The sequence below is a fragment of the Phoxinus phoxinus genome, assembly GCF_949152265.1.
Source record: "Phoxinus phoxinus genome assembly, chromosome: 23".
In the NCBI taxonomy this organism is placed as follows: Eukaryota; Metazoa; Chordata; class Actinopteri; order Cypriniformes; family Leuciscidae; genus Phoxinus; species Phoxinus phoxinus.
In genome coordinates this window covers 19,883,952-19,986,622 of record NC_136898.1, presented here as the reverse complement: position 1 = coordinate 19,986,622, position 102,671 = coordinate 19,883,952, and the positions used below count along the sequence as shown (strand labels likewise).

Here is a 102,671-nt window from a genome sequence, read left to right as displayed (position 1 = left end):
TAAAGCTGCATTTTTTCAGCCGCATTGCCAAACTCCGTCCCTATGTCACCCCAAAAGACGCTGAATCGCTGGTATATGCGTTTATCACATCTCGCCTCGACTACTGTAATGTTCTTTTTTCCGGACTACCAGCACACTCTATCTCACGTTTGCAATATATTCAAAACTCTGCCGCAAGACTGCTAACTTCCACTAAACGATCCGCTCATATCACTCCAATTCTGTTTGACCTACACTGGCTACCCGTGTCTTCTCGTATTACTTACAAAATTCTTCTGCTTACCTTTAAGTCACTCAATTGTCTTGCTCCTTCATATCTCTCTGATTTACTTTCTCCTTATATTCCCCCTCGACCTCTCCGATCTTCTGGCTGTGAACTCCTTTTTTTTTGGGTCAAACCAAGTGAACCGAACTACAAGTGTGAACACATCCTTAGTTGTTCTAAATCGTCAGCCATCGGCACATATCTTCTGAAAAGACCACAAGAACCAGACAGGTACTCTGCAGATCTATGACCAGCTTAGTCTCCATACTGGCGTGATGAATCTGATCTTCAAGCAAAAGGAACTAGATGAAATATTTGAATGCTATTGATCCAATATCTGATCTGTCTTGTGATGCTGTGAATCACAATCACACCGTGTTCATTTGTTGTAGTTTGCCGACTGAGCCTGGATTCTCCCAAGGTTTTTTTTCTCCATTTCAGTCACCCGATGTAGTTTGGGTTCCTTGTCACTGTCGTCTCTGGCTTGCTTAGTTGTGGACACTTAATATTCAGCAATATTATTTATTTGACTTCACTGACACTCAACTTACTTGGATGATGACATCACTGTTTTCTGCAGAGCTGCTTTATAGATGAAATTAACTAATTTCATAATTGGATGATCTTTAAAAGGGAAGTATATCAACACTGAACTGACTTTAGCTGAACAATGACACGGTTTTCTTTTAGAGCTGCTGTACAGCCTGAATGAACAGTTTGCATTTTCTGTTGCATTTTCCTGTTATCACTATAAAGCTGCTTTGTAACAATCTGTATTGTATAAAACACTAGGCTACATAAATAAAGGTGACTTGATTTTGACTAAATTCACTGTTAACCATGGCTTCACACTTATTGACACTTATTCACACATGGCTTATTGCTTTAATAAAGTATGTATATTCCCATGAAACATAAAAAGAGATGTTTTGAAGAATGTTCATGCTGCTCTTCTATAATGAGTGACCAGGTACCCTCAAGGTAAACAAAAAACATATAGTAGTATTTTGACATTTATTGACTGAAAATCTTTTCCTTTGAAATCTCATTCACATGTTGTGCCAGTTTGGACGATTATGCCAATCCCTAATATCTTCATTTGTGTTTCATACAAGAAGGTCGTATGGATATGATGAGAAAATATATTGTCTATTTTATAAAAAAAAATGTATGTATTAAATTGTAATGTTATTAGATTCAAATGAATAGATATTATTGTGAACTTGGTGTTTGTTTATTATTTATATTCAGAGCTGCAGGTGCTTGGAAGAGTCCTTTGAGGGGAAGCTAAAAAATGTTGCAAACAGGATGTGCTGCAACATGGCTGTGTCCTTTACATTTCATGGCCGTTGAGAATCTCCTCCATCTCCTTCATGAGACAAATTTGTTTACCACTTACTTTGAAGAGCGCATAGTTCGAGTGTAACATTCCAACAGTGCCTCATTGTGCAGCCATGTGGACTGTGTGTGTGTGTGTGTGTGTGTGTGTGTGTGTGTGTGTGTGTGTGTGTGTGTGTGTGTGTGTGTGTGTCTGTCTTCAAACTCAAGGGATAGGGAGTGGATAAGGGTGCAACTCTTCAAACTCACATACATGCACACAAATTGGGAACAGTAAGTACAGCTGGCCAGGAAAAACAACAGGGGAGAGGGAGGGACTTTCAGGAAGAGAGGGAAACTGAAGGAGAACAACCTCAACCAGACAGGAACTCATTCCCACAGCTCTCTCTCTCTCTCACTCTCTCTCTCTCTCTCTCTCTCTCTCTCTCTCTCTCTCTCTCTCTCTCTCTCTCTCTCTCTCTCTCTCTCTCTCTCTCTCTCTCTCTCTCTCTCTCTCTCTCTCTCTCTCTCTCTCATCCAAAGTGATAAAAGTAAGAAAACATTACAGCGTCCCTGCATCACAGCATGTAAAAAAAGTGTCACGTCACAGTGAACAGTCACAGAAGACACTATCGCTGTTCTCGAGATGTTTGTTTACAGTAGTGTCATCTGTGTAAATGATCACAGCTAACTTTACCCTCCAAAATAGTGGTACAATTACTCCCTTGTGTATTGTGGTTGCCTGTGGCCAAAAAGCATAAACAAACTTTCTCTCATAAACGATTATTTAAACTGTTCAATTATTTGTACCCCCCCCTCCCCGCACCCCCATTATCATTACCATTACCATAATATTTACTTTAATGCAAATAAGTTACTATTACTGTTTTAAATATGTAAATATTGAATAAATGATAATTTGCCAAAAAAATTGAATTTAATAAATCATATTATAAGTAAACCATTCATTGATTCTCAATAAAAGTGTAACACTGTGCCTGTGGCATTATACAAATATTATTCTGTTTAGGCGTCCTGAACCAGCATGACATGACAACACTTGCTCAACCAATAGCGTGAGTTTGGGGCGGGACAATCTGTTTGTTGACCTATGGCAAACAGAGGCATAACAAAAGTATATATACTTTTACGTTACTTTTACAGTAAAAATACTTTACTACATCAATGAGAGTCACCATTGAGAAAAACTTTTATAAAGCGCCTTTAAAAGCAGCTTCTCGAAGTGCTTGAGCTTCACATATTTTTATGAAATTGACCCATTTGAAAAAAGATAAAACTTGCATAATTTGATTACATGTTAATCAAGATTTCTACATTGAGCTCTTAGACTTTGAAATCTCGTCCTCTCATCAAGACAAACAGTCTGGTCGCCTTATGTGGGCCTCAGCGGGCCAATCACAGAAGCTGTGAGAGCGTCGACCGTAGAGCGCTCCTGCCAGCCAAGTCACCAGAAAAACAAACAAATCTCCTGAGATGGCCTCAACCTTACACTGAAGAAAAACAGCAGATGACCTCACATGGCAGAGGATGGCTTTTCCCTTTTCGCTTACTCAGCCGCACTTGATGTCCGCTGTAACATAAAGCAATGCTAATGGCTTTGTTATGGCAATGTACTTCATTAATAGAAGGTTGTGCTGACAAAGGTATGTTAGCTTATTCTGGTGTCCTCTGTGTGCGTTAAAGGCTCTGAATGTTTTTGAAAAGGCTTGTTAAAAGCAGCCCGACTTGAGAGGTGGAAATGGGGCCAAAGTGGTAAACACAGCTGTGACAGACCTCTATTGTCTCAGCTACTCATACAGGGCTTCACAAGAAGCACGGAAAAAAGAAAACACAAACACTAACTGGAGTGTCATCGTAATGCAATAATACTAGTTACGGTTAAAAAGATTTGATTGCAAAGTTTCTAGAAAAAAAGGATGTTGAACTTGTTAGGAAGTGCAGTTTCCAGGTGGTGGTTATCACAATATGCCCGTACGTTTGTCAAACACTCCCTTTCCTGTCTTCCCTTTCTGTTTTCTGCTTCACTAAAGTCTGCCTGGTTCTCGATCTAGGAAGACCCCGGGCATCAATCAGTGTATGACCTGATTTTGGATGACAAAAGACACACACACACACACACACACACACACACACACACACACACACACACACACACACACACACACACACACACACACACACACACACACACACACACACACACACACACACACACACACACACTTGATGAGATAAAGAGCTTGGATCATCTCAATGTTCCAGACAGACTGTTTTGCTGTGTGTCTCTGTCCAAGACCAAAATCAGCACAGCAGAGATTATGCTCACTAAATATCCGGCTAAACTGCTTATAATATCAGCAAATCATTTACAATTGTTAGTATTCTATAATATATGGTGTTTTGGCATTAACATATTGCGCTGTCTACACAGTTTGCTGCAAAAAATTTGCCCTATTTAAGGTTCAAGAGTTGAGTTATATGGTTCTGTTAAAGTCCCCATGAAATCAAAATTTAAAGGGGACCTGTTATGCAAAATTGACTTTTACATGGTGTTTGAACATAAATGTGTGTTGGCAGTGTGCATGTGTACACAACCACCATATAATAATAGAAATCCATCCACTCCTTTTTTTAATCCTCATAAATCATAAGCAGTTTCTCAGAACAAGCAGTTTACAGATTCTGGGCAAAGCGACGGCACTTTGTACAGGCCCCGCCCACGACTGTTAAAGGGGTGGTTTACTGCTTTTTTTCTTTGTATGAATGTGTTTATGGGGTGCAATGTATTGTATTGTATAAACATGTATTCGTTTTTTTTTTTTTTTTTTTAAGCCTTATTTTTCATAAATTTGACCTTTATTGTAAGCCGCTTTCTCCTCTGTCATTTGAACGACCGGTTGACTTCCTGATTCTATGAAACCACTCCCTCAGAAACAGGCATGGGCTCAGATTGGTTAGTTGGGCCGGTGTGTTGTGGCTAAACTGCGCAGTGCACGTTGTCCGGAAACTTCACGCCCATCACCTTTACGGGCGAAAGTCACATGTGCTCCGGTCAAATGTAAATAATGGTTTCAATACTGCCATCAGTTTGAGCCAGAGTCAGACCCAGAAAGCGGCAATGAAGTGAGTCAAGCAGAACCTCCCCAAACACGGCTCTTACAAAACGTTTCTGAATGGTACATTTTTTTATTATTATTATTATTATTCTATTCTATTCTACTAATGCGTATTCTACTAATTCTATTAATGCGTAATTTCGATACGCTGATACTTGAAAATGCCACTGCTGCTTGTTAGCTTTTGAGAGGTACGGTTTTCTCCTGATTAAACATTTAATATAACTGAATAAATGACTGAGTAATACCGCAGCTGAAGTTTGCTGTTGCGATTACATATAATTTTTTTGACTTTATACACGTTTGTCTTATACGTTTGTCTTATCTACACAAAATAGCATCGAACTAACTGGCTACTATAAACAAACAGCGTTGGCATTAGTTTACGTTCTTGATCAAATCGTAAAATTGCTTCATAAAGTATGCATGGAAAATACATTTACAAAATTAGTACATAACTACAAATTCAGGTCCAAAATGTTTGTACGCGTTTGTCATAGACACACGAAATAGCGGCTACTAACGCCAGCGCTGGCATTTGTTTACGTCCTTGATAAAACTAAAACAATTACGTCGGAAATTATACATGTAAGTCTTACTTACAGGTTGTGGCCCAACAACTGCTGCCACTGGTTTTAAAGTTGGAACTGCTTCATGTTTTAGTAACAGTTTCTTGTTTAATCCGGCATTGAATTCGTGGAGATTCTGGAAGCTGTCTTCCATAAAATGCGCAGCACAGAGAGCTAAAGATTGTAATTTTCAGGAACATAATCAAACATAAATTTTAGCCATTGTTGACGAACTACAGCGTCCGTAGGAAGCCGAACACAGAAGACATGACAGCTGCGTGAAAATAACACACTTTAGACGGCATGGCTACAACTCTCCACTATAATTCTTCCTCTTCCACAAAGCCGCAGAAATATGGCTATGCCCCTTTTTTTGCATATATTCCGGAGGGAGGGTTGATGTCAATTTATGGGTTAGTTATGTATAAAACCCGGGAAGTATCTCGTTATAGTCCCATTCGAGTCGTTTCTGTAGGCATTAAACTTCCTGATTTTTAAAAGACGATATCTCTGCTTACGTTGAACTTTCAGCGCAGCAACTTTGCAGATACTGTTTACAGCAACTTTACACACTATTTAAAATGAAAAAAGTGAAATCGCAATCAACCACCCCTTTAACGGACTCTGCCGTATTAGCATAGACACACTCACTATAGGGGAACAGGACCTGATCATCTTAGCATAGACCTGCCCTGAGCGAGCTGTACACTGTCCGTGAGCTGTAGTGTCAGGGTTCTGTTACTTCTGTCTATTTCTTGGTTTTGTGACAGAGCCCTGACACTTCTGTTTTGTCTTGTCTGTGTGCCTTGTTTTATGTGCTTTCATGTCTTGTGCGGTGTAGCACACAGCTTGTGTTTTACACTGGCTGTGTGCTTTCATGGTGTCTTGTTTTGTGTGAACACGTGGCTTGAGTGTTCTCATTGGCTGCGTGTTCATGTCTAGTTTTGTGTGAGCACATGGCTGGTGATTTATTTTTCTGGCCATGTGCTTGTGTTTTTTGTCATGTTTGGTGTGAGCACATGGCTTGTCAGGTGTTTCCTTGTGCCATGTGCTCTCCTGTTTATTGTCTAGCCCCTCCCATCTTGTTACCTGATTATTGATTCATTTGCCCCACCTGTCCTCTATGACGCTTTGCGCGAATTATGGGCGTAACTGCCGTTAAGCTGTAACAATCAGTGAAAAGGCTTGCTCTATGAACGCAATATGTTAAGAAAGTGTCACAAAGTGTCACAACCATCGAACATTAAAAGGTAATTTAAAAGTGTAAAAGCATCAACAAAGTAGGCCACTTTCAACAGATCAAATAACCCCAAAAGCACGAGTCTTTGGTTAAATATCACTGTAATATATCTGTATTATGTAACTTATGTTGCCTTAATCAAAAATGTTCATTAACTTCAGCATTACGTGATACTATTTCAAAATGATTTCCGTCATTTTGACAGATCATAAATTGCATTTAGCCTACCTGTGAAAACCAACCTGGAAAGAGACGTGATGATTTGATGAGAATAACGAGAGATTATTCATGCATTCCAGTGAATTATTAATGGAATATATCGTAAATTAAATTCGGAAGAACAGACCACAAATGTGCAGTATATGTTGTCCTTTTTTTATTCTACAGCGGATTCCAAAGGGAAAAAAAGAAAACGCTCATGAGGAAAAGAAAGCAGCGACTGAAAAGAGCTCTTGCCATAGATATTCTTGTTATAAACCATGAAGGGAAATTGACAGCTCAAACTAACGGTTAAGCTTTATTTGTTGGGCAAACTTATGATTTGAAATGATTAGTTTCAGCCTTTTTGAATGGAAGTTCCCCAAACCGGAAGTGCCTCCCATAATTCAAAACGCAGTGAGATCGTCAGGAATAAGGTGGATACACTTTCACCGCTAGATGGGAGAAAATCCTACAGAATGTATCTTTAAAGAGATTCGTTCAAAATGGCTGATTCACCCAGTAACGAAGCCAATGAAGTAGTTATGAGTGAGTCGTTAAATAATTAATTCAAATCGATTTAAAAAAAAAAATTCATTCAGATTAATTAAACATTTTAAATAGACTGCAGCATTTTTTTGCATGTTATTTTGTTTAGTTGTCTGTTCAGAATCGCGATCCCTGTTTGAAACAGCAATTCTCAATTTATCCAGAATCTTTATCTTCTTTAGGTAAGTCTACATTATATTTTTGTAATATGAAAGTTGTAAATCAGATATCTTAGAAAAGTATAGCCCCCTTCTTTACATGCCGGGGCAAATTATGAGCTGAAGTTTAATACTTGTAGTAATAATAATAGTAATACTGCCTCTGCACCATGAATATGCCTCAGGATCTAAAACCTGTTATTGCCTCCATCTTGTGCGTTTCTTTCAGTCTAAACAGTGTAATTGCCTCTGCCCCTGGGATTAAAACTCGTAATCCTCCACTAGCTTCTGTTGGGGGAGACTCACCTTGTGGGCGGGTATGGGGGCTTTCATTAATCTTCTTTACATCAGATCCCTTTAGTATCGGCACAGAGATCAGCTTTTCCCTTCTCAGTCACAGACATATCCATTCTACTCAGACGACAAAAGAAAAAGCACAAAAACAGCCCTATTCATGGGGGATTTGTTTGATATTCCACACCACTAAATATCCAATCTCTCAGATAATGTTGTAGAAGTTGATGTATGTAAGTTGTGCTTATAACATATATATCAACTTCTGAGAATTATGATCGTTCACAAGACTCTCTCTCTCTCTTCAGTATGTGTATAAGTGTGTCTTCCAACCACTGTGTGATGGATGCACAATGCAGTTCTTCATCCTCGGCAGTGTTTGAGGGCCACCAGCTGTCCCTCCCCTCCATCAAGCATCTAGATTCAGAAGATCAGATGTCAGAGGAATTCCCCTGAGCTCTGGGGCCTCGGTCTAATAGTGTAGAGTGTCTTGCAGGCATGCAGATCCACATTGATTGAGTTTGAATGCAATCTAGAATATCAGTCAGATTGTGTACTTGTTTGTGTTTATACACATACCATTGCTAGATGCTTTAGGGCAGTGGTTCTCATTAATGGATTGCAGGTCTGTTCTGATTGGGTTGCAGACAGCAAGTCTGCAATATAAATACATTTCAGGGGCATTTATGAAGCCATTTTCTAACCATAAACCCAGAACGCTGAACATTATAACTTCAAATGAATATTCTTGGGGTCAGTACGATTTGTTAAATGTTTTCGTCTCTTATGCTCACCGAGGCAGCATTTATTAGATCACAAATAGAGTAAAAACAGAGCATATTAGTAAAATATATATCAATTTTAAATAACTGTTCTAATATATTTTAAAATGCAATTTATTCCTGATGCAAAACTGAATTTTCAGCATCAGTCTTCAGTGTCACATGATACTTCAGAAATCATTCCGATATGATGATTTGATACTTAAGAAACAATTATGATTATTATTAATGTTGGAAAACGGTTGTGCTGCTTTTTTGTAGAAACCGTGGTATATTTTTTTCAGCATTTATTTGAAATAGATTTCTTTTGCAACAATTAACACTTTTTGATTAATGCATACACTCTAAAAAATGCTGGGTTGTTTCAACACAATTTTGGGTCAAATATGGACAAACTTTAATTTAAATTTAAATTTAATTTAAAAATTTAATTTAAAAATGTAACCCAACGGCTGGGTTTGTCCATATTTGACCCAAAATTGGGTTGAAACAACCCAGCATTTTTAGTCCTTGCGGATTAAAAGTAATTATTTATTTTTAAGAAAATGTAATATTGCTTCCCTTACAACAAGGATAGTTTGTGCCAACCATAAAGCATTTTATTCTGTAAATTATTATAATAAAATGCAACCATAAAGCATTTTATTATGTAAATTATTAGATGCCAAGAGCACGAAAGCATTGAAATTCAAGAAATACTCAAATCAACAAGCCTGTGTGTTTTGTTTTCCCCAAAAATATTAAGTGGGATCTGAGCATAAGAGAAAATCATAAAAAACAGTAAATCACACTTCCGCTGTTGTATATTTTGCAAGGTGTTTAATATTATGGAATTTTAAGGACACCACAGCTTTAGGGAACCATATATTAAGTGACAACTCTTCATAAATGTTTACATTTCCTCTTTAAATGTGCATCAGAAAACTTATCAGTATTAGCAAGAGCATTTTCTGTCTGGTTTCAATTGTTTTGCCATTGCACAGTTCCCAGACTTTTTCCAGAGTCCTGCTGTCTACGTACACTCCGGATACGGCCTGTCTCATGGCAGTCAGAGCTAGAAAAAAGTGGATTGTTATGCAATCTGGTGTCAGCCTACACCATGATCCACGAATGAAGTATGCATGTAGCCCAGTTACTCGGTCCAACGCTGGCTTTTTCCATCCGCTACATATTGGAATAATTAGGAGTGTTTGGAGGGCCGACACTGATCTGTCAAATCAAAACTTGTGGGTTTTGGAGCAGTCTCAGGGACACTGCATTTTTGATAATCGCTGAAAAAGCTTCTTGGGAAGAAAAATGTGCATTGAACTACTTAATATAATGTAGGCCTACTCTTCCTTCTCGTTATGCAACCATTTCAGGCTCAATAATTGTGTTTGAAACAACCACATTTGCTCTTAAGTCCTATAGTGTAATTATTTAGATCTCATTACATTAAAGGTGCTATGTGGAGTTTTTCTACTAAAATTAATCGATTTTTTATTGCCTGTGTGTGAAGGGGTTGTAATCTCACAATAAAATTATCCACTTGGTAGGATTTGCTATTACCTCTGAAAGCAAGTATTCCTATTTCTATGTGAAGTCTCCAGGTCGGATTTGCCACGAAATCCAGTGACGTGACTGAGACCTGCATGCGCGCTCCCGAGCATCTCGCCTCTCGCCTCGTCTACTGACTTTGCACTCAACAGCGACGACACTGCAATTTTATGACATGGAGTCTGCTAATACTAGGAAACGACCAGCACAACACAGACTCCAACACATACTCCACATAATAATAAAAAACAAAAAAAAAGCATGCGCACGAGCACTCGCTTGTAAACGTATAGGTTGCAATCTGAAACATCACCGCTAGATACCGCTGAAAACTACACATAGCCCCTTTAAAGGTGTAATTTTTTAATAATTTTAAAATGTTTCGTGAGGTTCACTTATAATGCTAACAAAGTTTTTTGCTATAAAAATAATAATAAATATAAATATAGCCCATTTATATATGCAGAAAAAAATATATTATTTTCAACCTTCATTCTGAACTTCAGTCTGAAATTATGTTTTTAAGGGACAGGGTAGGTAATCCTGTTCAGAAACATTTTTTTTTATACTGGGTGAAATGGTCCTTCCATTCTGATAGTAGTCAATATTGTACATTATGTGTTCAGAAAACGGAATGAAAAAAATCTGACCTCTGTAGCAGCTGTAGGACAGTAAAAACTCTGACCAATCACTGCCATTCGGTGCGAATGTAAAGAACCAATCAGATGCCTTCATGTCTCGTGCCCGAGCACCACTGCGTGCACAGCCCTGCGTGCACTAATCACATGTCACCGTTTCCGGAAACATTTAGCTCACTACACCAACTAAGCCGGAGTTTGCGGCACAATGGCAGAAAAAAATGCAGCCAAAACTACCAATACCAGCTTTGCTTGTAACTACTCGCCCTGACAAAAAGGCTAAAAAAGAAAGTCTTGCTTTCGTCGTGGAAGTTCTAACGACCAAAATAACGAAGATTTATAAAAACATAAAATTCAAGTTTTCAAGTGATAGTAACAAAACAAAACGTTAAATTTATACATTTAATTTAGCAGACGCTTTTATCCAAAGACACGTAGCTACATTTCCGAGTTCATACAACACCAAACGTGTAATGTTAGCCTGAAAGCTGCGAGTAACATTACTAACAATAGCCATGTTTTTTGATTTTTTTATTGCATTCATTGTAATAATAATATAGTTTACTTACAGGTGAATGAGACATGACGTAGTTTGGTTGATGCCCATAATGTGCTGAAGTACTCGGCTTTCCTGTGACCTGCAGCTGACTCCAAATGTGGATGCGCGTTCATGTTTGTGGGGGGGGGGGGTAGCTTTGGACGGAGCACTGACAGGAGGGGGCGGAGCTTAGAAGAGGTGCCACTTTCAAATCTGGCTAGCTCTCCAACATTACCTACCCTAGCTTTAAGGCTATATGTTATGATTGACTAACGTCATTGCACAGGAAACACTATCAACGCACTCTCGCTATAAGTGTTTTAAAATCATTATTCATATATAACCGTAATTTCCAGACAAAGCATAATGAAATCATTTACTTATGGTGACGTGTGATGAAGCTGCTGTCAGATTCAGTAGTTGCTGCTTCATCTTTCAATAAAGCTTCTTTGCGATCTCTCCATTAAACTGGCTACGTTTACTAAAGAAAATGCTCTGAACAAACATATAATCCTTCGACACGATCCGGGACGCCATCAAAATAAACAATACACTTGTTTCCGACTCTGGGATCCTTCCCGAGTCTGTACAGAGACACAAACAAGCTGTTTAAACTGGACGAGTCAAAGCGATTGTTCTTTCTCTCTTCCATTTGTCCTGTTGTCGGCAGACTCAAGTGTGTGAAGTCCATCAGAAACTGAACTCGCATCTGTATACTGTATGCAGTGTAGACAGCGTCAGTTATTATAATGGCTCTATTTGCTTTTGATGTATGCTGTAATTCAGCATAGCTGTGCATTCAGTATCTGAACTATTCGTCGATGTCTTGCTCTGGAGGCAGTCATGCAAATACATTTGCCCGTGTGACGTCACAGATCCCGCAATATCAAAACGAGCCATTTTTGAGCTTGATTAAATAAATGCTTTGTTTATAATAAGGATGTTTTAGCAATGAAACTTGCAGGATGTTTAAATGGTACAAAGACCCTCTTAAATGTCAAAAGATCAAGGAAAATTTGATTTCACATGTCATGACCCCTTTAACTAATCATATAGTTTGTTAATTGTAAAACTTGTTTAGTTGAGAATGTTTCACTGAACACACACAGGTTTTTTTCCCTGACGTAGCAGCTGTTCTCCTCCCACCACAGCCATATTAATGGCAGTAAACACATGGCCAGAACACACTGCTCTATATCACAGGATACAGACCTGGCTTGTGTTCGTTCCGAACAATTACGGACATTCAACATTAAGTGAATCAGTCAACAGTTTCTCCAAACTGCTTCAGTGCTGACCCATCGTTCTCTTCCCCTTCATTTGGATCCGGGCCACGTCACTGGCACACAAAAACAACAGGTTTCTAAAGCTTTGGCAATAACAAACATGTTTCCCTGTACGCTATTTATAAGAGTGTTAAGATGATTCAGTAGTGCAATAGAAACAACAGAACTTTTATGTTTTTTTTTTCATGTTAAAGAACAAGGCAGAACCCAGTCATGTTAAAAGACAGTGGGGAACAGAGAGGCAGTATTGGTTATTAGAAGTGCAAGGCAACAGTTGGATGTGAGTCAGAAATCAACCAAAGGAGAAAATATTCCCCAGATAGTTAAAATGTGGGAGAAAAAATGCTCCTTTAATAAATTCATCCTTTTTAAATGTGTTATCTAACATTTGCTTTTCTTGGCGTATCTGTGTGGCTGTGTTTATTATGGGTTTATTGCCTGACTACAGTTACACAATCTGTATTCACTGTGTTGCCTTACAGAAATGAAACTGTGATGGTATCAGATGGTAATATCATGGTACTTTCATATATCAAGCTACCGTGATACGATATTCATATACTGTGGAACTATTCTGAAGTACAAGAAATTGCAGCACAGCTACATTTCAAAAACGCGTTTACAACTTTTTACTTTACTACGTTTTATAGCCCTTTCATGCATGATTTTTTTTCTTATGTGCTTTTACTGCAGCAGTAGCTGTTAGGGCATGAAAAACAAGATCTGATTTTTTTTTTACACACTTTTTTTTGTCCACTTGAGATCACAGTATGTTTTTTTGTTTTAACTGAAGAGATACTGTATTAAAGATAATACAGTAATAACACAGTAAGATTGTGTGTAAGATCTGGTGGAGGTGCAACTCTGACTATATAGGAAAAAACGCTCATACGTTTACCGACAATTCTGATTAAGTTCAAAATGGACACATTTATACCGTAGCTCTCCTCACTGAGAAAACCTCAGACTGAAATCTACACTGATCTATAGAGGTTTTCAGACTTTGGAAAAACTGGCGATCAAATGTTCAATCTCATCTGAAATTAGCAGTGTTGGGAGTAATGCATTACAAATAACATGCATTCCATTTTCATATTACTTTTTGATGTCACGAGTAAAGTAATGCATTACAAATAACATGCATTACATAATCATATTACTTTTTGATGTTACGAGTAAAGTAATGCATTACAAATAACATGCATTACATAATCATATTACTTTTTGATGTCACGAGTAAAGTAATGCATTACAAATAACATGCATTACATAATCATATTACTTTTTGATGTTACGAGTAAAGTAATGCATTACAAATAACATGCATTACATAATCATATTACTTTTTGATGTCACAAGTAAAGTAATGCATTACAAATAACATGCATTACATAATCATATTACTTTTTGATGTCACGAGTAAAGTAATGCATTACAAATAACATGCATTACATAATCATATTACTTTTTGATGTTACGAGTAATGCATTACAAATAACATGCATTACATAATCATATTACTTTTTGATGTTACGAGTAAAGTAATGCATTACAAATAACTTGCATTACATAATCATATTACTTTTTGATGTTACGAATAAAGTAAAGCATTACAAATAACATGCATACGTTGCATGCATGCAATTCAGTTGAAATGAATAGTCAATTAACTGATTCAGTTGAAGTATAAATTAAAAGGACACACTGTGTGTATGTTTTTGTATGGTTAAAAATAAAATAAAAATGTATTGGTAAAAGTCAATCCCAGGGGCAAATACTACACAAATACAAATTAAAACATTGGTTTCCCACACTGATCTGAACATAAAACAGGCCTAAAGAAAAATACCATAATCCTGTGACAGAGATATTTGTCACCAATGTGTTCATGGACATTTTTAGTTAGTTGTCATTTGTCACGTTCCTTTGTTCAGTTTCCCGCCACTTGTGTGTCTCCCTGGTTACCATCATTACTTCATCTGTATCACCTGAGTCCTATTAATTACCATCATCTTGCTATAGTTCCTCCTGTTCACTCTGATCTCTGTTATGTATGGTTGTGCTTATCCTGCCTGTCTGCCCGCTTGGATAACTTTCATTAAAATAGATGTATATTGATCTTAATCTGCTTGTCTTCGTCTTCCTATAAACTAACCGTGAAAATATTATAATCTAATCTTAGATGTGATATGTAAAGGGTAAACAGCAACAGGGGATAATCATTGATTTCAAATGGATTAAGAAAACAGTAAAATAATGAATGATTTGTTCATTATTAACTCCACAATGACACATTCTGTGGAAGCGGTGTTATTATAGTCTTTACTAATAAAACAGTGTAAATGGGATTGTCGAGTTCACGCGCGTTTAGTTACCTATGATCACGCGTGTGAACTCGACAATCGACTACTTTGGACTTCGACCGAAAACAGGAAGTAAATACAGGTATTTGCGCTGGCTGAAATAACATCAGTTTTATTAATATCTTTCACATCAACTGCAGTCAGATTCACTCTGAAGGAATCATCTAACAGGGCTGGGCACTTGTAATGACACATCAAAGATGTTAAGAGGCTAAAAGCAGGTTTATAACGTGCCCCATTGAAGTCAACAGGGTGCAAATTTTAAAAAGAGGATAATACGGTGTAGGCAACACCGATTTTTGTCGTTGTTCTCTGTATTGACAGCACTCCAAATTTACAAAAAAATGAGCTCAATGTTAAAAATGACCGGAGTTATCCTTTAAAGGCCCTGGTTATGTTGTGTGATTGCTCCCTCTAGTGGTCATTGTCAAAACAATTGAGTTATTAGACTATTTTGACTTCTGCATAGTGCTATGGCCAAACTAAAATCAAACACGCCAGTTTACGCATTGAATCGATCTCTATTGTGTGTACTAAACTTATAAATGACATGTATAGCCTATAGGCTAATAAGATTCACATTTATTCATGTAGGCATTTATAAAGGTATAAGTATACATGCTGATGTTTATAAATGTATGCATTGATTAGAAAACATTCAAATAAACAAGTATAACATAATAAAAACAGAATGACAAAATGTGACTCGAAAAATGACTTTAACATGATTATGATTGTTCACCGTCACTCGAGCTATCCAAATTAACAGATCAATAGCCTATGGGGATAGCAGCATAGATGCTAAAAAACTAAACTAAACAGATTTGGCCGTTTTAAGCTTTCACTTCGTTGCATTACTGAATGATTAGTTTGAGTAACGTTAGTCAGTGCAGCTCTGAGTTTCCCCTGTCAGGCACGAGTAGGCTATGCATAAAGGGAGGAGTAACCCGTCACACGCCCGTGACGTTTTTTAGTGGACAGACTTGCAGGTACAGTGATTTAAAGTTAACCATGATTTAAGGTCGCACAATGGACGTACTTTGGGCAATATTAAATCAATAAGACATCATATTTGAACCGAAGTGCTATGAAACATGTGGATTCACATTGCCTTTGAGCAGAAGTTTTTGTGGCGCGTTTTTGTGCTGCTCTCTTTGACTGGTGGACAAGCTTTCGGAGGTGAGTGTCAGCAAACCCAAATGTATATATTATATTATTATATTGTATAACTATAATATAATATGGGCCATTCATATTTAAAACAACAATTTTGTCGATTATTATTTGGTTGTGTTTTTCAGCAGTTCATACATTTGTAGTTTTATCTCAGTAGAACTTAATTTAATTTATTTAAGTTGTCTTAATTCTGTTCAGATGGAACGGTTTTTATTCATGCAAACTACAGAAAATGTAAATAATCAGTTATAAACGGCACATTTGGGGGTAGTGACACATAGGCTAAGCAGTAATTAATACCTCACTGTACAAAGTGACTTCTACACATGTCTGAAATGGGATTAGATATAATCCGATCTGTCCAAGTTCATTTTGTTTGCCTACAGCATGAATGGAAGCGACCTCTCCCAGTCCAAAGCCAAATAGAGATAGTAGATAGAGATCTGCGATGAAATGCATTTTTTAAACATCTTAACAACATTGATAGGTGTTCTATCACTGATGATGTGTCTGAGTGTATTTCAAGACTATAAATTATGCATAATTACATGCACCTAAAATAATTACATGTAGTTCATTGTTATTACTCAGTCATCAAATATATAATCACACTGTAACACTGACACCTTAAAATAAAGTGTAACTGAACATTTTCTGTGATGTTACTTTGACCCAGTGTTTTTACGATTTTTTTTTCTAAATCGGTGTTTATTGTTTGCTGCTGATGTGTGTTTTTTGACTAGTTTATACAGTAACTTGGATATACTTTTGCAATCTGGCCCTCACGTGTGGAAAAATCAAATAATTACGTTTAATTCCCCGCCCCTATACTAACTTATTATGGTTAGTATTTTGAAAAGCATATTCATCTCCAATCACTGTGCTTATTGACTCCTATTGACCCCTTTGACACAGTGCTCTAGAAATTAAGCTCTTAAAAGGCATTCAGCACATTAAATGCATTAATTGAATTCTGATAACGCATTAGAGGGCAGCAGACACAACAGCACTTAGTCTAAACTGCTTTAGGCACAGCTGTCACAGAGCTGTTCAGGCCGATAAAACTCTTCATTTACTCAGGACAAAAGCAGCGTCTAACTCAGATACATACAGTATGTAGGAATAATTCACACACACGAGGACCGACAAAAGTGGATGGAGTTAGGGTGAAGCAATTGTGTGATAATAATTAATGTGTTATATCTCTCAAAAAGCAAGATATGTTTCACAATGAAAGATATGTGCTATTTGGATCTTTGTTTTCAGAACATCTTAACCTCTGGCACTTTGTTTGAAGGAATGTGACCTGTGCCCTTACTGTTGTAAAGTGCAGAATGTGAAAAACGTGTAATGTTTATGTATATGCTGCTGTATTAAGCACACACAAATAACTTTTTTATATAATCCGTATTGATGCAAGTTCAAATTACTTTGCAGCTTCTTTCTACGGAGATGGTTTTGTGCATTTAAAAACAGTTGAGTTGTCCAGTCAGACGTCTTTCCATGTACGGTTCCGAACCTCTGGACCCAGTGGCCTGCTCTTTTTGGCAGCTGGAGAGTCGGACTTCCTCTGGGTTGGACTGCATTCTGGCAGAGTACAGGTGATTAATTAAATGCATCAAATATATGTCACTGAAAAGAGGTCTTCATATACAACACTGTATATCCACTTTATTGCATCCTGTAAGTGTTTTGTAACTCTTAATGGCATATTAATACCTTTATGTCACTCATGCATTTGCTAGAATAGAGTTTAACTCATGTAGATTAATGTGCAAAAAAATAATAATCTTAAGAATGCAGTATAATCATTGTAGATTAGTGCTGTTTTGAATTGCTGTAAGAGACTGAGTTTAGCTACATAGTGAAATATTGCGATCAGTTTAAATGAATCAGCTTAACTATGGTGGAATCTTACAAATTAGTATCCTTCTAAATGAGCTTAAACTTATACCCATCCTTGACAGTTACATTTATCCGAGTTGTAAAGTATTGCTTAAAACCGATATTTTTTTGCCCACAGGCAAAAACAAAAGGCAAGTGATTTCTTGTTGCTTCCAGACAGAAAAAGTATTCACCTCCACTTGCATCACTGTGCTGACAAGTCTTTTCATGCTGAGGAATACTGACATGGTGACTCTGTTGCCTGTAGTTAATGTAATATGAGTTTCTTAGCAATATTATTTGATACACAAGTGTATATAAACCTTAAAGTTATGTAAGAAGATCTCTCGGGACAGGAGAGAAAAGGACTGTTATTGTTCCAGTTTAATCCAGTTTGTCAAACCTTGAGAGGAGGTGCATCATTTCAGTCAGTGAAACTTAACACATCAATGGAAGGGAGACAAATTACCCAACACTGTGAAAATAACCCAACAGGCAGAACCCAGCAGTCTGGGTAATAAATTAACCCAGCCAATTTTAGAGTGAAATAATTCACTTTTTAAAGATGAATTCCTACATCACTGTTAAGATCTTCTGTCCATCTCTGTCAGGTGCGGATTGATCTTGGATCTGGGGAACGGACGGTTCGTTCTGAGAAGGGTATCCCCTTGAATGATCTGACCTGGCATACAGTAGAACTTCAACATGACCATGCCAACATCACGCTGACTGTGGACAAAAACTCTGTGACAACTGTTAAGATGCCAGGACCTGATCTTGAACTGGAAGTCCAAGATGGGCTTTTTGTTGGTGGTGTTGGGGATCTGGAAAAACCCTACCTCTCAGCAGATAAAACATCTTCTGGCTTTCGGGGGTGTGTCGATGAGGTTTTGTTCAACGAGCATAACCTCCTATCCTCCCTTAGGCCTTACTCTGGATACAAAATGATTCATGAAGTGTCACTTGGTTGCAGCCCAGAGTTTTCAGCCACTGTCAACAATTCAATAAGTTTTTTCAGCTCCAAAGCATATATGTCGCTGCCAGCATGGGACGTACCCCAAGAGGGTGTATTTGAATGTGAATTGCATACAGTAAATTCAGAGGGGATCCTTTTATACAGCTCTGCAGGCCAAAGGGACTATATTGCCCTGGAGATCCAAAAGGGTCATCTTGTTGCTATCTTTAAAATAGGTTCAACCAAGACAGTATTAAGTTCCTTGATGGTCATCAATGATGGGACATGGCACATTTTGCGGCTCTATTTGTCTCCTCTGAATCTTCAGTTCACTCTGGGTTTGGAGATGCACAATTCTAGCTTTGGGATAAATGCCAGTGCACTACAGTTTACTGGGCCTCTGTACTTAGGTGGGGTTGATTTCAGCACTTACACAGAAATCCACAAGAATGGTTTGCTCTCTATGGTAGGCAAGCGAATTGGAGGAGGGTCATTTAAAGGCTGTCTTCGAAATATCAGAGTTAATTACCAAAGGATGGGCCTTCCAAAAGCATTGGTCACCAAGGATATTTCTGTTGGTTGTGTACCAGACAAACGGCTTGGACCCAGTACCACAAGTCCATCAATTATTACTATGGATTATGAAAATTTGACAGATGTCCTACCTGAGCTGGACAAGAAAAATGTCCTTTTACTCAAGGATTTGGAGGTTCTTGAAGGCGGACGAGCACCACTTGAGTCTAAACACATACAGATTAACCTAGAGTTCCGTAAGCTTGGGATCCGACATTCACAGGTTATGTTTCGCATTGAAGAGCAGCCGGTACATGGGCAACTCCGACTGGATGTTGACCCTAATCTGGGTGAGAACACCTTCAACATGCTGGACCTCTTGCATCGAAGGGTAATGTATGTCCATGGAGGATCTGAGAACCTACATGATTTTTTCATGTTTTCCATCTTCACCAGCAGCAAAAAGGAAGTGCCTAGCTATCTCAGAGGGAACCGTCTGCACAGATTTAACATCAGTATCACACCAGTCAATGATGCTCCTGAACTTAGCCTTCCTGAGGGCAGTATCTTCATTCTGCTGGAGCACTCAAGACGTCGTCTAAGCACAGATGTTCTCAGGGCCATCGACCCTGACACTAACTCCACAGACCTGATGTTCACAGTGCTTGGAAACCTGAATGCTGACTCAGGTTTTCTAGAAATAGAAGAACAACCAGGTCGGGCAGTGACCTCATTTTCCCTAAGCGATCTAGAGCAAGGTAAAGTGAATTATGTCCACAAAGGTGTCAAGAACTCCAGAATGGCTATTAGGGTGAGTGATGGGGACAAGGTAAGCAACACTGTGGTATTCAGGATCATCGCTGTTCCCTTAGAACACAAGATTGCCAATAACACCGGAGTAGAGGTAACCCAAGGTGAAGCAACCTTTATTAGTAACAAACATCTTGCTGTACAAGTGAATGTCCCTAAACAAGCAGTGGATATTCGCTATGACGTCACAGTGCCACCAATCTATGGTGAGCTGCAAAGGCTGCATTCAAGTGGGCAGTGGAAGCAAACAGGCACATTCACGCAGAAACTTCTGGAAAAGGAGCGTCTTCGATATCTCAGCACTTTCCATGGTACGCAGCAAAGTAATGTCACCGACAGTTTAAAATGCAAAGTCACAGTCGGTTCAGTCATTACAGATGAGTTGTTGTTTTTGATTAGAGTACGCTGGATACGTTACAGAATAACCAGAAATAAGGTAGCGATAGAGGGTGAACACAAAGTCACATTGACACCTCAAGAATTCCATGTTGTCACCAAAGGTGCGAGACTTTCGGAAAACGACCTTCACATTCGTTTGTTGACATTACCAAGGAGAGGACATCTTCTTCTCGTTAATAAGATTTTAAAAAAGAACTCTACTTTTAGCCAAGATGACATTACTAAGCGCAAGTTGCAATATGAGCTCTTAGAAAAGCCAAAGGATGATACAAGGGACATGTTTCACTTTCAAGTATTCTCGAAATTTGCCATGTCAGGGATTCATGAGTTCAGAATCAGCATCAAAGCAGGTATTCACTACATAATTTTAAGAAATCATGGACTTTCTCTCTTGGAAGGGGAGAGCAAGGTCATTACTAAGACAATGCTTTTCTCAGAGACACCCAGCTCCAGAGCAGTACACTACACTGTCACCAGCAGGCCTAAACATGGGATTTTGAAGAAAATAAACCTCTCTAATTCCTCTTCCAGCAATGACAGCATAATAGAGTTCACCAATCAGGACATTTTGGAGGAACGCATCTTGTATGTCCATGATGATAGTGAAACCGCGCATGATGCATTTACATTCCTGGCCTCTTTTGGCTCTCTGAAAAGTAAAACCCCAGGCACGGAGGGCACATTTAATATTTCCATCCAGTTGGTTAATGACGAGAAACCCATCCGTGTTGTGGATAAAGTTTTCCATGTGGTGCGTGACAGCCAGCGGTTACTTACACTGGAAGACTTGTGCTACCATGATGCTGACACAGACTTTGATGACGAAGATTTGCTTTATACCAGGCGAAAGATCCCCATGGGCGAGTTAGTCCTGGTAAATGACACCACACACAAGCTTTATCAATTCCATCAGAAGGACTTAGAAGAGAAGAGAGTGCTGTTCGTTCACAAAGGGGTGAGTTTAGGCCGCTGTGTCCTCTTCATATCAGATGGCAAGCACTATACATCAACACTACTTGAAGTGTCGGCCCAGGATCCATATGTTAAGGTGGCCAACAACACCGGTATTTTGGTCCAGAAAGGCCAGGTGGCCATTTTAAAAGTTGCCAATTTCAGTATTTCCACTAATATGGATGTCAGGCATGATGAGGAAGTGGTCTTTGAGGTTTTTCTACCACCAAGCCATGGGACTCTTCAATGCAATGGTATTAAGGCAGATACTTTCACACAACATGACTTGAAGATGGGTCATGTAATGTATCATCATGATGACAGCGAAACACAGGAGGACTTTTTTAACTTCACCAGTAAGGTGAAAAGCCTGCATCTGGATGTTAGTGTGGCAGTTAGGGTGTATCTTGAGAGTCATCAGCAGCCCCCAAAGGTCATTCACAATAACCCAATCTTGGTGGAGGAAGTAAAACCTGTCAAAATCAACAAAGACGTTCTCCAGGTTAGTTTAGCTTTATTAAAGTCATTTTCAGACAACTTGGTTATGAATACAGACTATATATTTGATATTCTTATTTGGTCTGTTTCAGGTTATTCATGAGGATAACAAACCTTATGAGATTGTGTATACTGTGAAGTTGGCACCCGCTCATGGTTTTCTGTGGATATCTATGGTAGAAGAAGATCATTACCATGGCAGTAAGGAGAATCCTATCCAAAGATTTTCACAGGATGATATCAATAAAGGGCATATTCAGTATGTTCAAACAGACCATGGATATATTAATGACTCGTTCTCACTTGACGTAACCAATGGCGTTCTAACAATCCATGATCTTGTAGTCGTTGTGGATATTATCCCCTTGCACATCCCTCTAGAGGTGTCCAATATGACCCTGATAGAGGGTTCTTCTAAAGCTCTCAGTCAGGACATCATCAAAGTTGTTAACCAACACTTTCGTGGACTCCAAATCTTCTATCTTGTAACCGAGGGGCCTCATCATGGCCGGATTGAACACTCAAGGATCCCTGGTGTTCCCATTCCTTCTTTCACGAGGGCTCAAGTGAGTTCTTTTCACCCTCTCCACTTGTTTACTTTGGCAATCGTTTAAAAATATGTTGTAAACAGCACTGTTTAAGAAAATATATCTTTCAAATGTAAAGATTGTGTACATGTACTAATCTTTATTATAAATATTTGTTAAAGAACTGCATTGTATACTTTTTTTTTCTTTGCCACAGGCTGAACAGGGGTTCATATTCTATGTCCATGACGGAAGTGAGACCATGGCTGATAATTTTACAGTCGTGGCCAATGATACAGATATCCGGAAGCAAAGCTTGCCCTTTGTGATTTATGTCAATGTAACTCCCATAAATGATGAACCTCCAGTTGTAACTGTCAACAGGATCCTCAAGGTGAGTTTCCCCCCTGAAACTAATTTGTACTAATTCTACACTACAAAGATAACTGTATTGCACTTACTAACCATTTCTCATGTATTTATACAGTATTTGTGAACTTCAATTGTTTACTTCAATTGTTAATGGTTTAATTAAATTATATTAAACAAAAATAAAACACACACACACACACATATTTACAAACTTTTATACCAGATGCGTTTAATCGCAATTAATCGATTTGACACCACAAATGTATATATATTTTATATATATATATATATATATATATATATATATATATATATATATATATATACTGTGTGTGTGTGTGTGTATATTACATATATTACATATTTACAAACTTTTGTTCGATGCGATGAATTGATTTGATACCACTAATATATATATATTCAAATAACGTTTGTTTTTAATTATGTATATACACACACACACACACACACACACACACACACACACACACACACACACACACACACACACACACACACACACACACACACACACACACACACACACACACACATAAACCATGACTTTAACCTGGGTGATCTCCTTCCCACAGACCCAACAAATATGTTCATTATCACAAAACATTTACTTATATCTATTATCTGACAAAATATGGCATCTTTTTCTATTTCCATCATGGAAAGATTATTTAAAGAACATTGGTTAAAATAGCATAAACTGTGAGGAGGACTAATCTTCAGGCGCCCACTTTCACCAGCAGGAGGCTCAGTAAACACATTCTAAAATGGCTTCTGCTGTAAAATAAATAAATAAATACTGTTTCTAGTGAAAATGTTAAACCTTACTTGACAAAATATGACCAAAACTGACAGCATCATGTTTATGTTATTAGGTGTGGGAAGGTTCTGTGACAGAGATAACCACCGAGGACCTCAGTGCTGAGGATCCAGATTCTCCTCCTGAGAGCCTAGAATTCATCATCACTCCACCTAGGAATGGGCATCTAGCCCTAAAGAGCGCCCCCTCCAGGCCTGTCCTGAACTTCACCCAAGAGCACATCAATCGTGGCCAGCTGGTCTTTGTACATAGTGGTTAGTTTACATTTTAAAGTGCCTTTCAGAACTGCCCATAAGATTTGATAAGCCATTTTGCTTGATCTCTCAGTAGGTTTGTGGTATTTGTGTTTCAACAGGTGCCTTGTCAGGAGGATTTCACTTTCAAGTCAATGATGGAGTGAACTTTGCTCCAAGGAAAATATTCAGTGTCACAGCCCAATCTCTGGTCATCAGCTTAGAGAAAAATCAAGAACTCAAAGTTTTCCCAGGTTTTTTATAATGCTTTAAAGAAACCAATATCCGCATTTCTTCAACTTTCTTGTCGCTTTCTTCAACTTAAACTCTAGTGCCATTTTAAACCAGTGAAAATTGTGGTTACACTTTTTACATGTTTTCTGTATGATATAAAGGATTTATTCTCTGTATTCTTTCCACAGGTTCTTCAAAGTTAATTTCTGAAGATGAGCTGCTGATAATCACAAATGACTATGATGATATTTATGGGAATCGCACCATCACCTACACCGTGACCTCACCTACAAAATTTGGACGCCTAATGTGGAAACGAGCAGAAAATTCCACACAAGAAATCTCCTCCTTCACCCAAAACATGGTATTTATTAAATCTGCCTCTGAGTTTTGTTCAAATGTGTACGTCTTTTCAAAAATATGATAGGCACATCGCTGAGATTTGAGCAAGTGTATTCTGCTAAGGTTTGACATTTCACGGATTAGCCAATGCTCTACTACAGATGTCATCCTGCATATATATTTTGAAGATATGTATGGTTTTGAGCATGCTTTTGTCAAAATAAAATTTCATGTAACACTATTTGAGCATAATATAAAATTCTGACAAAAATTGTATTGTGGTATTGCAACATGGGCAAACATTTTTTGTCATCGCAATGTTTGCATGGGCTGGAAGAAATTTAGAAGTTAATTTCACTCTTGTGCATGTTAGCCGAGCCAACCATTGGTGAAATTCAAAACATTTATTTAAAATATGGCTCTTCAACATAATTTGCATATTTAAATTTAAAATGTAAATATTAACATACTTAAGAAGAAAATAAAGCAAATATGTGATAACAAATATGTGAAATGTGATATTAAATAGCATTTATGTGATAATTCAGTCACACTTTAGATTAGGGTCCAATTATCACTATTAAATCTAACTATAAACTACGACTATGCCTCAATAAACCCCTAATTACTGCTAATTAATAGTTAGTAAGGCAGTTGTTAAGTTTTTGCCCAAAGTTATTGGGCAAGGTTAAGGGATGTAGAACATCGTCATGCAGAATAAGGCATTAATATGTGCATTATAAGTAGTAATAAACAGCCAATATCCTAGTAATATGCAGGATAATTAGCAACTCGTTAATATTGAGAATTGGACCCTAAACTAAAGTGTTATCGATCATTCGAACTTATAAATAATCTTAATTACCTCTATTATTTTAGGTGAAAGAACGTGCTGTGCTGTATGCACAGACTAAACCTGTTGCCTGGACCGCTACAGATTCCTTTACCTTCACTGCATCATGCCCCCCAGCATCCCTCCATGCTCACACCTTTAATATCCACATCTCTTATGAAAATATTGGCCCGGAGCATAGGAGTGCACTCTTTACAAATACTGGTAATGCTTTCTGACTTCTCGTGATGTTTATTTGATTAACAAATTGAACACAATTAATATAGTATCTCTACACTAACAACTTCATATTCATTATTCAGGGGCTGTTGTCGCTGAGGGTAGTAGTGTTCTCGTAGATAAATCAAAATTGGATGCCTCCAACCTTTTGGGAAAGTTAGAAGAAGAGGAACGTAATTTCTATGAGGTCTGGTACGAAATCACCTCTCCACCCCTCCACGGTACAATTGTTGTAGGTGAAAAGAACCTGACACGTGAAAGACCAAAGTTCTCCCAATTAAACCTCCACAAGCATGGGGTTATTTATGTTCATGATGACTCTGAGACCACTCACGATAACTTCACTTTTGACGTGTGGCTAAACCCCAAAGGAAAGCTTGCTAAACGACCCCAGAATGCAGACTACATAGTATCAGGAATATTTAATATTACTGTGACCCCTGTTAATGACCGGCCTCCTGTGCTGAAGACGGGATCCCCTAGACTCAAAGTGGTCAAAGGGGACACTGTGACCTTGGACACTGAGAACCTTTATGTGGAGGACCAAGACACTCCACCTGAGGAACTTTATTATACGGTAATCAGCAAGCCCAAAAATGGCTTCCTTGCATTGGAGGGACAACTTAATACGTCTGCTATCACTTTTACCCAGGCTGATGTAAATCAAGGAAGGGTGCGCTTTGTACAAAATGGGGAACCCTCATCAGGGGTCATCTACTTCAGTATAACTGATGGATTCCACAGACCACTCTACAAGCTCTTTAGTGTAGAGGTAGAGAATATCACCATCAGTGTGGTCAACAACACCGGACTGACTCTGTTGCAAGGTCAGACCGCAGTGACTCTGACATTCGAACATCTGGCTGCAGTGACCAATGAGAAAGATGCATCCATTAAGTATTTAGTTACAGGCCCACCAAGTCATGGGTGTGTCATGGTTATGGAAGAGTCGGTCACACACTTTGACCAAGAGGACCTTCACACTGGCAGATTATTTTATAACATGACTGACCTGTCGTCCTCTCAAGACAGCTTTGAGTTCACAGTCTTCACATCTGAGAGTAACCTGACCAACCAGGTGGTAAACATCACAGTCAGGCCACTGATCCACCTTGGAGAGCATGTTAGGATCCCTGATGGTATCCCAGTGAAGCTAAGAAAAGACGTCCTTGATGCAACAGAATTGGCCTCCCTTAGTGCTAGCGATCCCATCTTTGAAATCCTTGAGCCGCCGAAACATGGCAAGCTAGTCAAAGTGACATTTGACCTTGGAGGAGCCTCTCCCTCGCTGGAGTCCTTCACATTCAGGGATGTGGAACAGGGCAGAGTTGCCATAGAGGAAAACATCAATTTCCAAACCATTTATGGCAACACAACAGCGGCCAGGTACAATGTCTCAGCAGTCCATCCACTTAATGACTCATTTGTTTTCCTTTTAAAGGCAGCCAATGTTCAGCCTGCCATGGGCGAATTTGTGTATTTAGTAATACCTTATGACCCCATTACAGGGAAGCATATACTTTTAGAGCCGACCAAGTTGCCGACTTTCAACAGAACAACAAATGCTATGTCACCCATGTATCCTCCATCTCACTTAGATCCAACAACAAGACCACACAGGACTGCTTCAAAGCTGAAACCCCGAAACCGCTGGGGAAACCACACACGAAGCAGATCACCGGTTCCTCATGTGCCCCGTACCACGATGGGCAAGTTGGACCCCTCCCCAAAAAATACATTAGTGAGGATGGAGTCTTTACCAAGACCTGCATCTGATCCTCTGCTCATCATCCTGCCACTTCTGGCCTGCCTCCTCCTGATTATAATTCTTGTGGTTCTTATTCTTGTCTTCCGGCACCGGAGGGAAAAGCGGGCCCACCCCGCAATGATACAAGCTTTGACTGGGAACCCTGATGAAGATATTTTAGCCAGAGGCCCATATCTGGGTCAGCCTGAGAGAAGTCTCACTGTTCCTTCGGTTATAGTAACCCCACTCTCTCCAAGCTGCCCTGACAGCCCCGTTTTAGAGGAAGTACATGATGCAGCCTTGGTGCCCGCGATTGAAAGAGCTGTGTCTCCATTTCTCCTTTGCACATGGAGTCCGCTTGACCCTGATTCTGCCCAGCAGTGTACACCAGCAACATCACCCCTTAAACAAAACCAGTACTGGGTTTGATTCAACTCCTTTTATCACATCCAGATGTTGCTTGAACCAATTTTGTGAACTATGATAGTGCATGACCATCATGAGAGCCAACTCTTAGCGTTGCTGGCAGAAGAAAGTATGCTTTTAAGTTTCATACCATACACTGAGAAACTGAGAAAATGTCTACTTATACTATTGTTGGCATTTCGGATTTTAATAGACTGAAGGTCTCTTGGCTTAGTGTCAAGGGAAAGATCGCCAAATTGTAATTTTAACACGTTCATTTTTGAAGTTAGTCCAATTTCTATCCTGCCACAGCATAGATCTTTTTGTAGTTTTTATACTTACAAAACACAGATAGTCACCAAATCTTTGTTATTACAAGGTCAGAATGTTTTGCAGTTATATTTACTATTATGCTAAGTCAGAATAAAATGTGCAAACAATTGTCCCTTTAGCTTGGCACTGGGGCAGTACCCTCAAAGGTACACTTTTGTACCTTCTCTAACAGTATTAGCACATTGAGGTACTATATGCATCCTTTAGGGGTACATAAGATACAATCGTGCACCTTTGAGGATGCTACCCCAGTGACGAGCTATGGGTTTTTGCACATTTTTGTGCTACAGGTAGAATGAATGAACATGGTTAATTCAGTTCACAGACTGCAGTATGAATTTAATGTTATACATTTAGATCCTTTGCCACATTTTAGAGGACAAATAACACACGTTTTTGCATCCAGTGTTCTTGGTTTTATTAAATACAGACATTTAACTATTCTACTTAGGCCTTCATGTAGTAACAATAAGGGCTTTCACACCAGGTAGTTATAGGAACTCAGTTATAGGAACTAGCCATCATGGCTGACCCTAAGAACTAAATGTTCCCCTAGGGCCATTTTTCTGGTTGCATTCGCACTGTTAGTAGGAACTGTGAAGTGATGTGAAATGGAGATGGAATGTAAATGTATAAGTTATGCGATTAAATGAGAAAAAAGGAGGGCTAAAAGACTAAATCTACGACAACTTGTAGTGCTAGATATCGAGGCTGAGATTGAACACAATGCCGCAGAAAAAGGCGACTGGTAAATGCCGTTGACATTAACTTTCTGTATGTTTATTTTCCATTATGTATGCTAGATCGTGGAGTTAGTATTTGTTAACTGTGTTTACACAGCTTTGAAAAATGGCAGGTGCCGGTGTTTCGTATGGCATTGCGTTCGGCAATCAACTTACGTACACTTGCGTCACTGTCTAGTTCCTATTGTGCTGGGTTGTAAAATTGTTCCCAGTTTCTGCGGTTCAAACACGCCAAACAAGCAGGTACTTCCGCCATTAGTTATAGGAACTATGAAAACGTTCCTCTAGTGCGAAAGCCCCTAATAGTTTATTTCTTATGCCATTGTAGGATCACCTAATAATACAGTATTGTTATTATTTAGGCCTACCGGTAAGTAGAAGAGGGAAAAAAAATAAATTCTGAAACATTTTATAATTAGTATACAGGAATAAAGTGCTAATAAATAATTAGCAAACTATTATAGTTAATTTATTGTTTATATATTATAGTCTCTACATTGTTAATAGCCTACGGTATATACAAATAGTGAGTTCTTTTTAGCCTATATACAAATAGTGAGTTTTTTTTTTTAAATGAACAAAATTTAAGTGATTTTAAATAAATCTTTTTCGCGGGAAATTACATACATGTGTCACTCGCGTGTGTGTCTCTTGTCATATCCGTAAATAAAGAAAAGTTGCTCCGGCTACTTTGATGCATGTATAGTGTGGGAGTGAGATAGGTTTTCAGAGATGGCGAGACCTGAGGGATTTGAAAGCGATGCGGAGATGGCGTTTTTATTACTCTACAGGAGAGTTGTTATTCCTCAACAGATAAATTGCCATATGTAGGCACCATGTAACGCATTATCTATTGTGAAGGGTCATTTCATTATGGTTGTTATAGTGCTGTGCTGGAATTTATTTTCAAGGAAGTGTCCATTGAAAGTGGTTATATCTCTTAAGCCTAGTAGTGAATGTTTTTGAGCAGCAGGATAAACATTCATACGCACAGTCATGCAGATCCAAAGCACAACTCTTTACATATTAGCTAATTAAACAATAATAATGTGTTAATTACAGTGACAATGCATGAAGAACTCACTACTTGTATATAGGATATACATATATTAACAATGCAGAGACTAGAAATATCTAAACTAAGAATTAACTATAAAGGAATACTTTATTCCTGCATACTCTACAATAATTTTTTTTTTTTTTTCTTTTCTAAATGGTTTTTAAAAAACACTATAGAACCATAGCATTATGCTGTACCTTAATGCCTTATGTTTATTCATATTTGCTGTAGACAAAGTCTGTCAGATTGGCATGAAGTGAGAGAACTGAAACTACTCAAAGGTACATTTTAGAGAAGTGTCTAAATATGAAATAACATGCTGACCACAAAAACAGATCCACCCTAAAAAATATCGCACTACAAATTTCACACTCTTAATAAGCAAGATGGCATTAGCAGTATATTCAACTGTTATGATATTGAAAGAAGGGGAATAGTTACCTTAAAGGAGAACTCCGGCGCAAAATGAACCTTTGGTCTAATTACACATTGTTACCTAGTCAACCGTTATCTGAGATTTGTTTTCATGATTATCGAATGTAAATAGTTTTATCTCTAAAAACAGTTTAGCCTATAACGCTAGTATAACGCTACTATATAGGGCATTGAGTAATGACATCGATCCCCGAACGCCGATCCAAATGCGCTGGACCATATGAGATTCTACACAGTTCAGCGCATTTGGATCGGCGGTTCGTAGATCGACTGATCGAGACTGTTTTTCAAAGATGGCTTCTGCCTGTATACGTGAAGTTGACTGTATGTATAAAATATCTTCTTATTAAACTGTCTGGACACTTACACAGTTCTCAATGCTTCGGTTTGCATGTAGGGACCCTCATTATGCTACCGTGTTAGTGTGGGGCTATTTTGAGCCTTGTTAGTGGTATTAACAAGCAATTTTTATTTGTCATTACTCAATGCCCAATATACTAGCGTTATACTAGCGTTATAGGCTAAACTGTTTTTAGAGATAAAACTATTTACATTCGATAATCATGAAAACAAATCTCAGATAACGGTTGACTAGGTAACAATGTGTAATTAGACCAAAGGTTCATTTTGCACCGGAGTTCTCCTTTAACGCTCCATAATGCCTAGTGTGCTTCAATGATTAATATTTGATTTTTTTTTATTCAAATTTTTATTCTATTTTTTATTTTTAAGTGAAAGATGACCATTTGTGTTTATCTTGTAATGCCTAGAACTTACTGGCTTCAGGTTTATGAATGTTCATGTATGCGTGTATGTATGTCTGTGTGACTGAGAGAAAGTGTGACTGAGTTAGATACACTAATGTAAAAATGATTGTTCTTATTGTATAAATGTATATTCTAATAAAATCATTGCTTTTTCTCAAATACTTTGGACGTTTTGAACTTTTATGATTAATAAATAACACATTAGTATACGTAACATATTAGTATATTAATATACGTAACACATACAAATTTCTATAATTTCAACATAAACCACTATAATTTCTTTATAGCTCCAATTATTTAGAAAACAAATGCTTCATAAAAACACAAATGAGTGTAGTCCTTCCTTTTCTCCTTAGTGTTGTTTTAAGGGATGTATTTGTGGGCTTGTTAGTGATCGGGGTGTGGAAATAAATTCTTCATGATTAAGGACCTGAGTATGTGAAAACAGACGCAGGCAGTGAGTGGAAAGAGAAGCCTAACTTTAGCTCTTATAAATAATTCAAAATGCAGCGAGAGATCGACTGCTCCGGGACAGCTCGGTTTTTTACCACAGTAAAGCACAGAAACTACCGTAATAGTGGTACGATCTCTTTCAATAGGTCATTTGATTGGTGCTCAGAGGCCTTCCTGTAGTCAATCCTTTTATCCCTTAAAACTCACCTTTTATCAGCAAAATTACATGTTTAAAAGTTTTTTTCTTGATAAAAAAACTGTAATGCCTTAAAATAGCTTGAATGTAACTCTACACCCTTGTCTCATTTAGCATTTGCGGTTCTATGAATATGCAAATGAGCCCCGCCTCCACTCACTCACACCAGCTCAGAGATCCACTCGTTGACGATCACATGTTGACCTGATTGGTTACTAGGTAGTTTGTGACGTCAGAAACACCAGCGAAACACTGCAGTTTTAAGGAGAAAATACTCAGCAATGGTGTTGACTTTTGAATTTACACATGGTTTGTCTTAAAGCACATTAAAAACACCACATAGACATATAAACAATATTAAAACCTTGATTTTTACCACAGGGTGACTTTAAACCTTTTTAGGGGATGGACCACTTAAAAAGTAAAACAAAAATTGTGGAACACCTAATAACCCAAATCTCATGTGACTCTTCATCTGTTTAACCAATCATGTCTTGAGCCAGTTTGCTTTTTGCTCTTATAAATAAACTTTTCACAGACCACCAGTGATCCAGAGTTTGAAGTTTCACTTCAATTTTTCTTGCTCATCCAGCTGGTTAAACGGTCTTGATAACAATTGGAGCTCCTAAAATACATCCACTAAGCTCTCATTTACTGTAATTAAACTAGCTAAAAATACTCGGGTTGAAACGTGGGAGAAAAGGTCTAAACTGAATAATGGAAGTGCTGGTAAACTAGTACCGTGAGTGATCCTCTCAGCCTCGTCTGGAATGTCTTCTAGATAAAGAGGGTTTCAGCCCATGTTTTCTAGGTCATTGTTCCTTTGCACTTCTCCTCCAGGGCTGAGAAACTGTGTCTCGTCTTTCTCTCGCAAGCTCTTAATGTAAAACAGACGCGGGCCTCTCCCTCGGAGCAGATTAGATAAAGGTTAATAACGAAGTGAGAGTACAACTTGCACAGACTGAGAAGGATCAGAAGCAGCCGTAACTGACAGATCAACACAATAAGTCATTCAAATGTATAATGTATCTTTATATCTGTAATAGAATTCAGAAGAATCAGAAGACTGTTCAAAAGACACAAATGCCTTCAAGTCTACTCTTATGTAGCGTCACCACAGTTCATAGTCCAAGGAATGAGTCCAAACCAGTACAGAGAGCATTTCATACAGCCACACAATTACAAGTACGTGATCTATGTTGTTTGCATCGACTGTAGCTACTAAGCCAATTAAAATGTCAACTTAAAATTGTGGTTCAAGGGTTTCAGGACACTTGAAACCGATTAGGACCTTTATGTATAATCAGATAATGATTCTAAGGACCATTGTCAGTTTCTGGCAAGTTTTCATCATTATTTTTTGTTTGAAACTCAAAGCCACCCCAAACACTCCAACAAGACAGAAACTGTATTTTCATGAATCTGGCCATTTCTGGCCTTCATCAGTTCTGGCCATTTGACTTCCTAAGCCTGATCATACATGTCCAGGGCTTCCTCCAACTTGCCTGTGATTTTCTGAAAGAAGCTGATCTGCTGCTGTAAGAAATATTGCATCTGTGCCTTGAAATCACGCACACGTATGCGATGAAAGTGTTGGATCTCAGCTAGCGTCGCGCAGGAGATGATGTTGCAGCGGTCATTGATGCCTCCACCTGCAGTGCCATCTTTCTCCTCGCCGTGTTTCTGGCTCTCCTTGGCCTTAGTGAGGGCTCCTGGAGAAAGACGGAGGATGGAAGTGAACAGAAAAGGGAAAAGAAAAATGGTTCGGTTAAAAGTCTATAACACACAAACACATCTGCAAAAACACACACATGCACTTTTTGAGAGTTTTCCATTTTGAACACATTGCAATGCAAGCTCAGACCAGTCATGGCTCCTGGAGTCCTGATTTATGGCTAACAGCTCTCTTTGGAATTTCTCAAGGAGAAATCAATATTCCCTGTGCACTATAAGTCAATTCTGAAACGAACTCTTACTTTGCTTTCTAAATTCACTTTCCTGGTCTTGTTGCACATGATTCATCAGTGCATTAGTATTCCAAATAAAAAAATTGAATCTTGTATCAAAATGTAGTAACTTGCTCTTTCTCCAAAAACAATTTTCATTTACTTTTTAACCCCGTCCTCTCTAACTTGGCTCCATTTTGGAATGTAACGCCTACTTTTCACAATCCAATCAATTCCAGATGGATAAAATCCTGACCTACATTTTTCTTTCCCCCACGTTGAATATCCTGTTTCACTCAGAATAAGTTGCGAATGTCGTTTCACATTGACTTTACGTATACAATCACAGATATTACATCAAAAAGTTTAGTTATGGGATGTGTTTCTTATGGAAGCTTGTTTCCACCACAGAATAAAAAAAAGTTAATTGCGACTTTTTATCTCACAATTCTGACTTTATAACTCTAAAGTCTTTTGTTTAATAACTCGCAATTGTGAGTTATAATCAGAATTGTGAGATATAAAACGTCAGTCTTTTTCCCCCTCAGAATTGGACTTTATAACTCGCAATTGCAAGTTTATATCACGCAATTTTGAGATAAAAAGTTGAAAAAAAAGAAGTTTTTTTTAATTCTGTGGCGGAAACAAGCTTCCATAGTTTCTACATCCAAGGATTCAGAAAAACTATCTGTGAGTTAGCCTAAACTGTGGTGTAAGCATTCAATGCTTCCCTGTGCTGGAGCCCTAAGCTTAGGATTAGAGCCTTCAACACAAAAGCTTTCCCAGTATCAGTTGTTTGAAAGAGACAAGCAATTTCTCATACAAAACCGCATTAACCATTTGCGTCATAAAAACCCAGAGATATGATTCAAAAGAATGACACACGTCAATTTAATTTCACAGTAAAGGAAAAATAGATTAGTCAGAGGTATACACTTCCCCCACTAAAGGGAAGTGAGGATTACAACAGGTTTGGCTTCATTTCACCATACCGACACACATCTCAAGCTGCAAGAACTAGCAGACCCCATATGCTCTCTCTCTCTCTCTCTTGCACCAGGGAAAAATCAGGACATGCCATTTGACTTACTGTCGAGAGCCTGTTGCCATGTGCCATTTTCTATTAGCTATAAAAAGTTAATGAATCTATTTTACATCAGCAGCTTTCCTTCACTAAAACAGCATACATCCATTTTCAGTATGAATAAAATGCTTTTTTAGTTTCATTAAATAGTAATTTACCATGCTGATTTAGGTTTCCACTCAAATATTAACCTGACACTGGATAGTGTGTAATTTCTTTAAGCTGATGGCAAGCACATCAACTACTGACCTACTGACCTATATCTACATTTTATTGCATGCCATTCTGACAAGTGGTATTTGAGCAAACACATGAGAAAAATCCCAAACCTTTCTGAACATGGATAATGTCTGGAAAGTTTGCAAGGTGTCCCTGGTAAATCGCTAAAAGATCGGAAATCGGATCCAAATCCTGACGGGGCTGCTCTGCAAAGTAATCCCCAATGGTCTCATAGACTTCTCCAGTGTGTACCATGGCCTTGTTTAAGGGAACTGAGTATACTTGCTGGTCGAATTCAAAGGCCTGACTTAAAAGTCTGAAAGCTTGTCCAACTCTCTTATATTCCTTTTTAAAACCAGTGATCTGCTTTCTGGCAAATTCGTTAATTGTGACATTGACCTGTATGAGGTTGTCGTCCATTTTTTTGGTGAACGTTTTGAAACCATCTATGTTGCTTTCCACCTCTTGTAAGTCAAGCGGTAAAGCTGGAGGACAGATAGTGAGGAAGAAGTTAGCGCCGACTAAGTGGTCCTTCTCGGCTTTTCGCTTGCCTTGCTTCCAGGCTTTTTCATCATTACTGCTGCAGGTGAGGAAATGCTGGAAAACATCACACTTGGATAAAATAGGATGACTCGTCATGTGATTCATCCACCATATTAAACCTTTCCTCCTCTTAGAAACGAAATCCTCTTCAAATCGACCCGTGGCTTGTTTTTCTGGCAAGTGAGGGACCGAAATGACAGGGAACTTTTCTACAAGTCGCGCATAAAGCCAGTCAAAGTGCTTGTATCTTCTATTCACCTGGCTTTGAGTATGACTAGGTGTGAGTCCATAGGACATATAGCTCTTCATGCCTTTGAATTTGGTCTGTTTAGTGGGGTCATCGATAGTGCAAGTGAATGGATATGGGTTATCTTGCCATTCCGGACCGTATTGACCCATATCCACGAATACTTTGTCTCCATCTCTGACCAAACCTGAAGCCTCACCCAAAACAAAAGCCTCGCCGCCTGACTTTACGAAGGTTGAAAACCTATTGAGATTTTTTCCAACTGTTCCTGTGCTTTTGGACGCACTACTACCACGTCGAGTCACTGAGGTGTTTGTGCTGGTCGCTTGAGAATTCCCGCGTTTTTCAGGTGTTCCTCCGCGTTCCTCCGACGTCACGCTGTCATCCCAGTCATCATCCCAATCCTCATCGCTTCCTTGGCTCGTCTGAATACTGAGTCGCTGTTGTTTAAGATGTCCCTGGTAAACAGCGGAATGCGTGGGTGTCGACTCGTTTGAGGTGTCCCTCGTCCGAGGACTAGTTTGGTAGTAATAGTCCTGACTAGCGGATGTGCCGTTATCGTGTAGTGATGTGTCAGTCGTAATAATCTCCACGTATGATGCAGGGAACAGTCCCGTCTCGCCTCTGGTGTTCGTGCCCTCCAACCAACCATCGACAACCTCTTCACTACTCAAAGTTAGGAGTTCATTCTCTGTCACAGAGATCTCGCCGGGATTTTCAGAGATAAAGTCGTATAAAGCTCTCGCTCTGATCGCCATAGTTGTGTGGGAACGCTTTGTAAACTCCGTTTCCAAAGTTACAATACACTCTCCGCGCCGTTCCGTTAAATTAACCTCTTCAGGAATTCACGGTCTCTGCTTTCTACCAAAACACGTCGAAAACTTTTGAAGACATTATCCTGTTGAAAAGAGTTTAAAATTCCTCTCAGAAGGGTATTGAAAAAGTGGGGTTTGTGTCCGCCTGCTGCCTCTCTTCGCTGAATGCGGTCCAGGGCAGAATAATCGAGGGTGGAGCCAATCAGAATAATCAGCCTGGGGCAGAGAATAAACCCAAATGCCCCTGCGTGCAGCACTGCGACTGACTGTCACCGTCATTGTCATTTTCAAAACATGTGGTCTTCCAATTACCTCATCGTTTCAAAAAGATCTTATAATATCTTTGTTATTAGTCATTATTGTTATTTTTTGGTTCAGCACGGATCGAGGCTATCATCAGTATCAGTAATTACATTTTCAGTAAGAATCACACACACACACACACACACACACACACACACACACACACACACACACACACACACACACACACACACACACACACACACACACACACACACACACACACACACAGACATATATATATATATATATATGATTTAAAAAACTAGAACATTCCAATAGTTACAAATTCCAGTCGAACATTCCAATAGGCCTAGTTAGACATTCCATTAGTCAGAACATTCCAGTAGTCACAAATGTATATATTGTTCATTCAAACAGATGTACAAATGTAATGTGAATATATATTTTTCTTTTGTTGTTTGTAAAAAATGAAGTTCATTTGGGCAGGTTTTTGTGTTAAGAAGATAATGTGTTTATTAGAAAGATTCTCAACTGACTTTATTTCCTGAACATTTATAAATTGTCATAAATTATAATAGAATACAAGTCATTGTGTCCAATTATCAGCCAGATGTAACATAATCTTAAACAGGTGAAAAGTGAAACATGAAAAATACTTCTCAAACTTACCTAAATGCATGTCACATATGTATGCAGTTTATACAGATATGTGTATACTATTCACTTTTACAGAACTGTGTACTGAGTAGGCTAGGTGTTTATAACAGGAAGCAAATTAACCTGTGACCTTCATTGTGCCACACAGTTAGTCATTATTGTTTCATGGCCTGTTTATCCAAATGAGTTATTATTGTTTCAATTTCTTCAAAACTTTTTATACATAAACATGATGCAATAGGTCTATGTTATAATATTATAAGCAGAAAAACACAAAAAGTTAGGCATTTTGAAAGAAACTAGTATTCCCGAGCACGACACGTTTCAATGTATGAATATGATCAGATTACACAACACGGCTATATGTCGCTCACCTTGAAGAACAGTGTGTTACTTTAACCAGTAGAGGTCACTGTCAAACCAAAAATCTGGCATCGTTATTTCCTTATCACGTGATGTAAAAGAACCTGTAGCCTACGATCTCCTATCACGTGATCGCTTAGACGTTCGCATAACTTGCATTCTTAAGATTAAACAAACTCCTTCGTTACGTTAAAGAGCGTCGTAAGGGCAGTCGATACTATAATATCACGCATATCGGTTTAAACACTCAAAAGAAGTAAGAAACAGAAATAATTTCAATCCCTGTTGGATGAATGAACGTAATGCTCAGCGTGACAGTGACGTCACGTCGAAGTCGTGATGCTCTTGCCTCTGTGGCTCGCGAACACACAACAAACAGCGCCTTTCTCCGCCCACAACATTAAGCTGTATTGCACTCGCTGTACCACGTCTGAGTCGGAATTATTTCGACTTAAAAATACATATAGTAATGTTTTTGAATGTATTAAAAGCCTGAATCCTTTTTTTTTTCATCAGGACTTGTTTTATTCACATAACCGTGCGTGGGACTTACAGAGGAAGAAGAGGAGTGCACAGCTAACGCTGCTAGCCGCTTTATTAATATATTATTTTTCATATCTGAGAGGCGGGGATTCCAAAGCCGTCAAAAAATCGACTTTTGGATGCATTCAATTAACACCAGCGTTTCATTTCATAGTCGCCCTAACTCAGGACTTCTATTTTCCGTAGACAACAGCAAGAAGCTATCGGGGAAATACATGGATTACCTGGTAGAGTATTCTTTTGATTTCTTTTTGAAGATGGCCAGAGCCTGTGGGATCAGGTGTTTTGTTTTCATCGCTGCTCCCACAAATTCAAATACCTTTCTGAACAGTTGCTATGTTCTGTTTGTAACTAGGCTATAACAAATAGTCTTTCTCAGTAACATTATATTGGTAAATTCACTTACAGTTTCTTGTTTGTTTAGCTTACAAACAAATCTTAGCCAATAGGAGAGGGTATCCAGAAAGGATAGCAGTTCTGAGCACTGTTAAATGAAGAGCTTTCCTGTAATATTAACAGTTTTTGTTAATCTCTGATATGCTTTTTATATCTCTTTTTGTCCTGCTTTTTGAAAAAAGTATGTATGTGGTTAGATAAGTAGCCTATACAGTTTTCACTTTACAGTAGATGTGAAGTAGTTTGCTGCAATGTATGATCATTTATTTAGTCTACAAATCTAATTTAATTTGCTGCACTGAAGGTAACAAAACCTATGTGTGTATTAAAGAAAACTCACATGAGGGTGAGTAAATGTTGACATAAACACAATTTTTGGTTGAACTATGCCGCCTTCTAATTATTTAAAATTGTTAATGGAATATTTCAGTATTTATTATAACTTTTCCTCACGCATATATATATATATATATATATATATATATATATATATATATATAAAATATTTTTTAAATTCATGTGCCCTTGTAATTTTTAATCAAAATAACCCCTCCTTGCAGTGACATCTCCTCTCTGATGACCTGTTTACTGTCAGGAGGGCGGGGCAACCTGTCACTCACACGAGATCCACCAATAGCAAACCACAACCATCCAATCAATTCTTCATGGACAAAATCAAGTCCCGCCCTACATTTTATCTTAACCGAGAAGCCGTTTCACTCTGATATACATTACAATAAAGAAGAAAAGGCTATAGAGTGCGACAGTTTGGTTCCGGACGTACTTTTTCCATTAATTTTCTCTATAGGGAAATAGATTTTTAACGATAACATAAAAACCTTTAAAGACAGCCCTACTGTGAGTTGTTAATCAATGCTAATTGCTTTTGTTGAAGCTGTCAGCCTGCATTATATTATTTTAGAGCTTACTTTTAAAATAATCATGTTTAACAGCACAATTCGGGGTAATAAAACTACATTACCCATGATGCTGTGCAGAAAATTACACCAGAGTCGAAAAGAGCAAAACGTGCAAAATAGATCTTTAGCTCCGCCCACTCCCACGAAGCACTGTGAATGATTGTTTTTTTCAACAGTTTTAAATGAGTAGTATATATTTCTCCATCGTTTTTAAATTGATTATGCTGTTCGCAATGCTTCATGGGATTGTACTCCGATTTTCTTAATTATTATTATTTTTTTATTCACCTCGTAGCTGGTTGGCTTGGTTCATGGCTTATAACGCTTTAACAAAGACTTTTTAAAAATCTTTTAAGGAAAAAACGACACCGCTGAAAGAGTGGGCTATTCATAGTGACACCAACAGTCTCGTGATTATCACAACGCTATTAATAAATTTACATAGGATGATATGTGGTTACGTCTCACATCTAATCTTTTTTTATAACATTATGTTTATTATCAGCTTATTTGGCCTCGGCGTGACCTCTTTCAAAGTCCTTTTTTTGCACCATTCGTGTCATATAGTTTGCCTACAATAATCAATGTCTGATAATAACAGTTTAATGCGTGTACTGTCACGTTGGTGCTGCTCCACAGCATCCGGTGCCAGCAAACTTCTCGCACATTCGCTGCTTTGATACTTGACTTGGACATATGCGGCGAGGTCACGGGGCGCTTCCTTTGGGACGTTCAGGTCAGGATTCTCAGAATAGAACCGTTTCCTCAAGAAACAAAACTGGCTTTCCAAAAGCTGGCGGTGTGTGGATTAGGAACATGCTTGATTATGTATTTTTGTCCTGACACTCTCGACTTTGGGTCAGTAAGGACGAGAGGATGTTGTCAGATGTTGTCATGTTTGATAGAGCATAAAATAGGGCCCCTGAACTTGTACTTGAGGGTAATACCTATTTATATTTCACTAGAATGTGGAACAAATCACATGTGCACAAGCATATCTTCATAGTTAACAGATTGTGCTCAACTGTAAACAGATTTTATGCTCTTTTCATCAACAGTGGGCATAGAAAAAGGTTTTCGCGAGCTCAGTGAAAGCTTTATCAATGTCAGCTCAGGACTCATGGCATGCATAGTTGGCTTCCCTCTCCCCGAAATGGGTGGAGCTTAAACCTTTTGCCTTTGTGGTTGGCATGGAAACCACATCATTGTATCTACGACGTTTCTGGTATGTTTTTTTCCAGTGCAGCGTGTTTCCTTCACGCTTTTTATGTGCTGGCCGTCCGGGGCCAATGGTTTTAGTGTTTGTTCTAACTGTTCAGGTTTCAGTTCATTCTTTTTGGTGTCCCCATGGTTTTCCATTATTAAAGGACACAGTGCATTCAGTGCAGAATCTTAGCTCGGCTTAATTATGGATCTGGCCTCATTTGGTCCGTGGTCTTGCTATTGTGTTGTGTTGTATTTTATTTTGTTTCCTCACTCTGTATGGTTAATTTGTGCGTGGAATCTCAATGCCATTTAGCGTTTGCCCGACAGCCGTTTTGGTGGCTCTATGATTAAATAAAGACGGATCCGATCGCACACATTAATTTGATCCCTTCGAGTGGTATTCACTATTAATTTTACGGGCAACCAAGCTAATTTACAGCCAAATCGGAAGCTTTATGTAATGGTTAACTGAGGAACTAAGGTAAGGCATGAGCAAGAAGTTTGTCAGGTTACTAATTTCTTGGCAGTTAAACACACATTTAATTTATTTTATTTTTTTATTTTATTTTATTTGAATTTACATGTTTTTCATTTGTAAAATAATGTAACACAGTCCTGAAAATATGCCTTATTAGAGGTTTATTTTTTGTCAATTATTTCATGCTCATTTGCCCTATGTTTTATTTACATTTAGATTAACTTATTACCATCATCTGATGCTTTATATTTTTTATATACATTCAAAAGTAAGATAAAAAAATAATAATATATATATTTTTTAGCAAGGATGCATTCAATTGATCAGTATTGACAGTAGTAAAGACTTTCACATTGTTGCAAAACATTAAAAATTAAATTCTGACGTAATAAATATAAAGTTTCTATTTATCAAAGACTTCTGAAAAATGTATCAAGGTTTCCACAAAAATAAAGCAGCACAGGGTTCCCACGGGTCCTTGAAATCCTTGAAAGTTTGTGAATCGGAAAAAAAGATTTCAAGGCCCTGGAACGTTTTTGAAAACGATCATAATAGATACAAGTCCTTGAAAAGTGCTTGAATTTATTTTGTGCACAAAGTTTTCTGGAAAAAAATCCATATTATTCCCTCCGGTCCGCTAATGTGTTACTTCGGCAACACTTTGTGGCCTATACGTACTAGCTTGCTTGATTTACGTTGGTTAAGGCTGATTTATACTTCTGCGTCGGGTGTAGGCTACGCACGTAGGCGACGCCGTCGTGAGCATTTATACTTCTGCGTTTATGTCTGCGTTGCTCTGCAGTTACATCGCCGAAACGCTAGTTGGCGGGGGCGGGTTTAAATGTTCCACTGTGTATAGATTCCTCGTGGCTGTGTTGATTTGGCTACTACAAGCAATGGCGACTGAAAGAGAGCGGATCATGTTGAAGCTGGAGCTGGCGCTTATCGAGTTGGAAAAACAGTAAATTTTTGTGAAATTTCTGAATTTACAGAACTTCTGAATTAAAAAATGGCGGGCGGTGCAGAAGAACACGCCGGAAACGCGTAGGAGGAAACGCAATGCTACCAAGCCGACCAATCACAGATCTTGCGGTCCGCGTCGTCGCGACGTGTAGTTACATTTTTGACGGCGGTGATCCACTTGTCCGTGCGACACTTCTGTCGCGCTGCACTCCACTATATTCCTATGGGTGACGTCAAGCGACTTTGACGCGCTCGCAAAGCATTCCGGGAAGGCGGCGCTTCATTTGAAAAACTGAACTTCTCTTTTAACGAAGCGCGTAAATGCGCGTAAAGGCCAATTTATACTTCTGCGTCGGGTGCGCGCAGTAGGTATGGCGTAGCATACGCATACGGCGGTGATCCACTTGTCCGTGCGACACTTCTGTCGCCCTGCACTCCACTATATTCCTATGGGTGACGTCAAGCGGCCGATGCCCATCTTTATGCAAATGAATTCCGTTGAACGCGACGCGGCTATCCAATAGAAGCACGCACATGGAGACGGGGGGGGGGGGGGGGGGTGGGGGGGGGGGGAGTCTCTCGCGGGTCCTTTGTTCTAGATTGGCCGCTGGCTCAAAACCACGCCCATAGCGGTAAACTAGAGGAACACCCATCAACGTACAAATGTGGGGTTCTGCCAATCTAGAACAAAGGACCCAGCGAGAGACTTCTGCGCGCACCCGACGCAGAAGTATAAATTGGCCTTTACGCGCATTTACGCGCTTCGTTAAAAGAGAAGTTCACTTGAAAATTAAAGTTAGCCCATGATTTACTTCTCAAGCCATCCTAGCCTTTATATAGGGAGCTATATAGTTGGTTACAGGACATTACAATTTTTTATTTTTTTTACGCCTCCAAATGGCACTTTTCTCACTTCAAACATTTTTTTAAAGGCTTCCACTTTTAATGTGAAATGTGAAAATAATTATTTTTTATATATATATTAGTTTAAATAGAAAAAAAATAGCTCATAAAATTTTTATAAATATTGCATAGTATCATAAAATTCTAAATAATCAAAAAATATTACTGAACAAAAATATATTACATTGGTTTTCCTGGGCGGGAAAAAAGAAGTTGCATGTCAAGGCTTCGGTCACTTTTGACCGCGACAGAGTCAAGTGTGACCCCTAAATGAAGATGACCAGAGGGTTAGGTCCTTGAATTTTAGGCTATTGGACCTGGAAAGTCCTTGAAAGGTCCTTGAATTTGAGGTTAACCAAGGTGTGGGAACCCTGGCAGCACAACCATTTCAACATTGATGATAATAAGAAATGTTCTTATTTTAAGCACCAAATCAGCATATACGATAATGAATAAATTACATTTTAAAATATGTTAAGTAGAAAACACTTATTTTTAAATTGCAGTAATATTTCACAATATTACTGTTTTTTTTTTACTAATAAATGCAGCCTTGGTGAGCATAAGAGACTTTAAAAAAATATTACTGACCCCAAACTTTTGAACAGTCATGTATATTTTATTTTAAATATTCAATAGTTACCGCTCTAATCTCCAGGCACGTTTCTACCACCCATCGTACCGCCCACCTCTCAAAGAGTATTTGAAGATAGTATCTTTAGTATCCTAAAGAGTAATGCAGCTTCTGGTTTTACTAATGGACTTTTATTATCGTATCTTGTGGACATAGATATTGTGAGTGAAACTGGATCAATGGCAAATGGATTTTATTTTAATGGTTAGTGCTGTGCTATTGCATTTTATGACAGAAGGCAATGACTATTCACTCTTCTTGTTAAAGCTATTATAACTAAAAAAATGAGTGATTCTTTTTTTTAAACGTTTCATTGTTGAAGGGTGTATTGTTATGTGAAAAATCATATTAGCTCATGGAAAAATATGTGTCCTGGAACATTGTGTTTAAATTGTTTGTTTAACTTTCACCCTGGTGAGCATTAAAGCTTTGGTTTGCGTTTAACTGCCAAAAGCAACAGCAGTAGTTGTGAGAGCTCGGCTGTCTGGTCAAGCGAGAGAGCAAGTCAGGCAATGCAATGGGGAAGTCAAAGACTAGAGGTAAAGATACAATGATTTACTATTATAAAGACATTTATTGGCTGAATATTGCAATTAATCAAATGTATTTGATTTCCCGTCATTGAATCCTTTAAATGTGATTTAAGCAATTAGCAAAGCTGGTCACTATTGGGTTTTCAATGAGATCCTGTGTGGTAATGTGCCCAAAAATGGTTCATTACTGTTTTTTTTATTTTTTTATTTTTAGCAGAGATTACATGTTTTTAAGTTAAAATTTCTCTTGAAAAAAAGATTGGAAGTATGTAAAATGTTTCCTTTTTTTGTAGCTTTAACCTTACACCTGAACTTGTTGCCCTGTGCTTTTACTGGATTATGCTCTGATGCCATTAAACAATCATCTCTGCATCCGTCTCTTGATTGCTACACCATCTGAGCACATGCATCTCACTCATTTCAGCGCTTCCGTGACAATTTAACTCCAAATGTTTAACACCAGAGACCAATTTCTGCTCTTCCTAATTGTTTTATAATTAGCTGCAGTGTATTAGGTTTCCAAAACTCTCAGGCACTCCAAAATTAGAGCAGCCTTTTCCCTGGTGTGTTTCCAAACTATCACAGGTTGGGTAAAATTGAGAGGTTTGACACAGAAGCTCTTGAGCTCTGTTTATGCTCTCGGGCGGCAAAGCCCAGACTTGCCCTGATCGATCATCTGCCCAGTGGTTCTGCCTTGTGGCTTTTGCTCACAGGAAGTCATTGGGGCAGTTCAGCACAAGTCTCCTCTTCTCTGTGTGTCTTTGGGTGTCCTAGTAGGGCTTAGAAACTTCATGGCATGCTCTATCATGTTACATATAGGTCCTTTCCTTAGTGTTCAGTTCCTCTGGGCTCTTCCCACAGTAGGAGGTACTCTGTTCCCCCTCATTGGTGCATTTGTAGCTGACGGGAGTCTGGAACTCCATCTCTGCTCTACAACCTAATGGTGCGGTTCAGCTCGGCACGGCTCGTTTTGCTTTTCCACTGCGGTTAGTACGGATTCAAAGTGGTTGGGATTATAGACTGATCGTTATAGTTTATCCGCTCCTCGGCAACCAACGAGAGGAACGTCTGCATTTCGTCCACTGACCACGATTCAGCCATTTCTTTTTTGGAAGTTTCTTTTTTCTTTTTTCTTCAAGCAAGTAGTTTATGAACCGGTGCTACAGCGGTGGCTGTTGCTGGCTATTTAAATCTAGCGGGTTTGGTGTCTCGTGTCGCAAATACAATGACGCTGGTAGTGACGATTCGGTCTGACCAATCAGTGGTCTGCAGTGTTTTCACGTCACATTTTAGCATCGGTACGGTACGCTTGGAACCTCAACAGAGGCGGTACCGTTAAAGCGAGCCGTACCGTACTGTACCATGCAGTGGAAAAGCGCCATTGAGTTTACAGAAACCTATAGTCTGGAGAAAGCATCAGTGCATTGTGTCTCCAATAGATCTTTTTATTTATTTTTTATAATAAATAAATTGGTTAATAGTGACAGCTTTTGTCTTTTATGTTTTGTCAGGAGGTGACCTGCAAAGATCTGACCCCATATCTCCCACTGATAAAATCAACATGAAGAACATCTCTCTCCTTAGTCAAGAATTATTTATGTTCTCTCTTTTAATTTTCTAATTGTTATTGTATTTTATATTCTCAATTTGAAATGATTATATGGTCAGCTATGGTAATGATCTTATTAATGTGAAGAAAATTCTGGTTGGGTGGAAATTGTTGGTGAGTGCAGTTTTCTTTTGTGTGTCAATATATTTTTATGGAAATGCTCGAAAAGCTAATCTTCTTTGCTAAATAACCTTTTGTTTGGACAAAAATATGGATACACCCACACATCCATGATGTGTCAGTATTTTCTGTTTTTTTTTCCCACAAGAGAAAGTCAATATCTGCTAATTGAATTCTATTTTGTCCATGTTTACGGCTACACAAGCGCTGGAGTAGACTAGAGTTGGCCTCAAAGCACAGAGACATGGACTAAAATCCACAAAACTCCTAAAAGGGGTCTTTAAGCCTTTGTAAAGTGGGTTATTTGTGCCCTGTGTGATCTAGTGCTAATGGTGTGTTAAATTGTCGGTTTATCACAGTGATCTTTTAATGGATGCTCTGAGGTCACTAGTCACAGTGACTCTCATGTTTATTCAAAAGGCTCAGTTTGATTTAAAGGCCTTGACAAGCCTCACTGCTTGAAAAGTGGAGCATTCAGTCAGACCTGAGAAGCCCAAAGGCTTTGCACCTGTTCTTCTGTCTCACCCACAGAAGGCAGACCACCCACAGTCCGTTCACTGATCATTGCACTTGAAAATGGCAAAAAATCAAAACACATTCAGTTTGATTGGCTGGCTTTGCTACATTCCAGGAGTAACAGGATTTTTTTGGGATAAAGTTTTGCTTACAAGATCCCGGATTAATACAATAATTTTCTTTGAGGGAGATAACCAGGGTTGCAACTAAGTTCCTCCTAACTCTTTTGGTAATGACAGAACATAGTTGGCTTTGGGAATTGCACCCCAGGTTAGTTGCATTAATGCTACTCATTTTTTAACCATTCGTGAGCCATTTTGTGTTGTCGTCTTTATAATCTGGGCCAGAAAAGATATGATCTTCAAACGACATACTATCATCATTGTGCCCTTGAGCAAGTCTCTCACCCCAGGTTGCTCCAGGGAGAAAAATGGTCAGATAATTTACATTTTACTGGTTACTAGTAAGTTTGAGTTGATGTTGCTAAGATAGTGAATGTAAGCAGCCTTGTAGAGAACCCACCCTTAGACCAGATTTCTCTTTGTTTATCTGTGGTTGGCTTTGTGAAACCAGTTAGGTGGTGTTTTCAGTGTCACTTTCGCACACTAAATGACCTTAGTGGCTAGGTTAAAGTGGTTTATATTTCCGAAAGCATGCATGCAAACCAGAAATAAGCAGATAGGCAGGTCAGTTGTTCAAACATCAAACATTCAGACATCAAAATGGGCCAGAAATGTGATTTTTCCCTTTTGAAATGTGATCAAAAGTGACTTTGACTGTGAAGTGATTGCTGGATGCACCCAGGGTTATTTAAATGTCTCAGAAACTGCTGATGAGAAAATAGACTAATATAAATGAAGACAGTGTTGTAGTCGAGACTAGCTCATTCAAGTCAGTGTCAAGACCGAGTCCAAATTCTATCAGGTCCAAGACCATGAAAATATGGTTATGGTCTTGGTCCTTAGTTCTGACAAGATCGAGAACATGGATATTCTTGAGTCTGAAGTTCTGAATTATGGTCTTGGACTTCAGAGCAACTCGGTCTTGACTCTGACTCGACCCTCTTGAATGGTCTTTCTCTTTTAAGTGCAGGTTTACAGAATTAAGAATCTGCAAACTACATATATTCAAATTAGTGCTGTCAATCAATAAAAAAAAACTAAAACTAATTATTTTCACATTTTTATGTAATTAATCACGATTAATCACACCTAACTTTGTTTAAATATATTTTTATATTGTAATAATTTCACATATACTCGACAGGATACTCGACAAAACAGCCATTTAGCCATAATTGTTTGTGTTTTGGTCTGTGTGCACGAGTAGTGTGTGTGTCACACAGACAGGAGATTCACAGACGTGCGCCAGTACGGCACTGTTTTGTCTTATCGCGCTTGAATGGTTTAAAAGCACTGCGAAAACAAATCCATTTTGCATTATTGTTCGTATCACTCTGAGTTCTGAGGAAGCCTCTGGAGCTGAAATTCAGATATGGGAATAGACATTTAGTTTCCGACACTAAAAGCAGTAGACCAATCACAACAGTCTGGACCATCTGACCAATCAGACCAGAGCAGGCTCTCGAAAAGGATGGGTTAGGGAGACAGAATCATTTATTGAACCGTTTCAGGCACTGTGAGAAAAGAGGTGATGCTGCAATGATATAATGAAAAGGAAAATGTTTTTTAATTGTTTTTTGAATCCATGTAAACCTATTGTAGGAGACCTTCGTTTAAAATAACATAATAAGGCTCTTTAAAATAAGACGTCTTTTTGCATTCTAAAACAGAAGGTCTTAACATCATGCTAATTGAACAGCATGCTAAAACATCAAGTAGTCAGATCAGTGGTGCAAAAAGTGGGTATACGCAAATATGCTGCGCATAGGGGCGCAGCACCATGGGGGCGCCAAAGCGATAGTAAATAAAAAATTAAGAAATATTTTTTGGGGGTATTGTAGCTGCTGTTGTGCATTTCTAAATCATTTTTGCATTTCCTCATTGGTAATTAACAGGCTAGAGTAGGCGCCCTCATGAGATTCCATTATAGAATTTTGACATAAAAGGGGTGGGTGGAGGTGTAATATCGCGAGCTGGCAGGGGCGCCATGAGCGCTGAGCGAGCTGGTACGAGTAGTGAGTTGTCGTCGAAAAAAATGGATAAAGCAAAAAAGCTGTCGGGGGCTAAAAATAGAAAAAGAAAGAGGGGAAAGGAGATGGCATGTCAATTGATCTGACAGCAGCAGCTAAATAAGTGGATGGTGAAAGGCAACAGGTAGGATTTAAAGTGTGACGTCCAGGTATGTAGGCTACTGGTCATCGGGACTACTGGGAGATTCCCGGTGGGCCGACGTGCTTTTTGGGCCGATTCATTGATACAAAATTGTTGCTGCATACCCCTCTGACACTGGGTAGTTGCGCCCCTGAGTCAGATGTTGGATGGCTATTCAACCATCATGACTTATCTCTGCAGAGAATAGTGTAAGAAATCATCCATCAATATGTTCTGTATTTTTCAGTACTAGAGTAGTCATGATTTTAAATCTGGTCTCATTCCCATTGTTACCGAGTGAACTTATGCCTTGTTTCCACCGAGCGGTAGGCTACAGTACAGTCCAGTACAGTACGCAATTTTTGCCGTTTCCATTGTCAGAAGTTGTGAATGATACCCTAATTCCGAACCACACTGTACCAATATTTTGGGACCCCTCCGTTGGGGTGCCTGGCACAGTGGTCCGTTACTAAAGGGTGGAGCTAGATTCACAGCAGAACATTGATTGGTTGACTTTTCGGCTGTATTTTTCCTTGCAGCCTTTGCTCAAATAAAACTTGTCTTCTTCTTGTGACAAACAGCCACATGCCGAGAAGCAAGAACAAAATCTGCTGCATGTCCTCATTGTTGTTTACTGTGTCGCTTTTTTCTTTGTGCGAGAATGACATCAATAGCTACTTTCCGGCATACATCACACCTATCAAATAAGGGTACTGTTGGGGGTGGAAACGCAAGCCGGATCAGGGTTTACCGTCCAAAATCGTACCGTGCCGCTCGGTGGAAACAAGCCATTAGGTGCACTAATGTTACAGTAGGAGGGTGGACGACATCTCTGGCAGACGGCGGCCCACATTGGAGACTGGCTGGTGTTGGAATGGAGGCGATAACCATGTATTCTGCATGCTTCACTTCCGTGCTTTGATAAGTCAGGATGTGTTAGTTAGGTCGCAGAGTTCCTCTCGAGCGGGGGAATATCCCACAGTCCAGTTTGACTAGTGTGACCCAGGAGCTGCTGGGAATTGGAATCCTTGTCAGACCAAACAGGATACCACTCAAAATACAGCCCATCAAAGGTGGGAACTGGGTGTAAGTCAGCACGGAATTGGAAAACAAAAAGAAACTTCCTGAATGAGATCCCAGTGCACTGGGTTTGTAGGCTTCCCCCGGCCACTCCAGATTCTGGCACCATAACTCAAGCCATCGCTCAATGGCCAGTCACTCACTGCTGAGAAAGACTAAATACAATCCACATTCATTGGTTATTTAGGGCACAGCTTGACCTTATAGATAATGTGATTGTTTGATTGTTCCTAAGGGCTGAGAATAGCATTATTATCTGATGTTTGGAGATTAGAGCTTGTTGTTCAACATGTTTAAATGCTGAAGGAGGGGTAACGGTGGAGATTTATATCCCAATACCATCAGCAGCGGGAGGAGCTACAGCTTAGCTGGGCATTGTTCAGCCCCTTCCCTTTATCCTGCAGCAGTTTTAATACTGTGAAAATCCCCATGCGCTCTGTTGACTCAGAGCTCCACTGCAGTGATGTTCTCAGTTTACTGTTGAGCAACAGCTTTTAATTCTTACTTAAAGGAATAATAAATAAATAAACTACCCTGGACAACTTGTCACTCACATGATATCACAGCAATAACAAACCACAACCATCCAATCAATTTTCCCCATGCACAAAGTCAAGTTCTACCCTACATTTTTTCTTGGCCCAGAAGCTGTTTCTGATATGTCATAGTAGGGAAGAAAATACCATTGCAACTTCAGTTTCATGTCAACTTTAACTATATAATGGCTGAAATTGTTGTTAGGTTACAGGGAATCTGCATTTCCACAGCGAATCTCCATTTCCACAGCGGATCTCCAACTTTTATACCTCTTAAGTGTTTGTTGAGTTCTAGATATTAAAAATGTTTGGGCACCTTCAATCTTGCAATGATCGAGCTGCTTGTGGTTTTGGTCAACCCAGCACTTCATCACAACTTTTCTTTCCAGCTAGGTTTGTCAAACATAACTTCTTCCAATTACATGGAACCTTGAAATTGTGATCAATTATCAGTTAAACTTCACAGACCACATTGCTAGAACTGCCTGGTCCTGGAGATATGCCTTGTACAACATTAGGAAGATTAGGCCCTTCCTATCGGAGCACACAACTCCTTATCCAAGCTCTTGATCTATCCTATTGTAATGCTCTCTTGCAGGCCATCCAGCATGACTGTCAAACTTCTGCACTGATCCAGAACGCAGCAGCGAGACTGGTCTTTAACTAGCCGAAGAGAGAGCATGTCACCTCTCCTAATAAAATTGCACAGGTTGCCAGTTACCGCTCGCATCAAATTCAAGGCACTGATGTTTGCCTGCAGAACCACCACTGGTTCTGCACCCCTGTACCTAAACTCACTACTTCAGACTTATGTGCCCTCCAGAAGATTGCGTTCTGCAAGTTAACGGCACCTTGTGGTGCCATCTCAAAGAGGCACAAAATCACTTTCGCTGACCTTCACCTGGACTGTTCCCTGCTGGGGGAATGACCTGCCCAACTCAACCCGAGTCTTTAGCCATTTTCAAGAAACACTTGACCCATTAATTCTAACACTTACTATTCTATTTCTATTTTGTCTATTTTTTTTTCTATTTATATATTTAAAAAAATATTTTTTAATGTACTGTGCTAGACTAACTGGGACTACTCATAGCACTTACATATTGTTGGTTTGATTGCTTCTCATTTGTTAGTCACTTTGGATAAAAGCATATGCTAAATGATTAAATGTAAATGTGAAAAAAAAGCCAAGCAAGTCAACTTCTTGAAGTTGCCTGTATCTTTAAGACCTTTCATCTGTGATTTAATTTTCCACTTTCCCTTACCTTTATCCTAGAACAAACAGGTGCCGTTTGCTTTTATTGTACGCCAGCATGTCTCTAGTGCATTTCAGGCATGAGACTACCTCTTCCTCCCAGTCGTCCGATTGTGGCATCAATCATAGTTTGGGCCCTTCCTGTTTCCTGTTGTTGGCCCTTTCCAGCTGGCAGTGTGCCCAGCCTGTATTTACCTGGAAGCACCATGATAACAGCAATGCGGAGTATGATGGGCATCAGTGGCATTGGTGGCCGTTTCCTTATAGATGAAAATGCCTCAAGGGCCTTGTGGAGCTTGTGAAAAAACCCAGCCCATTGTGATAACAACTCCAGAATTAGTCCATATTTTGCCTTCCAGATTTAGCCCTTTGTTCTACTGGTGCTAATGATTAATCGACGATTAATTGTTGATTATAATTTAATTGATAAAACTTAGCGATGGTGGATTAAGCAAGGTCATCATTAGAGTGTGTAGTTTTGAAAAAATTCTCGAAGTGTATTGTTGTCTTCAAGCCATGGTAGGCAAGCTGTTTATTTCGAAACATAATCAACCAAGGGTCCAAAAAACACTTCAAACTGTTTTTACTGAACACAAGAACTACTTACTTGTGTAAACGCCACAATAGAAGTACATAAGATCAAGTAATAAGATCCTGGTGGATGAGTGATGATCTTCCAGAGCTGTTTCAGCTTTAGATCCTATTCTACGGCGCACAGTAAATCAAGACCTGTCAATCTGAGCGATCGATCCAATCCAAGCGCGCTCCAGCTGTAAAACAGTGTCCGATTGGCCTCTACACATCGTCCCCACTATTCCCACTCACCTCACCTGAGATCCAGTTTCCAATGGGTGAACTTTCAAATGACGTTGGCAAACACTGCGTCAGGATCGCGACGCGATCAGATCCCGGAAGTCCTATAGCTTTATCCAAGCCGCATGTCATGTGTGATCTACTATTATCTTATGTTGTGTTTGGGCTCGTTCAAGACCACACCTCTACATAAAGATATGTGATCTAGTTTACTAATGTTTCGCGAAGTTACTAACAAAAAAATGGCACAAAAGCATCATGTCTACTGTTTACACTTGTGTTGGCTCTACTTTTTCATGCAAATACTTGGTATAGGCTTAGTTTGGTCTCTAACTAAAACAAATTAGTTTTCTGCTAGTTGAGACATTTTCAATGATGTATGACACAAGTCTATCTGTTATGCACAATGATTTTACAGTTATTTTTTTACGCTATGAAAATAGAGCACTTCTAATATGTTAGCAAATTTAAAGCACTTGTTAAGTGATGGTCATATTCCCTATATTCACTGTAAAGCCAGACTCCTGAGCTTTAAAACGACACCTATTTTGTGGGTTACGCAAGTGGTTAGTAATCTGATATAACTTAGTAGCCCCTCCCCCCACTTCATCTTTAAGAGGTTAAGTTTAACGATTAGTTGGTCGTTAATTGAAACCACGATCGATTATGGGAAGTTCTGAAAATTGACATCCCTACTTTGTACTGTTGTTGAAGCCTATGATGGTGATTATCAGTGATGTATCAGCCAGTCACCAGAGTGTAAAGATTAGGCCATTGCTGTTGTTGTGTAATTTGCTCTATGCATGATTAACTGGGTAAAAGGAGTGTGTTTATATGCTTGTGATACTTGAGACTATAACATGCCATTGAACATTGAAGTTCAACTTCCACTTTTTGTGTTATTTTGTGGATCAGTGGCATGATGCCCATTTTTGAGCAGATCTATTAATTGGTTCGTCAATAAACAATACTTTAAAAAATGCAATTCATACATGCAGTTTAATTACAGTTTATTATTTTTTTTAAACTAGCCTATATTTAAAGCTCCTGTGACGTCATCTTCATGCATGCTGACAAGCTTGTCCATGAATCAGAGAAGCGTTCCTCTATTGTGGACATGAATTACAGGTCCAACCTGTTTTACATAAAAGTTCATTACTCTTTCTCCTTCCTATGATGGTCTGGTGATAGAGCATTTCTGCATGTGTATAATCATACAGAGGTTCTTTCTGCTGTAGCATTGACTAAGTCATTGTCATATTTGTTATATTTGTTTGATACATCATCAGAAGATTGAAGAACACTCATTTGAACACTGTTTGTGCTGCCATCTTGTGGATGTTGAAGTGCTTCTAGCATTTGGGAGCTTCCTGTCACAATACGCATATCAGTTTTTTTGAAGATGTGTTTTCATGGAACCCTGCAGGATATATTTTGTTTTGGTCTCTCTCTCTGAGAGAAAGTGGGCCAGTAGTTGTTGTACTCAAGGTGAAAATAATGGGTAGTATTACATAAATAGCTCACCTAAAGCAATGGCTTCAGAACACTCATAAAAGAGCATATAGGTCATGGACTACATTTATATGTTTATTGTGCTTTTTATGTTGTTGTCTTTTTTGGAGTTTGACAGTGCCTAGTTCATTTATGTATTTATTTAAATGAACTATTACTTGAAGTAAAAAGTAAACTTTCCTAGCATTTTTTTTTTAACATTTACATTGTCATTTGTAATCCATTGAAAGAAAGCAGTGCCCAAAACATACTTGGATCATGGTGATAAGTTCTGAATCCCACTTTGAGATAGGGCTGTAAACGATTAATCGCATCCAAACTAAAAGTTTGTGTTTACATAATAAATGTGTGTGTACTGTGTATAATTATTTTATATATATAATACACACACATGCTTGTATAAGAAATATTTGCATGTACTGTATATAGATTTATATATCATTTATATTAGGCCTATATATAAATTATAAATATTGTATATATAAATAACACATTTTTCTTAAAAGTATACATGAACGTGTGTGTATTTATATACACTAAGTAATTATACACAGTACACACACATTTATTATGTAAACACAAACATTTATTTTGGATGCGATTAATCGTTTACAGCCCTACTTTGAGACTCACTTTTCCTTCAGAACATGTACAAATCTAGTAATATTATTTCCCTTGCTTGCTTGGCCTTGGTTTTGTCAACAGAGAAGTATTTCCGAATGCAGCAGGATATTCATTGGGAAAAACAATGTAGGGCGAGACTGGATTTTATCCTCTAGGAATTGATTGGATTGTGAATACTGGTACATGAGGTGGTTGGGAAAGTTGTGAAAAACAGGATGGGTGACACCAGTCATCGGCTGTACATTCATTTAACTGAAAAACATTTTTGTTCTTTGGAATAATGTGCACCGATGAAGCCCAATGAAATCACATTTATAATATGCTTGCAAAAATGTTTAATCATAATACATAGCTACTTTCCAGTTATCATCAGTGGAGACAGATGCTTTTTCACCCAATAATGTAAGAAGCAAGCAAAACCTCGACTAGGCTACTGTGTTTGGAAAGTCACTGGCTTTGATTGATGTAAAGCCCAGTGTGTTCACTAGAGGGCAGCATTTGCTAACCGTACACCCAAATTCAGTCTGCATTCAATTTAGAGTGAACCCCCACCACACCCCCTCCCTTTTTCCTCAAAGTCACATGTTTAGGCTATATGATGTATGAATGAAAGAACTAGCCTAATGCATGCGGCTGTTATGATTTCTCACTTTATTTGTCACAGTTTTACCCTCTTTCAAGTTATCTGTGCTCAGCCTGACTGAGTGTCACATGGCAACTTAATGCATTTAGCACAGATATTCACAGCCCATGTGACGTGTGATAAAGGAAACCGCTATTCCAGTGGCACTCCTCACTCTCTCATTAAGAGATTTCTCACGCTCATTTATCTCGAAGCCAGATTTTTTGTTGTTAGTAGCATCTAAGAAACGCCTTGCAGGCTTAATTTCACACATTGAGTCCTATTATCTGTCGGAGTTCAATTAATAATGCAATGCTCTCGTATAGATTTCATTTGCAGCTAGTTAGTTGAAGTTAGATGAACTGTCAACATTATAGAGTGCAACAGTCGGGTTCCCAAAGTGAACGTGTTTTAACAACCTATAAACCTTTAGAGACAGACCTACTGTGAGCTGCAAGGTTATTAATCGGTATGTGCTTTTGTTGATCCCGTCAACCTGCATCATTTTATCTTATTTTTTTTAAAATAATTGTGTTTAACAGCATGAATTCCTGGTATAAAAGTACAATAACCATGATTCTGGCAAGAAATTTCCACCAATCAGAGAATTGAATCAAGCAAAGTGGCCTACCTGCCCACTCTCATAAAGCACCATCAATGACGTAACAGCTCCCTACACTCGCAAACTGTGTGTGTGTGTGTATATAAATATATATAGTACACATTTTTGTACTTTTGCTATTTGTCAGATTTCCAAACACTTTTATGCTTCAAATCTAAGTTTGTAACGCTGATTCACCTCGTAGCTGGTTGGCTTGGTTGATGCCTTGAGTTGTAACACTTTTTAAATTCCCTATGGGAAAAATAATTCTGGAACAGTGGCTGCGTCCGAAATCGCACACTTCCCTATAGCAGACGAAAAACAGTATGTGACAAAAGTTCAAATTCACAGTACTGATAAAAGAGCGGGCAAAAAAGTACCTGGATGACCTTCTACTTCCAGCGAGATTCTGGTGTGCATATCAAACTATATAGAACATACTTTTTTTAGCAGCTCTGAAGTAATTACTCAAATTCAAAATAAATAGTATGCGATTTCGGACGCAGCCAAAGTCTGCTTAAAAAAATGTATGGGCACTTTTTGCACTATAGCCAGCTTCCTGATAAAGACATATAAGTATCGCCCCCTTGAGTATCGGATGCATGAAACGCATTTTCTAAAAAGCAATAGTCAAAGGCAGCCTTTTTTTAAAAACAAAAACTTGTTGTTTACCTAGCTGGACAGCAATTTTAGGCATCATAGGTGCACTCGTGATGAAAAAGCTGTTCCAAAAGGTAGGCATTTTTCCTTCAGGCAATCCCAGAATGCACTGCAACGAGCTCAGTGAAAAATAAAATTGAGAGAAATGTTGATTGTAAATATTAAACGTGAAAAAGCACTGCCAAAAAAAACCTAATGTAATTGATTATTTTTCCTGTTCTGTCTACTTTACAGTAGGCTTATTATACTTTCACTCTATTAGCTTAGCCACATGCTAACACCAAACTCCCTTGAAATCAAGTCTAGCTATGTTGCGGCCTATGTAGATCTCTCGAAATCAGTCCCTTTTGAGGGTCCATCTGGGTCAGGTTGCTGTGGAAGGGTTTTGCAACAGAGGCTTTGAGTCTCTTTTAAGAGATAGAGCTACACTGAGCCAACCAGATAAAGACCTTCAGATGTGAAATGTACTTTGTAACTCAAAAATATGGCAGACAGAAAGAGACGAAATGTATTACAATATATTGCACCGACTGTAAATAGCTTTGTTTTTACTCAAAAGGGGCCGTATTACCCATACCATCGCAACATAAAACAACGCCTCCTCCTTGTGCAATGTAAATGTCAAACATGCTTTGATCTTCCTTGCGTAGACTGTAGAAGTTATGTGATTGGTTTAAGCAGTATTACTGGCTTTCTTCTTTATGTGTGTGTGTGTGTTTTGGCTCTGTTGAAATTTATTGGCCAATTTTTATTTGCTTTATCACTCAGTGTCATGACGTCAACCGCAGGGCTCTGACAGCAGCTTACAGAAAACGGCTGTTTTTTTGCTGGAAATATATTGGGGTGCTTACTTGTCCCAGAACGCTGTGGTGACTTTCGGCCCTTATGTTTTCAATGGAGGCACTGTGCGGTAGACTTGTTTTTTTCTTCCGCAGTAACTTTTTCTCAACCAGATGGTGTCAACAGATGTCAGATGGCTTTGAGATGTGTTTCTGTTTCTAGAGTGACACACGCACACACCCACAGCATTTCTCTCAGAGAATCACAAGTCGCCAAAATCGCATAAACACAAAGATGAGTGGGAAGTTTTTTATCTAAATTGCTGTAACCTTCCTAACGTTCCTTCCTCCCCCCTTTCCCCTGTCTTGCCGTCTTTGTCCCGTCTTCAGTGTTTCAGGACGTTCTGCTGTAAAGGACCTCCCCCACCCAGACCAGAATATGACGTGGTTTGCATCGGTCTGACGGGTTCTGGGAAGACCAGCCTGCTCTCCAGACTTTGCAGTGAGGCAACAGACAACATCGTCCCCACCACAGGTCAGCCCACCATCGTAGAGCAATACCAGACACGTCCTGCAAAACACAAACACAGATCTTTGCACTTCCTCTTTGCCAAACACTTTAAAAACACACCCCCTTTGTATTGAGATTTTGCCTTGTGATTGTCTTTTAAAGAGTACTTGATTAAATCTCGGTCAGTGTAGCAATGGAGGTGTTTTTGTGAAATCCTCATGGCCGCGGTTGTTAATCTTGTTCAACTTTTATTTACAGGTTTTAGCATTAAAGCTGTCCCGTTCCAGAATGCCATTTTAAATGTCAAGGAACTCGGAGGTAAATGTTCTCTGTTTTTCATGAGAATACTACTTTTATTTTTATTTTTTTAAATCACAATTAATATATGGGCCAGAGTGTCCACGATATAGAGAAGGAAAAAATATTTTTAAATGTTTAAAACACAGATGCTAAGTTTTTAGAAAATGTATGTTTATTTATTTATTCTGTTCCATATGGTTTTGAATAACGAACTTTGAATACTGGTTTACACCTCTGAACTATCATTGGTCTGTGGTGATTATGTAATATTAGGGTGTGGCTCTGAGACTCCGCCTTCTTTAACATGGAAATCTTCTCCGACTCACTTCTTCTGTTCAGTCCCTTCTGTTCAGTACAACCGCGAATAAAAACACGAAAAGCGCCGCTTTATAGTAGAAAAAGCTTGGTACTCACACTTTACGAGACACACTTATCCTGCGAGCTGACGTCATCACTTTCCTCCTGACTGCTCTCTTCACTATAACACTATTTGTTCTCTGTAGAAATTAAATATAGGTTGATCTTTGTTAAAGCTGTATTTTTTTTCATTTTTTTCATCATTTCTTAATGACACAGACAACAGCAGGAATATTAGGTTGCTGTCTCTTTAAGACCGGATGCACGGACCGAATATACTAACACACATCCGGTTTCTTTCTCAACTGTTCACTTCTGACATAACCGAGAGAATACGACAATTCACCATGACGTCACAACAGTAATAGACGTTCTTCCGTGGCAAAAGCCGAAGCGTTCCTATGGCAACGCTAGTAAATTGCTTGGAAGGGAGACCCACCGTCGGCAGTAAAAATTTAATAAAAATAAAAAATTTAATTAAATATAATGCGTTTTTTATCGTAATAACAACTGTATTTAATTATACAAGTAATATTTTTTTATAAATTTGTAATATAGTAGGCCTACACATAATTAGCTAAATACTCTCTATAGCTCTCTTTTCTTTGCCAAAATAACGTGCTATATATATCATGGTCATTAAATGGCTTTCCTGAGGTAAATGTTATGTGACATAATTGTTCTCCAGCTGTTATATTGACCTCTTTGCACGGTTGAAAAACACTGATTGGTCGATATTATGTATGAGGAATATAGATTTCGGTAAGTTGCGTGAGAAAATGGATGTGTGGCGTGAGAGCGTGTGAAAAGTGACAATTGCGTGAGTCTCACGGTCAATGCGTGAGAGTTGGCAGCCCTCTTTTACTTCAGGCAGTGACTGGCAATGAGTCTGATCTTCAAAAGAGACAAGTTTACTAATATTAGTCTCGAATTTCCCCGGCTGAAGATAAATGCTCTGCTATGATTTTGTAGATGGACCGTTTTGAGAATACACGAAGCAGAGTTGAAGGGCAAGCAGGGTTGGCAGCAGAAAGGTAAACGTTGGATGAATATAATTTAGGGGATCATTAAGATTTCCTACTTTTAGCACTACTTTTGACGACACGATACGACGTCCACTCGCTATAACCTCCTCACAGGAAATTGATAAAACCCTACACCTTTTGATGTATATCTGGCAGCGCAACCCCAAACACAACACGTTTTCATCATCGTTTCAACTGTGATCAACAACAATATTTTTTAACTATGTAACTGTTCCAGTCGCCGGCTGGATCTCTTCAGTTAGTCAGTAGACTACAGAGAGTCTGGCCACCCGGAAGTAACTTGGTGCCTATTGTTTACAAACATTCTGAAATGCCGTATGCTTGCTGAGATGTGTATTTTGATGGGCACTTCAAGTGTGTGCATTTGTGTGCTCAAGTCCCGATTTTCGGGTCTTCTTTGATTTGCATGTGCAAATTGGCAAGACAAAACACGTCCAAATGATACATTTTTACTCTATGATAGTTAAACTTTAGCCTGGCTCCGCCCTCCTACATACTTCCACTCAATTTTAATTTTCCTTTAGTACTACGTCTGGGATTGTGGTATATTCTTGGGTTTTCTCCGATAAATTTTTTACCGGTCCAATTAGCGAACAGAGGCAAAAAATACATAAATCTCTCGTCTCAGGGGGACATGAAGAAGGGGAGCACGGTAATTCGAAAATACTTCAGGTTTTCTACTGATACAAAGCTTAATGCTAAATGCTGAAGTATCCGTTTAAGAGACTCGTTGATTTAACACACAGTCACAAGGGTCTGCAGAGCTCCTCTCTATGATATCATGTTGTCTCTCTATGATTATCATATCATACATGTTTGGAATAAGTTGGTGGAAGTTTAATAAGTTAATAAGCAAGCAGTCGTCATGATCACTACCGTTGAAAATTTCGCTGTCATTAAGATTATTTAAGAGGTCTCTCACACCATGTCTACTCCAGAAGCATCGCAAGCTGTTGCGACCATTGCAAATCTGTTTGTCCTCCATGTCACAAATAGCACAGGCATTACGTCAGAAATAGAACGGGACATCAGTTTGCCGTGCCGCATCAGTGTAGACCGTGTCAGTGTTTATAATGGGTATTGTCTTTTGTTGCGCAGCGTCACTCTGCTCAAATCCAATGTAGACACTGTTACTCTCACCATGGCTGCATTTATTTGATAAAAAATACAGTAAAAGCAGGCTGTAATACTGTGAAATATTATTGCAATTTAAAAGATCAATTTTCTATTTTAATATATATGATGATTTGATACTTATGAAACATTTCTTATTAGTATCAGCGTCGAAAACAAGATTCTTTGATGAATAAAAAGTTCAAAAGAACAGCACTTATTATTACAAACACTAAACCTTTAATTGGTAGTGTGTAGAGTACATTCAAGTCATTGTAAGTATTAATAAATTAATAGATCCATACAAACAATTTGAGCATTATGGCATTGACCCATTAGTGAACATCTACGGAAACATCTGTAACAACATTTGAAACAATTATTTCACATACGATCTTTTGAAAAGTAATCTTGGGCAACACATCATCTGACACCGCATGAGGAATATGAATGTTATTTGACACAGATGTTACACGAGGACCCGACCAGTAAGGACACAAACTCATTTCTTTGATGACTAATAGTTTTCTCTTCAAGGTAAATTGAACCCCAGGAAACGCCAGTGCTCGGATGCGGCACGCAAAGGAAATGTTTCAGATGTCACTCGCTCACTGAACCCAGAGCCATCTTGGCCCGCATTTCCTTTTTTCGTAAGAGTGATGGGCTGCAGCTTTGAATCTGTCTTTAAAATGAGTGAGTGATGATAAGAATAAGAGGGTGTTGTGGATGCAGGGAACCCTGGGGGAAAGGAGGGACAGATAGGTGAGGAGAAAAAAAGCTGGATACATAACTGCTGGAACTGAGATTCCACCTGGGTCATAAAGCCTGTAGAGTTAGAGAAAAGGAAATGTCACTAGTTCAAAGGAAAAGTTCACCCAAAACATTAAAATGCTAACATCATTTACTCACTTTCACGTCATTCCGAACTTTTACGTACTTTCATCGAACACAAAAGGATTTTTGAGGAATGTACTGGTTGTATTTTTTAATGCAGTTGAAAAGCCAGGGTGGATATAAAGAATAAAGTCGACATTAAAAGTAAATTCAACCTCTCTTTTTTGTAATTGTATGTTGAAGATCTTATTGTGAATGATTCATCCATGTATGTTTCATTTAAGTGGTATTAACTGCATTGAAGTGAGCGACCGGCACATTCTTCATTTTGCGTTCCTCAGAAGAAACTAAAGTAAATTATTTTTGAGTGAAATAATCCTTTAAAAGTGAATTATTATTGGAGAATTGTTGGTGAGAAACAGCCCACATTGGGAAGTCATCTTTAAATCGACGAACCTCTGAATTCTCCTTGAAAAGCGGTATAATTACGTCCTATTTTTCTTTTAAGCACTTTGGAAACCTTTCCTCCAGACGTCCAACGAGTTCAGCTCAGTGTCAGGGGCCTGCGGAGCGCGACCTCTTTTCCCCCAAAAACATCAGTGTAGGGTTACGGCTGGGACATTAACCTTGAACCTGACGCGGAAGGCTCATGTCACACTTTATTGATGGAGGTTGTGTGCCGGCTTGACACGCTGGCTCTCCCGTCGTTTCCGCCACGGCCATCGAGACGGTTTACCGGATTCCCGTGTTATTGGTTGGTCTGCCCGTCTGGCCCGTGTTTTGGGTTTGCGTGAGTGATGTCAGGAAGTCGGGAGACGTTCAAAGTGCCGCGCTGTCTGTGCGCATTTCCCATCAGTGTCACGATGACACCCTGTGCGATCTGACAGGCGCACCAGAGAAGGGAGACCCACATGCTCACATTCACCATCTCGCAGCGGCCATCTGAAAGCACTTAGCAGGCTCTCTCTCTCTTTGTTTCTCTGGACCCCAGCCATGATGTAATGATTTCTGCGAAAATGTGCTTTAGTTGCATTATCACATGAGATTGTAATGCACCGGCCCGTTACTGATAAATGCTGTTTTGTTCCGTCACATTGTTCTCTTCTTAATGCACATGTTTATGCATCTGAAATGAAAGTAAACCTCTGCTTTTCAAAGCCCAAGACTCCACAAGACCTCCCAGTTTGATTTGACTTTCACAGCCAGTAGATGGAGACTTTGAGTAAAATGAAACCACACAGAGACTGTTGATGCACATTTGTGACTGATGGGACATTGTGTTTTGGAAAAACCAGGCCTTATAGGAAAGAAATATCAGGCTGTATATGCTAAGTAATTGTGCATTAATATTTAATAGTGCTTGCTAAAATTGCAACGGCAGATCAAACGCTTCTTAATTAGATGAGTCAGCCTCGGACATGGCCTGTCTGTGAGGATCCCAAATATTTATTGCGAGCCACAAATTGTCTAAACATCTGCAGAAAACATTATTATTTCTTTGGCCAGCTATCGCAAAGTGTGTTTGCTATTGCTGTCAGGCTTGCATTTCAGCGGTCGGAAAGCTGTTGCTGGATACCACAGTGGATAATACCTAATGAGAACTGGAAGTATTACATTGTACATCATACACAGCGATGATATCGGGAAGTCGAGCTCTGAAACTCAATCTGAAAGGTGGAGTCTGTTTCCAAACATGAACCAAGACCTCTATGAACAGTTTTAGAGCTGATAATTTGGCGAGGCATGACTAAGAGCTCAATTTGTGGTGTGACAAAGACTCAGAAGTTTGGAAGTGGAACCATTAAACTCACGTCCAGTGTGTTTAGCGAGGGAAAAAAAAAAGGATTGCGCAGCTGTTTAGTGTCAAGCAAACAGCTTATACGTCTTGGCCGAACTTCAAGAGCTTTGAATAAAGCTGTCGATTACTGTCTGGCATTGATTTAAGACACCACCTTTTCAAATAGCATTATGTTTATTATTTCATACTTTAAGATGAAAACGGAGGAATAAAGCTTCTTTTTCGGGGTCCGTTATCGCAGGAGAAGATGCACACGAGGCATGCTAGTAATTAATACGGCGCATTCCAATCAGAAAACTCACAAGAACGAGGTATAGACAAACTGGTCTCTGTTTTTTCATGGTTAGGGTACAGGCCCCGCCGTGACTCACTTTAACCAAAGCCATGCTGCGCTTGTGTGTCTTGGTGGCCACATTTTTGTACCCCCAAATTGCTGTGCACAAGAGAAACCATATGTTCACTGTAAAAGTGGGCCCATTTGAACTGTGCTGTAGACTGGCCATCAGAAGAAACCATTTTAATATGCTCTCAGGGTCGACTTTAAAGAAACACTGTTGCGTTGAGCGCTCTTCATTTGGACACGGCTTTTCCCACAGGCCTCCCCGAGCGGGAGTGCGAGTTGGCATGCGTTCTTTAAGTCATAAAAATACATAATGCAATATCCGCAACGATTTTTGAAAGGAGGTCGGGGTCCTCACTAAAATGCATTCCAGCAATGTTCGAACTGATACTGTGTCGAAACACGCTGCAGTCCGTTTCCCGCTTGGGCGCCAAAACGTTTTCCAGAGCTTCTCATTGTGCTTTTTGTTTTTGTTTTGTTTTTTTAAAGCTTTACGTTGTTTTCGCCTTGGGCACAATCTGATTTATGTCTGACAGGAAAACCACCTTTTTTTTTCTGTGGAGGGGTTAATGTGTGCATTAAATGTTATGACTTCCTTGCTGCGTTCCTGACGGTGTGAATTTATGTTTTGTGTTGCAGGAGCGGACTCGATTAAAAAGTACTGGAGCCGGTACTACCAGGGCTCTCAGGGGGTGGTGTTTGTTTTGGACAGCGCTTCGTCGGAGGAGGATCTGGAGGTGGCGCGTACGGAGCTCCACTCGGCCCTGCAGCATCCGCAGCTCTGCACGCTTCCCTTCCTCATTCTGGCCAACCACCAGGACAAACCTGCTGCCCGCTCTGTACAAGAGGTAACACGATACATGCTTAACACTTCCCTTCCTCACCCTGGCCAACCGCCAGAACAAACCTACCGTCCGCTCTGTACAAGCCGTAACTTTACACTCGTCTAATACTTCCCATCATCATACTGGCCATTACCACTGGGACAAGCCTGCCGCCCGCTTTGTACAAGAGCTAACCTAATACTCTCTTTATACCTCCTATCGTAATCATGATCATAAACTCCATAAAAGAGGTTATCTAAAGAGATATATTTCTCCTAAAATGAACACAGAGTCATCATTTATTCACCCTCATGTCACTCCAAATCTGTTGGACTTTCGGTGGAACAAGTAAGAAGATGTTTTTGTCAGTTATACAAGGACATTCGGTGGAGTCCCAAAAAAACTTTTTATGTTCCACTGACGAAAGAAATTCATATAGGTTTGGAACAACATTATAGGTAAGAAGATGGTGACAGAATTTAAGAGGTTTCCTTTTAAGGCAAGATCTCACTCCGCGCCATAGGCAGCTATTTCCAGTCATGGAAGTACAGCTTCTATTTACTTTAATGGGGATAGAGCGAAATTTCCAGAAACTGTTTGTCAATGTTTGTTCTCTCATGTTCGGCCGGACCAGTAACCGGCGAGGCCAGCGGCACAGGAAATAACGTCAGCTGCGCGTTCTCATTTCTTCTCTCCGACTGCGAAATGACACACACCCGCCTCCTCTCACTCACTCATCTCATTAGATCCGGTCTATATAACTGGCGCGCACATAAATACGCCTCTCAACAGCTTGTGCGTCGCAAGTACCAAAATGAGTGGCTTACAGTGCTTAAGCAGTCAATTACTCACAAAATTATGTGAAAATGCCCATCAAGTATTCAGTTAAACACAGTCAGTTTTGGAACGTAAATAAATAGTTGAGAAAGATAACGCATGTTGTGCATCAGTATATTGAATCTGTGCATAAACTCTTTAAGTGACAGCAGTCTAATATTCCTGCTGCTGTCTGTCATGTTAATCAAAGAACAAAAAACAAAGAAAATCACTCTGCTCTTGACTAACTTTTATAACTTTATTGTATGCATTTGTATTTAATTTTTACAATGAAGATTGTCCAGTGTTGTTTTACATTTGATTACTTTTATTTCTGTAGTATTTCTTACATGAATACTGTTAGGCCCACCGGAAAATCTTAAAGCCGTGTTTATTTCATCTCTCTTTATCCTATTGCATTTATCTGTGCTTTTGTTTGCACTTAGTTTATTTGTTCTTATTTTATTTATTTTTTATTTTCAATTTCACCTGGCCAATTTGCGAAATCTGCGTGAGGAACTTTTCACCCTCATAAACTCCTGATCACACGGATTTCTATTAAAATGACTGGATTTCGCCACAACAACGGAAAATGTGACCTCACCTTTTGAAATTGCCGTATCTCTGGCGAGATACAAAAAGTTTATATGACTTTTAAGATATTTGTTGTAAATTTTAAACGATAATGGCATTAGGGAGGTGGTGTTGCGCTGCTGCGGTTTTATTTCCGCAGGATTCGCTTGTTGTTTGCAAACACTGACAGGCCACAAGACATTCTCCCACAGATCTGCAGCACCCAGCTTACCCACTTTCTCAGGCTTTCCTGACAATAAGTCTTTGTATTGTTGGGAGCCCAAAATACTGGTGGTGTGGGGAAACACTACAGCTGTTGTCCCATCTCATAAGAGTGTATTCATTTGACCAATTGCTCTATTTAAGATTCTGTCAAACATTGTTTCAAAAGCAAGTGGCATCAAAATTAAGATGAATTGCTGACCGCTGTTAGTAATAGCAAACAGTTGGAATGCGTGGCATGTCTCTGCTGTCACATTTCTATTTTAATGGTCCCCTTGTCACTTTTATGTTCGGAGGATTGTGTTACGTCTTTTCCTGAATGATTTGGTGTCTGTGTGTTATTTGGCTGATACCATGCGCGTTGGTTTTGTGTGTGAGTGTGCATGCGTGCACATCTGCTCCGAGTGGAGAAATCGGTCCGCGGGCTGCAGGGTATCACCCAATGCACAGAGCACTAATTAACTGGCTGAGAAGTGGTCCTGAGTGAGCAGTAAATATCTGCCTTTGGAGAATAACACATCCCTGTTCACTGATGTGTGTCAAAACGGGGCTTTTCAGTTGGCAGCGACACTCGCTTTCCTTGCTGGAGATGCAACTTGGGTTACACAAGATCGGACCTGACCAGCTTGTTTTCCATTTAATTGCTCTCAATTGATTTCAAACTGGATCAGATCTCTTGGACCTCCTATGGGCATTTTTTTCAAAGAAGAAAAGATCCTGAGTGCAGAAAACAGAAAAGGAACTGGTCAAATATTTTTGGTCATTATAAGGGATAAAGTTTCTGCCAGCTTTTTAAAAACCAAACCTGCTGTTAAATTAAATTACATTTCTATTTTTTTACGTGTGACGTTATATCAATCTCATTTTCCAATCCTTTTTTAAAATATTAATTGATCAATGTCACTGCTATTCTTTGTGGAATAGATTTAACTAAGTGCTGGAAAAATTCCTCAGAGATTTTGTTCCATATTGACATGATAGCATCGCGCAGTTGCTGCAGATTTGTCGGCTGCACATCCATGATGTGAATCTCCAGTTCCAGCACATCCCAAAGGATTGAGATCTGGTGACTGTGGAGGTCATTTGAGTTTAGTGAACTCATCGTCATGTTCAAGAGACCAGTTTGAGATGATTTGAGCTTTGTGACCTGGCGTGTTATCCTGCTGGAAGTAGCCATCAGAAGATGATACACTGTGGTCATAAAAGTATGGACATGGTCAGCAACAATACTTCAAGTAGGCTGTGGCATTTAAAAAAGGCTCAATTGGTACTAAAGGGCCCAAAGTGTGCGAAGAAAATATGTCTTCCACAGCATTACACCACCAGCAGTCTGAACCGTTGATACTAGGCAGGATGGATCCATGCTTTCATGTTGTTTACGTCAAATCCTGACCATCTGAATGTCGCAGCAGAAATCGAAGGATCAGGAAACGTTTTTTCCAATCTTTAATTGTCCAATTTTGTTAAGCCAGTGTGATTGGTAGCCTCAGTTTCCTGTTCTCAGCTGACAGGAGTGTCACTGGTGTGTCTTCTGCGTCTGTAGCTCATCTCCTTCAAGGTTCAACGTTCAGAGAGATGCTCTTCTGCAGACCTTGGTTGTAACGTGTGGTTATTTGAGTTACTGTTCCCTTTCTTTAAGCTTGAACCAGTCTGGCCATTCTCCTCTGAACTCTGAAGACCAGCCACGTTCAAAGTCACTTAAATCTCCTTTCTTCCCCATTGTGATGCTCCGTTTGAACTTTAGCAGATCGTCTTGACCATGTCTACATGCCTTAATGCATTGAGTTGCTGCCATGAGATTGGCTGATTAGATATTCGTGCTAACAAGCAGTGTATTGTGTACTTGGGACAACGCAGCATTTGCCATATGGTCTATAAGTCTACATAGCCAATAAGAAATGGCAAAGACTGCTGTTAAAAGTGGTCTTGAAATACAATCCTCCCTCTATACTACTTCATCTGCACACGCTAGTCTGTGGAGATATTTCAGGTCGTTTTTCATTTTTGCCAGATATAAATTGCTAAACGTATCAAATGGTGGTCTGCTTCGCATTCTTCTTTGCATGGAAGTGGCCTGTACGCCAGCATCAACCTGTTTTGTTTTATATTTCAGGGTGTGAACTGTGATGGATCATCTGTCTTGCCCCTGGATGACCATTTCATTCCAGTAAAACAAGAAATCCACCTATATCAAGAGTTTTCACATATAATTAATTGCCAGGGACCCCCAAATTTTAGGATCCCCTTGCGAGGGACCCTCTTCATAAAATATGCAGGCAGCTGTATATTTTCATGTATGCAGACTCATTTAAACTGTGTTGAAAAATAGCAAGTGTCTTACTATTTATAAAGACAGTGCATTGTTTGCAAAAATTAATGATTAGGTTTCTCTTTTTACTAAAGCCTAAATAAATGATTGAAATGTTATATGGAAAATATTGAAATGGAAACATAATACTTGTTCATAAATGATTAATCTAATTTCAAAGCTGACAGCTCTAGAAAGATACAACAACAATACCTCCAAAATGTTAAAATGCCAAAAGAGTTGTTTGTCCGAATACATAGTATTCGAAAAACAGAAGGCGAAAAGACCTCGGGTGACCTACTACTTCAGCCGAGTTTCTGAAGTGCGCTTTCGATGGACACTTTACTATCCCATGATTTATGAATGGAAGTAAAACGATGCTACTGACGCTGGTAGGTCGCATGACAGTAACAACATGGCTGATGTAGTATGTCCGTATTTCATTTATACTACCCACATTAGGCATGGCCTAATGGTTAGAGAGTCAGACTGAAAACCCGGGTTGCAGGAAATGACTGAGGAAACTAAGGCACCTAACCCCCAATCACTCCCTGGTCGTCACAGCAAAATGGCTGCCCAATGCTCAGGGTGTGTGTGTCAATGGTTTGCAGTGGATGGCCCTGTCCTAGATGGCACACTTCATATGCACTTTCGGTCTTGTTGACTTACAATGGCTGCCGCGTGCACAATGACAAACAGGAGTGCAACATTCTCGCAAAGAGCGAATTTTAACAGGGAAAAGAAAACACTCTCAAACACGCTACAAATCAAAGTGTAAGTAAACACATTATAATAAAACAGCAGCCAGCAGTAGAGCGGTCATCTTCCTCTTTGCGTGAGCATTCTCACTCTCCCATTAGAACAGCACGCATACAATAACGTACGCCATAGAAGGAGTCATCTTAAAGGCATATCAACATTCATTTCATGAACACTACTTAACACAAGGTGGCCGTTACATTATGTGTGTTTGTCAGAGCCTGCAGTTGCTGTGTGACGCGCGTTCGCTGCGGGCGTATCGTGACAAGCTGGACGCGCTCCGAAAGAAGGCCGTTAAAATCTATTCCCTATTTTCGTTTTCGAAACTTGTGTTGGTTGGTCCGAATCGATTGTGCAATCGATTTTCGAACTTAAAGTGACAGTCCTAGCACTTACTTGGATGGGGAAATCAGAGGCCAAATTTCTAGTATGGGTTACAACACTTGGCCTTAACATGTCCATCCATCCATCTTCCGCTTATCCGGGGCCGGGTCGCGGGGGCAGCAGTCTAAGCAGAGATGCCCAGACTTCCCTTTCCCTAGACACTTCCTCCAGCTCTTCCGGGGGGACACCGAGGCGTTCCCAGGCCAGCCGGGAGACATAGTCCCTCCAGCGTGTCCTAGGTCTTCCCCGGGGTCTCCTCCCGGTGGGGCGGGAAGGCGCCCACCTTCCCGGGAAGGCGTCCAGGAGGCATCCGGAACAGATGCCCGAGCCACCTCAGCTGACCCCTCTCGATGTGGAGGAGCAGCGGCTCTACTCTGAGCTCCTCCCGAGTGACCGAGCTTCTCACCCTATCTCTAAGGGATCGCCCAGCCACCCTGCGGAGAAAGCTCATTTCGGCCGCCTGTATCCGGGATCTTGTCCTTTCGGTCATGACTCAAAGCTCATGACCATAGGTGAGAGTAGGAACGTAGATTGACCGGTAAATCGATAAATCTTTCTTCACCAGAAGACAGACCGGTACATCGACCGCATTACTGCAGAAACTGCACCGATCCGCCTGTCAATCTCCCGTTCCATCCTTCCCTCACTCGTGAACAAGACCCCGAGATACTTGAACTCCTCCCCTTGAGGCAGGAACTCTCCACCAACCTGAAGTGGGCAAGCCACCCTTTTCCGACTGAGGACCATGGCCTCGGATTTGGAGGCGCTGATTCTCATCCCAGCCGCTTCACACTTGGCTGCAAACCGTCCCAGTGCATGCTGAAGGTCCTGGTCTGAAGGGGCCAGCACGACAACATCATCTGCAAATGCATGGAGAAGGCCTTCTCCAGCCTTAACATGTCAGTTTTCAAATTAGTCACAGTCAGTATTTCGGTCACAGCTATTGTCTTAACGAGGGAGTCATTGAATCATTCAGTCAAACGATTTGTTTAAAACGTCTGAATCATTCAGGGCCAAAGCAAGTGAGAGTGAGTCGTCGAGTCATTCTAGACAAATTCATTCAAAAACATGGATTAATTTAGAGATTCATCATTTTACTCGGAGACGTGTTTTCTCGGAGACACTCAACTGCGTGTAACTTTTTTCATTGGCAAAATAGAGGAATAATTTACAATATTGTGTCTAAAATGTAAGTCACCCAATATTAACTTATTGTTTATTGAACTGTTGTATAAAATCAAAATCACTTTAAACTAGGGCTGTCAAACGATTAAAATATTTAATCGCGATTAATCGCATTAATGTCATAGTTAACTCGCGATTAATCGCAAATTTTTATCTATTCTAAATGTCTTTTGATTTATTTTTGTACCATTATTTTTTCTAATTTTAATGCTCTTATCAACATGGAAAAGTGGATCGGCTTGCTTTGTGCAAATGTTTTTTATTAAAAACTGCATTGGCATATACTGTGTTCAATTTCACACTAACATTCTCACTTGGAGCAAATAATCTCTCACACGATGTAACACTGTCCATCAATAAAAGGGTGAAAGAAATACTGACGAGGTAACGTTACTGATATTGACGAGTGGGCGTAGAAACGCATCGATGTGTGTGTGTGTGCTTGTCTTGACCATCAAGTGGTATTTCCGACTGGACGTGCTGCGATGATTGCTCAGTTCACAACGACACAACACACAGATCTCTTTGGTCTTGTCAACTAAACCATTTGGCATCTCTTTTAAAGTAAACTTTCCATTCAGAATCTTATTGGCATCCATTTCGGCGTCTCGCGCTCATCATTCATCCACTCAAAACGTAACGTTAAAGGGGGTCGCACACCGGACGAGAAGCGCAGCGCCTCGTATTTAAAATTCAAACACATTATTCTCTATGAGTGTACACACACCGGCGCCGTCATTCGGCGTTTTTATTGCTGGCCATAAACTGAGAAAGTGCGTGTCCGACGTGCGAAACGGGCTTGGCTCGGCGCTGCGCTTCTCGTCCTCTCTTTGGCCGGTTCGCACATCTATGGGTTCGCAAGCCCAAGCAAGTGTGTGCGGCGCGCCTGTTGTTTTGATTCTGGTTTAGCTAGATCCGTTGTGGTGTTGTAGTTTATTAACGTTACTAGTTATTGCAAAAGCATGTGAAAAAAATTACAAAGTTTGCTAGGCGTTAATCTCGCGATAAAAAATTTTACGCCGTTAACATGGGTTTGCGTTAACGCCGTTAATAACGCGTTTAACGGACAGCCCTACTTTAAACTTTAAAACTCTTGCTCTTGTGGTATTGCTTATAAATATTAAAAACAAGAACATATACAGAGACATGTTTTGCACCATATCTTGGATTTTGGGGGAATTTTTATTAATTACAGAAATTTTTTGCCCATTATTTTTCACCCTTGGTGTGTGTGAGGCGAGATGGCGGGGCTCTTTTTCGAGCTCAGGCAGAGGCCCTTTCTCCTCCGAGACCCGTTTCTAGTGAAAAGGGTGAAACATGGCAAAGGCCGCTACTGGTTGAGAGCACTTAGCTTGAGACTCAGTTTTGCCCAACTGTGTTTGGACTTTTTCCAGTGTAAAAATCAGTCTTGCAAATGAAATATGATGCAGGAGGTGTTGTGATTTGTACAGTATGTCTGAAAAATGAGAATTTCAAGAGAACCCATTTGCGTTGACTACCAGATTTATGATTGTTTTCCTCTGTGCTTTGTGAAGATGAGACGAAAAAGTACATTTAGGAACTGTCGAGATGTTTGAGTGTGAGAATAATACAAGTGATTGAAAATGTGGCAGTGTGGACCTATTGTATTGAAACTGAATAAACCAATGCGCAACTATCTTAACAACCACATGAAAAATAACGTATAATTCTCTCCTCTTTCTGTGCAAACTTGTGCCGAGTTGACATGGGGCTACAATTAAGGTTGCTTAAGGGGACAAATGTAGCCATGCAAAGCGTATTTTAAAGATTGAGATCTGAATAGGGAACGGCAAATTTCTTTATTTGCAGATATGGAAATCTGTCATCATATCATTGGACTGTTGACAGTCCAGAGGCAAATGGACAGGGGAAAATTGTAAAAAGACAAAAATGATGAAGATCTAGAAGAGAAAAGCCAGTTAGGCAGTTAGTATTCAGTTAGTACGTTAACACAAGACTACAGTAGATCCAAGAAATGATGTGAGAGACCAGCTCAGTTCAGGCAGTGCAAAACTGGAATCTGTGTCCTTCGTGGTCACACAGCAATCTGGGTCTGAACAACAGACCCGTTTGTTGTTTTCCTCGGGGGCTCGGAATTTGCTCAGCCGACATTGGCATGGTTTTCAGTGCTGGATGCCAAGGCCAGTGTCAGATCAGCAGGAGAAACACCATTCTCCCTTATACCACACGCACACACTCACTCCACTGTCTGGGTGTCTGTCTGGCTTTATACCCCTTCGTCCGTCTCTCATGTTACTTGCTGTGGGAAAGATCAGTGCTCTCCATTTTTGCTTCCCCCCCCCCCCTCTTTCTCTCTCTCACTCTCTCATTTTGATCATGCAAAGATGCTTGTGCCTAATGAACCCCATGATTCAGACCAGAGGCTCTTCACTGGTTTCGCTCCAGGACACAGTCTGATATTGGACATGAAGTGGCAATCCAGCACACTACCAAAATAGTTTATTGTGTAAAAGCAAACTAAGATGTCCATAAAATCAAACGTTTAAATGTGTTACTATATTTATTAATGAAAATTGATTCATATTACCAAGAAAAACTCAACAAGCTTTTCTTTATACCTTGAGCTGGAAAAGAATCCATTCGCTCCACATTTAGGGAGATTATCATTATATTTTAAGAGTTCTGTTTTGCTTGGCCACAGTGCGAAGAAAAACAAAATGTAGCCAACAGTGTAAAATGACGACTGAACCTCACATTTTTTTACTTTGGCCGTGGACTGAGCAAATGCAGAAGCAGCAATCCTACTATAACTACTGACTGCCCAAAGTAAACAGCATGTCATGTAATTAATATTCATGAGCAACAAATATAAATGTCTCAATGTAGTGGTGGAAATTAGTACAAGGTAAAAATATTTAACATATGCATGGATTTTATTTTATCCTTGTTGCAAGGCAAACTATATTTAATATTGTCTGGTTTCTTTCTTTCTTCAATTTTGCTCATGGTTTTGGAGAATCCGGGAATGTCGCATAACCTGTCCATATTGACATTTGTCTAATTTGACTGTCTTCTACCACCAAAATCGAACTGACTTAGATAATATGACGATACTTTTCTAAACCAGTCTTACAATTCTTAGGTAATGCATTTGACTTTGTTTCAAACCACCACACTCTAGTGTTGACCATTACAGGTGTGTGTGTGTAATTTTTAAATCCCTTCCTCATGCTTACGAGAAAGACTCTTGTATCTTTGATATATGGTAACCCTGGAGCTCTAGGGTCCTCAATTCTAAGGGTTCTGCAGTTGAAACTCTACCCAGCAGAGTCACAGTCACCGGTGTAATTTACTGCCCCCGTCTCCCCATCTCCCCATCTGCTCTTTGGAAGCAGCTCCCCCCATGCCGTAATGGAAGGGGTCAATGTCTTACCTTTAAAAGAATTGCCTGGTTTTCCCCTGCATGACCCACACCCCCTCCCCTTCTCCTGTGGCTGATCTCACTGGGTTGTGATTTAGAGTAATAATAAAATTACCACGGCTCTGGAAGTAGACAGGGCACCCGTAACATCTGGCTCTAATAAAGTTATGACTGATAGAGATGGATGCACACAGAACCAACACGAGTGGGAGACACACAGACCCTCAAGCTCCAGAACTGGACCTGTTTCAGATGACAGATGTCTTTGAACCCTCTCGACTAATCCATGCAGGTACCGTTTTTACACCGCTTTCCATACAGAGAGAGCTGGAAAGCAAATGTATTTGGTCTTTGGCTTATCTGCCCTCTTCGTGTCCTCACTGACCCTTTTCAATACTCGTGCTTGCTTAAGAGTACTCTCATTCCTGGACATTGCTTTCTCGCTAAATTAATTTAGCTATACAATAGAATTGAATCTCAACGTGTTGACCAACATTGAGCAATAAGATGTACAACATACCTTACGGCACTTTATGTAAGTGGTCCTGAGTAGTTTGTTATGCGTCCCTAAAATACATGGGAGAAAAGGGGTGAGGAATATCTTAGAGAAGTCCTCATTGACATCAGGCGCCATCAATTGAATGTTTTTTGGGGGGAGGAATTTTTCCTTGTCCTGAAAGATGTGTTTGAGACACGAAGACAAAGGCCATCTTGTGTGCCTGAAGGAGGTTGAACTGTGGAAGATCTGTCTGGCTGGTTGGACTCTGTATTCTGTCTGGGCTCTGAAAAAAAAAAAACACGCCGGCCAGACTTTATTGTGTTGCTCGACTGGCAGCCTGACTCAGGGCATTCTGCTGAGAGAGGTCAATGGTGCTGCCACATGCAGTACTTCTGTCTGGTGGCAGTGCCCAGTTTCTGAACAACCAGCAGCCGTCTGCTTGTGTACCATATGTCCATGGATCCTTGATAGACGACGCAGTTGAAGTATCCAAATTCTTGCAGTCCAAATGTGCGTTTTTGACAATGTGCTGTATCGAGATACACGCAAGTACACAAACCAAAGAACATGTTTTCACCAAAATCATGGTATATTATTTATCGTGCTGTACAAAGCATATTACAGGGAAACATCATGTACTAGAACATCCTTTATGGTTTCATGATGGCAATTAGTGTTGTTTCCTCTTCAAGTGAGCAGATGCGTCACTTACAGTCTGGGAGTTGATGCCCACCGTCTGTATAGGACAGACTGTGCACGCAGGACAATTCTGCAATAGGTCAGATCCAAGCATTGACAGAAGAGCTTCAGGGGATGTGTGACACGTTTTAAATTCTAGCTACAGTAGCTAGGGACGAGACGGTATGAAAATTTTATATCACGATTATAGTGACTAAAATTATTGTGAATTTTGTTAAAACGAGATGAAAGTGTTCAAAAAGAACCGAAGCTCACACTGAAAACATTTCAACAAGTTTTATTTTTGAAAATCAACAAACAACAAATAAAACAAGCAGCTCTATGCACTTTTTTTAAGCAAGATTATATTCTGTGGCATTTCCTTTCTTATAATGACCGTCGTCAATAGCAACGCATTATAACAGCGCACATTCATGTATCACAACGGACGCACTCTCTCGTTTCTTTCAAATACAACTTGCCGTCTCCGTTTTTGATTGTATTGAAAATTAAATCAGAGTTGATTTATTGTTTACAGAGTTTGATAATATTGTTGTTATCATCTTGTCTGGATGATTGTTTTGTACGCTGTACAGAATGGATTTATAAATAGGTAAGATTTAAAACATTAATCTCAATTCAATATGTCGCCGTAATTATGTGGTAAAAAAAAATCGGTGTAATAAGTGTACAATGAATATACATTATTATCCCTTAAAGGAACCGTATGTAAGAAATGTATTTCAATTAATCATAAAATGGCCCTGATATGTCAGTAGACATTAAGAAATTATGTTCATTTCAAATACTTATATCACTGACAACAGTAGTCCGGCCAGGATATGGTCATTTAAAAGTGAAGTTGCAGCCCTCAACTCATGTTGATGTTGTCATGTTGTGTTTTGGCCTGATGCGCCACCCTCCACCTATCTACCAATCACGAAGTCAGTAGTGTTTCGGCATCCGGGTTGCCAGCTCTGCTCTAGTCTTGCCATTGGAAGCTCCTTGTAGCAGCCTACGTTCCTGCTGGATCCTGCAGCCTATCTGGCAACCTTGGGTCAGGGGGGAGGGGATACACCGCTCTACAGTAATTTGAAAGTGATTGCAGTACCAGTTTTGGCCACAATCTTACACACGGTTCCTTTAAATGTCACTCTTAATAGTCTTGTTTGAACTTGTTCGTTCGTCTTTGGCTCAAAGCCACTTGCTGCAAACTTTTCTTCGCGGAAGCTTCACGTTTATTAGTGAGTGAGATTAAATATTTCAGCCCAAAACAACATTTTGTGCCCAATTATTTCCCAGACGTAGTTTTGGTATTGAGGTCAAAGTTAACTTGCCTTGCCTTCGCTATACAACAGTGGGTGATGATCACACAAGACGACTCGGCAGATTTGTGTTTTGTGCATGTTCTGCAGACAGGGTGACCATCCTCGATTAAGTTTCCCTCAGGACTTGCCTCAGGACTAAAAGCCAAAATAAGACCACACCTCAGATTTGGTCCTCTTAAAAGGCTGAAAAATATCCCGAGCACGGTCACCGCCAATTCTTCTCGAATAAAAAACAAACAAAATTGCGCGATGTGCCTGCGTCAGAGTGTTGCTAGCTGGACAGGATTTACAGTGAGTTATTATTTTCGCAATAATCAAATACGATTTGAATGAGAATTACATTTTAAACGATAATATTAAACTAACTATTTTTTCATGGCTTATAGTGAAACCAGTAATCATCCCATCCCAAGTACTGCAGACCATCTTTTAAGCAGAACCCAGTGTTAACCCATACTGCTTTTTCTCCAAGAAGGTGAGACGGTGAAAATTGGGAGTCTAATTTCTCTTTAAACTCTGTAGAACATTGGTTTTCAATCCTGGTCCTGGTTCCAGACCGTCAGAAAAACTCAACCAGTTTTTCTGATCTTCACTGATTTAAAAATAGCACCTGTCCAGGAACCAGCATTATGTGGAGAAAGGGGCACCAGATTGCTCATCTTGTAATAGACTATTTATACCTTTGCAGACCATGGTCTCTAATTGAATTACTTCTCCCATGAGCAACTGTTACAATAAGGTATTTTTAACCAATTTGATTTGCAGTCCTGTGAGTCTGAGCGGCAAGCCTTGCCTAACATTTGCTTTTGAGCGCGTTACGCTAGACGGGTGTGAACAAGTGTAAAGGAAAGCGAAATAGCATATGTATGACTGTCTTCTGGGATAGTATCAAAGTTTTAATTTTTGTCTATGAATCACTGCTGATATGGCGTGGGGCTCCCGGTTGGGATTAAGTTTAGGTAAAGTGTAGTTGAAGATATCCAGGGGAGGCAGGTTCAGCTCCTTTTAATGTGTTCCCAATGTTCTGGAGCCAGACTCGGTGAGTTATGAGAACTCTGAACTCTACTTCAGTCATCACCGTAACTCAAACACATGCTTACATAAGAGCCGACCAACACTAGTCATGACAACGGGAAGTTATGCTTGTTTGGGGGGGTCATGGCATCGGAGCAGATGGTCTTTTTCATCTCAGGTGTATGGAGACATCCAGTGATCTCAATTTATTTCGTTCTGTCCACATTTGACAGGATAAACTATCTGTCTGTTGCAGCTTTGTCTCTTTGTTCATGTTCTAGATTTGCAAAGACGTTCCTGTCAAGAGAGATTGAGCAATATATAACGCACACGTATACACCTCTAATACATGCACATGTATACCCGTATTGCTTGGCCAGCACTTTTTGTTTTGAAACTTGAACACGATTTTGGCGAAAGCTCTTCTTCTGAGCTACTTTGTCAGGAATGTTTCTTCTCTGAGGAATCCCCAGCGACAGGGCCTTCGTTGCCCTGCATGAAATACTGTTCCATTTATTAATATGAGGAAATCTCTTCAGAAAGGGAGTGCAACCTCCAGCATGTGAATAGAGGGGGCCCATGGAACTGCTGTGGTTTGCTGTGGAATGAGCCTGATTTAACACATGAATAACAGAAACTAGAGCTCTGCAAAACAACTGGACAGAGTCTCAGCTATTGGGGGAGGAGGTGTGCTCTCCATCGTTTGCTTCAGCTCCATCTTTGGACTGAAAACCTTTTTATGTTTTTCTCTTCGAAATTGATGGATATCACAATGCTTACACATTCCTATCTTTAGAAACTCGTTGTGATATGATCCTTGAAATGAATCTCCCAATCGTAATGTTTGCAGTGTGCTGAAGAAATGAGCACTGTAATTGGGGAATTTCTCCCTTTTTGGGGAGCAGATCTGCAGGTGGGTCTGCGTGTGTGTGGTTACGTGTATAAAGTTCAGAGTCTGATGGATATCAGATGGATTTGTTGATTATAGTTTGAGCAGCTTTGTTGATGTGAGCTTGCCAGCAGGTCACCTGTCAGTGCCTGAGGGGGTGCGTCTGTGGGTGTATATTCTTTCTTCGTGGGTGAGTTCCTCAAGTGAAGGTCAGTCCACACAACCGTACAGGGCAAGAGGACAACTGATTGGAGGTTGGTAGTTGCACCAATAAGAGACCTTGCAGTCATGCAATGCTGCAGTTAATTAGCTCAATCCCCGCTCCTTTTTATCGTGTTGCAATTCCAGATGTGAACCGTCAAGCTTTACGCAAATTAAGTTACTGTAAATCTGCTCTATGGCCTGGCGAACACACTATGAAAGCACATAGGCCAAGAGGCTTGTTCACGGCCCCTGACCTGGAACCCATGAGCTTCTGACTTTGTGCAGGGGCATCGGTAGTCAGGTCTCTCACAAAGTGATTTAGTCACGGCTTGTCTCCAGTAAGGGTTTATCCCACTGACACCGGAAAGACTTCATATCCAAACATGTCATAAAGAAAAAGATCTGCAGTAAACCAGGTGTAAAAGCCAATCGGGCTTGGATAACTTGCAGATTTAGTTGGCGCCATGTGAGCCTTGCACATGACCTGAGGTTAGATTCATCTTGGGCTTACTCAAGGTTTCTCAGTCGGCATGCACTCTAAAATTTGTGTAATCGTATTTGTGTGCTGATACCAATATCTGATTTCTTAGAACAACATCCGCCAATACCCCTTGGAGATTTTTATGCTTTTTATGTTATTTTTCTCTTTATTTATTCATAATTTGACTGTTTTGTTTTTCCTCCTGAAAAATCACAATTTCTTTTTCACCTAAGCCACACAACAGATATTTACTTCACCGCATGAGTTGTTATCTGTCACCAATTTTTGATTGACAGGACATAATTGGCTCTGACCATCAGCTGCTTTTAAACAAATGGTCGATTTTCAAAACAGTCTGGCAGTGCACTTTGAGTTCTCAACATCCTATCAATGTTTTAGTTTACTGAAAACAGGTTTTTGGAAACGCTTTTCCAAATGCTGTGCGTGAACTGGTGAAACAGATTTTGTTGTACATCATGAGAACCATTTGCGCATGGCAACAGTTTATAAAAATGTGCTGGAATTCGACAGGAAGGAATTTTGACTGCAATAGTGGAACACTGATTTGTTTCTTGTGGTCGGGTTGTCATAGATAACGTTTACAAGTCAGCCTACAATCGTTAAAATTATCATACAACTATATGGAGGAGTATGCACATTCTGCATCGGTTAAGTAGTACGCATTCCTAAAACATTCTTCAGTGGTTTTTTACATAAATCTTTATAGCACAATTTCGCCAACTACTGGCCTGGCATGGCTTTTGTGATTCTTTCTCACAAATTTCGAAATACATGTAAACAAAGCATAAAGCACTGCTAAATTTTTTGACCATTCTGACCCATCTCTTCTGTCTTGTATTTTTAGCAGTTGTTCAGGGTAGAGATGATACATATTCTGCTGTATTAGCTGCCGTCAGACATACCAGCACTATCAGCCCGTATCATCTTTTTGAAGTACTTTTCATGAACGTCACTGGCAGAGTCCGTCCTAAACCTCCTGTCTTTTGTAAATGTTACACTTGCTTTTTTAGGCCTGGATATGTTTCACTGTGAAACAATAGACAAATATGGCTCCGCGTTCCAAGTTTGTTCTTGCTCTTCGAAGCAGCAGGATTGGGTAATTTTGTAGCAATGAAGTCCCAGACAGGGAAATCTTAATCAACATTCTTGGCATAATAGGAAAGCGTTGGCTCAAAGGATGTTTTGTTTGATTTTTCATCTATTTTCTTTTTCCTTTCATTGCACTCTCAAAGGGAAGTAAGAAATTCCAACGGCTTTTTTGGCACGTTCCCGCCGGCTGTCAGTTAAGCTCAGTGTTTGCCTAGATGTGACACTGATGCCATATATTTCAGTGCTGTGAGTGAGTTTAAATGTGGAATCAGAGGCCCGGCTTGAAGAAGTGCTCCCAGTGGGGTGGTCTCTCTCCACAGCAGGGACTGAGCCAATCAGGTGACGAGACGGGCCGGCTTCCAGAAACACCGCCAAAACAAGAGGAAAATATAGTGTGATTCTTTTGTGTCAGGAATAAATAATGTGAGGGCAGCATTTGAAATGATTTAGCCTCTCAGCCTTCACTTTTCACACCTGTGCTAGTGGCTTACTCTGTATTTATTCTGGGCTTCTTGAAGTCCCCTAAGGTTAGAGGTCAACGATTTGGGTGGAAACATAAATTAGGACCTGGAGGGGAGGAATCACTTTGACAGGGACATTTTTGGATGCTTAAGTGCTGTTGTTCAAGTGAAGGTCAAGGTTTTTCTTTCAGATCTTTAGAGGGTTCAACCTAAAATTATATTTTCTGTCAGCATTTTTTCAACCTCATAACTTTTGTAACATTTGTGACTTACTTTTGTGGACACAAAATAAGACATTTTGGAAATTTGTCTGTGTTATGTCCATAAGTGGGGTTCAATATTGTTATTCCTTAAAGGGTTCGTTCATCCAGAAAAAGAAAATTATCCAATAATTCTCACCCTCAAGCCATCCTTGGTGTGACTTTGTTCTTTCAGGCAAACACAATCTGAGTTATATTAAAAAATATCCTGGCTCTTCCAAGCTTTATAACGGGAATTAATGGTACCTTAGATTTTTAAGCCCAAAAAAGCGCATACATCCATCATAAAAGTAATCCATACGACTCCAGGGGGGTTAATAAAGGCCTTCTGAAGCATAGTTATGCGTTTTTGTAAGGAAATAATCCATATTTATAACTTTATAAACTACAATCTCTGGCTTCCGGCAGCAGCCGTACACAAGTCGAGTTCCGGCGGAAGAGTGACCTCTGACCCAACGTATCCGACTGGGCTGGGGTACCATTCACTCCCATTATAAAGCTTGGAAAAGCCAGGATATTTTGTATTATAACTCCGATTGTGTTCGGCTGAAAAAAGAAAGTCATATACACCTGGGATGGCTTGAGGGTGAGTAAATCATGGGATCATTTTCATTATTGGGTGAACTAACTTATATTTAGCAAAGCATACAGTGAGCAAAAATGTAAGCCACATTCATGGCTTTGAAGATATAGTCTAACAAAAAAGTATTATGTATACAAAGTGTTATTTATGTTAAAGAGAAATTAGCTAAGCAAAATTCACTTTTCACATTTAGATATTCATATGTTAAAGTGAAGAACTTCACCTGTGGTTACTCTGATAGGACTCAACATTTTTTTGAGAAAAGCTCTAGCACAATATGTTTTTGCAGATGCTACTTTTTTGTAATTTTTTGAAGTATCATTTCGCATCCAAAAATACCTTTTGAGACCATTGTACGTGACACATGGCTTTTTTTACTCACAATTAGATGATCTTTCCTGAAGGGCTTGGAAATAACTCTTGTTGAATTTTTTTTGTTTGTTGCTTTCTTTGTTGCCTGGGAAATTCTCAAAACACAGAGCTGCTTATAATCAGAAGAAACATCCTCTATCTCATATATGCTGTGTTCAGTCAAGCACTGTCAAGTCAAGTGCTCATCATGTTTGCTCATCAAAGTATAATTTGGCTCTCCTGTTACCTAAAGTTTTCCTCCAAATTATCTACCATAGCGAACACTGATCGCATTCCTGTCTCCCCTCCCATTTCTGCCCCGTTGAAAAGGACTGGCGCTAGTACTACAAGTTTGTCCTCATATTCCCCTGGCTAATACATTGGAATTTCTTGGCCGATACCACATACTTTCTAACTTCAGTAGAATAAAGATCTTGTTGTTTTATTTTGGAACTCATTTACAGATGAATATTTACAGATACAATTCAGCCTGCGTTCTTATTGGTCAGTAGGGGAAACTTGTTCCAAAATAACAAAACACAGCCAAAAGTTTGTTAAAAGATCTTGTTTTAATATACAGACTAACAGTCTGATCTCAGGATTGATTTGCTACAGTGCTAGTTTATCAGTTAGATCAGTTCCACCTGATTCGACTCAGTGAATACAATCCTCAAATCCTATATTTATAAAAAAGAACGGTGAACATAAGTTTACAAGTGGTTAATTAATAAAAAGAAATTAAGAGCCACAAACCTGTATATTAAACTCTTTTTATTTTAGGTACACTGGGGTACATTAAAACCCAACTTCAAATGCATACAATGAATAGACAGGATTTTGATGCAAGATGAAAATGTATGCTGAAAATTGAAAGTCAGAACAGTCTTGATCAATCAGGATCAGGTTATTTTATGTTTAAGATAAAACTAACATAAAATCTCACCGCATTAGCTGTAAACATGGAGGCTGCAAGGCTTTAAACAGTGTAGGAAAGCTAATACTGGCTTTTGGGTGATGGATAAATAAATCGATTTGTGGTCTTTGAGAATCGATTTTGAATCGAACACATTTTAAATAACGAAAAATCCACAACAGACTGCTTTTGTACAGCCAAAATAAGTGGAAGCAAATGACACAAGTTGCACAAATGGCCGTTAAAAATAAGGTTGATAGTGTAAGAAGCCTCATTTCTTTCTCCATCTCTTCATCTCACACACAGATAAAGAAATACTTTGAGCTGGAACCCCTGGCACGGGGCAAGAGCTGGATTCTGGAGGGAAGCACGGTGGACAACATGGACGTGGTAAAGGAGACCTTTGGTCAGCTCATTCATCTGCTGGAGGAGAAGGACCAGGACGCAGGCAGGATATGACCCAGGGATGTGACATCCCAGCATCCCTCAGACACTACCCATCGCCAACTCACCACAGGCCAGCACATCTCCAGTCACCATGGCCGTTGTGTAAACTACGTAGTTACTTTAACTTTGTTACTGTGGTGAAACTAATTGAGCCATGGAAAAATGGACTTTGGTAAATCCTCACGTAAGGATGCATATCTGCAGAAAAAGAAGGTACTTCAGCCCTGAAGTTTGATACCTTCTCTCAAACCACACGTATTAACCCAGAACACACGATTGCCATTGTCAGTAAAATGGTTATATCAGTTCTTTGTAATACAGACCTAGTTGCACATTGCTCCTAAATAGATGATTTAACCATATGCTTGGTCACGTAGGGCAACTGGAAGTCATGTAGTCCGTGGTTTGTTTTCTTGAGTGATTGCGTGAATGCGTGTTTGAGAGAGTGAGAGTTGCCAGTTTGTACTTAAAAGCCTTAATGTGAGTGATAATGTATTTTTAAAACAAACGTTTCAGTGTGTGTTCTCACAAATGACAGTCTTTAGATGTAATTCACAATTTGCCGTCTTAAATATTTGTGGCTGTGAAGTGAAAAGTGGAGTTATGAGTGATTCCTGAGTCTTAAAAAATATATAATAAAATCTCCTCCTGTCATGTAATATCTCTTAACAGCATGGAGCCGCGGTCGATTTGGAGATTTAGATAAACGCACATTTTTGATTTAAGATCGTTGAGGACACGAAGGTGTTTTTATAACTTGGGTCTAGTATTATTTCAAAGCTGAACATATCCAGGGTTTTGCTCATCTATCTCTTTTATCTCGGATGGTAATGGTTGACAAAGCCCTACTGAAAAATATAACACCGGTTTGACTTTGTCTTTTCACCATAGACACTAAAACCACAATCGGTCCCTGTAGGGGAACAACGACAGAGCCTTCGATTTTGTATGCATGATGTATTGACCCATGTGCTTGTTTTGGATATCGCATTATTATTTGTTTGTGAATCTTTTTGTATTTCTGCTGGCCCTGAATGTAAAACACTCTCTTTGCATAAGCACGCCTCCTCTAGTCTCAAAGTCGTCCCGTTTAGATGAGTTCCCAGACACGTGAACAGAGGAAACTAATGCAAGAGCCACCAAACCAGTCATGTGCCACATCAGCCACACTTCCAGAAGCAGGTATCCTTTGAAAAACACCTCGAACGCATAGTCATCGTCAGACTCGGCCATCACCTTGTGTTTTATTTATATCTACTACAATTTTATACCCTCCGAACCAGTTCAGCTGCCTTTTTGTAATTCAAATATTTGTACATTTGTTACAGATTAGTCTCTGGAAAGGACATCTTTGTACCGGAAAGAAAGTCTAGGTGGACTTTTAGCAGTTTACCAAGGTGGCATCAAGTCATTCACATGTTTGACAGTGTTTATGTGTACTTGTGCATCATTTCCACTGAGCAACATGGAAAATAAAGGCAGAAGGACAAACGTGTTGTCTTCCGTCATTTGCTTGTGGGACGGTATCGTGTTTCACTTTTTTGTCTCGTGAATAATGGACGAGAACATTATCTAGACTTACTGACCTTGACACTGTAATTGGGGTATTCGGGGGCTCTCTCTATATGATATCATTTCCTGTCTTGTGGTGTTTTTTTTGGCAGACAAATAATTGCTAATATTTATATAATATTTGAACAAAAATGCTTTTCTAAGAAATAATAATAATAGTGATTATGACAAAATAGGCAATAAGGTTTCGTTTTCAAGAATTTCATTCTTTCAAAGGGGCTTTTTCCTTTGTGATCTCAAGATACCATCCTGATATTTTTGCCCCCCAAAAATTATGAAATTAATTTTAATTCACAAATTAAAACTTTTCCAATTGTTGTGTCATTGACCCATTTAGCAGTAAGTAAAGCTGTCCTTCTTTTGATACTTTCCCTTGTTTTAGTCATCTGGGAGGCTTTGACCTCTCTCCTGACTAAAGCGTAAGGAACGCCGGCATCTCTATGGCTCATCTGCTCAATAGTGATTAGTCATAGTGTTTCCCTGTCTATGGATTAGTCATCTACTGTGATTTCCAGCTGTCCTCATAACCCACAAAACTACTAGATGGAGGCCGTTTCTTTTCATTGGCTTGTAGGGATTTCCAACAAACCAGACTCAAAACAAGATCTAGAGCTAAATTGACAGACGACACATTTCTAGATGCTGGGAAAGTGGGAACAAAAGCATAAGGCTGCAAAGAATATGGAGAGAACACCACGGTTGAAAAGAATCTGAAAAAACTTTTTGTAGTGTTTGTAGTCAACATTTCAAACTGGATGACAACGAACACAGTGTTTGGGCCCAAAAGGAGGGGAAGCGATTGAGAGTAAACCGTCGTCCTGTCAGTTCCACCCGACTTCCCAAAGCAAAACGCCATCGCGTACAGGTAAGAAAGCTGCTGCCATAGCGCTGTTTAAAGAGTAGACAAAGTGATAGTCAGTGATAACTACTCTTACAACACTGTTTTGTTAATAACCCTTTTCCGATCAGACTCTCCGTGTGTAGGGATACAAAAACGTGGAACTACAATCTGTTGTTTTCATTAAAACGCCCTGGAGCTTGGCCAAAAGTCAGATGACGCAAAAACTTTTGCTGACGACTAAAATGTGAATTTTTTGGTCCAGGTAACAGTAAAAGAGTAGACATTCCTTTACAAAAACTACTGATATTGAAGCAATACAAATTCGGCGAACTTACAATTTAAGTGAAATGTTGTTTTTTTAGGTGAGAGTGGGGTAAGATGTGTCATCCCCTTCATCAAATTATGTTTACATTATATAAATGACATACATACAGTATATAAAGGGATCATCATGTGCACCTGACTGTATTCGACAGATGTAAATGAGGATTAGTGTTTTCATTCTAAAACGTATGCCAAAACTGAAAAGTACAATTAATTTTATGAATGTTATGCTGTACCTGTTGCTCAACTTTGCCTTCAAATGCAGAAAGTGCTAGTGCAACCATTATTTATATGAATACTTTTACAAAATGTTTAAAATTGTTTCGCTTGCTATATTCAAATATTGGCTGGTTTATGTAAATATGATTTATGTTCAGTATTTATTATTTAAGTTCATATTTTTATTTCAAATGCAAATTGTGCAAATATTCTTCGCTCACCTTCCTTAGGGTAAGCAGGACCACAATCACTAGACCAGTGTGTATTCTACACTAAAACTTTTTTTTTTGTCATTTTTTATTATATTATATTTTTATTTTATTTAAAAAAAAAGAGTAAAATACAGTAGAAACTTGTTAACTGTAAGTTACCTTATATATATGGTGATGGTTTAACACATTATATGTAATTTAACTGTAAAATACTGTCAAATTTATGATTTTTGCAAGTAAAACTATGAATATATCTTTACCAAATAATATGATGTATTAAAAAACAGTAAAAGGACATTCCCAGAAGTCCCTTGATTACAGATCACATGATTAAATTTTTTACAATAATTTTGTTTCTTCTTATTTTTGTTAGCGGTAATGCACATTAGGGTTATGTTATTTAGTTAATGTAACTTATTAATGTTTAATGAACAGGCTGCTTACGGTGAGCTCTGATTCATCATGCGGTTTTCTACTGTGCCACCTGTACTATTCTGGTGGTCATCGGTACATATTACGGTAAAAAGTCCGATTTTGTTACATTATATCACTTAATGAAATAAGTGATTTCTGGCAACCACAGCTGCCAGTTTAACGGGATATTACCAGTTTAGTGTATGACTGCATGTTAAAGAAACTTTCTTCTAGTTTCAGCAGACATCCTGAAATATAACTTTTTTTTTTAAAGTGTTCTTCCTCTTGTCTCATTTCCCCTTGACACACAGTTCTTCTGACTGTAATTCAGTTAATAATCTCTCAATACAACATTAAAATTGTCTTTGACTTTGCTTTCTGGGGGCAGACAGAAAAGTATTCCTCTGATTTTGAGATCTGACTGACAAAACCTGTTTTGACAGAACGAAATGTAAATGACGTTGTAAAAGAACGAACTTCTGAAAGATTCATCTTTTGGTAATGGTATTGTGTCTGGAGAAGAGACATTATCTAAAATAACCTGAGACCATTTGAAATTGCTCACTCACGCTATGTCCCAGACGAATATGAATATGTAGACAGATGAACACTTTATTCATCTTTAAACTTGAACCATGTCTGAAGAACTTCACAAAGCTGTCTGCGAGACACACTTTCAATATCTTCTTCCTTTCCCCCAGTGTCAGTCTGTCTGACAGCCTTACAGTAATCTTCTTAAAATGCTCTCTATCTTGTGCAATGGGAGAGTTTCAGAAAGTGTCTTATTTTTTTTTATAGTTATGAGTTTCTTTTGCAGCTCTTAAAATGAGAGTTCAAACCTGTAAGACTTTTCGTTCTTCTGCGGAACACAAAAGAAGATATTCAGAGGAATATTTCAACAGATTTTGTCAATGAAAGTCAATGGGGTCCAAAACAACCGCACTGGACCCCACCCGCGCTTTGACACGAGGGCGACCAAATGATAAAAGATTTTACATTTGTGGTTGAACTATCCCTTTGAGGCAAGACACCCCATGTAGAAAGGGTAAAACTTTTAACTAATAGATATTATCATACTTTGATTGATTACATGAAGAATCGCAAACATTTGATTTTGTTGACTTAGAATTAGAGTCAAAAGATTTTTGGGATATTTCTTTTTTATCACTCCTTAAATCAGGAAATACTGTCAACAGCTGGAATAAATTTGTAGAAAATTAGGCAAATGATGCACTATATGATTATGAACAAACCCCTTCTGTAAAAACCTTCAGTCAGGAATAAAAGTTTTGTGTAAATGCTGGCTTCACATGCTATCGGGATGATCGTAAATATGAGTTTCCTAGTTAAAAATTGGACATGATCGCTCTCTCGTATATCTTTACCTCTGGCAAGCTCAGGGATAATTCTGATACCCAAGTTCCCCAAGTTGTGCGGGCCATAAACTTTAAACATGGCGAAGGGCAGAACGATTGCTCCTCATATGCTTTATTAGTTTTTTCCACAGCAGCTACATCGCCTCGTCCAGTCGTTAAAGGGTTAGTTCACCCAAAAATGAAAATGATCCCATCATTTACTCACCATCAAGCCATAGTTGTATATGACTTTCTATGACTTAAAAAATATCCTGGCTCGTCCAAGCTTTTTAATGGGAGTGAATGGTACCTGAGATTTTGAAGCCCATCCAAAAAAGCTCATCCATCCATGTTAAAAGTAATAGCCTGTATATTGACCGAGATTCCAGAATTGTCAGCAATCTATAGATAACGTGGTCAATGTTTATATGGTTGTCAATGAATGGGATGTTAAATATTTTGGCTTTAATAAGATTTTCCCAATAAATAGGCAAGAATAAACCTGTTGTCCTCCAAGATTTCTTCTCTTTCCGACAACAAAGCTCTTGAATGCGCCGAGCTCGTAATCACGACTTCAGAAGTAGGAAGCAGGACGTTTCCGATACCATGCGAAAACACATTTTGAGAAACCAACTTTAAAGATATGTATTGTAACTGAAATCTACAGGTGGAAATAAAGTGCAATAAAATAAACACAGTGTATTTCGGATGTTTCTTTCCACTAGTCTGAAACGACAAGTTGTGAAAAGCCATACAGCCCAAAATCTCAAAATTGACCAGACAGTACATGGGTTTTTTTTTTCTTTCTTATATTCCACAATGAAACTCAAGAATCCCAGAATTGCCAATGAAAATGTACTTAACTAGGCCATATGTGACCCTGGATCACAAAACCAGTCACAAGTCGCACAGGTATATTTGTGGCAATAGCCAACAATGCATTGTATGGGTCAAAATTATATTTTTTAATGATAAAAATCAGTAGGATGTTAAGTTAAGGTCATGTTCCATGAAGATATTTTGTACATTTCCTACCATAAATATATAAAACATGTATATTTCTGATTGAATGCAGCACAATCGTGAACATAAATGGTCAACTTTAAAGGGGATTTTCTCAATGTTTTGATTTTTTGGCACCCTCAGATTCCAGATTTTCAAATAGTTGCATCTCGGCCAAAATATTGTCTTATCCTAACAAACCATACATCAATGGAAAGCTTATTTATTCAGCTTGTAATGTATAAATCTCAATTGTAAAAAAAAATTGACCCATGTTGACTGGTTTTGTGGTCCAGGGTCACATATTTACTCAAAGCAAAAGAACCACGCGTCTGAAAAGCAACGACCCTTTTGCGGTGCTTTTTCCCTTCATGCAGATGAGAAAAGCACATGCACGTTCCCATGAATGATTATAATGAGTTAGGGCTGTGACTGGAGTTGCCTCCATTAGTGAATGTAGCGCGCATGCCATTTTGCATTGTGTTGCGACACAAAGTTCAAATGTAAGGACAAAATGTACATTCTCCTCTTTTCAATCCTGGAACATCAAACGTTGTCCGTCTGGGGTAACGAGGCATGCATGCTCATTTAGGAAACGTTCTCCATTAGCGAGTGAGAAAAACTCTTAGTAATGTTAGAACACAATGATAGTCTCTTATAGCGGCGGTCTGTGATCTTGTTTCAAAGCCTCATGCCAGGCTTTAATTGCTGATTGTTTTTAACGGCAGATTCGGTTCCCTCAGATTCGAACGCGATTCGCTGTCGGCTCATTGAAGTCGAGCTTTGAGGAAGCGTACGGAAATTCCATTTCCTTGTTCAAATTAAAACCAAATTCGTACGACTGCTAATGGAGAACATTTCTGAGATGGCAAGAACAGTCAACAGCACATTAATAAGCGTGGTTTTTCCATACAGGGCCATCAGTCACTGACTCTACAGGCCTCTCTGGTTTTAATAACGCTCCATAAACACTTAAGTCAACAGACTGAGTGTATAAAGCAAGATTAAGGTCTGTATACGGCGTGGAACGGAAACACTCCGGGTTGCCTTCATCAAAAGTGGACAGAGACAGGCAGAAGAGACTGTTTTGACTGCTGTCCAGAGCAGCAGAACTATTCGATTACACCCTCAAGTACATTTCTCATGCTATTTCCAGGCATCAGTCGTACACAGATTGAGCTAAACCTCAGATGACCAGTGGCTGTCTCGCAGACATCGACTGACTCGCACGTTGGTATTGAACTTCTATGAGAGACCCAGCGGGGATCCGGTGGACTGGTTGCTGGAGAGACCCCAATGAACCGTCAGGAAATGACCCACAGAGCTCTGTTCTCTCCAGACTGGTGCTCTCCCAACATTTTGTTTGTGCCACACAACACTTTATGCTTTTATTTTTTTAGCACTGTCCTTTTTTGTACTGATTTACACCTAGAGAGCTGGGCCGAAAATCGTAGACCTTTCAATTGAATGTTTGTACTGCGCTGCAAAAAAAAACTTGATAAGGTTTTATTTGTCAACTTCATTAGTAAACATGAACTAACAATGAACAATACATCATTTATTAATCTTAGTTAATGTTAATCTCAACATTTACCAATACATTATTAAAATCAAAAGTTGTTAACATCAGTTAAAGGATAACTCTCGCCAAATTGCAACCTAGGCTATTTTTGTTGATCTACCCGAGTCAAACTTTCGTGTAAAAGCATAATTAAAATGGAAACGCCACTTTTAAGATTGACCGTATTTTCGTTTTAGGTCAAAATGCCTTTTGAATGGGAGCGCTATAGGGGCACGTATATGATAGCATCAAAATCACTATTTTTAAAACACTAAGAAGGCTCGACACAACATAAAACTGAAAAACGTATCACCAGCGGCTCTACACATGAACTTGAGCATTGACAACACTGTTTGTGTACACAAAGTTTACTAAAAAGACTTTATCAGTTAGTGTTTCTGGTGGCTGCAATTTTGTTAGTCAAAAGTAGTCGATCTCCGAATGCAACGTAATGAACTGACTCCATATGAGGAAATGTCATGAACTTGTAATCCCAATGAAAAGCATGATAACTTAGACACTTAGTGCATGGCAATTTATATGGAAACAAGCTTTAGGTGCTTTCCATCTTTTCTCTCCTCATGTTACGTTGCATTCGGAGATCGACTACTTTTGACTGACAAAATTCCAGCCACCGGAAACACTAACTGATAAAGTAACTTTTTATTAAACTCTGTGTACACAAACAATGTCCTCAATGCTAGAGTTCATGTGTAGAGCCGCTGGTGATACTTCGAGCACAGTTTCATGTTGTGTCGAGCCTCCTTAGTGTTTTAAAAATAGCAATTTTGATGCTATCATATACGTGCCCCTAGCGCTCCCATTCAAAAGGCTTTTTGACCGAAAACGGAAATACGGTAAATCTTAAAAGTGGCGTTTCCATTCTAATTATGCTTTTACACGAATGTTTGACTCGGGTAGATTAACAAAAAGAGTCTAGGTTAAATTTTGGCGAGAGTTATCCCATAATGCACTGTAACCTAGAGAAAAATCTCTTTGCAACAAAAAACTATTGCAACTATTGCATTTCCCCCTATTTTTTTTTATTTTTTTATTAAAATATTGTTTATTGCACACACACACACACACACACACACACACACACACACACACACATAAAATGACTACACATTGTGATATGGAAATCGGTACTGATAAGCTACTCATTTAAAGGTAGGGTAGGCAATTTTTTCCATAAACGCTTTTTGTTATTCTGGTTAAAACTCACATCCTGAAAGCAATCAATAATAGTGGTCTAAATATAAAAAAATATATATTTTCTGTGGAAGTCTCATCATGACCAAAAAATATTCATCCAATCATTGCATTCGGTCTGAATGCAATTATTGGATGTCCTTCCTGCCTGTCAACATGTATTTCCATATCTCCGCACACCCGCTCGGCAGACGTCACACATCATAAGTGCGTACAGTAAGGTTGTAGACACATAGTCACTGAGCGCCGCAAACAAACAGCCGCCGCCTTTTACAGTTCCTCTCGAACCAAAACAACTATTTTGCTGCGTTCACGCCATGTTGTAATTGTAAATACAAGATGGCAACCCGTGACCCATCTACCCAGAGCTGTTCACGTCCTCAGACTCGGATTTATGCCGGTCAACACTATCAATGGCGAAATGAATCCGCAGCAGTCAGGTGCTACAAGTAATAGCTCTGTAAGTTGTTTACGTTCATTTTTATTGTAATGTTATGTGCTTTAAGACATCTCTTGTGAAGCTTTGCTGAATCTGCGTTCATTGTTTTGAAGGAAGCGTGGCTTTGGAGACTTTGGATCACATGCTTTTAAAGCTAGCTTGCTATTGCTAGCCCCTCCGAAATTACCTAACCTACCTTTTAATTTTAAAAACTTGCCTATGCTTAATTTAGAGTCGAACATCACTGAAAATATGTGAGTCAGATGTCGGTTAATTTACTCTGACTGATTCAGTGAGTTCATTCTATGAATGATTTATTAAAATGATGTAAACCAGTACAGCCTGCTTGTAAGTTCATGAGTCTGTGATTCATTAAAAGAGCTGGTAATAAGAGACATGAAGACAGCTCAGTATGAAGGTGATAATTTTGTGGTAAAAAATCTTTTTGTCTTCACATTCAATTCAGTAAACAAACATACAAACACATTCACAACTTGGGTAAAGACAATTCTGCAGCGAAAGCTTGTTTATGTGCTGCGCCGTGCATGAAACCCCTTCCAAACCCAAATGCTTTTTTATTGTTGTATGAAACCTGGCGCACGTTGTAGCCTATGGACTTTTTAAAATATTTTTTTTCTTTTTGGAGCTTGACAGCCAGAATTGAATTCTGTTGAAGAGTTGCATAACTCACTTCGAAACACATTAGGAGAGATCTTACACGTTTTTTAAGGATTTTTTTTTAAACTGGACAACATGACAAAAATACTACATAGGGATTTCTTTCCATATGATATAATATTCCACAAAATAATTCAAATATAAATCCTTATAGTAATGTCAAGTTTTTTCTACTCTATCAGCATGACAATGGGAAAAAGTCTCTCCTCTCTCATGTAATGTCAGCTGTTTCTTAACATCATTATAGTGCCAGCCTGCTATTTTTCCAAAACAAGCTTGAGACAGTGACACCGTGTTCACTCCTGATTACCATCGTCCTCGTTGCAGTCGTTTCAGATACGATTACTCTTCGCTGTCTCTGCGCTATCACAGATGCTGCTCAGCAGGTATCAGCGGGACCGGGCGCCCGTATTCCCCCTGCCCACTGCTGATTCAGCTGTCCCGCGAGAGCAGAGATCATCCCTGCCAGCACAGACCTCACCTTACTCAACACTTACTTCAGTTTCAGTGAAGCCAAGGTAAATAATAGTTCACCCCAAAATGAACATTATCCCATAATTTACTCGCCCTCAAGCCATCCTAGGTGTATATGACTTAGTTCTTTCAGCCGAACACAATCTGAGTGATATTGAATAATTTCCTGGCTCTTCCAAGCTTTATAATGGGAGTGAATAGTGTCCGAGTTTTTTGAGCACAAAAAACCACATCCATCCATCATAAAAAGTAATCCATACAGCTCCAGGGGGTTAATAAAGGTTTTCTGAAGCAGAGCAATGTGTTTTTGTAAGAAAAATATCCATATTTAAAACTTTATAAACTGTAATCACTAGCTTCCGGAAACGTCAAGAGTCGAGTTCCGGCGGAAGAGTGACCTCTGACCCAACTTATAAAGTACCTCCTCATCTTTTATATCGAAATTCTCGGACATTTTTTTTTTTCACTTGTTTTAGACTTCTAATTCGTGACCACCATTTCGTTTTGCGGTGTCCTCTGCGCTTGATTGTCAATGCTCACGCTACGTCCCACGTCGGGTCAGAGGTCACCCCTCTGCCAGAACTCGACTCTCTCGTGATCGTGTGTACGGCTGTTTCCGGAAGCCAGTGATTATAAAGTTTTAAATAAGGGTATTTTATCTTACAAAAACGCATCGCTTTGCTTCAAAAGGTCTTCATTAACCCCCTGGGGCCGTATAGATTACTCTTATGATGGATGGATGCACTTTTTTGGCTTTAAAATCTAAGGTAGCCTACCATTCATTCCCATTATAAAGCTGGGAAGAGCCTGTATTAAAAATAATATAACTCCTATTGTTTTTGTCTGAAAGAAGGAATTCATATTAGCCTACATGGGATTGCTTGAGGGTGAGTAAATTATGGAATAATTTTCATTTTTGGGTGAACTAAACCTTTAAAGCCCAATCACACCAAGAAGGCTGATTATAATGATAATATTAGCGTCAACAGTATCCTAAAATGTCGTCTGCCAGTTTAAATGCTCGCGCTTTTGAAGCAGCTGTATTCTGATTGGCTGTTGTTCATCAGCTGGAAAAATTGCTTTGATATTGACTTGTGTACAATATCCGTTGTTGTTAATTGTGGTGTGAACTCTGCTATTCTTTTATATGTAGACATTTTTTAGAACTATATCTTTATCGTTAACTTTATAGATATCGTCCTTGGTATGAACTGTTTTTTTAGAGTCTAAAGAAATGTTGATATACAAAGGCTGAGCACAATATCCGATGAAGAAAAAAAATAAGAGTTTTCCCACACTGTCTGAAAAACATCTCTGTGGGTTTGAATTAACGATAAGCGTCTAATGAAGCCTTGCAAAGCCAAGAGGTGGTGACGCTCTCCTTTACAATTAGCCGTCTGTGAAACTTCCTGGCAAATTAGTTTCTCCACTGCAGCTCAGACAGTTCCGGTGGCTTCTGCAGAACTGCGTGTGTGTGTGTGTGTGTGTGTGTGTGTGTGTGTGTGTGTGTGTGTGTGTGTGTGTGTGTGTGTGTGTGTGTGTGAGTTCAGATCATTCTGCTCGTGACTAGCATAGAATAACAAATTACCTCTTTAAGGATTCAAGGTCAGGGCCAATTACCTTCTGAAAGAATTCTCAAAATCCCAACATTAGATTATAGATTTAAACCGACAAGATTTACACTTGACTTCACACATTTAGGAATAATACTCTCAGTAACTGAAGTACATTTTTTCATGATTTTACTCTTTATACTGCATCTTTACAAATGGCATCATTAACTTTATATACATTAAACATTTACAAACAAATACAAAACTATAAATTTATAGCGGGATCTCTAAAACAAAAAAGACAAACAATATATGGCAAGAAAACAATACTAGATTGATTAATTATATACAATATATGATAAACGATTCCTCTGTCTCAGCACATAAAAACAGGAAACATATTGGCAGAAAATAGCATCAAGGGTATATTTTGATTTTATAAAACACAATGTATTGATTCCAACATTATTTCTGTCAAATAAAACCAGTTTTTGGTGTATGTGTCAAAATCATACATATACTTTACTGAAAAATCTGATTTTGTCAGCTTTGATTGTAAACCTAAATACATTTATTAGTGAACATTATATTGCAAATAAATAAAACACATGCAGGTTTTGCTGCAGATATTCCATTTGGGATTATGACGAAAACTGTTTAAGCTTTTTTTCTTCACAAATTGTAACATACACTTTTCAACACACACACACAGAGTTACATTGCACATTATAATAAATAATATTCTTCCAAAGACGACAAAGAAAAGACGGTAGCCAGTTCATTTATTCGGACTATAAATGTATAAATAAGAAGACAAAAATGTATAAATAAACATCTAGAACAATAAGCATCTTCCACATGTCTGCGGAAAATAAATAAGAGTACATGTATGTACAATATGAACATGACTCTGTGCTTAAATGGAGTCCTGCTGTTGAATGTGATTTATCCAGTCAGTAACCGAGATACATGGCTATAATCCGCGTAATCTTCATCCTCCTCCTCCTCTTCATCCCTCTCTTCTGAGAGCGCTGCGGAGGAATATAGCAGCTGTTGCATTAGTACAAAACACAACAGCATTCAGGCACAGAGTCTTTACTGCATGACTTCTTGCATCTTTCTCCCAAAGCATCTCTAACAATGCTTTGCGATTCACACAAAGTGGTGGGATCACAGCTGAGGGTCGGAGGAGAGCCCGGGATTGAATTTCTCTGTGGAATGGGGCCTTGCCTCTGTCTTTTATTAGCGGAGACAATTTCTTGTATTTGTCAAGTCATCGTACAGAATCGAATCAAATCAAGCAAAGAGACATTGCGTAATCCCTTCTTATAAACAAAAATATTGCTTTTGTGGAAGATGACGAATACCACACACAGACTCGGGCTGGGTAAAGATGGTTCTACTTTAAGGCATTAACAAATGTTCTACTGAACCATCTAAACATGTTCATATACTAAACATAAAATCACATTTTTTCCACATGAGATTTGTTATGTCCCACATTTGAACCATTATAAGGTTAGAACAAAAGAAGTGGCGTTGTCTAGAAACATTTTACGTGAAGAATAAAGGTATGTTCACACCGAGAACGATAACGATAAAGATAACTATATTAGCGTCCACACCAGCGGAGTTTGATTTTTTTCGAAGTGTTCGCTTGTCTGTCACTTTAAATGCTCGAGCTTGTTACAGGGTGGATTCTGATTGGCTGTCAATGTTTTTATCGTTCAGCTGGATAAAATCGCTCTGAAAGGGATTACAACGACCCTTATGTGAATAATTTAAATATACTGAAAAATATACAGATCAATATATTACATTACATTGAATAATACACAAGGAAGTGCTGCATTTCATATATTGACAAATATGTGACAATATATTTACTCTTTACGTGAGTTACTTTCACTCAATTGAGTTATGTTTCTGCTACACAAAGTATCTGAGTTGAATTTACGAGAAAAGTTGTGTTGTTATTAGTTTCAATTATTTTTTAGCTAAACCAAGGCAATATTTTGCTTGAGGATGCATTCGAAATGCTTGAGAAATTTAAGGCAATCAGTTTCCATACACTGTAAAAATATTGCCTCGGTGTAACTCAAAAATATTGAGGCAACTATTTGCATGAGAATTTTGAGTATTTTGAACTCAACTAATTTGAGTTTGACCAATCAGACTTTACATGTTTTCAACATGCACATTAATCAACATCATTCAATTATATTGTAATATATTAATGGCTTTTATTATTCCATATATTTTCCAATTTATTTAAACCATTTAATATATAGATCATAAATATATGGAAATATATTTTCTTTGCGTAAGGAGTATCTTTTCTCTGCGCCGTAATCGTTTCTCTGCGCCTATAAAAAATCCTTATCGTTATCTTTAATAGTTATCGTCCTTGTCGGTGTGAACGGCGTAAGTTACATTTTTACATTGCGCAAAATGGACATAACAAATCGACAGTAAAAAAAAATGATTGAGTTTCCCTTTATTACATAAAGATGATAGACAAAGATGTTAGCTGGGGTCAGAAATGAAATTCCGCGGGCAATATTTGCCTCTTGGAATTGATTTTCTGGGCATATATTTCTAAACCATATAACACACACACACAGCATACCAACCATTTCAAAAACTTCAATTAAAATATATGTCAGAAATATATCTATGTATTAAAATACATGTTAAAAAAACTTTTTTTGACCCCGTATTTTACATTTATAGGGCATTTTTGTCACTTTCAGTGGTATTTTTGCCCCAAACACTGGTATATATCTGAGCGTGCACCATAATGGCAACAGGTTTGCTTTTCTTTGTCCATAACACACACGCTCATCTGTATCACGCGATCATCGCGGAGCCGGTCAGCCACAGGCAGAGACAACACAAAACAGAGCACGCTAAGTGAGTTTACGTCCCTATGTAATTTCCACATGACTCGTCACGTTTCTGTCTCTGACGCACAGATAGTGTAACCGTTGCGGAGGAGCGGCACGTTCAGAACTGTCTCGCGTCCCAAAACCGGAAATCCTTCCAGGCTTGACCTCAAAGATTTCGGCTTAACCTCATTCAAGACATCAATAGATGAGCAAGAGAACATCTGCACCGTCCCGGACACTTCTAATGCATCAGAACGTCTCATTGCCTCGGAGTTAAAACACAGAACGCCTTTGCGAGAGGAAGCCGAATACACGCTCTCTGACAGTCCTTGTGTTCCTTTTTGGGGGCAATGGGAGGGGGTAAGAAAGAGGGGTGTTTATCTGGCAGGGGGTGGGAATGCGGGACAAGGGTGCGGCCAGGCTTAGCATCCTCTACTTACAGTTGCAGGAGCCCGAGTGTTTGACTTCCAGGACGAGGCCCAAAGAGCAGGCGGCCTGCCTCATGGCGCACTCGCTCGGGTAGGTGACGTTGTCGCCGGCGCAGACGCTGTCGCCCGGTCGACTCTCGGGACAGGTGTCCTCCTCGCACACCGCACAGCGCCCCCGTCCCGTACGCTTATTCCACAGACACTTCCGTCCCTCCCGGCATTTGATGTCTTCACAGGACCTGGCGTCTGAAGCATAGACGAACCAAATGAGGAAGGCATCCCAAAAAATATGATTTCACTTTGTGTAAAAGCACTTCTTTGGGCCACACTGAATGTTAAGTTTAGTCTTGTTTCACTCCGTGCGGTTTGAGGAGGTATTAAATAACGCAGAAAAGCAGCAACAGTCACTGCTACCCATGTGAAACATGAATGTGTTATTGCAACAGAAAACAGAGTAATGAGAACCACATGTTTAAGGAGGATTGTGCAAGCGCGAGATTTTCGTCTTATTCTCACCTATGCATTTCCCCTCGTAGGCCACTCCGATGGAGCGTCCCATGATGCACGTGGCCCTTCGGAGGTGGCAGGTGTTGGCATACACGGTCCCGTCATTCCCGCACAGGTACTGCTCCGGCGAGGTCGCCTCAGGGCAAAGCCGGTTGCAGGTCACGCAGTAGGCGTTGTTGGTCTGGTCCAGTACACACGTTGAGCTTCCAGGACAACGCACGTCATAGCATGACTCTGTCGAAAAATAATAACCTGTCAAAATTGGCAGCTTCTGTAGCTAACAAGCTTTTTACACACTGATTTAAAACTAGCTTATGCATACAAGCATATCTTGTATTTATTCTCTCTCTATTTCGGTGGGCATAATATTCTTATTTGAAAGACATGCAAGTAATTGACCAAACATGCATAACTTCAAGTTATCATTCTGCTCATTTTAATGCACATTTTACTTAGTTTTGATCGCAAAAAGTCAATGTGAAATGACATTCGCCACCATTTAACTTCTGTAATGTGACATTTCTGAGAGAAAAAATTATATTCTGTGAAAATTTTCGTTTGGGATGTAAATTTTCCATATTCATTGGATTAAAAGTGGGTGTTAATTAAAAGAATGTGACTGAAAATGTGAGTTTGCTAACAAAAAATCCAGTAACACTTTACAATACGGTTAAATAGTTAACATTAGTTAATGTATTACCTAACATGAACAATGAACAATACAACTGTTTTTATTCATCTTTGTTAATGTTAGTTAATAAAAACAGCTGTTCGTTGTTTGTTCATGTTTAGTTCACAGTGCATTAACTAATGTTTACAAACACAACCTCTGATTTTAATAATGTATTAGTAAATGTTGAAATTAATATGAACTAAGATTAATAAATGCTTTAGAAGTATTGCTCATTCTTAGTTCATGTTAACTAAGTTAGTTACTAATGTTAACTAATAAACCTCATTGTAAAGTGTTACCAAAAATCCTATATTATCCAATAGGTGATGTCTCCGGTAAAAAGCAGGTTATTCTTTTTTGAAGATTACAAAGACATCCTTTTTTCTTTGGAAGAATGTACACCTATGATTAGTGCGCAACAAAACGAATCAGTCAAGTCAATTTTGTTTTCTCTTTCTCTTGAGTGAGCGTACTTTTGCATTTCCCCTGGTACTGCGCAGTCAGGTCAGGGTGTCTCTTGCACTTGGCCCTAAGGAGTGCACACTCGTTCCGGTACGTTTTCCCATCGGAGCCACACACGGGCCCTTTAAAGGTGACATTGGAGCAGTCTGGAGCGCACACGCAGCGCGGCTTATTCCTCTTGTTCATTTTGCACCTCTTTCCAGGACCACAGTCCACATTATCACAAGTCTCTGTAGAATCAATAAAGAAGATTATGAATAACTGACATATCAGTTCTGTATATATAAAAATGTGTGGTTTAAACGTGGTCATGTCATTTCTGACTGACTGACAAAGGGCTGCACTATTGATATGCTATATACCATACTCAAGTGTTCCAAACATTTCCTGTCTGAAATCGAAATCAAGATTACTTCCAGTCATCCAAATGATGAAAACACTCTTATGCGGGTACCTTTGCAAGGTATGCAGTTTGGTGCGCCGCCATTGAAGATCAGCCACCGGAAGAGTGTGTTGTTGGGTACATCCTCCTCGGTCCACGCCGTGCCCAGACGGCCACTTCTACAACAGTCTTCCCGGCTCATCCCAGACATGTACAGAACCTGGCATCTCCCGTTCTTGCCCTGCTGAAGCCAGCAGTTGCCAGCTGGAAAGAGTCACTTTATTACCTCCTCATACATGCTGAATACTATTCTGCTCAGTTATCACTCAATATAATAGAATGTAGCCAATTGGAGACAATTAGTGCCCATAACCACAGTCGGACAATCAAATCAGTAAATCACCGATTCTTCTTTCTTTTTTCTTCTTCTTTTTTTTTTACCTTGGGTCACCTCAATGTTAAATATCTGCTTGCATCTTTAGTGCCAAGTTGCTTTATGACTATAAAATACCCATAGATTTATCTAGATCCAGGTAAAAGATCAAACACACATTTGAAAATGATTGAAGGTTGTTTTTTTTTTGTTTTTTTAAGAAACTTGGGTTGAAATTCCAAATGTTCAAAGAGTCCTTCTGCCATCTGAATCCACTCAAACTCTTCAGAAACACTATATTGAGGTTGTGCAAGCGTTTTGTGCCTTGCACGGAAACATGCTCAACCGATTAGACATAATGCCATTATAAACATAATAAATGGTAGAAGAAAAAAAATACCCCACTTACTGCACAAGTTTAACATCATATGAAAATATGAATCACTTAAAGATCAGGAAGGTGCATGCAATGATATGGTTCCTTTTCTAATGAGTTTCGACTATAAATTCTAATTGCTAGGTGTCTTGAAAACAAGTTCACTTGTAATTTTTTTTTTAGTTTTTACGCATGAGAGGCGCCAGCGCGCAAACGCAACCTTCTCAAGTCCAAGTCAATGCATTAATGGTTTTAACACTGCATAATATTCCTCATTCAGACTTTAAGACAGCTCGCAAAGCATAAATGTCACTTTACCTTGTACTTTCTGCTGTTCCATCAAGTGCGCGAACCATATGAGGAGCGCGATCACGCCCTGGCGGAGCCGCGGTAACTGTAGCATCCTCAGAAAAAAGCGGAGACAGACGGACTACAGACAGACAGATGTTCTCCCGATGCTTCGCACTCAGTGACTGTCATACACACGGAATCCGGCTCGCTTTTTAAATCTATATGGGGTCTCGAGTTGGATGCCTGTGGTGGGCGGTCTTCATACTTCATAGGGGGTGGGGAGAGCATTGTAATAGTTTGCCCACCGAAATTTATCAGGTGACATGTGTAAGTCTAGAAACTTTCTCCCCTCAAGAGCAACATTATGATTTGGGGCTATGTTTTTAATAGGGTTCAAAGAGTTGGATAACCGCAGCAAAGTGATTTGGGGGTCTGTTTGCATTTATTGTGGATAAAAGGCTGATTATTACAACAGTTATTTGATTTAAATAGTTTTTTCTCTCAACATATGCCAAACTTTGAGTTTGAACTGTATCAAACAGAACCCGGTTCTGCTAAATTACAGAATAAATCGTTTATTTTTTATGTGATTAAAAAAGGATAAAAAAAAAAAAACTTTGATTGTTGTAGGATTGTAAATATTCTCAGAAATTTCAAATGTTCAGAGTTAATACATTGGGAAGTGCCATCTGAGGCTAAATAAAATGTAAGGTAACGCTTTATTTTACAGTGTCCTTGTTACGAAAGTTACATGTAGTTACAAATCATGCATAATTATAACTCCCTAAACCACACCCCAATAACCCTAACCCTATAGTAAGTAGGCTAGATGTAGTTAATTATTATTACACAGTTAAATGTATAATTACACGGTAACACAGACACCTTAAAATAAAGTGTAACCAAAT

At 39.2% G+C, this 102,671-nt stretch overlaps 4 protein-coding genes across 7 annotated transcripts; 2 read left to right on the top strand and 2 right to left on the bottom strand.

Annotated features, from left to right (window-relative positions):
- The first annotated feature begins 15,183 nt into the window (after positions 1 to 15,183).
- Positions 15,184 to 27,858, top strand: LOC306991471 (chondroitin sulfate proteoglycan 4). Of its 2 annotated transcripts, XM_079599334.1 has the most exons (10): positions 15,184 to 16,049; positions 17,484 to 17,647; positions 18,542 to 22,060; positions 22,149 to 22,622; positions 22,801 to 22,977; positions 23,849 to 24,047; positions 24,149 to 24,280; positions 24,449 to 24,624; positions 25,482 to 25,659; positions 25,758 to 27,858. In XM_079599334.1, exons 1-10 carry the CDS (start codon positions 15,965 to 15,967, stop codon positions 27,848 to 27,850), a joined length of 7,197 nt encoding a protein of 2,398 aa, XP_079455460.1. In that variant the 5' UTR covers positions 15,184 to 15,964; the 3' UTR covers positions 27,851 to 27,858. The 2 variants fall into 2 exon arrangements, with proteins under 2 accessions (XP_079455460.1, XP_079455461.1); XM_079599335.1 differs by lacking the exons at positions 15,184 to 16,049; positions 17,484 to 17,647 and adding an exon at positions 18,399 to 18,444.
- Positions 27,859 to 29,004: 1,146 nt separating this feature from the next.
- snx18b (sorting nexin 18b) lies at positions 29,005 to 36,872 on the bottom strand. Of its 2 annotated transcripts, none has more exons than XM_079599354.1 (2): positions 35,176 to 36,871; positions 29,005 to 33,528 (listed from the first exon to the last, which is right to left on the bottom strand). In XM_079599354.1, the coding sequence occupies exons 1-2, from the start codon at positions 36,611 to 36,613 to the stop codon at positions 33,281 to 33,283; spliced, it is 1,686 nt and encodes a 561-aa protein (XP_079455480.1). In that variant the 5' UTR covers positions 36,614 to 36,871; the 3' UTR covers positions 29,005 to 33,280. The 2 variants fall into 2 exon arrangements, with proteins under 2 accessions (XP_079455480.1, XP_079455481.1); XM_079599355.1 differs by having other exon boundaries at positions 33,397 to 33,528; positions 35,104 to 36,872.
- Positions 36,873 to 38,282: 1,410 nt separating this feature from the next.
- On the top strand, positions 38,283 to 85,042 carry arl15b (ADP-ribosylation factor-like 15b). Of its 2 annotated transcripts, XM_079599552.1 has the most exons (5): positions 38,283 to 38,727; positions 57,924 to 58,068; positions 58,303 to 58,362; positions 64,472 to 64,680; positions 83,384 to 85,042. In XM_079599552.1, the coding sequence occupies exons 1-5, from the start codon at positions 38,620 to 38,622 to the stop codon at positions 83,534 to 83,536; spliced, it is 675 nt and encodes a 224-aa protein (XP_079455678.1). In that variant the 5' UTR covers positions 38,283 to 38,619; the 3' UTR covers positions 83,537 to 85,042. The 2 variants fall into 2 exon arrangements, with proteins under 2 accessions (XP_079455678.1, XP_079455679.1); XM_079599553.1 differs by lacking the exon at positions 58,303 to 58,362 and having other exon boundaries at positions 38,324 to 38,727.
- Positions 85,043 to 95,565: 10,523 nt separating this feature from the next.
- Positions 95,566 to 101,958, bottom strand: fstb (follistatin b). The gene is made up of 6 exons (XM_079600567.1): positions 101,791 to 101,958; positions 100,796 to 100,987; positions 100,353 to 100,571; positions 99,216 to 99,440; positions 98,712 to 98,945; positions 95,566 to 96,414 (listed from the first exon to the last, which is right to left on the bottom strand). Exons 1-6 carry the CDS (start codon positions 101,873 to 101,875, stop codon positions 96,329 to 96,331), a joined length of 1,041 nt encoding a protein of 346 aa, XP_079456693.1. The 5' UTR covers positions 101,876 to 101,958; the 3' UTR covers positions 95,566 to 96,328.
- Between the last annotated feature and the right edge of the window lie 713 nt (positions 101,959 to 102,671).

Coding starts and splice junctions, on each gene's coding strand:
- LOC306991471 (XM_079599334.1), top strand. CDS start 15,965: ATGTGGATTCACATTGCCTTTGAGCAGAAGTTTTTGTGGCGCGTTTTT. Junction 22,623..22,800: donor CTTCTTTCACGAGGGCTCAA/GTGAGTTCTTTT, acceptor TCTTTGCCACAG/GCTGAACAGGGGTTCATATT. Junction 24,281..24,448: donor AGAACTCAAAGTTTTCCCAG/GTTTTTTATAAT, acceptor TTCTTTCCACAG/GTTCTTCAAAGTTAATTTCT.
- snx18b (XM_079599354.1), bottom strand. CDS start 36,613: ATGGCGATCAGAGCGAGAGCTTTATACGACTTTATCTCTGAAAATCCC. Junction 33,529..35,175: donor CATTATCCATGTTCAGAAAG/GTTTGGGATTTT, acceptor GTCTTTCTCCAG/GAGCCCTCACTAAGGCCAAG.
- fstb (XM_079600567.1), bottom strand. CDS start 101,875: ATGCTACAGTTACCGCGGCTCCGCCAGGGCGTGATCGCGCTCCTCATA. Junction 100,572..100,795: donor AAACTGCATACCTTGCAAAG/GTACCCGCATAA, acceptor TTGATTCTACAG/AGACTTGTGATAATGTGGAC. Junction 98,946..99,215: donor CTACGAGGGGAAATGCATAG/GTGAGAATAAGA, acceptor TCTATGCTTCAG/ACGCCAGGTCCTGTGAAGAC.
- arl15b (XM_079599552.1), top strand. CDS start 38,620: ATGCATTCAATTAACACCAGCGTTTCATTTCATAGTCGCCCTAACTCA. Junction 38,728..57,923: donor GGAAATACATGGATTACCTG/GTAGAGTATTCT, acceptor TCCCGTCTTCAG/TGTTTCAGGACGTTCTGCTG. Junction 58,363..64,471: donor AAATGTCAAGGAACTCGGAG/GTAAATGTTCTC, acceptor TTTGTGTTGCAG/GAGCGGACTCGATTAAAAAG.